Source organism: Haliotis rufescens, unplaced genomic scaffold, assembly GCF_023055435.1.
Source record: "Haliotis rufescens isolate VD_foot unplaced genomic scaffold, xgHalRufe1.0.p SCAF_20, whole genome shotgun sequence".
NCBI lineage: Eukaryota > Metazoa > Mollusca > Gastropoda > Lepetellida > Haliotidae > Haliotis > Haliotis rufescens.
Window position 1 is genome coordinate 12,520,992 of NW_025963891.1, and position 121,896 is coordinate 12,642,887.

At 39.6% G+C, this 121,896-nt stretch overlaps 1 protein-coding gene across 2 annotated transcripts; it reads right to left on the bottom strand.

The window, feature by feature from the left end:
- Positions 1-5,444: 5,444 nt before the first annotated feature.
- Positions 5,445-121,138, bottom strand: LOC124131667 (5-phosphohydroxy-L-lysine phospho-lyase-like). Of its 2 annotated transcripts, XM_046495104.2 has the most exons (14): positions 121,054-121,138; positions 77,827-77,904; positions 74,379-74,459; positions 63,333-63,451; positions 51,878-52,037; positions 50,943-51,017; positions 50,441-50,531; positions 28,485-28,601; positions 23,262-23,344; positions 14,945-15,039; positions 12,841-12,953; positions 11,703-11,857; positions 9,075-9,164; positions 5,445-6,647 (listed from the first exon to the last, which is right to left on the bottom strand). In XM_046495104.2, the coding sequence occupies exons 2-14, from the start codon at positions 77,841-77,843 to the stop codon at positions 6,341-6,343; spliced, it is 1,503 nt and encodes a 500-aa protein (XP_046351060.1). In that variant the 5' UTR covers positions 77,844-77,904; positions 121,054-121,138; the 3' UTR covers positions 5,445-6,340. The 2 variants fall into 2 exon arrangements, with proteins under 2 accessions (XP_046351060.1, XP_046351068.1); XM_046495112.2 differs by lacking the exons at positions 77,827-77,904; positions 121,054-121,138 and adding an exon at positions 75,323-75,421.
- Positions 121,139-121,896: the final 758 nt, after the last annotated feature.

Consider the following 121,896-nt stretch of genomic DNA (forward strand, 5'->3'; position numbering starts at 1 on the left):
CATTGTCCTGAGCAAAAGCAACACAATAATACCCAATAATACCCATTCTAACATCAGCCAATCAGAAGACAGTTCTCTATTAGTGGGCTTGGCCTGATTATTTATCCACTTATGGAATAATAAACACAAAATAAAATTGCTTGCTTAACCAATCAAATGACACTGAATCACATGTAGTTTATATATTTATCACTGTATATAAACAGAATGAAGACTGGTCCTCAGTTGATATGGGTGTCAGAAGCAGGGGTCCGGAAAATACAAAAATATCGTTGATAGCAATAGTTATTTGAATATTTTTTGTCATCTGTACTTATTTATTGACCATAAAAAAATTGGATATCGATCGTCCGAAAAAGCAAAATGGCGGTCAATCAAGATTCAATATACGACGAGCTACTGAAAACAATAAAATCTGCAAATCCTCATTGTATGTCAACCAAGTGAAAGTCGTTAGCCACGACTTACAAAATGATCGTCCAGACTTTGAGGGTTTGGCAGATCCGCTCAACTGATCTGCATCGGTCGACTGGCTGTCGTCACGCTTTCGCTTCTTGTCTGAGGTTACGTATCGTAGCATTGTGAGGATAATGAGGTACATCGATGATGCAAGGTATTAATGTACAGTTGTAAACACCTTTCACTCAAATTAACAAGATGTTCTCAGTAATTAATCCTCGATTAATCAGTGTCAACTCAGTTTATTGCCTATTACAGTGATTGACCGATTGGACTATCATGTAGGTACGATGTATTTACAGCAATCAAAACAAACAAAGCTTGTCAGTGTAGTTAATCTTCATTGTGTTGCAACTGCAGACAGAAACTGCTCAGTCCTAACTGTTGATCATGTCCGGTCAAAATTTAAGAATGTCCGGACAATACTTTTTAAAATGTCCGGTAAGCAATATTTTAAAACGGACATTTGAGATTCCCAATCGGACATGTCCGGCACATATGACGGTTTCCGGACCCCTGGTCAGAAGGCAAAATGTCTCATATTGTTCATCAAGGAACATACATGTCCGCTTATTTCGAAACCTGTTGAATTCAATTATAAAATATCAGTTTAAACTTTATGTTGTTATCCAGCAAAGTTTGGAGGCTCTTTTAATAATAATTTTCTACATATTAATTTAGGCCAAACCTGCACCTGTTGAATGTCTTCACTTGAATGCATACTTGATACATGTCCGCATTGATAGGCGTGTAACAAGCCAAAGTGTCCTAAGTTGTCCATGGAACAAACATAAACTCTACATTTTGTAGGAAATCCGTTGAATTCAGTCATTAAAATTATGATAAACAAGATGAGTCCATTTACACAGTTTTATCATCCCAAACTGGCTCCCACAGGAGATATGGCTTGGATTAGATCAAGCGATATCTACACTGTAGATATCGCTGCAATGAAATTACATCACAATGCTTTGCAGACCATTGTGACGTCACTGGTTACCATGACGTCACAATCAAATGACATCACTAATGGCTCTGCTACTGAAGCTGTTAGCAGTACTTTTTACACTGGGGACACTGCTAATTGCTGTCTACAATTTGAAAAAGTTGGAAGAATGATGTTGGATGATAAATAAAATCTCACCCTCGTGTCTTTTGATATCAAATATATCAACACTTGTTGATAAAAGTGGAAAAAATCCTCTGCAAGCCTCGGATTTTTTCCACTTTTATCAACTCGTGTTGATATATTTGATATCAAAAGACACTCGGGTGAGATTCTCTATATCTAATTATTTTCTATGTAGTAATTAAGACAAACCTGGACACTTGAATGCAGTGTGTATGTATGTATGATACATTTAGTGTTCCCCCTAGGATTTATAAAGGGCGGGGTAACTTCATGCAAAAAGGGCACTTGATAAACTAAAATGGGCATGTTGGCGAGGATTACCCCGGTAATGATAAAATAACAAAATTAATAAAATCCAAGGTTGATAATTATATTCTTAAGTTTCATTAATAAACTACTCTCATTTTAATTCAAGAATCAATATTAAAAAAATGCATTAAGATCTTAATTTATCATCATGATTCATATCATAATATCGTCCTTGTTCATATTTTTCACCTGAAATATATATCATACACGAGGACAGAATCCATTGCTGTAATTTGATTGGCTGCTTTAGGTCATGTGCTTGATTTTGACCAATTTCGATCCTTATATTAGATTATTACAAAAGCGTCATTAGAAACCAATATCTATCCAATAAAATCGCATGTAACAATGATGAAAATACTCCTGGCGAGGTTACTGTAATATTATTGATGTTCGGAGCTTTCTAAAGATACCAAACATCAAATGAATCTTTGCATGTGTTATATACTTCCTTACTTCCAGAAGTGAACTCCATGGCCTTCAACAGCTTCCATACTTCCAGAAGTGAACTCTATGACCTGCAACAGCTTCCATACTTCCAGAAGTGAACTCTATGACCTTCAACAGCTTCCATACTTCCAGAAGTGAACTCTATGACCTTCAACAGCTTCCATACTTCCAGAAGTGAACTCTGTGGCCTTCAACAGCTTCCATACTTCCAGAAGTGAACTCTATGACCTGCAACAGCTTCCATACTTCCAGAAGTGAACTCTATGACCTTCAACATCTTCCATACTACCAGAAGTGAACTCTATGACCTTCACCTTCACCTTCAACAGCTTCCATACTACCAGAAGTGAACTCTATGACCTTCAACAGCTTCCATACTTCCAGAAGTGAACTCTATGACCTTCAACAGCTTCCATACTACCAGAAGTGAACTCTATGACCTTCAACAGCTTCCATACTTCCAGAAGTGAACTCTATGACCTTCAACAGCTTCCATACTTCCAGAAGTCATCTCTATGGCCTTCACCTTCACCTTCACCTTCAACATCTTGCATACTACCAGAAGTGAACACTATAGCCTTCACCTTCACACTCAAACCATGAGCAATTGTAATGTCTCTTAATGACAGCTTAATGTAAGCAATCTTCAACCACAACATGTGTTTCTGATTATCCACGGTGAACAAACGTGACATTAAACATGAATACTGGCAAAAACATGAGAGTATGACAGTAGAGGTCTGCGTGATACTGACTCTGTACAGTACAAAACATGAGAGTATGACAGTAGAGGTCTGCGTGATACTGACTCTGTACAGTACAAAACATGCATTGTTATTGCTGAACTGTGGTAGGGTAAGAGGATGAACACCAGTGCTCTATATACGAACAGTTTTATACAGATGTTCAACATGTTGTTGAATCTATGAGTGAAGAGTTGATTAACTCTACTGTAGATGACAATGGGTTAGATAGTAGAATAACATTAGATGAAATAGTTAAGGCTGTTAATGATATGCCAAATAGAAGACCCAGGGTTTAGTGGTGTACCACTGAATTTTTTAAATATGCCCCTCCCATCAGTTTTGAAATGCTGTTATCCTTGTTTAATAAAATCTTATTGACTGGTACTTATCCAGAGGAGTGGATTTTAGGTGTCATCCTTCCTTTGCATAAAATGGGTAATGTAAATGACCCTAGTAATTACAGACCTATTATTTTTTAGAAATATCTGGTAAAATCTTTTCTAAAATTATATGTACTAGACTCACCAACTGGGCAACTGATGGAAATGTTATTATCCCTGAACAAGCAGGTTTTAGAAAGGGGTTTCAAACTGTGAATAATATATTTATACTTCAAACTATTATTGATAAATATCTAAGATTATGTAAAGGTAGACTATGCTGTGCCTTTATTGATTTAAAAGCAGCCTTTGACTCTGTGTCACATAGTGCTCTGATGTACAAACTTTGGACTGGTAATATTAAAGGTTCTGTTTTTAGATTACTTAGAAATATATTTGAAAATGTGAAATCATGCATATCTCTGAATTCTGGTGTTACTAAATTCTTTGACTGTTCATTTGGAGTTAGACAGGGTTGCCAGTTGTCACCATTTTTATTTTCATTCTTTATTAATGACATTGTAGATTTTTTGAAACAAGATAAGCAATGGTGTATTAGTATAGGTACTCTACAGTTATTTATGCTGCTTTTTGCAGATGACATTGTGGTAATAGGTAGTACAGTTATTGGTCTTCAAAAGAGATTTAATAAACTTTCCCAATATTGTGATAAATGGCAGCTGCAAATAAATAACATCAAGTGCAAGGTTATTGTCCTTCACAAAGGCGGTCGTTTAAAGAAATATGAATTTTTTCTCTAAAAACATGTCCGCTTGAAATTGTTTCAGTGTATAAATATTTAGGTGTACATTTTTCAAGCTCTGGTTCATGGTTTAATACATTGTATCCATATTGTATAATGGGCCAGTGGCCTCTTTACTGAAAATAAACTCACTCACTCACTATACACAACAAAACAACAGCAACTAATTGGAACAAGATATTTTGTAATAATAATAATAATAATCATAATAACAATAATTTGACATTCATGTACTGCCGTATCACTTGTAGATAACTAGTTGTCCTTTCTTGCCATTTATGAGTGAGTGAGATGGGTTTAACGCCATTTTTAACATTATTCCAGTTATTTCAAGGCGTGTCAGCTTAATGTGGGAGGAAAGCCCCAAGTGATGCAGGTCTCGGGCGTTTACCACTTCGGTGAAACCCATGCACATGGGTATGGTGCTGACAAACCTAGAAACATAATCGCGGTGAACCGGGATTCGAACCCACAATCATAGGTGTCTGGCGTGCCATGGGACGCAACTCTGCACAGCAAATCACAGCGCCTTTGACGACTTGACGAATCATTCGTTAATAATTCAACGCCACACAAATAACTGGCAACATATCAGGTACTTTCCAGATGAGCAGGATCTTATGTTTTCAATAAACTATAAAAAGAGGCACTTCGAAGTTTAAATTTCCAAAAAGTACACACAATATGTAATTGCCTATTATAATCAAATGGTACCAACAGATAAAAACAATTATTGACGATGAAGACCTGTTTAGACTTTTGCCTTGAGTGTGAGCAAAGTTTTATCAAGAGTGAGAAAGTGGGTGAGTTGTGTTTAATGCCACTTTGAACAGTATTCCAGTTATGATGTGGGAGGAAAGCCCGAAATGATGCAGCGGGTCTTAGATGTTTCCCGCTTTGGTGAAACCCATGATCAAGGGTATGGTGCAGATAAACCTAGAAACCATAATATCCGCGAACTGGGATTCAAACCCACGATTGTAGGTTTCTGTCATGCCCAAGGGTGTGTGAGTGAGTGAGTTGTGTTAAACACCACTTTGAACTTTATTTCAGATTAACACAGCGTGTCAGCTTCATGTTGGAGGAAATCCCGAAGTGATGCAGGTCTCAGATGTTTACCACTTCGTTGAAACCCAGGAGCACGGGTATGGTGCTGACAAACCTAGAAACATAATCGGGGCGAACTGGGATTTGAACCCACAATCATAGGTTTCTGGCGTGTCCAAGGGATGCAATTCTGCACAGCGAATTGTGGTGTCTTAGACGACTGGGCCACCCCTGCCCCCACGAAAACAATGAACAATATCTTAAAATATAACTGAGGGTGCCAAAGAGAATCGGTACACCCCTCTGGGCCGTGGGTGAGAGGTTTGCTTGGTTTGAGCGTCAACCCCTCCTGCCCAACAACTTTAGTTACTCACATAAATTGGGAACTTAACGTGCGCTTTCCGACATGTGTTATTCGCGCATGGGCCCGCCATGCCATTGAGTGATTGGTCGAAAAGGGTATGTCCGAAAAGGTGAGGTAACCTAGGGGGGCTTTTAGGGTTGCTTACTTAATTTTGGGGAACAAACCGGCTTCGAACCCACAATCATAGGTTTCTGGCATGCCTAAGGAGCGCAACTGCACAGCGAATTGTGGCGCCTGACGACTGGCCCCCCTGTACCCTATTTTTCTATTCACCTCCCCCAGACTGCTAGATTGCCTTATAGTTATCACCAATTCATCTTGCGAAGCTTGAGATATTACATACCAATCATGGTTTCCAGTTTTGACCAAAAAAACCATTATGTGTTTTAACAGACCAACTTGGATTTTATGTGCTCACCTTCAGTATTGTCAGCACCACAACCTTATTAAAGCAGGTCCAAAACCACTTCCTCCTCACATTGTCCCCAACACCCAAACCATGACAGTGACGGTTGTTTTATGTTCTGCCACATCTTATGGCACGGACTATTTTGACACTTTATACAGAAAATCTTATTCTGTAATCAATATACTGACCCTTTTTGACATTTTTGTAAAAATTTCTCCATGGTATTTAAAAAAATAATCATGAAAATAATATTTGATATTTTCACTGATTAAATTCCAACTTCAGTCCATCTCTTCGTATCGGGGCCGCTTCAAGGCCGGATCATCACTGTCATCATCCTCGTCGGACAGTTCGTGGGTCTCTGATAACACTTGTAAAGGCACATCCAATGGAGGGGCACTTGTGAAGTTGTCTCCCCCATGGGTGAGTCCCACACTGACAGCGCCAGTCTCTATATCTCGTAACGCCTTGTCAAAGGCCTGTATCACTTGTCTGGCATTGTCACATGTGAAACACATCGGCGGCATCAACACCATCACATTCTGGTCCTCACCGTCGTTTGCCATCAGAATCCTCTGTTCTTTCATCCTGGGTAACAGAAGCATCAATATTCAGGTAAACAGAGATCGGATTCAAATACATGGATACAAATTCAACTTACTGGAAAACTGTCCCCAGTTAGTGGCATGTGAGAATCTTGTCAACTGGCCCCACTTACTGGTATGTGTGAATCTTGATAACTGGCCTCACTTACTGGTATGTGATGAATTTTGACAACTGGCCCAGCATATCTGTTTGTGTCTTGATAACTGGCCCCACTTACTGGTATGTGAGAATCTCGATAACCGGCCCCACTTACTGGTATGTAAGAATCTTGATAACCGGCCCCACTTACTGGTATGTAAGAATCTTGATAACCGGCCCACTTACTGGTTTGTAAGAATCTCGATATCCGGCCCCACTTACTGGTCTGGTGGAATCTTGATAACCGGCCGCACTTACTGGTATGTAAGAATCTTGATAACCGGCCCCACTTACTGGTATGTAAGAATCCCGATAACCTGCCCCACTTACTGGTCTGGTGGAATCTTGATAACTGGCACCACTTACTGGTATGTGAGAATCTCGATAACTGGCCCCACTTACTGGTATGTAAGAATCTTGATAACCAGCCCCACTTACTGGTCTGGTGGAATTGCGATAACTGGCCCCGCTTACTGGTATGTGAGAATCTCGATAACCGGCCCCACTTATGGTATGTAAGAATCTTGATAACCGGCCCCACTTACTGGTATGTGAGAATCTCAATAACCGGCCCCACTTAGTGGTATGTGAGAATCTCGATAACTGGCCCCACTTACTGGTATGTGAGAATCACAATAACCGGCCCCACTTACTGGTATGTAAGAATCTCGATAACCGGCCCCACTTACTGGTCTGGTGGAATCTTGATAACCGGCCCCACTTACTGGTCTGGTGGAATCTCGATAACTCGCCCCACTTACTGGTGTGTGAGAATCTTGATAACTCGCCCCACTTACTGGTCTGGTGTAATCTCGGTAAGTCGCCCCACTTACGGGTATGTGAGAATCTCGATAACTGGCCCCACTTACTGGTATGTGAGAATCTCGATAACTGGCACTACTTACTGGTATGTGAGAATCTCGATAACCAGCCCCACTTACTGGTATGTGAGAATCTCAATAACTGGCCCTACTTACTGGTGTGTGAGAATCTCAATAACCGGCCCCACTTACTGGTGTGTGAGAATCTCGATAACCGGCCCCACTTACTGGTAAGTAAGAATCTCGATAACCGGCCCCACTTACTGGTGTGTGAGAATCTCGATAACTGGCCCCACTTACTGGTATGTGAGAATTGCGATAAGTGGCCCTGCTTACTGGTATGTGAGAATCTCGTAACCGGCCCCACTTACAGGTGTGTGAGAATCTCGATAACTGGCCCCACTTAGTTGTATGTGAGAATCTCGATAACTGGCCCCACTTACTGGTTTGTGAGAATCTCGATAACTGGCCCCACTTACTGGTATGTGAGAATCTCGATAACTGGCCCCACTTACTGGTATGTGAGAATCTCGATAACTGGCCCCACTTACTGGTGTGTGAGAATCTCGATAACTGGCCCCACTTACTGGTTTGTGAGAATTGCGATAAGTGGCCCTGCTTACTGGTATGTGAGAATCTCGTAACCGGCCCCACTTACAGGTGTGTGAGAATCTCGATAACTGGCCCCACTTAGTTGTATGTGAGAATCTCGATAACTGGCCCCACTTACTGGTTTGTGAGAATCTCGATAACTGGCCCCACTTACTGGTATGTGAGAATCTGGATAACTGGCCCCACTTACTGGTATGTGAGAATCTCGACAACTGGCCCCACTTACTTGTATATGAGAATCTCGATAACTGGCCCTACTTACTTGTTTTTGAGATTCTCGATAACTGGCCCCACTTACTGGTATGTGAGAATCTCAATAACTGGCCCCACTTAGTTGTATGTGAGAATCGCGATAACCGGCCCCACTTACTGGTTTGTGAGAATCTCGATAACTGGCCCCACTTACTGGTTTGTGAGAATCTCGATAACCGGCCCCACTTACTGGTTTGTGAGAATCTCGATAACTGGCCCCACTTACTGGTTTGTGAGAATCTCGATAACCGGCCCCACTTAGTTGTATGTGAGAATCGCAATAACTGGCCCCACTTACTGGTATGTGAGAATCTCGATAACTGGCCCCACTTACTGGTTTGTGAGAATCTCGATAACTGGCCCCACTTACTGGTTTGTGAGAATCTCGATAACCGCCCCCACTTACTGGTATGTGAGAATCTCGATAACCGGCCCCACTTACTGGTTTGTGAGAATCTCGATAACTGGCCCCACTTACTGGTTTGTGAGAATCTCGATAACTGGCCCCACTTACTGGTTTGTGAGAATCTCGATAACTGGCCCCACTTACTGGTTTGTGAGAATCTCGATAACCGGCCCCACTTACTGGTATGCAAGAATCTCTGCTGCCTCCTTGGCCGGCTTCCTGCTCTCCTTGTCCATGACGATCTCCACACCAACCAGCATCCCCATCCCCCTGTGCAACAAACACACAGTAAAGTTATCAAACCCTGTACGCTAATCACAAACCCTGTACGCTTATCACCTAGAATAGGTCTTCAACAACCCATGTTTACTGTAAGAGGTGACGATGCTTGTCGTAAGAGGTTATTTACGGGACCAGGTGGTCAGGCTCGCTGACTTGGTTGATGCATGTCATTGTATCCCAATTGCTTGGATCGATGTATATGTTATCAATCATTGTCTGGTCCAGACTCAATCATTTACAGACTGCCGTCATAAAGCTGGAATATTGCTGAGTGTAGCGTTAAACAAAAAACAAACAAAATAAAACACTAATCATCAAAACATTCTACATTAATAACTAACCCTGTACCCTAATCACTAACACCTGTACAGTAATCACTTACACCCTGTACACTAATCACTAACTTATACATTAATCACTAACCCTGTACACTAATCATTAACACCAGTACACTAATCACTAACACCTGTACACTTATCACAAACCCTGTACACTAATCACTAACTCTGTACACTAATCATTAACCCTGTACACTAATCACTAACCCTGTACACTAATCACTAACCCTGTACACTAATCACTAACCCTGTACTGTAATCACTAACACCTGTACACTTATCACTAACCCTGTACACTAATCACTAACCCTCTACACTAATCACTAACCCTGTACACTAATCACTTACACCCTGTACACTAATCACTAACACCTGTACACTTATCACAAACCCTGTACAGTAATCACTAACACCTGAACAGTAATCAATTACACCCGGTACACTAATCACTAACACCCTGTACACTAACCACTAACCCTGTACACTAATCACTAACCCTGTACACTAATCACTAACACATGTACAGTAATCACTTACACCCTGTACACTAATCACTTACACCTGTACACTTATCACAAACCCTGTACACTAATCACAAACCCTGTACACTAATCACTAACACCTGTACACTAATCACTAACCCTGTACACTAATCACTAACCCTGTACACTAATCCTGTACACTAATCACTACCACCTGTACAGTAATCACTTACATCCTGTACACTTATCACTAACCCTGCACACTAATCACTAACCATGTACACTGATCACTAACCCTGTACACTAATCACTAACCCTCTACACTAATCACTAACCCTGTACACTAATCACTTACACCCTGTACACTAATCACTAACACCTGTACACTTATCACAAACCCTGTACAGTAATCACTAACACCTGAACAGTAATCAATTACACCCGGTACACTAATCACTAACACCCTGTACACTAACCACTAACCCTGTACACTAATCACTAACCCTGTACACTAATCACTAACACATGTACAGTAATCACTTACACCCTGTACACTTATCACTTACACCTGTACACTTATCACAAACCCTGTACACTAATCACAAACCCTGTACACTAATCACTAACACCTGTACAATAATCACCAACCCTGTACACTAATCACTAACCCTGTACACTAATCCTGTACACTAATCACTACCACCTGTACAGTAATCACTTACATCCTGTACACTTATCACTAACCCTGCACACTAATCACTAACCATGTACACTGATCACTAACCCTGTACACTAATCACTAACCATGTACACTAATCACTTACACCCTGTATACTAATCCTGTACACTAATCACTTACCCTGTACACTAATCACTAACCCTGTACACTAATCAGTTACCCTGTACACTAATCACTAACCCTGTACACTAATCACAAACCCTGTACACTAATCACTAACCCTGTACACTAATCACTAACCCTGTACACTAATCACTAACCCTGTACACTAATCACGAACCCTGTACACTAATCACTAACACCTGTACTGTAATCAATTACACCTGTACAGTAATCACTTACACCCTGTACACTAATCACTAACACCTGTACTGTAATCAATTACACCTGTACAGTAATCACTTACACCCTGTACACTAATCACTAACACCTGTACAGTAATCACTTACCCCTGTACAGTAATCACTTACGCCCTGTACACTAATCTCTACCCCTGTACACTAATCACTAACCCTGTACACTATTCACAAACCCTGTACACTAATCACTAACATCTGTACACTAATCACTAACACCTTTACAGTAATAACCAAGTACAGAAAACACAAACACCTATTAAAGAGTATTTGGTCAGTGAGATGAAAGTCTGACTTTTCCCTTACTCAAATTCTCCACTGTATCTCAAAGGTGATATTTCTTTGAATCAGTTAACCACACTGTTGTTAAGGTACTTGGCCGGCTATGGTTTGCGGATTTGATCATTCATACTTTATGTCAACCATGTCCCTCAACCTCCTGAAGACACTAGGCTAGGCCACAACAAGCGATATTTGCAATGACACCTAGTTAAGTGTTGGTTTAATCAAGGCTGAATACATTGCAAGCATTGACATAACATGATGCCAGCTTGAGACCTGTCAGTTTATATTTAACATGAGCTGTACAAGCAAGTGGTTCCAACATTTACCTGACACAGCCCATCATAGGGTGATTCGGCAGGATGGCTGAGAACCCTTCCAGCAGGCACTTCCCCACTGACTGTGCACTGGAGATCAGTTTCTCATTCTGTATGACATCTAGGACGGCCATCCCAGTGGCACAAGCAACAGGATTACCACCAAACTGTAAAACAGACAGAGTTACCCCAATACTGTCAACATAAACACACTGTTACCTCGGAACTGTCAACATAAACACACTGTTACCACAAACTGTCAATATAAACACACTGTTACCCCCAAACTGTCAACATAAACACACTGTTACCTCGAAACTGTCAACATAAACAGACTTTTACCCCAAACTGTCAACATAAACAGACAGGGTTACCCAAATACTGTCAACATAAACAGACAGGGTTACCCCCGAACTGTCAACATAAACAGACAAGATTACCCCCAAACTGTCAACATAAACAGACAGGACTTCCAGTTCCTGCTCAATCTCATTAAAATCAGATCTTAGTTCTCGCTACCGCTAAACAAAGATCTGAGGACATCCCATTACGGGTCACGTCAGACCGACCTTGCGCGAGCTTTGACCGACCAATGGAATGACCAATCAGAAGGCAGCTTTCTCGTGCTTTACAGCACTAATTTCAAATTGGCCACTACGCTTCAAAACATATTTTGCCAAATTCTCGATTACAAATTTGAAACCTGAACAAAAGAACATTCTGGAATGGCTAATAGATGGTCTAGATTGTATGGATACAGTCGTTAAACCCGTAACTATCGTTCGGAGTTAAAGTTTTCGAGGCTGCAGCATCAGAAATCACATTCCGACTGTCACTTTCATAATCTGGTAAGCGATGCTCTGATTGGTCGGATGAAAGGTCGTTATGACGTGACCCCTAATGGGATGTCCTCAGATCTTTGTTTAGCGGTAGCGAGAACTGAGGTCTGATTTTAATGAGATTGGTTCCCGCTTCGAATATGGCACCTGGACTCCTATAATATCTCGGTAATGTTGAAACACACATGTACATGCTACCCTCCTTCCCAACCCCCCACCCTCCTCCCCCCTAAACCCTCACACACAAGCCCTACCCCTTGAACTAAAACATTGCGTCACATGAGTACACCACTCATCCAAGCAACACTTACTGTGGAACTGAATTCTCCAAGACTGTCGGCAATTTCTTTAGAGGTGACGACGACTGACATTGGGTGGCCATTACCCACAGGCTTGCCGATCGTTACAATGTCAGGAACTACATCTGAGGATCAGAAGAAAACAAAATGCAACATTTACCAGTGCAACTTTCAGCTGTTCTCTGGGTTAGGATTGTCCACAGCAACCTGTGCTGGGGCCCGTTCCACAAAGTGATCTTAGTCCTAAGTAGGTCCCAACTCCCCTACTTTATCATACGCTTAGGATAAACGTAGCCCTAAGATCGCTTTGTGGAACGGGGCCCTGGTCATAATAGGTGACTCATTAAATCAGATGTTCAGACTCAGCGTTTGTTTGTTGTATAACGCCGAACTCAGCAATATTCCAGATATATGACGGCAGTCTGTACATAATTGAGTATGGACCAAACAATCCAGTGATTGACATCATGAGCAGCGATCCATGCAATTGGGATACAATGACATGCATCGACCAAGACAGTGAGCCTGACCACCCAATCCTGTTAGTCGCCTCTTACGGCAGGCATGGGTTGCTGAAGACCTATTCTACCCCGGATCTTCACTGGTCCCTCAGACTCGGTGACTTAATTGACAGTGTGCCATCATATACTGGGTTGTTGCTCATAATATCACTGGATTGTCTGGTACCGACTCAATTACATACAGTTGAAATATTGCTGAGTGTGGCGTTAGACAATGAACACAACGAACATCCCAGTCATACACAATCAGAATGAGTTGGGTTTAACAAAGCTTGGAACAGTATCCCAGTTACAGTGTGTCAGCTTGATGTGGGAAGAGAGCCCCAAGTGATGCACGTTCATGAAGCACACAAGCACGGTATGGTGCTGACAAACCTAGAAACATAATCGGGGCAAACCAGGATTCGAACCCACAATCATAGGTTTGTTCTGGTGTGTTCAAGGGAAGCAACACTGTACAGCGAATTGCATAGCTTTAAATAACTGAGCCAGACATATCCCCATACCAAAATAAATGTGAATAGAGTGAGTGAGTGAGTTGGGTTTAACACCACTTTTAACAGTATTCCATTTATATTGCGGCGTGTCAGCTTAATGTGGGAGGAAAGCCTGAAGTGATGCAGGTCTCAGTCGTTTAACACTTCGGTGAAACCCACGAGCACGGGTATGGTGCTGACAAACCTAGAAACATAATCGGGGCGAACCGGGATTCGAACCCACAATCATAGGTTTCTGGTGTGCCCAAGGGACGCAACTCTGCACAGCGAATCGTGGTGCCTTTGACGACTGGGCCACACATGCCCCCAAATGTGACTAGAAGTGAGTATATACTGTAGTATTGTCAGGCAACCACTGACACACCGACCAAACTATCTTGCTAGAAGGATGATGAGGGAAACTAACTGAAGTTGTCAAATCTTAATCAAATTAAACTGTTTTGTTTATAACATATTCATGTATGAGTACTACCATGCTTAATCATCTAACAACTTGGCGAAGGTAATTGTTTTACTAAGGTGTTTTGTCGCGGCAGTCTTGAATCTGAGCTCCAGAACAGGTGAGGCTGAACAAATATGTCCTTCATTGGACAAGAGTTCACCAAGCAGGACGCAGTAGGTGGTGACAGGATCACATCTGTGTCAACCAAAAGACAGAAAAATCTGCAGCTCTGATGCATCACTTGACAGCCTGCCATGCTGCAGCTTGGATGTTGCAGACTGCAGATTTAAATAATATTCACGCTCTAGACTCCTTGCACACAAACTGCCCAGCAGCCGGGGCTTATCCTGGATTTCAAACTAAGTATCCTTGCAGTCAAACTGGGAAAAATTATCATTTTGCTTCTTTGCATCTCCACTGAAACATTGCATTTAATGTAATGACATAGCTTAATGAGCAAATACCAGTACTGGTCCTGTTATCAGTAAAAGAAAAGTGACCTCTGTAAAGTGATAACACTAGTGGAATAGTGAGAGTATGGGAATGTTTTTTTAGTGACATTTGTTGCAGACTTAGGACGAATATACGCCTCAGAGCACTCCAGATAAATCTCGGAGCAGACAGGTCAACAATTTATGACAGGAGCTGAGACCAACCATGTGACTGGAACGCCCACAAGTGTTCTCCGTTCCGCCCCAGTCCACACTGGACTTCATCTGCGATGCACACGCCGCCCGCCTCACGCACATAGCTGTTGGAAACAAGAAGAACAAACATATATTCACTTGCATGGACTCACATGGCATCCTCTAGGCAGTAATGTCATGAATTACATCATTTGTTAATGGTGGCAACAGAGACCATATAATAGAGGGACGGCCCTCCCCAACAGTTTATCATAAACCATCAGCGCTACGGTCTGGCATGTAACTGATACACCCCGACACCCTGCTGTTAACCTCCCTGTACCGCTGCAGATGCGCAATAGATGCGCAGACATTCACGACTGACCATTCTGGTAACCACGTAAACAATATTACATAATATCCGGGGTAAGAGTTAATTCCCTTAGCCGAGATTTCTCTGACTACGACCAGCGACAATCCAATAAAAGGACGTCTCTTAGCGGATTGCAAAGATTTTTGTATGATATCTCTCATTAGCACATGTCAGTTGGCTGCAAATTATTTGCTGAACATGTGTGTCTTCCGGGACATTTATTTCAATTTACATATCTCATTTTATGCTGCAATTGTTAACTATTATAAATAAACAAATATACCAAATCTACTACGAACGCCACAGAAAACTACGATCCGGTAAATTGCACAGGAACTCAGGAAGTGTAAATAAAACTCATTCAGAAGCAGGGAAGACACTTGTAACATATCACCCTATTCCCGATGTTCACAAAATATATCTCCAGATTAACTTCATATCTTATATTAAGTCCAGACTAGATTTACTTGCAAAAATGCATGATCACCGACTGGTGTAAATGCTTTACTATTAGCCAGAAAAAAAATGACGCCATATTAATGTTTTTATTTCATGTAAATTCGCTACTATTGTATAATGCTAATAGTTCCAATGAATTAAAAATACACATTAAACTACGAGCGTTGTTAAATGAATTTTCGATGTGTCTGACAATGGGCTTCGAAAGAATCAAATGTTATTGGTTAATGCCAGTTTGGGGCTAGCAGTGATAATAGGGTTTGCCGGAGCGAGATAAGTTTGACACCTTCGACCTTGTTGTCTGGAACTTCTCTCCCGACGACTGCCGATATAATCCTTCTTTTTTCTTGGCATTTACAAAGCAAATGATAATTTTATAATACAAATATTTCATGTAACGGATTTTTATTTTTGTATGATGTTTTCATTGTTGTGTAAATACACAAAGTAAGTAGTACCTTCATCATATTTACATTATTATGATTGGGTTTAGGCCAAGATCATTTTGCTCATATCAATATTTACACGGCATAAAATAAATAATTGATTAAATGTAGTCATGATTAATACAGACAAAATCTTCAGAAGATAACAAATATGTAGTATTGTAGTATGTAGTATATGCGCGATATGTGATAGAAGCCTAACTGAAACAAAGTTAAACTTACGAAAAAATGGCGAAAGCAAAGGTAAAAAAAATACGCGTCTTACAAAAACAAGTCTAATATCATACAATATAAGTCACTTTGTATAATGTTTCAAGAGATATATGCGGATGATAATCACAGACAAAATGCATGTTATTTCGTCTGCTATATGGTAATTTAATTTAAAATATGTGACGTAAAATATGGCCTTGCGCCAAAAATCATACAAAAAAAACTACCGATCGTACCTAAATAACTTTGGTACCAAGCCAAAGGGGAAATCGTGATGAATGTAAAACTATTTAATTCAGGACCGATGATAGGAACACATTCGTCTGAAACCATGCGGCAATTAAGAGTTGTGGTGTAATTATTTCGGGAAAAGTCAGATTTAGTCCCATTTCTGGAGTCAAAATCTGAAATATCGCATCCGCCCTAAATTTGTAAATGGCACTAAGCCAATTTTTAACATATATCCTTTTTATACACCTTGGTAACCAAGGACTTTCATTGCGAATTAGAGGCCGTTATTGAAAATCAAAATCTGCACTTTTGCCGATTTTACATGTGCGCCATTTTGTTCTCTCGGACAAAGACAAAGCGTGATCACAGTCATCAAATACAGTGACAACGACATGCTTTAGGGCACCAACAAATCTCAGTTGTAATGTTAACAATGTTAAGAAATACATGAGTGTAATTTTGTTTTGTAAAATATATCTTTTGCATGGGAAAAAAAGGCGACAGCGATGACTGCAGTTAACGCGTTTCTGCTCGCTTCCGGACAGGCTGCGCAGTACAAGCCGTAGCACTGATGGTTTCGCGCATAGGCTAGAGGGCCGTCCCTCTATTATATGGTCTCTGGTGGCAACAAATAAACTCTAGTGTCTAGGAATACTATCAACCAGACAAAGGGCTATGTGACCTTGACATTGACTAAGTGGTTTGCTGCAACCTATGTGCCAAATCACATGGAGGGACACAGATCCATATACAGGCAACTCATCAAGCCTTAATGTACAGTACATGTGTAGGGCATAGATGTCAAGCCTTAATGTACTGTATTTATTTAGGGCAAAAATGTCAAGCCTTAACACTGTATATATATAGGGCTTACCCGGTAGATGTCAAGCCTTCATATACTGTATTTATGTAGGTCAAATATGTCAAGCCTGAACATACTGTATATATGTAGGGCAAATATGTCAAGCCTTAATATACTGTATTTATGTAGGGCAAATATGTCAAGCCTTAATATACTGTATTTATGTAGGGCAAATATGTCAAGCCTTAACATACTGTATATATGTAGGGCAAATATGTCAAGCCTTAATATACTGTATTTATGTAGGGCAAATGTGTCAAGCCTTAATATACTGTATATATGTAGGGCTTAGATGTCAAGCCTTAATATACTGTATGTATGTCGGGCACAGAAGCCATGAAAGTCCCTATTCAGTGCATACAATCAAGATCTTAACTCATTAATATGAAACAAAATACAATAGTGAAAAGCAAACAATTCAACCAACTAAAGGGCTTCATTAAACATTATATATAACAGCAGTGAAAAATGATAAAGAAAGTCTCAAAAAGCTTTTTAACGATATCAAAACCTTTTTCAGAAAATATTGTCCAACTTGATGGAAAAGGAAATTAAAACATAAAACATAGCTAAAACTGTAAAATCTATGAACAATAAAAAAGGGTCAGCCATTGCTGGATTTCCAGGGGAATTTCTTAATTTTTCTGGTTTGGTTTCTTTGTTGTTTAACGCCGCACTCTGCAATATTCCAGCTATATGATGGCAGATCAGTAAATAATCAAGTCTGGACCAGACAATCCAGTGATTAACATCATGAGCATTGATCTACGCAATTGGAATACTATGACATGCATCAACCAAGTCAGCAACACTGACCACCCGATCTCGTTAGTCGCCTCTTACGCTTAATTTTTATTTTTTTTAAACAGTTTAAAAAATGGGTGTATAGACCCTAACGAGGCTATTACAAAACATAAAAGAATAGAGGAGTAATTACTTATAGTAAAAAAACATATAATTTGTTTGTTTGTTGCTTAACGCCGCACTCAGCAATATTCCAGCTATAATATGCGGTCTGTACATAATCGAGTCTGGACCAGACAATCCAGTGATTAACATCATGAGGATCGATCCACACAATTGGGATTCGATGACATGGATCAACCAAGTCAGCGAGCCTGACCTACCGATCCCGTTTGTCGCCTCTTATGACAAGCATAGTCGCCTTTTATGGCCAACATGGGTTGCTTAAGACCTATTCTACCCCGGATCTTCACAGGTTCAAAAATCACATAAGAATAGAAGATAAAAAGTACTTGTATAATTAATAGACAGAAAAGGACCCTAAATATGTTAATACTTGGAAACCAAAAAGGCTTGTTAATATTCCAATGCATTTACAATGTTGCTCTATAGTCACCGAGAGGGAATCTGTATGAAGCCATCCTCACACTGTTTATTATCCATGGGGTTAAAAAATAAGCGAGTTTAGAAAAATTGTATGTGCACTAGTACAAATATAACTTCACGCACACCAGTGTATTGTTTACGTCATCTGGACGGCATTCGAATCTTAGGTCGGAATGATGTCTCAATAGAAACGTCATAGCTGATGATCATTGGCATCATTTGACAATTGTAGTTTCAACAAAAGAGGTTGGTTGTGATCGGTGCAATTTCTACAGGAGACCCAAAAGGAATAAGAAACAATGGGTAATAAAGATATTATTATACTCGCATGTATGTCATACTGATTACAACAAACTCGTGTAAGAATTCATGTATTACCCTTTCTCTCATTTGGGAACTTCAAGAATTCTGACGCTCGTTTTGTTAATTAAGTATGATACACATACTCATTTAATAATCTCCATTTACCCCCCACTGAGACAGACCCTGGCGCTTCACTGGACACAACAGATGGGAGTGAGTATGGTTTTATGACGAGCGAACGCTTTAGGATACCCGACCGCCCCGCCCCTGCCCCCCCTGCCCCCCCTACACCAGATGGACCTTACATCTCACTAAATGATCACATGTATGTGTCACTTCCAATCAGTTATCTGTCCCTGCATGTGACAGCAGTGGTACCATCCCTGGGGCTTCGACATCTGGACTTACTTGGGAGTGACAGTAAGTAGAGAGGAATTCCGTTCCTGGAGCACACCTAACAATAATCACAGCAATCCGATTATGGGCGAGTTGTCTAATTCAGCACAAGTGTCTTTCACCGAGTCTCGGTTAATCAATAACTGTGAACATAATGATATTGGACAAATAAATGAAGGCCAAATATCAAGCAAAAGAGTGAAAACAATGTCTTTGAGGATGTCAACATATTCACAATTACGTTTTGTTGGCTAAATCCTAAGTTAGGAAGATGATGCATACAGATGTGAATACATGGCACTGTTTTGTGGATAATAACTTCTCATCCTATGTAACAACACTTCACGGCTACTTCTTGCCTCTTCATCAGCTGAATGCTGAGTAAGTGATCAGAGCTAATATACACATACACATCGTCAAGAGAAACGCGAATACCATACATGTTGGTTAATAAGACTTACTCATATTGAAGAGACATTAGATTGGTTCGATGCACAAACGAACGTACTGTTATGTTGCGTGAGCTAACACGCATGAACCCATCACATGTGACTTCATAGTTCCATGACTCGAGATGCACCATTTGTCTCATGCAGGATTAGTGTATATTGACAGTGGTGGGTGACCTCGCCTAGTTGAACACTACCAAGCGAATGCTTTAACCACTAGCCTACCTGACCGCCCCCATAAATTACAGAATAAATGGGAGGGAGGGCGGATGCTCAGTTTCAGTGTCAGTCCAAGGAGAAAGCAATGACAGAACAGTCCAGACAATATATATGTGACCCCCGAGGTCAAACTCAATCTAACACACTTCTACTAGCCTCCTCTTAGTCTGTCATACTGACCCTGAAACAAATACAGTAAACTACGGTTACAACAAAGACGCTTATAACAAACTGACAGATATAATAAACTTACTTTTTTGGTCCTGACTATTTGCTGTAGTTATGCTGTATGTATGCTTATAACGAACTACGGTTATAACGAACTAAAATTAGTAGTCCCTTTGAGTTTGTTATAACCAAAGTTTACTGAATATTCAAATACAGTCCATGCAAGTCTATGATGTTTGGCAAGTCTAGATTACTGCAGTATCAGGAATCTGAAAATTGAGAGTCTTGGGGATCGTTTATATTATATTTGTATTAAGATAATTTAACAACTGTTTTTTTCTGTAAGATATGTCCATTTCCGAGACTAGATGTTAGTCTAGCCTCCTCAACATTTCCACCGAAGTGTTGCCACACAGACACTAACACCTTCATCAACTTGTGTACAGATAGAAGTCCTATACAACTGCTTGTCTCATGGCAATAGTTAACACTGTCCACTAGTCCCCTCCTCCATGTTTCTTCCCCATGGCAAGATCATGTAACATGTTGTATGTCACGAGAGCTGTGGAGAGGAAACTTTGTACAGGCTACAGGAATCCTGCTGTGTCTGGGCCTCAGCTGTTACAGCCACTACATTCAGTATATGCCTGCTGGGCATCCTCACCAGCATCAGTAGAGATGAACATCACAGTGCACAGAAGCCAAATATTAACATTTTACATTTATGTATTTGGATGGACCAAATTATTTTTTTTGATTTACAGAAAAAATCTACTAAATATTTAAATAGTAAAAGAAATGATAAAGAAGAAATTGCTGCTTGTGTTACTGTTCAATGATTTATCTAAATAGTATTGGGGTGAGTGAGTGAGTGAGTGAGTGAGTGAGTGAGTGAGTGAGTGAGTGAGTGAGTGAGTGAGTATGGTTTTACGCTGCTTTTAGCAATATTCCAGCAATATCATGCTGACGGACACCAGAAATGAGCTTCAAACATTGTACCCATGTCAGGAATCAAACCCGGGTCTTCGGCATGACGTGCGAACGCTTTAACCACTAGGCTACCCGACCGCCCCATTTTAGTAAATGAAACTCAAATCAATTCTAACAGTAATTTTTATATATGTTTCCTATTTCCTCCAGCCTCTTTTCATCCATCATCTGCAGAAAATCCGCACAAAAAACAAAACTGATCTGGCCTAAAGCAAAAATGTAAATGCTAATATTTGAATTCATGCACTCATCTCTACTGATGCAGACAAGGACATCCTGACAGTCAATTACTGTATTTTGTATGACAGCTGTGTCTCCAGGCAACACAGCAGGGGATACAGGAGACCTAAATGACCCCACCACAGCATATGTGACAAGTACACCCGATTCTTTCATATTGCTATAGTTAATCTGTCAGCCATGATTAACTATAGGAACATGAAAGAATCAGGTGCTCTTTAACTTCTTTTGAGCAGCATACATTCCTAATCAGTGTCCAGCTGGCTAATCATGCATGGGTTTGATGCCTCTCTGGAAAATATTTCAATTTTATCACATTGTGTCAGCGTAGTATTGGAGAATAACACAAAGGTCATCAATGTTTAATGTGAAACCAACGAGCACAGGTACGGTGCTGACAAACCAAGGATCTTAAGCCGAGTTACTCCGGGATTCAAACCGATGACAAGCAAATCAATGCATGGCTAAAGGGAGGCAACTCCTCACAGGGCAATTTGGCAGCTCAGACAACTGAACACCCCTTGCAGGGGCACATGTGTCAAGTAGCGGCAGCATACTTGCTTCAACTGATGATTTGCATGTCCTTGACGACAGTCTACACTGTATGGCATTGCTTGCTCATCACTGTACCAGACTAGCCCCCTGAACAATGCTAAAGTGAATACATTACCAGATGTTAAAGTGAGTGAGTTTAAGACTGCTTGGAACAGTATTGTAGTTACATCATGGCATGTCAACTTGATGGGGGAGGAGGTCGTGGGAGGTGGGAAATGGGTCCAAGATTATTGCACTTATATAGCGATGTGTGTGTGTGCGTGTGTGAGCTCACTGAGATACCAGGCCGCAGTTCAACATGAATACCCCACTCAGGCACAGCATACTTACTCCAAGCCGACCAGTCCTTGTTTCAGTCCCTTAATGCTGAGCGCCAGACAGGGTAACAACAAGTACCACCTTTTAACATCTTTTGGTATGACGCGGCCGGGATTCAAACGCACAATACAGGTCTGAGACGTTTGCTGCTATGTTGAATGTTGAAACTTGAAACCCACGAGTACGGGTATGGTGCTAACAAGTCTAGAAACATAATCACAGAAAAGCAGGATACGAACCAAGAGTCATAAGTTTCTGGCAAATCTACGAGATGCGACACTGCCCCACAAAATGCTGTGTCTTAGACAAGGGGTCATTCAATCCCCCAAATTCCTAAAGAGGTTGCAATTAAATAACATCATGAAGAAATAAATTACAAAGACTTGGAAGAATGTACTTTGATGTTTACAAAAGTAAAGAAATATAGAATGGTGAAATCGGTATCTGAAATGACATACAGGCATAAATCCCCCTGCTATTTACAAGGTGGCCCCTCGTCTAAGGCACCCCATTTTGCTGTGCAGAGTTGCGTCCCTTAGGCACGCCAGAAACCTATGATCGGGGGTTAGAATCCTAGTTCGCCCAAATCATGTTTCTAGGTTTCTCAGCACCATGCCCGTGCTTGTGGGTTTCACCAAAGTGGTAAACAGTAAGCGTCTGGACCAGCATCCCTTCGGGCTCTCCTCCCACATTACGCTGACACAATGGAATTAACTGGAACACCGTTCAAAGCAGAGTAAAACCCAACTCACTCACTCTATACATTGTTCATTACCTGTAGGCAAGTTTGAGGTAGTTCTTAGGGAACACAACGATGCCACCGGCTCCCATCAGGGGCTCACAGATGAAGGCCCCAACCTGGAACACAAGGATACACATCAGTCACAGTGAGTGAGGGAGTGTGTGAATGTTGTTTTATGCCATGACCACCAAGCAAACCAGAACATCTTAGCAGGAGTACGATCCATCCTGTCTAGGAAGATCACACAGTCACTCAACTGGATACAGACAATAATCAAGAGAGCCCATAATTCACACAAAAATCGAAGACAATCAACACGAATTGAAAAAGACACTGACAATGCTGAAATTACGGATCTACAGACCAAGGCATTAATATCATGCCCATCTCTTCATAACTCCTGGCGAGTGACAGGAACTGTAAATGCTGCGCCCAATGAATGATTTCAATATTGACTGTGACGCTCACAGAGCTATGGGCTGTCGTATAGTGTTTTCCTAATAGATTCCCTAATAGATGTGTACTTATATTTTCGACCATGAACTTTCTCCTGCTGAGCAGAATGGTGGAAAAAAAAAATCTTTACTGGTGCGGTTTCCAACTCGATAAGTAAATATATTGCTGCACTATATACAATATCAGTACATGTACTCTTATTTGAAGGCTAATGTCTTAGGAAGTGAATCATTTGTCGTTAGATCCCGACACATGCCCTTTGTGAAGCAGAAAAAGTGCGAAGCATGTTTGGATCAGGGAAAACACTATGTGTACAGTCCGTAGTTCGGTGTAGCAGCAAGTCAATATCAAAATCGTTCATAGGAAACAGCACCTCCTGGCCTACAATGGCAAGGGTCATTTTAACTGCTGGCCTGTTGGCCCGTGGCCAGTTAAAATGACAAAGGATTTGCTGAAACGTAAAGTAGATGGCCCGTCTGGCTAGTGAATATTTCACCCTTAATTTTTTCTATTGGATAATCTCTGTAGAATGTAGACAACCGGCCACCAGTTTGTAATGTTGTGCACAACAGCTTTTTTAATTTGCTCATAAAATCGCTGCAAATGGAAGGCAGATTTAATCTCAGAGTGCAGGAAAAGACCTTTTTGGGGGGAGCAGTTCTAAAACTTTCAGAGACCTGCTAGGTAGCTATGTGACCTCAAATTCGGCCACCTCAACACCTCCACATTTAGTTGTAGACCAGTTAGTTTGGAGAAGGGCCAGTAAATTCTAAAAGGGGAAAGACCTGCTGGCCAAATACAAATCTGTTGTTAAATCTCACCCTGAATGGACACATACTACCATCTGAATACCTCATGTTTTCAAAAGCAAAGGCAAGCTTTATACAGTCATAATTGTAAACCCCAATTCATCCAGAAAAGACTCAGAAAAGACATTTCCAAATTGTTCATGCTTAAAATTGGACAAGAACTTTATGAGAGAAAAAAGAAACAATTGTTGGCACCAGAATAGATTTACACCGCTTTTAGCAATATTCCAGCAATATCACAGCAGGGGACACCAGAAATGGGCTTCAACCATTCTACCCATGTTGGGAATCGAACCCCAGTCTTCGGCTTTGCGAGCGAACAATATAGCCACTAGGCTAACCTCTCCCCTCCAGTGCTATCAGGGCCAATGATGACACGCAATAATTGGCCATCCCTCTCGTGTTGGTCAACTCCAATGACAAGTACATGTAACTGAGAAATAGGATCTAACAATATGTACTTGCAAAAATTACTTAGCTTTTCACAATCCCTAGTTTTGAGTCCATATGATAAACACTTTGAAGTCCCCATCAATCTCATCAGGAGATTTGGAAAAAAACGACTGTGTGAAGGTTTATGGCCATTTTCCATTTTCAAGACAAACATCCTCGTCATAGTGAGGAATGTGGTAAAACTACATTGCTGTCTTGTAGATTTTGTGACAGATCTCATAATAAACTGAAGGAGGAAATGAGTTTAATTTTATATATATTATCATTATTCCAGCCATTTGTCAGTGGGGGAAACCAACAATGGATGAGTGAGTGAGATGGGTTTTAAGGCAGCTTTGAGTACTCCAGTTATATCACGGCATGTCAGCTAAATGAGGGCGGAAAGCTTGAAGTGATTTCAGTCTCAATTAGTGAGTGAGTGAGTGAGTTTAATTTTACGCCACTTTAAGCAATATTCCAGCAATATCACGGCGGGGGACACCAAAGGCAGCTTTGAGTACTCCAGTTATATCACGGCATGTCAGCTAAATGAGGGCGGAAAGCTTGAAGTGATTTCAGTCTCAATGAGTGAGTGAGTGAGTGAGTGAGTTTAATTTTACGCCACTTTAAGCAATATTCCAGCAATATCACGGCGGGGGACACCAGAAATGGGCTTCACACATTGTACCCATGTCGGGAATCGAACCCGGGTCTTCGGCGTGACGAGCGAACGCTTTAACCACTAGGCTACCCGACCGCCCCTTCAGTCTCAGACATTTACTACTAGCATGGGTATTGTGCTGACAAACCTCAAATCATAACAAGGATTTGAACCCACAACCATAGGTTCCTGGCATGCCAAAGGGACACAACTGTGAACAGCAAACTGCAGTGCCTTAGACTGGACCACTCATGCCATGAAACCCCTGAATTATGTATAGTTTCTCTTGTATAGACTTGGTACATCACCTATGTACCTCTGGGTACATCACCTATGTACCTCTGGGTACATCACCTTTGTACCTCTGGGTACATCACCTATGTACCTCTGGGTACATCACCTATGTACCTCTGGGTACATCACCTATGTACCTCTGGGTACATCACCTTTGTACCTCTGGGTACATCACCTATGTACCTCTGGGTACATCACCTTTGTACCTCTGGGTACATCACCTATGTACCTCTGGGTACATCACCTATGTACCTCTGGGTACATCACCTTTGTACCTCTGGGTACATCACCTATGTACCTCTGGGGAAATGGACCACTTTAAACCAACAATGGACTTATTTCACACTGTACCGATGTGGGGTAGGAAACATGGCCCTCTGTCCCAGGTATAGCTAATGGCACTGACAATGAACCCACTACACTTACAGTAGAACCTTGTTTATCAGGACATGGCCTGTAAATATTATCTAATACCATTAACACACTACAATAACAGTGAAACCTTGTTTATCAGGACATGGCCTGTAAATATTATCTAATATCATTAACACACAGCAGTAACAGTAAAACCTTGTTTATCAGGACATGGTCAGTAAATATTTACTATTATAATTTAACACACTACACTGATTGTAGAACCTTGTTTATCAGGACATGACCTGTAAATATTAACTAATATCATTTAACACACTACACTTACAGTAGTACCCTGTTTATCAGGACAAGACCAGTAAATATTATCTAATATCATTTAACACACTACACTAACAGAAGAACCTTGTTTATCAGGACATGGCCTGTAAATAGTAACTAATATTATTCAACACACTACACAAACAGTAGAACCTTGTTTATCAGGACATGGCCTGTAAATGTTAACTAATATCATTTAACACACCACACTAACAGAAGAACCTTGTTTATCAGGACATGGCCTGTAAACATTAACTAATATCATTTAACACACCACACTAACAGAAGAACCTTGTTTATCAGGACATTGCCAGTAAATATTAACTAATGTAAACACACTACACTAACAGTAGAACCTTGTTTATCAGGACACAGTCAGTAAACATTAACTAATATAAACACACGACACTCGCACTAGAACCTTGTTTATCAGGACAAGATCAGTAAACATTAACTAATATAAACACACTATGCAAACAGTAGAACCTTGTTTATCAGGACATTGCCAGTAAATACTAATATAAACAAACTACACTAACAGTAGAACCTTGTTTATCAGGACATGGCCAGTAAATACTAATATAAACACACTACACTAACAGTAGAACCTTGTTTATCAGGACAAGATCAGTAAACATTAACTAATATAAACACACTACACTAACAGTAGAACCTTGTTTATCAGGACAAGATCAGTAAACATTAACTAATATAAACACACTACACTAACAGTAGAACCTTGTTTATCAGGACATGGCCAGTAAACACTAATATAAACACACGACACTAACAGTAGAACCTTGTTTATCAGGACATGGCCAGTAAACATCAACTAATATAAACACACTACACTAACAGTAGAACCTTGTTTATCAGGACATGGCCAGTAAACACTAATATAAACACACGACAGTCACACTAGAACCTTGTTTATCTGGACACGACCAATAAACATTAACTAATATAAACACACTACACTAATAGTAGAACCTTGTTTATCAGGACACGGCCAGTAAACACCAACTAATATAAACACACTACATTAACAAAATTATTTAGTAAACTGTAATGATAAACAAAGGTTATAATCATCTTCAAGTTTGTTAAGTATAAGAATATTAGAGAACTGCACAATTCCCACATTTAGATATCACGAGTGTATTGTGGAGCAATGTTATATAGGCAGGAATTGTTGCAGGCCTACACTTTACACATAGTTACCAGAGTAAGGTACACGGTACAGATAAGGTACTGATGTTGTGAGCATGCTGACCCCTTAAAAACCTGGTGAAATTCTAAAGCATCTACTATGAATCCTTTGTTTGTTGCAGTGTCCACTGGTGTGTCATGTAATTGAATTAAGAAAATAAAACATAATTATAAAATCTTTAATGAACAAAGACTCTATAACAACCTTAGACTGGTATTGTACAAAGTTTCATGGAGAAGTACATAACAGACCTGAGGCAAAATTGTTAACAATGCTTTCATTTGTCCAAAATAATAACATTCACATAAAAACAAAATAATCGGGGGAAATATAAACAGCAAAAGGCACATCTACACTATATGGAGAATGTTTTTACAAAGTTTCTTACAGATATCACTAAAATAATGTTCTAGTTCTGCTCCAGAAATGAAACCAACTGCTTTCATTCAGTTCAGGGACTAAGTCCAAATTTATAAACTTTACATAAAAGAAAACAAAAATGTGGATGAATCATAAATAGCAAAAGGCACATCAACACTATATGGGGAATGTGTGTACCAAGTTTCATAGAGACTTCTAATAATTTTCAAGTTCTGCTCCAGAAATAAAACCAACGGCTTTCATTCATATATTTCTAAATAAGACCGCTTTATTTGTGGTACAGATGTTAGTCTAATCTGGCACCACCAAGCATCACTTACCTTCCTGCCCTTGGCCTTCACCTTCTGCAGCAGCTGGAAGACCTCGTCGGCGTAGGCCACCTCGGGGTTCGGGGTGCTGTCTCGGTACTTCCCCCGGTACGTGTCCGGGCATGGGGCCTGAAACAGTCACACAGCCAGTCAGCAATTTTCCAGATATATCACAAGAACCTGTAATTCATCTAAGTCTGGGTCAGATAAACCAGTGGTTGACATATGTGCAATGTCCCTCTACATCGGGGTGCAACGACACGACATCAACCAAGTCTCCAAGTCTGATAACCTTGGAGGTAAGCTTGCACTATGTCACATGACTTCCATTGACTCGGAAAAAGTGTGCAGCTTTTTTCTTTGAAGCAGAGTATAAGGGATTGATTTATTCAGCCTCTCAGAAATCCACATGCAGTCTGACTTGTCCGTGGCGGGGTATAAGAGGTATTTCCCCCTCAGAGAAATTTATTCCCCTTCGAGGCAGATACACAGTATTTTATCAAGATCACGTGGACCAATCAGATCTCATCATTCTGACATGGAGGTATTATAAAGTTTGATATGTTTTTCTGTTGTTTATATTTTAATATGTGCCTCTATTGTGTTGATACTTCATATGCAAACTGTCATATTGATATATTTTGTCAATATGAAAGTGATGTTGTTTGTAACAAATGGCCTTACGACATTTTGACAGCCCATTTTTCAACATCATTACCAAATGGGGAAAAAAATCTTTACGACATTTTGGATGATGCTAATGTCCATTTTGAAACCCTGCAGATGCAAACACCTCAAAGTCATCACTCAAAATATTATCAAGATTAGATTTCAAAGAATCCAACATTAAGCTGGAGCAGTCAACTCTCTTCAAACAATGAGCACTACATCAACAACCCTTTAATCAAGCTGATGTGCATCGCATCGCTCTGCCATCAAAGCTGCACACTGCACCCATGACGGGGCTCCAGGGCACATGGAGGAGAGTCTGTGTAATGGTTTTAATGAAAGTCCATTGCTCATCTCCTCACTGTACAGACCCAGGTTTAACAGAAATCTGGTTTAATTCCCGCTGGGCAGTGAGTGAGTGAGTGAGTGAGTGAGTGAGTGAGTGAGTGAGTGAGTGAGTGAGTGAGTGAGTGAGTGAGTGAGTGAGTGAGTGAGTGAGTGAGTGAGTGAGTGAGTGAGTGAGTGAGTGAGTGAGTGAGTGAGTGAGTGAGTGAGTGAGTGAGTGAGTGAGTGAGTGAGTGAGTGAGTGAGTGAGTGAGTGAGTGAGTGAGTGAGTGAGTGAGTGAGTGAGTGAGTGAGTGAGTGAGTGAGTGAGTGAGTGAGTGAGTGAGTGAGTGAGTGAGTGAGTGAGTGAGTGAGTGAGTGAGTGAGTGAGTGAGTGAGTGAGTGAGTGAGTGAGTGAGTGAGTGAGTGAGTGAGTGAGTGAGTGAGTGAGTGAGTGAGTGAGTGAGTGAGTGAGTGAGTGAGTGAGTGAGTGAGTGAGTGAGTGAGTGAGTGAGTGAGTGAGTGAGTGAGTGAGTGAGTGAGTGAGTGAGTGAGTGAGTGAGTGAGTATGGTTTTTCGCCGCTTTTAGCAATATTACAGCAATATCGCGGCGGGGGACACCAGAAATGGGCTTCACACATTGTATCCATGTCGGTAATGGAACCCGGGTCTTCGGCGTGACGAGTGAACGCTTTAACCACTAGGCTACCCGACCTCCCCCCGCTGGGCAGTACAAGGGTGGATCATCTTATTTATAAAGACATACCAACGTCCAGGTTTTGATTCCCCACATGGCTACAAGGTGTGAAGCTTATCGCTGGTGTCAACCACAATGATATTGGAATACAACTAAACTTGAAGTGAAAATAGACACACATACTCACTATGACTAATATCACAGGACACAATAACAAAACAGAGTGAGTGAATACACTGAATATTATGTTTCATTCTCAGATATCCTGCTGTCAAACTGGCCTTATTTTCACTCCAATTTTGCTGTCATCCTCCTATTAGGGGCGGTCACGTAGCCTACTGGTTAAAGCGTTCGCTCTTCACGACGAAGGCCCAGGTTCGATTCCCGACATGGGTACAATGCGTGAAGCCCATTTCTGGTGTCCCCTGTTGTGATATTGCTGGAATATTGCTAAAAGCGGCGTAAAACCATATTCACTCACTCACTCATCCTCCTATTAAAATCTGCCATTAAAAGAACAACCTTAGAACTAAGAGTCAAGCTGTTTTCCAATTAAAGGCACAAAAACCTTCCACAAAAGAAGGTAAAGAAATTGTTCAAATCACTTAATTAACAACCTGGGGATTTAAAAAAATTTTTTTTTATGTGACTCAATTTGTTAACATGACAGTGGAAGGGAAGTGGGGAGTCTAGTCTGATATACATGCATTGCACAATCATAACTTGAACACTTGAACCTTTCTTCATAGTGATAGCCCACTGAAATACCTTGCCAAAGTTCAACATGGATACTCCACTCCAGCCGACCAGTCCTTGTCTTATTACCTTGACCCCAAACACTAGGGAGGGTAACAACAAGCACCCTCTCTTAAGGTCTTTTGGTATGTCTGCATCTTGGTATATCTGCATCTCAATCAATGAATTACCTGTGCTCCCTGCCATCACCTTGACAACACAGGTAAACACAGCAACAGCACACTCAAGTAAGTAGTCAATAACATGTCTTCACCAACTATGAAATCTTTGTTCACAAAGAAAGGAAAGGCATACCCATTCAGCTTTATGTCCACAAGAAGAGAGGAGAGGAGAAATACATCTCAGTATATCTCTGGTTAATTCGGGATCAATAATTACATCAACATATCGATGTTATTTTAAACAAAGCAGTAAGCTGCTTTCATTCCAATTTAACATAGATATTCATAAAACGTTTCTCTTAAAACGTGTGTCATGTATTTATTGAGTTGAGTGTAACTATGCTTTGAACAATATTCCAGTCATATCACGGCGTGTCAGCTTGACGTGGCCAACATGGGCCAAAGGGGCATCATGACATGACATTAACACTAAGTTTTCACATAATGATTAGATCCACAGCAAGTGCTTTTATAGGTTATCATGGTGTAACATTTATACAAATTTTCATATAATTATAGAACAGCAAGTAATATATATTAGGATCCAGGGAAAATGCAGATACAAAATATTAGTAGTTTCAGTTATAGCTTTATCATAGATACTAGCCTAAAGTAACAAGAACCCATCTCCTAGACATACTATTCAATAAGACAAAAAATATGTCTACATAGTTTTATAGATTGCCTTGAACTATTTCATTTAGTAAATCTGTCATCACCTATATTAGAATAACATTCAGCAATTACTTCAATTTAGACTCATTAAGGATTAGCCCCCATACAAGCTTGTCTATTGTGGTATCATAATCTCATTCCAAGCACCCAGTAAACATGTCAACAAGATTAGTGCCAGTCCAACAGGATTAAGTATTCCCCTCTGTCTAGTGCACACCCCATTGTTTATCAACTACCAATTATCATTCTTTTTATTGTTCTAAGTTTTGTTAAATACATACAGAAACAAGATGTTAATAATTCAAAACTAAACACAGCACCAAATTACACCTTCATACCCAAAATCCAAACCCCCCAAATGGACATATCTCTACAATAACAAAACAGAGTGAGTGAATACACTGAATATTATGTTTCATTCTCAGATATCCTGCTGTCAAACTGGCCTTATTTTCACTCCAATTTTGCTGTCATCCTCCTATTAGGGGCGGTCACGTAGCCTACTGGTTAAAGCGTTCGCTCTTCACGACGAAGGCCCAGGTTCGATTCCCGACATGGGTACAATGCGTGAAGCCCATTTCTGGTGTCCCCTGTTGTGATATTGCTGGAATATTGCTAAAAGCGGCGTAAAACCATATTCACTCACTCACTCATCCTCCTATTAAAATCTGCCATTAAAAGAACAACCTTAGAACTAAGAGTCAAGCTGTTTTCCAATTAAAGGCACAAAAACCTTCCACAAAAGAAGGTAAAGAAATTGTTCAAATCACTTAATTAACAACCTGGGGATTTAAAAAAAATTTTTTTTATGTGACTCAATTTGTTAACATGACAGTGGAAGGGAAGTGGGGAGTCTAGTCTGATATACATGCATTGCACAATCATAACTTGAACACTTGAACCTTTCTTCATAGTGATAGCCCACTGAAATACCTTGCCAAAGTTCAACATGGATACTCCACTCCAGCCGACCAGTCCTTGTCTTATTACCTTGACCCCAAACACTAGGGAGGGTAACAACAAGCACCCTCTCTTAAGGTCTTTTGGTATGTCTGCATCTTGGTATATCTGCATCTCAATCAATGAATTACCTGTGCTCCCTGCCATCACCTTGACAACACAGGTAAACACAGCAACAGCACACTCAAGTAAGTAGTCAATAACATGTCTTCACCAACTATGAAATCTTTGTTCACAAAGAAAGGAAAGGCATACCCATTCAGCTTTATGTCCACAAGAAGAGAGGAGAGGAGAAATACATCTCAGTATATCTCTGGTTAATTCGGGATCAATAATTACATCAACATATCGATGTTATTTTAAACAAAGCAGTAAGCTGCTTTCATTCCAATTTAACATAGATATTCATAAAACGTTTCTCTTAAAACGTGTGTCATGTATTTATTGAGTTGAGTGTAACTATGCTTTGAACAATATTCCAGTCATATCACGGCGTGTCAGCTTGACGTGGCCAACATGGGCCAAAGGGGCATCATGACATGACATTAACACTAAGTTTTCACATAATGATTAGATCCACAGCAAGTGCTTTTATAGGTTATCATGGTGTAACATTTATACAAATTTTCATATAATTATAGAACAGCAAGTAATATATATTAGGATCCAGGGAAAATGCAGATACAAAATATTAGTAGTTTCAGTTATAGCTTTATCATAGATACTAGCCTAAAGTAACAAGAACCCATCTCCTAGACATACTATTCAATAAGACAAAAAATATGTCTACATAGTTTTATAGATTGCCTTGAACTATTTCATTTAGTAAATCTGTCATCACCTATATTAGAATAACATTCAGCAATTACTTCAATTTAGACTCATTAAGGATTAGCCCCCATACAAGCTTGTCTATTGTGGTATCATAATCTCATTCCAAGCACCCAGTAAACATGTCAACAAGATTAGTGCCAGTCCAACAGGATTAAGTATTCCCCTCTGTCTAGTGCACACCCCATTGTTTATCAACTACCAATTATCATTCTTTTTATTGTTCTAAGTTTTGTTAAATACATACAGAAACAAGATGTTAATAATTCAAAACTAAACACAGCACCAAATTACACCTTCATACCCAAAATCCAAACCCCCCAAATGGACATATCTCTCACCACCAAACTAAATAAAGAAACTGATCCAAATATCGCTAATTCCAAAACACAAGCATACATACATGAAAATGGCCAAATTGGTGCCACATTTACACAGACGGGTCCTCTGACACGGGCTCAAAATGCATTCAGCATCCATATGAACAAAATCCTATAGGCTCCCAAATACTCAATCAATTTTCACAGCCGAATTAATGGGGATAGTAACAGCCCTGCACAGCAATCAAATAAATAGACACCAAAAAACCCTAATCCTTTCAGATTCATTAAGTGGGCTCAGGCCATAAAAAACAAAAACACATAAGCACTAAAATTAGAACATACCAAAGTAAAAAAAACGAATTAAAAGTATCAAAAAAGAGAAAATCTTCCAAAAGTGGCAAAATAACTATCAGAAATCAGACTGCAAACTAAAACACCTGCTACAAAAGCCATTCCAAAAAACAAAAATCCGTCCTAAAACAAAAATAATTGACAGAGTAATAACTAAACAAGAAACAGGCCACACTAAGTTAAACTCCCACCTAAACCAGATTAGGAAACACCAAACCAGTAAATGCCCCCACTGCAACTTAAAAGAAATGCCTGAACACATAATACTAGATTGCACGCATTACCAGCAACACAGAACAACACTCCAATCCACACTAAATCGCAACAACCAAATGACACTAGCAACGCTACTAAACCCCCTAAATGACTTACAAACCTATAAAGCACTAGGCATCTATCTAATAAAAACAGGCCTACTCGGACACAGCTAAAAAACTACAACAAACAAGCTGTCAATAACCCTAAAATTGTAAACCTATAGAAACACACAGCCACACAACCTCACAAAACCTCCATTTAGTCCTCCCCATATTTCAAAATTCAAAATTTGTTCCCCCAAATATAAGTAAGCAACCCCAAAAGCCCACCTAGGTTGCCTCACCTTTTCGGACATACCCTTTTTGACCAATCACTCAATGGCCTGGAGGGCCCATGCGCATATGTCGGAAAGCGCACGTTAAATTCCCAATTCAAGTAAGTGAGTAACTAAAGTTGTTGGGCAGGAGGGGTTGACACTCAAACCAAGCAAACCTCTCACCCACGGCCCACAGGGGTGTACCGATTCTCTTTGGCACCCTCAGTTATATTCTAAGATATTGTTCATTGTTTTCGTGGGGGCACGGGTGGCCCAGTCATCTAAGACCCCAGTTCGCCTCGATTATGTTTCTAGGTTTGTCAGCATCATACCTGTGCTCGTGGGTTTCACCGAAGTGGTAAACATCTGAGACCTGCGTCACTTGGGGCTTTCCTCCCACATTAAGCTGACACACCGTGATATAAATGGAATACTGTTAAAAGTGTCGTTAAACCCAACTCACTCATTGTTTTCGTAAATAAAATTGTAATTAGTCTCTTGTGACTCTGTCTCTTTGCTGACTAATTCCCCACAAATCTGGCACGCCATTTGGAAGGTTTTTAGAACAGAACCACAGTAACATAATAGAAGCAAAAAGAAAGAGGCCAAACTGCTACATTTTAATGATAACAAAACTGTATAAATTTTACCTTATAAGGAAACATCAGTTAAACGATGTAATAGCCTTATTAGGAGAAAGCAATTACGTCTACATCACGCAGGCAAGAGACAGGTCCCACGACGTGGGAACAACAATGGCAGGATGGTGTTACACTTTGTAAACTTGTACTGTCTGATAATAATTTCAAAAAGTGTACTTGTTGCTCTGAAAATGTTTATTCAACCAGCTAGGCGAAGGAAAATTGCAAGTTGAGTTGGACAAACATGACATAAGTATGTAGGGAATCTAGCAGAAAACAAATGTATGACAGCAGTGATGCCCTTGACCTTGAGGTGTCGTAAATGAAAGGTGTGACAAATGGTCAGGGTCCTATCAAAGTGACCATTTAAAGTGCAAGTCTCATGGGTGCATACAGCTTTGAATAGATCGTAACATCGTTAATGGAAATTTTGTATTTATAACATCAAAAGCAGTGCACAAATAAGGTTTATTTGTACTTTTGTCCATCTGTCAATAATGTATGCATGTCTCACCAGTGGCGTGAAGTATGTTGATTTCTTTTGGGACTTTCTTGCATATTTGCCTAAAGTTACTTCTCCGATATTTATGGATAATTAGCAAATATCAATCTCTATTATCTATATCGATAGCCAGGACTAATTAGCTGAATTTACCGGACTGAACAGAATTATTCTAGAGTGAGTGAGTGAGGTTTTACGCCACTTTTAGCAATATTCCAGCAATATCACGCTGGGAACACCAGAAATGGGCTTCACACATTGTGCCCATGTCGGGAATCTAACCCGGGTCTTCGGCGTGACAAGCAAACGCTTTAACCACTAGGCTACCCGATCGCCCCCAAATTATTCTTGACTTGAGCTTCATACAAGCAGCTTATGAAGCAGACTGATTATTCTAATGTAAGGGTTCTTTGAACTGATGATGATGATGATGATGATGATGATGCTTTTTCATACTGGATATCATGTACAAAATGCACAGAGAATTATTCCCACGGTCAAAGGATAAATTTGCATTCAATTTTTATTTTCAGCTCCCTGGAGAGTATACAAACCCAGCTGCGTTAGACTGATAACTGACAACCCATGTCCTGTTGATGTCAACATCGTGTGCAGTTAGTACGTGCTGGATTTACTGGTTACACATCAATATGAGTTTGTATGAAATGAGAAATAAAACAAGAAGATCCATTAATTTTATGAAACATGCTTCAGTTTTAGTGTAAACGTGTGTAATCCATCAATTTAGAGAATAATGTCCCAATCCCGAATGTTGTCAGCTGGAGACTAAATGACACAGGCCATGCTGATTGTAAATGTATACAATGCTGTTATGATGGTATAGGATAAAACACGCCTCCTCGGTTTTGGTTGAAACTGTAAAACCGTGAGTGAGGGCCCGAGAGCTTTTCCAGGCTCAAGGTTTACATTTTCAACCCAAACCGAGGAGGCATGTTATATCCAACTTATGAACCGTCTAAATGCAAGAAATACCAGGAAAAAAACAAAACATCAACAAACCTTATAAAACCTTACTGTAGTGTGACGTCATCAGAGCATGGAATAAAGGCGTATGGACACAAGCATACATGTGTACATGTGATTTCAGTCATCAAGTGATTTCATGAAGAGGATATTTTCATGAGCTTTGCAGCAAAGTGGCAACTTGTTTTCTGACAAGAAACTACAAATGTTCTCTTTCAAATGTATTTCCTGAGTGAGCATCACTGTCCTACTCTAACGAGCAGTTCCGGGGTATATATATGTTATTTCCCTGAGTGAGTGAGTGAGTGAGTGAGTGAGTGAGTGAGTGAGTGAGTTGGGTTTAACGCCGCTTTTAACAGTATTCCAGTTATATCGCGGCGTGTCAGCTTAATGGGGGAGGAAAGCCCGAAGTGATGTAGTTCTCAGGCGTTTACCACTTCGGTGAAACCCACGAGCACGGGTATGGTGCTGACAAACCTAGAAACATAATCGGGGCGAACCGGGATTCGAACCCACAATCATAGGTTTCTGGCGTGCCCAAGGGACGCAACTCTGCACAGCGAATCGCGGCGCCTTAGGCGACGGGGCCACCCGTGCCCCCTATTTCCCTGAGAGACATTGTCATTAAATATGTTCAGATATACACAATATTTCCTCATTTCAAGTAATCAATGACATTACATATTTTATTATCATGTCCAACTGTCTGTTGTCCAGCCAACTTGTTAAGGGTAGTCAGGTAGCCTAGTGGTTAAGGCGTTTGCTCATCACGCCAAAGATCCGAGTTCGATTCCTGACATGGGTACACTGTGTGAGGCCCATTTCTGGTGTCCCCTGCCGTGATATTGCTGGGATATTGCAAAAAAAAGCAGCGTAAAACCATACTCAATCACTCTAGCCAACTTGTTGTTAGTTTGGTTGTAGTTCTGGTATGGCACCAAGACGTGGATGAGACTAGAACTATGCAGCTCCTCATTAAACAAAAGGCACCAGCAATTGTAGACTAACACTTAGTCTAGGGCTGGCAAAGAAGATCGATAATTGGAATTATCGTTGATGGAAAAAAATATTGACGATTAGCTTGCATGAGTGTGGACTACCTTGTGGCCACTGGGATTCAGACATCTGCCTGAGAAGGGAACAAACTATAATATAATCTCAACTTCTCTAAAAGATTTTCCGACCGACATCAACTCTTCATACCTCTATGCCTGAATCATGCATCACATGTGTAGGAACCATCTGTGACATTATTCTGTTACTGTTCCACCACCTGTTCTAACCCAAGGCCTTATATTCGTTGGTTACGAGACTGACAAAAAATAAACTGATATCATAAAAAAACAAAAGTGCAATTACCATATTTTCTTGAGTATAGTGCTCACATTTTTAAAAAAAAACACAGCTGTGTAGAAGGGGGTGCGCATTATACACGCCATAATGAGTTATAAGGTTTTTTCCCCCAACGCAAAAGCATTACCGTGAGCAGTAACACCGGAAATACCATGTCAATAAATCTGTACTGGAGTAAACAATGTAATCTTGTAATTACACTATCTGGTTATAAAAAGTGTTCATTGTATATCTGGACTTATGTCTCTTACTTATTTAATTAATTTTTTTTATTCGAAATTCCTTTTAATAATGTTTTAATTAATTTCGGCGAAATCATTTGTGAAACGATCAGAAGATCGCACAACTCACTGTTATTAACAGCAACCAGCAAACAGCAAATGCAAGATTTTATCACTGCTGTTTGTTAGAAGAGGTGAATAATATGAATATACATGTATGTAGTAAAAGTGTCTTGTAATCCATATTGGCTGGGTGCTCATATTTTTGTCTTTAAATTATGAAATGACTTTGCATGCATGGAGCATGTAACACCTTAATAAACTATTCTGCTTTACTCTAACAACAACAAAAACCAAGTGTTTTTCGTTATCTTGCCATGTTAAAACTTGCTTTTCATTCATTAAAAGCAGTACTAATCTGGAAGCTGAAATTTCTTCTTTTTTAAAAAAAAAAGAAAAAATCATTTTTGACTCATTAAGTGAAATGGAATGCTGCTTTTAGAAAAGAATGCTCAAATGTCTTAATTTAAGCGACTAACAAATAGAGATAAGAAGGGGGTGAGTATAGGCTGTAAGAGCTCAGAAGGGGGTGAATATAGGCTGCTAGAGCTCAGAAGGGGGTGAGTATAGGCTGCTAGAGATAAGAAGGGGGGGGATATAGGCTGCTAGAGCTGAGAAGGGGATGAGTATAGGCTGTAAGAGATGAGGATAGGATGAGTATTGGCTGTAAGAGCTGAGAAGGGGATGAGTTTAGGCTGTAAGAGATGAGGATGGGATGAGTATTGGCTGTAAGAGCTGAGGATGGGATGAGTATTGGCTGTAAGAGCTGAGAAGGGGATGAGTTTAGGCTGCTAGAGCTGAGAAGGGGATGAGTGTAGGCTGTAAGAGCTGAGGATGGGATGAGTATTGGCTGTAAGAGCTGAGAAGGGGGTGAGTATAGGCGGTAAGAGATGAGGATGGGATGAGTTTAGGCTGCTAGAGCTGAGGATGGGATGAGTATTGGCTGCTAGAGCTGAGAAGGGGATGAGTCTAGGCTGTAAGAGATGAGGATGGGATGAGTTTAGGCTGCTAGAGCTGAGAAGGGGATGAGTTTAGGCTGCTAGAGCTGAGAAGGGGATGAGTTTAGGCTGCTAGAAATGAGAAGGGGATGAGTTTAGGCTGCTAGAGCTGAGAAGGGGGTGAGTATAGGCTGCTAGAGCTGAGAAGGGGGATGAGTTTAGGCTGCTAGAGCTGAGAAGGGGGTGAGTATAGGCTGCTAGAGATGAGGATGGGATGAGTATAGGCTGTAAGAGCTGAGAAGGGGATGAGTTTAGGCTATAAGAGCTGAGAAGGGGATGAGTATAGGCTGCTAGAGCTGAGAAGGGGGTGAGTATAGGCTGTAAGAGCTGAGAAGGGGGTGAGTATAGGCTGTAAGAGCTGAGAAGGGGATGAGTATAGGCTGTAAGAGCTGAGAAGGGGATGAGTATAGGCTGTAAGAGCTGAGAAGGGGATGAGTTTAGGCTGTAAGAGCTGAGAAGGGGATGAGTATAGGCTGTAAGAGCTGAGAAGGGGATGAGTTTAGGCTATAAGAGCTGAGAAGGGGATGAGTATAGGCTGCTAGAGCTGAGAAGGGGATGAGTTTAGGCTGCTAGAGCTGAGAAGGGGGTGAGTATAGGCTGCTAGAGATGAGGATGGGATGAGTATAGGCTGTAAGAGCTGAGAAGGGGATGAGTTTAGGCTAAAAGAGCTGAGAAGGGGATGAGAATAGGCTGCTAGAGCTGAGAAGGGGGTGAGTATAGGCTGTAAGAGCTGAGAAGGGGATGAGTATAGGCTGTAAGAGCTGAGAAGGGGGTGAGTATAGGCTGCTAGAGATGAGGATGGGATGAGTATAGGCTGTAAGAGCTGAGAAGGGGATGAGTTTAGGCTATAAGAGCTGAGAAGGGGATGAGTATAGGCTGCTAGAGCTGAGAAGGGGATGAGTTTAGGCTGCTAGAGCTGAGAAGGGGGTGAGTATAGGCTGCTAGAGATGAGGATGGGATGAGTATAGGCTGTAAGAGCTGAGAAGGGGATGAGTTTAGGCTAAAAGAGCTGAGAAGGGGATGAGAATAGGCTGCTAGAGCTGAGAAGGGGGTGAGTATAGGCTGTAAGAGCTGAGAAGGGGGTGAGTATAGGCTGTAAGAGCTGAGAAGGGGATGAGTATAGGCTGTAAGAGCTGAGAAGGGGATGAGTATAGGCTGTAAGAGCTGAGAAGGGGATGAGTTTAGGCTGTAAGAGCTGAGAAGGGGGTGAGTATAGGCTGTAAGAGCTGAGAAGGGGATGAGTTTAGGCTGTAAGAGATGAGGATGGGATGAGTATTGGCTGCTAGAGCTGAGAAGGGGATGAGTTTAGGCTGCTAGAGCTGAGAAGGGGATGAGTATAGGCTGCTAGAGATGAGGATGGGATGAGTATTGGCTGTAAGAGCTGAGAAGGGGATGAGTTTAGGCTGCTAGAGCTGAGAAGGGGATGAGTTTAGGCTGCTAGAGCTGAGAAGGGGGTGAGTATAGGCTGTAAGAGCTGAGAAGGGGTTGAGTATAGGCTGTAAGAGCTGAGAAGGGGATGAGTATAGGCTGTAAGAGCTGAGAAGGGGATGAGTTTAGGCTGCTAGAGCTGAGAAGGGGATGAGTTTAGGCTGCTAGAGCCGAGAAGGGGGTGAGTATAGGCTGTAAGAGCTGAGAAGGGGTTGAGTATAGGCTGTAAGAGCTGAGAAGGGGGTGAGTATAGGCTGTAAGAGCTGAGAAGAGGGTGAGTATAGGCTGCTACAGCTGAGAAGGGGGTGAGTATAGGCTGTAAGAGATGAGGATGGGATGAGTATTGGCTGTAAGAGCTGAGAAGGGGATGTGTTTAGGCTGCTAGAGCTGAGAAGGGGGTGAGTATAGGCTGTAAGAGCTGAGAAGGGGATGAGTATAGGCTGTAAGAGATGAGGATGGGATGAGTATTGGCTGCTAGAACTGAGAAGGGGATGAGTATAGGCTGTAAGAGATGAGGATGGGATGAGTATAGGCTGTAAGAGATGAGGATGGGATAAGTATTGGCTGTAAGAGCTGAGAAGGGGATGAGTTTAGGCTGCTAGAGCTGAGAAGGGGGTGAGTATAGGCTGTAAGAGCTGAGAAGGGGATGAGTATAGGCTGCTAGAGCTGAGAAGGGGATGAGTATAGGCTGTAAGAGATGAGGATGGGATGAGTATTGGCTGTAAGAGCTGAGAAGGGGATGAGTTTAGGCTGCTAGAGCTGAGAAGGGGGTGAGTATAGGCTGTAAGAGCTGAGAAGGGGGTGAGTATAGGCGGTAAGAGCTGAAAAGGGGATGAGTATAGGCTGCTAGAGCTGAGAAGGGGATGAGTATAGGTTGTAAGAGCTGAGAAGGGGGTGAGTATAGGCTATAAGAGCTGAGAAGGGGATGAGTATAGGCTGCTAGAGCTGAGAAGGGGATGAGTATAGGCTGTAAGAGCTGAGAAGGGGATGAGTATAGGCTGTAAGAGCTGAGAAGGGGATGAGTATTGGCTGTAAAAGCTGAGAGGGGGTGAGTATTGGCTGCTAGAGCTGAGAAGGGGTTAGTATAGGCTGTAAGAGCTGAAAAGGGGGTGAGAATAGGCTGCTAGAGCTAAGAAGGGGATGAGTATAGACTGTAAGAGTTGAGAAGGGGATGAGTATAGGCTGCAAGAGCTGAGAAGGGGTTAGTATAAGCTGCAAGAGCTGAGAAGGGGATGAGTATAGGCTGCAAGAGCTGAGAAGGGGTTAGTATAGGCTGTAAGAGCTGAGAAGGGGATGAGTATAGGCTGCTAGGGCTGAGAAGGGGGTGAGTATAGGCTGTAAGAGCTGAGAACTGGATGAGTATAGGCTGCTAGAGCTGAGAAGGGGGTGAGTATAGGCTGTAAGAGATGAGGAGGGGATGGGTATTGGCTGTAAGAGCTGAGAAGGGGATGAGTATAGGCTGCTAGAGCTGAGAAGGGGGTGAGTATAGGCTGTAAGAGCTGAGAAGGGGATGAGTATAGGCTGCTTAAGCTGAGAAGGGGATGAGTATATACTGTAAGAGTTGAGAAGGGGATGAGTATAGACTGTAAGAGCTGAGAAGGGGATGAGTTTAGGCTGTAAGAGCTGAGAAGGGGGTGAGTATAGGCGGTAAGAGCTGAGAAGGGGGTGAGTATAGGCTGCTAGAGCTGAGAAGGGGATGAGTATAGGCTGCAAGAGCTGAAAAGGGGATGCGTATGGGCTGCTAGAGCTGATAAGGGGTTTGGGGTCAATGTTTTGTCTTACATATGTTCTGGGGTCTGTAAGAGAGACAAACAAAACACCCACATTCATCCTGATGTACAAAAGCGAATAAACCTAATACCACAACTCATCAACAGATGCCGACAGTGATTGACAAAGAAGCCGTGTTTCAAGCACTTGTATTGCTGCTGCACACAGTTATGAATGACCCGTAGGACACCTGCTTAGTGTGCCAGTATTGACCAACATGTGAAATAGACATCAAATCCTACAGGCATTACTTAACACACTCAGACAATTGGCATTGTGTAAGCTTGTTACAAAACTGGTGACAAGACCGGGACTCAAAGCATATCTAGAGCAGTTACGAAACAGGTACCCAGAGTGGGCTCATGGTACATCTAGGGCAGTTAGGAGCAGGTAACTAGACAAGGTTTAATGGTACATCTAGGGCAGTTAGGAGCAGGTAACTAGACAAGGTTTCATGGTACATCTAGGGCAGTTAGGAGCAGGTAACTAGACAAGGTTTCATGGTACATCTAGGGCAGTTAGGAGCAGGTAACTAGACAAGGTTTCATGGTACATCTAGGGCACTTAGGAGCAGGTAACTAGACAAGGTTTCATGGTACATCTAGGGCAGTTAGGAGCAGGTAACTAGACAAGGGTACATGGTACATCTAGGGCAGTTAGGAGCAGGTAACTAGACAAGGTTTCATGGTACATCTAGGGCAGTTAGGAGCAGGTAACTAGACAAGGTTTCATGGTACATCTAGGGCAGTTAGGAGCAGGTAACTAGACAAGGTTTCATGGTACATCTAGGGCAGTTAGGAGCAGGTAACTAGACAAGGGTACATGGTACATCTAGGGCAGTTAGGAGCAGGTAACTAGACAAGGTTTCATGGTACATCTAGGGCAGTTCGGAGCAGGTAACTAGACAAGGTTTCATGGTACATCTAGGGCACTTAAGAGCAAGTAACTAGACAAGGTTTAATGGTACATCTAGGGCAGTTATGAGCAGGTAACCTGACAACAGTTCATGGTACATCTAGGGCAGTTAGGAGGAGGTAACTAGACAAGGGTACATGGTACATCTGGGGCAGTTAGGAGCAGGTAACTAGACAAGGGTACATGGTACATCTAGGGCAGTTAGGAGCAGGTAACGGGACAAGGGTACATGGTACATCTAGGGCACTTAAGAGCAAGTAACTAGACATGGGTACATGGTACATCTAGGGCAGTTAGGAGCAGGTAACTAGACAACGGTTCTAGACAAGTAACTAGACAAGGGTACATGGTACATCTAGGGCAGTTAGAGCAAGTAACTAAATAAGGGTACATGGTACATCTAGGGCAGTTAAGAGCAAGTAACGGGACTAGGGTTCATGTTCAATTAGTCCGCGTAAACACCAAATGACAATAAGCATCAATGACACCGGGCTTCATGACGAGCAATGGGACAATGTGGGGACTTGTTATTTCAGACGACCCAAGCTTGGTCTGTTGTAATCAGGGATCGGGAATATTTTGATGCCAATTGGACATTTGTAGTTTGGTCACACCCACTCCATGTAACAAATGTTATATCTGGGATAACACTTCCTTTGTAAAGCACATATTTTAGTACTTTTGGGGGTTGATTCCCATTCAGGATTCGAACCCAAACTCCCAGCGTGAGGCACCTAATCGCCAGCACACAAAGTCAGCCATCTAACCCACTCAGCCACCGAGGTTTCCACAAAAGTGGTAGTCTAGATCACATACTTTGTGTAACCTTCTGAAAAGTGTAAATTCGCACGGCTCCCATGGCCGAAAGCTATGAATACACAATGCCATTTAGAAAGTGGTCAAATGTAACAAGTTTTATGTTGTAGTTATTATTATTATTATTTAAGTATATTAAAGTAGAAGCTGCTTCTTAAAAAAACATGATATTGGAATATATTATTTCTGATAAAATAATTGTTTCAGATGAAATTCTTTCGATCACTGCATCAAAAGTATTTGGAGTAATATAATTGGGTATCTTTTAACCAAATCACTGGTAGATTGGTAGAAAATGTGCGTACAGCTAATTACTGTTTCTGCCTTAGCTTACGAGAAAATACACACAGTAATCTGCATAAATGTGTCCATATAGAACTGCAAAGAGAACTTACATATGGTAAATCATCAGCACATCTTATTTCAAATTTCACATTTTTATTGACCAAGTTTGTTATCACTTGTATCATACCTGAATTCGCAGAAGGGATACAATGTAGCTATTTACCGAGAATAATATGATGTTGACTGATAGTAACACCCTTGCAAGTCAACAACAAAACACATGTCAGTCCGTTATTTTATATCCTTTGTCATGATATCCGGTTTATTGTTCTCCTGATAGGTGTTGCTTTGCGCAGTGCAGCGAGAATAGCGCCGAACACAAGTCAAACCAGTTGAGACTGTAGTCCATAATAAGCAAATTACGGCAGGGTCAAGTCGAAATTTACTACCCAGGTACCCGACCCCCTATTACCGGACCCTACCCGGGTACCCACTGTAGGTCTCAAGAGTTGGGAACAAAATGTCAGATTTGTTTTACTGCAGCCCTGGCAAACCTATTAAGATACATGTATCAAAAGATCAGATTATGTGTACACTGAAGTTGACTGAAGCTTTATTTTTACTCAAACATATACAAGTCAAAAGGAATGGGGGCACAGTCAAAAAGAAATGCGAACATTAGCGACTTGTAGTGAAACCACTGAGCTATAGTGAGTTTTTGTCATAAAACAATATATCACGTGACTAACCACGTATCCAGGTAGTCTGGGTATCCGGGTAGTCCTGTGGGTACCCGGGCCCTACTCAGGCCCACCCGACCCGAGTACCTGAGTTTCCTGTCCCAGCCCTAAAGCAAATATTGAATCCATGACGAACGCAAAGTTGGAGTGTTGTTTCCCTTTAACTTTAGCTGCTTGACATTGGATCTAACTTCTATGAAATGAAAAGCAGGAAATTCAAAGGAACAAATATTCGAAAGATAGTACAGCTTCCAAGCATTGTTACACGAGTTAGCACAATCCCTTCAGTCCCAATCACAATGAACGTAATTGAGCAGTGTTATGAATTCACTACGACCACTTTCACTGTGCTGGACATTTTCACAACGTGGGTGAGCAGTGTTTATGATTATTTGACAAGACCAAAGACACCGTCATAAACGGTAAGCATCTGTCATAAGAGCTTGATCAACTTGTCTAAACAAACTGATCACACATGATGATGAACTTGGTGAGACTGTCTAAATTAAGTGAGTGAGTGAGTGAGTGAGTTGGGTTTAACGCCGCTTTTAACAGTATTCCAGTTATACTGACGGCGTGTCAGCTTAATGTGGGAGGAAAGCCCGAAGTGATGCAGGTCTCAGACGTTTACCACCTCGGTGAAACCCACAAGCACGGGTATGGTGCTGACAAACCAAGAAACAATCAGGGCGAACCAGGATTCGAACCCACAATCATAGGTTTCTGGTGTGCCCAAGGGATGCAACTCAGGCACAGCAATTTGTGGTGCCTTAGACGACTGGGCAACCTGTGCCCCCATCTAAATTAAGAGTTTAATAACACTGTTTATTTGAGCTTTCTCATGTGCAATGAGCAATGATCAGAATAAATTGTATCTAAAACTATTATTGTACCAGAAAAAGTATATTCTATTATCTTGTTATTTTAGATTACCAGATTAGAACGTATAAAAACAGGACTATATTGTGTCCTTCAGTACGGATTCGTTGACATGTTATTTCTGGAGTGACTTGCTCACGGTAATGTCTTTGTGTTGCTGTAAAATAATCAGAACTCATTGTCAGCATGTAACAATTCTCCACAAACAGCTCTCATTACACACAAAAAAGCTGTTTTCAATTGGATATCTTTTTATATGTTCTGGCGGCATCAACATGCTGCGTTAAAGGGCCCCCAAGTAAACTTTAATTGGTCCCTTTCTCTATTTTCAGTTTAATAGTTGACCTCTTTACCTGTTTACCTTACCTCCGGGTTAGAATACCTAGGTCTTCAGCAACCCTTGCTTGCCATAAAAGGCAATTATGCTTGACATAAAATGCTTGTCAAACAGGATAGGTTGATCAGGCTCGCTGACGCCTCTTACAACAAGCATGGGTTGTTGAAGACCAATTATAACCCGGATTGTCAGGCTGGTTTTTTTATGTTAGTTTTGTTGAATATTTGTTGATTTTATTTTTATTTTTACAAAAACTTTATGAAAAAAACATGGGTCAAGTTCATTGACAAAGCTTGTCACATATCCCAAATTATTGACTATCAGTCATTGCCACTCTCAATAAAACAATTGCACTATTTTAGACTGATTCCAGGATTAATTGGTTGTGGCTTGGAATAGATGTGTTTATCTATCTTGAAGCCAACCCAGTGACATTCACTGACATTGTCCAAGAAACGAGAACACGGTCAGACAAGGTTCTTAATCTTATCATGTAACTGACCGCATTGGTCTAAATGACCACAAAGCCACTTTTAATTCTCAATGTCTGCAATGTCTTGAAAGACAGAAGGGAACATCGTTATCAATCTTCAGTTATTCTAGTGTCTGCTACTACTGATGTTTCTATTGGAATTGACTGGAAGCATAAGAATAGATTCCTATTCACATAAATCAATACTTGCTCAGTTTTGCAAGAAAACAATTAATGAGTGGGTGATGCTGCCGGTGACATTTCTATGTAAAAGAAGCCATTCTTTGAATGGAATACCTGGGAAACCTGACAAATGAGCTGCCATGGTTCAGGGATAGTCACAGCGCAGCCCGAAATGTGGAATAGCATCTGCAGAGGCGGTCACAGTGCAGCCCGAAATGTGGAACAGCATCTGCAGAGGCGGTCACAGCGCAGCCCGAAATGTGGAATAGCATCTGCAGTGGCGGTCACAGCGCAGCCCGAAATGTGGAACAGCATCTGCAGAGGCGGTCACAGCGCAGCCCGAAATGTGGAATAGCATCTGCAGTGGCGGTCACAGCCCAGCCCGAAATGTGGAACAGCATCTGCAGAGGCGGTCACAGCGCAGCCCGAAATGTGGAATAGCATCTGCAGTGGCGGTCACAGCGCAGCCCGAAATGTGGAATAGCATCTGCAGTGGCGGTCACAGCCCAGCCCGAAATGTGGAATAGCATCTGCAGTGGCGGTCACAGCGCAGCCCGAAATGTGGAATAGCATCTGCAGTGGCGGTCACAGCCCAGCCCGAAATGTGGAATAGCATCTGCAGTGGCGGTCACAGCGCAGCCCGAAATGTGGAATAGCATCTGCAGAGGCGGTCACAGCGCAGCCCGAAATGTGGAATAGCATCTGCAGTGGCGGTCACAGTGCAGCCTGAAATGTGGAATAGCATCTGCAGAGGCGGTCACAGCGCAGCCCAAAATGTGGAATAGCATCTGCAGTGGCGGTCACAGCGCAGCCCGAAATGTGGAATAGCATCTGCAGAGGCGGTCACAGCGCAGCCCGAAATGTCGAATAGCATCTGCAGAGGCGGTCACAGCGCAGCCCAAAATGTGGAATAGCATCTGCAGAGGCGGTCACAGCGCAGCCGGAAATGTGGAATAGCATCTGCAGTGGCGGTCACAGCGCAGCCCGAAATGTGGAATAGCATCTGCAGTGGCAGTCACAGCGCAGCCCGAAATGTGGAATAGCATCTGTAGTGGCGGTCACAGCGCAGCCCGAAATGTGGAATAGCATCTGCAGAGGTGGTCACACCGCAGCCCGAAATCTGGACTAGCATCTGCAGAGGTCGTCACAGCGTAGTTCGAAATGTGGAATAGCATCTGCAGAGGTGGTCACAGCGCAGCCTTGACTTATTTTGCTCAAATTTAATATTAGCGTGCTCAGCCCCACGTTGGGCGCCAATGTAGTGGCAATAAAATTTCCAAGTCCCTTGATGGGATTCGAACCTAGGTCAGACGCTTTGTTCACATGACCAAAGAAGTTAACCGCGTCAGGATGTCATCTGTGGGATGACTCCACGCCCAGCTACAATGGCACTACTGCAATAATGTCCCATAACAAAGTAGACACTATTTATTGATAACAACTTTATTTTACTGATGTTATCCTTAAATTGTGTCTACTTTTTAGGATTTTAGCAAATTTTGTTTTTACTTTCTTCTATTCCAGCACTAAAATCGAAAAATATCCTCAGGACAATTTGGTTAACAATCAGTCAATGTCCTAGAAAATGAACCGATCTGAAACTGCTGGACAGTATTTGCTTCAGTTAGTGGTACTCCCACCTCAATTGTCCACTGTATCATACCTCCATTCCATTATTATGATTCTGATGAACATACCCAGAACCCATACCCTACCACAGCTTCATTTTATGTCAGATGCAACTGACACAACGTTAAAAATAGCTATCCAATCAGTTCGGAGATGAAGAAGCATTAAATTTTACAATTTTTACAATGTATGCAAAGTTAATGATATTTACGTTTATAATGTTTATAACATTCATGATGATATAACATTTATAAGGGTGTGAGGTATTGCCGGTATATCAGTAAATTGAGGTTCATTCTTTCCACAATACATATCACAATATAATTTTTTCATGCTCAATATATCGGGTGATTTCAAATTGGGATTTTTATCATGTGTTTAATGTTATATACTTGCCAAATGCCTTCACAGCCCCGGAGCACTCATCCAGGGCCCCAAGATGGCTGTGTGTTTATTGAATGAGTAAACATTATGTTGTACCAGCATCCTGTTTTGTTCCATTTACAAACTTCAGTTCATACCTTAATAATCATATTTTCGTTGTGTTTTTTGTAAGTTCCTGCATTCTGATTAGCTGAATTGGTCACATGTTATTGCATTCATTTCCCAAAGAATGTTAAAAATTAAGCCACGCCTACTGAGGTGTACTACTTTTATTACTACAGAATGTGAAGGCTCGCTCGCCTGTATTTTCCCCGCTCGCCTGGGTTCCACAAATTTCTAACCTGCCTTTTTTGGACTGTCTTCCCATTCTCAGGGAACAAATGTTTGAATCTGGCAGTAACTGACCATGTCATTTAAAAACAGCTGCCGTCTCCCGGACATATTTCTTCCGGTTTGTTACAGTCTGACTTTTGCAGTTCTTCTCGCCTCTTGCCTTGATTGACAGGTCCTATGAACTTTGTTTTGATCCTACTCTCCGTTGATTGGCTACTGACTTTGTGGGCATGTCAACTTTTGTGCATATATCAAACAATCACCTGATTCATGTTCCGCCACAATATGTATTCCTACACCTGGAATGTTTATCAATCTCGTCATTTGTGTCTGCTTTATATGTGCAACTGTTTTTGGTTAAACTATTGTAGATAGCACATGTTTTCATTGTCAAATTTAATTATAAGGATTAACTGTGAATTGTTTTTGCTTCATTGAGGTATGAGTCGAAAAACCGATGTGCAAACTTTTGTCAGAATCTGCGACGTTTGCACATCGGTTTTTCGATTCATACCTCAATGAAGCAAAACAAATACACAGTCAATGCTCAAATGTATCAGATTGCTTCTGAATTAAAAATTTAGAATGAATATATATATAGCGTATCGCAATACGGCCTTGTGCATGGCAAAATATTGTAATACACTTTGAACCTCCAATGCCCATCCCTAATGTTTACATACCAAATAAATACGTGTAGATGACAGGCCTACTTACGATGTGCACGTAATCTCTCCGTTTATGCCCAGTCTTCTTGAAGCGAGAAGGGCTGATATCCAGAAGATTAGCTAGGTTTCCATGATAGGCCCTGAAAAAAGATTTTGCAGTAACTTGACTTGATAATTGGGTCCAATTGGGACCTGTTGTAGCTGGGCCGTAGAGAGAAGTACATGAAACAATGAGCAAATTTAGTTTTAATTTGTTTGTTGTTTAATGCTGCACTCAGCAATATGCCAGCTATATGACGCCGGTCTGTAAATAATAGAGTCTGGACCAGACAAACCAGTGATTGACATCATGAGCATTGATCCACACAATTTGGATACGATGATATGCATCAACCAAGTCAGCGAGGCTGACCACCCGATCCCGTTAGTCGCCTTTTATGCCGAAGCATAGTTGCCTTTTTCAGCAAGCATGGGTTGCTGAAGACCTATTCTACCCCGGATCTTCACGGGTTGCAAAATTAGTGGCAAGATATCAGTACAATATTACTCACCTCTCTAAACATACAACATCTTCGTGTTTTGTATAGCACCTGGCAAGACGGAGAGCTAAGTCATTAGCCTCTGACCTGAAAAACACATTGTCACTTTTCACTCATCCGGTGGATAATATACGGTATTATGTGTCCACTAGAGCAACATGTACAGTGAGTCACCGTTACAGGGACAGTATCATAACCGGCGATTCATAAGAAATAAAAACAAGAGTCCTCAGAAGATGACAAATCTCCCCGGTCCCTACAAATTCGAAAGAACAAATCATCTGACTGTTACTTTAAGTCCAACTTGATGAGAGATACATGTCACAAAAACACTCTTTTGAGGCTAAGTACAATTGTTTCCATGGAAATTGAGAAAAATATAAAGGCCAAAAATCCATATATAGCTAAAGGCACCATTTCATGATCTGTTTGAAATATCTGCCAATTTTTGTTGAAAAATATTAGACGGTTTTTGAGTGATGCCAGAAACGAAATGATTATGGACAGACAGACAGACAGACAGACAGACAGACAGACAAGGCATTGACTATATTCACCTGCAATAAATGCCGGGGGGGATGAAAATACACAGTCAAACCTTAATGAATCCGTAACATATTGTCTATTATATTTAGGGAATGAGCAAATAAAATGTACTGGTATTCTTTTAAGGATGGCCTCAATATACTGCTGTTTGAGGGATGTCAATTAAGAAGAAAATGCTCTTATAAGTCACCATTAGCATACAAATGCCTGTATATAAAAGGCTGCTAATTGTTTTTTAAAGGTCCCATTTGACCATGTTTAAGAATGATCTTTTCTCAAAAACTAAAAGCAAACATGTAATTTTGTCATTTGTCTCTAAAATCTGGACTGGGAACACTAGAACAAACTGTCTGATATAAAAGTGATATTGTTTCCCTTGATAACAGATTAGAGTTACCTACCCTGAATTCAAGAAGAAGCAGACGCAGAGCTTATCAGGAAATGTTGAGATAAGACGTTTGGCATACTCAGACATTTGGTCATTAAGAAATCCAGCGCTTGTGGTCAGCTTGCCCATCTGCTCCTGACCCACACTGACCACATGGGGATGGCAGTGGCCCACTGGGAAGAAAAACAGCAGCAATGTTTGTTTGTTTGTTTGTTGTTTGACACGCACACAGCAATATTCAATTCAATTTCTTTATTCAGTAGAAAGGCCACAGGCCCATGTACAAATAAATATTGACATATAGAATATACATATTGGTGCAACATTAAGAAAGTATTACAAATGGGATGAACGTAATACAATAGACTCTTTAATATATTTCAGCATTGAAGTAAATCAGTTAGTTTGCCTTAGCTTATATGCTAAATAACTGAGATTTACAATATATATTTGGAATGTGTTTCTGTCTGATATCATCATATAATGGACATGATAGCATAAAATGTAATTCAGTTTCAATGATGTTCTTACAAAAAGGACAAAATCTAAAATTAAAATCAATATTACTTTTTCTTCCAATATTCCTGCTATATGACGTCAGTCTGTAAATAATCGAACAGACAATCCAGTGATTGACATCATGAGCATTGATCCACACATTTGGGATACAATGACATGCATCAACCAAGTCAGCGAGTCTGACCACCCGATCCAATTAGTCGCCACTTATGTCAAGCATAGTCGCTAGGGCTGGGACGGGTAACTCGAGTACCCTGGTCGAGTGGGTAGTGAGTAGGACCTGGGTACCCACAGGACTACCCGAACCCATGGTCTGTCACGTGATATATTGTTTAATGACAAAAATTATCTGGAACTCTATGGTTACACTACAAGTCACTAATGTTCGCATTTGTTTCTGACTATGCACCCATTCCTTCTGACTTTTCATATGAGTTAAATGACTGTTAAGTCCAGTTTCCACCCTTGCTGAACTAGGCTAGAATTTATGGGCTCAATCGTAGCGCCACCAGTTGCTACTACGAGTTATGTCCCTTCTGTGTCCTTCCCATTGACCAATCAGATTCCTCCTCTCATATCACTTGCATTTGCTTCAAACAAAATGGCCGGGCTCAGTCAAGACGATCAGGTAGAAAATCAATTTCTATTTTGTGATAAAACTGGTTCTACTTCGCGAAGGGTATAAAATCATGTGAGCACCTTGATTAAAAACATGAAAAAATCTGGAAACTGTCTGTTGACGCCAATTTGACAGTACACATGCTTTGCAAATCTTGCAATCAACCGAAATATGCATGGCAGTTTACCATTATCCAATGACAGTGGTACGTGTAACTTGGCAACTATTCTTGGACCCGTCAGTAAAACTGGATCCATAAGAATCACTCTTTGCTCGCAACTCATTATTTTCCTTTGGTAAACTTTCTGAAGTGAGTGAGCATGAGATTTACTTCTGGCTTCACCAACTGCTAAGGAGAAGTCATCAAACACACGCTGCGTCCTAAATTAGTTTTCATGAATACCAAATAGCATTTCTCTAAAAATATATTAACATCTGTCAATAAAATTATTCATGCATTGCACAGCAATAAAATAGTGCTCCACCCTAAAATTCTGCAACCAACATGGTTCATGTTTTGAGAAAAACATGCATAAATATACATATTTTAATTCTAAAAAAAATATAATTATCTTGTTTTTCTTCTATTTTGGAAATATGCTATGTTGAGCTGTGTTTTTTTCTCTAGCAGTAAGCAGTAAGGAAATGTTCTGAATATTCAGGGTTTACACATTCTATAGCATGTTGTGTTGAACAGGACACTAGCAGGTCATCTGTTGTTGTAGACAAGAGTAGGTCAACCTTCCCTATTTTCTGACCTGTCTGTTGCCTGGCTCCAGGAGAAAGGCTCTGCATCTCCTTTCACTGATGAATCATACACAAGGTATTCAACTAGGGACTCTATTCATCTTCTTTTTATGTTCAGAACAATAAACCTTGTTATTGACCACATTTTGTTTGACATTTTCATTTTCAAGCTTGCTACACTGGACTGTAGCACAAGTGTTTGGTTGTGATAATTATGCCAACAGTCTAGAGCAAAAACTTGTTTATCAAGACATGGCCAGTAAACCTCAACTAATATAAACACACTACACTAACAGTAGAACCTTGTTTATCAGGACATGGCCAGTAAACCTCAACTAATATAAACACACAACACTAACAGTAGAACCTTGTTTATCAGGACATGGCCAGTAAACACTAATATAAACACACAACACTAACAGTAGAACCTTGTTTATCAGGACATGGCCAGTAAACATTAACTAATATAAACACACTACACTAACAGTAGAACCTTGTTTATCAGGACATGGCCAGTAAACACTAATATAAACACACAACACTAACAGTAGAACCTTGTTTATCAGGACATGGCCAGTAAACACTAATATAAACACACAACACTAACAGTAGAACCTTGTTTATCAGGACATGGCCAGTAAACATTAACTAATATAAACACACTACACTAACAGTAGAACCTTGTTTATCAGGACATGGCCAGTAAACACTAATATAAACACACAACACTAACAGTAGAACCTTGTTTATCAGGACAAGGCCAGTAAACACTAACAAATATAAACACAAGACACTAACAGTAGAACCTTGTTTATCAGGACATGGCCAATAAACACTAACTAATATAAGCACACAACACTAACAGTAGAACCTTGTTTATCAGGACACGGCCAGTAAACATCAACTAATATAAACACACTACACTAACAGTAGAACCTTGTTTATCAGGACACGGCCAGTAAACACGAATATAAACACACGACACTAACACCAGAACCTTGTTTATCAGGACATGGCCAGTAAACACTAACTAATATAAATACACTTCACTAACAGTAGAACCTTGTTTATCAGGATATGGCCAGTAAACATTAACTACACCAACAGTAGAACCTTTTGCATCAGGACATGGCCAGTAAACATTAACTAATATAAACACACTACACAAACAGTAGAACCTTGTTTATCAGGACATGGCCAGTAAACATTAAATAATACAATATAAACACATTACACTAACAGTAGAACCTTGTTTATCAGGACACAGCCAGTAAACACTAACACTACCTTGATTATATAGCCACCAAAATGGGTTTCTACATATGGTTGCTATGGTAGCCATGTTCGAAATCCGATTGGAATTCAGGGAGCACTTTTTAGAGTCACTATACCTGGGATCATTCATACAAAGATTTTTGCTTCACAGGCCTTGTAGTTTCAGAGAAGATCTCAAAAATGCAAAACCAAACTGGATGGACATTGGAAAACACAGCACAATGTTAATAAGCTCACGGGACTTAAACAATATTGATCTGGTCTGGGTTATTATCCCTCTCAATCCAGCTATTCTGGTCCAAAGAAGCCTTAATATATAAAAACTAAAACCTGGCTTTAGCATGTTTAGCCACACTTTTGTCATTGAGGAGGCGACAACATGGATTTCCTCAGACGTTGCCTGAGCCTGAGCAGGGGTTGTGGCTTTCTGCTGTCAAAAGTCTTGGGAAAGTATTACCAGCATGTGTCTAGGCTCTTCCTGAAGCCTGGTGTGCCAGCTTTATTCTAAAGCTGTGACTGTGATATACATAGAAATACAATGGTTGTTGTAACCTTGGTAGCCATGTAACAGTTAAAACATAACAGCGATGTAACAGTTTGGACATAATGGGAACATTTGTTATTCATGCTCCTGTTTAGGCCATGAAATGAAAAACATGGGATTAAGGATGACAGCAACTTAATCGCATTCATTTGTGATTTATATGTAACCATAGTTACAGTAAAGTAACATCTTGCCCAGGACTTCATTTTTGTGACAAGTTTGTCTCACCTGCGCACCTCTAAATCTGATTAGTGTGCAGCTGTTGCCACTTACTCCTATTCCAATATTATTTAAGCTCCTGTATTGATCGCCTAATGTGACGAGAAAAATGGGCCCCACATTTTAGAAAATGGTTATCAGTAAGTGATATCTATTTGTGGCCCCTCCTGTTGCAATGACCATGACGGAAAAAGAGGGTGCAAATTTAGAAATGAATTGATCATTACTAGGACAACCACATGAAGCTTGGTAATTCACAAATGTGGTCCCATGTTTCGATCACCATAAACTGTAAATCTGGAAATTAATGCATCTCCAAATTAATATGACTGCTGACCCCTAGCCAAAAATGTGACTCAATATCAATGCGACACCCCCTAGGGGCCCTACCCAATCACCAGTGGAATGATGCATACCTAATTACTTTAATCCAACCTTACCTTAATCCAATAGCACAGCTTATTAGCACTGAGAAGAGTGTTTTCCTAAAAACTACACACAGTTTATATGCTTACTCTGTTGAATGGCATTAAGAAGTTCAAAGGCAACAAAATAATTGCACCAACAACAGTTCACTGATTGGTATGCGGAGAAGGTGTCAAGCTTGACACAAGTGGGTAGAACTCTTGACCCCAGCAGTGATAACTCACCAGAAGCCAATTGTGTAATTCCTATTCTTTGAATGACAATGTTATATACTTGTTACAACTGCTGCTCAATAAACCGTGTTTGTGTTTATGTTCAAGTTAGTATCCGCTATCCAAAGTGTGCAGTGTCACTGTCTTATTGTTGATAGTCATTTTGAGACATCAATGTGAAGTTAATTCACGCTCGCGTTAATTTCAACATGTACAGTATCACGAGGGGGAAAAATTTGGTCGACATTTAATAAATTGTTATCAGCACTGATCCAACCTAAGAGGATCTGCATTTCACACTCAACATGCTACAATTTTACTACTGACCTCCTAAAACGTGGGCCCACTGCAACCATCGCTTTTCAGAAAAATAAACTGGGTCAACATATGGGGAAAACTACTATTGACGTTCTTAATTTCATTTACAAGATGAGTTTTTAATTTTTAAGTTGAGGATAGAAAGAGAAAATTATAACACATTCAAAACATTGATTATGAATACTATTTACTGTAGGGGTTAGATGGCAATATTTTGACTAATGACAACATGCAGACAATTTTTACAATTTTGGAAAAACAACAGAGGCAGATTGTAATTAGAGTGACCTCCCTTTTCCAGTATGAACCACCGATAATGTATTTTCACCAGAGTGAATAGTCATATAAATCAGAGAATTCACTGCCTGAGTTTAACAATATATATCGAACTATCAACCTATTGCAATTGTTTGCCCTATAATAGTACCATTTTGATAGGCATGTCAAAAGTAGTAGATATGTAGACAACACTTCTCACTCTATGTTTATCCTACGGTAATAGATCGGTCTATGAGAAAAATGAAATGACACAACCCGATTAAATAATCTTTATTTTCCTTGAAACATATGTTCAAGTAAACATTTAAAAAGTCTAAAATTAGCAATTGGAACCATTTTCAGATGCTTATCCTATGATAATACTTCCTGACAACTGTCAATATGAAAAACGAAATCAAAATTATTTCAAAGAGTTCCAAAGTCTTGATAAAGATATTTAAAGCCTGTCAAGTTCTGCTTTCACAAAAACACCAAGGCCATTTCAGACCAAGTCCAATTTGTAACCATGGTAACAAGGGGAAAATATTCCAAAAAAAATTCAAATAAAGGCATTTCTTCGCAGAACATTATTGATAAACCTGTTTTGTAACTGAACATTTCATGATTTTCCAGCTCTGCTGTAAAAAAACATCACCCACCCCTTCTCAAGACCATAAGTCCAACTGATTCCATGGAAACGGAGTAAAACTAAAAATGACCCAAATACTTATATAGCAAAAGACACCACTTCGGGATCAGTGCGATATATCTGCCTAGTTTTGTTGAGAGATATAGAATGTTTTTTAAGTTGTGCTCCTGAAACGAAATCCACCCCCCATTGAGACTAAGTCCAAATTAATTCCCTGGATACCAAGAAAAATATAAATGCAAAAATTCATTTATACCAAAGCTGAGAAAAATACTTAAGACATTGTGGATGATATTCAGTCAATGTCCTCAAAATAGAACCGATCTGGCATGTCTGATACCCTAAAATCAAACATTTGATTTGGGTTGTTTTTAAACAAGAATACAAAGTTTCAGAATTTTCTTTTTTTTTAGAAATCAAAAGTAAGGAGTAAAAGATTTTAGACAGAAATATTTTAATTTTAGGAATCTTCTTTGCAGAAATCCTAAGTTCGAAGGAATGAAAGATGTATGTATATTTGTTTTTAATAAAACAATTTGTAATTTAAGAATCTTTTTTTTCAGAAATCAAAAGTTTGAAGGAATGAAAGATATTTGTATGTTGGTTTTAAACAAAACATATTTAAATTTTAAGAATCTTTTCAGAAATCTCAAGTTTGAAGGAAAGCTAGGTAAGATTACAAGATTTAATAGTCAAGACAAAATAAAGGTGACAATATGGTGTTTGTAGACACAAGTAGACATTTACCAGGGACATTACAGACCCTTACTAACATCACAGTAAGAATCAACGTGACATTTCCCACATGGAGGAGGTTGCAGGGACATCAAAAGAGTTAAACCAAATATCATGCAGCCTTATCATCTCAACAGCGTTCCATGTTTATACCGACAGCAATTTAAGAGAAATTTTATTGAATCCAATATAAATGTAACCATGGAAAAACAGAAAAATATATACCACGATGGCCAGATATTATCCTTTTTGTTGGAAGAAAACAGTTCTGAGAATGTTAAGTTTATAACAATGCAGTGATTTTGAAACAAAAAGCTGTTTTATGGGTCAATGACTTGGATCCAGGAATGTAATAAGTCAATGGCAAAAGTCAATAAGTCAAATCAGCAAAAAAGGTGGACGAACCTTTTACCTTTCATTTTTGGATGAATATATACCATCTGGCAAAAAACCATTGCAATAAGAAAAGTGCTTGACTAAGTCACTACAGATTCTGACAGCATTTCACTATGATCCAGAGAGTATGATGAATTTCAATAACAAATTTTGACACCTGTGCATTGTTTGATTAAATTGATAATGCAAGTAGGACCTTACTCTTACTATTTACTGTATAATTATGAAACATGTGATGCCTGCTTAGAATTTCTATCAGTCAAAGGTCCGACTACTTAAAGCATCTGTCAAATTGGAATTTTATCAGTCTATGATCAGTAGTCGATGGCCAACTGAAACTCGGCAATGCTGCAAAACCGGTTTCTCTGTGAATAATAAATTCACAGACATAAAAAAACTCACATGTTTGGAGAGAATCCGTTTGAATACATAAGTTAGAAAAACACCTGCCAGTGTGTCCTTGGAGAAACAGAATAGGCGACATAGAGTACAAGTTCAGGGAGTGTTCAAGTGTGCTACAGGGCCTCATAAAGTTGTCCGGGTGAACCATTGCTATTTAAAGGGACACTATAAGTCTGGAAGGTAATTTAAGGTACCGACGTTTACTACAATTTCTGAAAAACTACCGGACCTACTCCAGTCAAAAGTTGGTATGAGATTATCAAAAAGTCATACATAACTGGATATAACATTTAAAGACAATCGGTGCATGAATAAAAAATCTGTCTATTTAGCTATCACTATATTTCATCAACAACCAGACCTGTTCGTCACGGGTGGAACGAGCATTCATTGAAACAGCCATCTGCATAATACTACATCACAGGGCCATATGACACAGTTCAACCAATCAACTCAACTCGAAAGGGTGCACGGGAATCACACACGTGGAGACGCCAAACACTAACACTGTTTTCGTGCGTGCGTGATTCCTGTAAATGAAATATCCAGTTATTTCAGATATTGTAGTAAACGTTGGTACCTTAAATTACCTTCCAGACTATATGTCGATGGTTCTGTCACAGAACTTCTGTGTGTTTTTTAAATTATGCGTGAAATAATTTCCAAGTATGACATCATATGCCTGATTCAATTCTCAAGCCAAAAAATAGAGCTCCGTACAGCATTGCGATGTAAGCTTCAGTTTTGTTTTCTAATAGAGGCAAATTGAAGAGAAAGCGTGTGTGTTTTTCTTACGTCTGAAAAACTAAATGCCAGTTGGATTAGATTAGAAACCAGTGTTTATCAAAGCCTTGATGACAAAATAGATATGCCTCGGTTGTATGAAACCAATGACTCTCCTTCCCAGAGTTCCTGGCGGCCAGCCAAGTACCTGTATCACATCGTCACATCTTTCACAGTCCATTCATGTATTTTTCCTGCGTTTCATTTTGGACGATTCTACACATTTAGATAAACATAACGTCATGAGATGTTTAACCTTCTTTGAGAAAATATCCTAAGACGTGAAAACTATTTCCACGTGATACACCTACACTCGCGGCGCGGTCACGGGAGCAGGAATGGAATAAGGTGGGTCCTGTCCCTTCAGGAATGCCAACAAGAAGAATACTTTTGATCCATCTTCAAACTCGGTGAATGTCATCATAAGATAAAATAGTCAATGACAATGATCAGTTGTAATTTAGAAATTATGCCTCCTGCCGTTTCAAAATATATGTTGTGAATGATACTGTACATTAAGTATTCACATGGTTCACATTTCCCAGCATAGTTGTTCCAAAGTATGTTTATCACTGGCTTCAAATAACAAACAATGTCACAAGGTATTTCTAATTGTGCCCTTCAGGAACCGGGAACTTACTCTCACCACACACTCACGATATCATCCATGCCATGAGCACTCCAAATACTTGACTACAAGGACTGTCCAAACCTAATGTCCATGTGGAACAGGTCAAATCTCAAGCTAAACATTTCTATTTCCATCCCATTCGTGTAAACAACTTCTACAAGGATTAAAAAAACATAAGAATTGGTTCACAGGCAATGATTTTCGAAAATATAGTGTCCTTTTTTCGGAATTTTTGTTGTTGTTCAAATTAGAATGTAACCAAATAAACAGTTGTGTACAATCAACCTGTGAAAGGGCTCCCTACATAAATGTATTCCTTGATGAGTAAAATACTGGAATATAGTATTTGACTACAGTTGGACTTGGAATATTCAACAAATGTTTTTGTCTTTTTCAAAAATGGAAATAAAAACAAATCGTGCGGAAAAAATTATGATGATGCAGGCGGTGCCTGAGAACCAAGACCATTATTTTTTTTAGCCCAAGAGAGTTCACAATATTGTTGTTTGTAAGTCTGTGATCGTATGAATAATCAAGGATGTCTATATCAGCCAGCTAGGACTGGGACGGGTAACTCAGACATTTTGAGACATCTCCTGAGACCTACAGTGGCCAGAGACGTGTGACCTTCACATCAGCTTCTCTTTGGAACAATCTACCTCTCACCATCAAAGAATCTTCTTCCCTACGTATAGTTTTCAGTCAAGACAGAAAACATTCTTCTGGAAATACCATGCCAATGTCTTGTTGTATATGTAGTATACTTACGTCTGTGTGGTCTGGTTTTACATATATAAGTGTGTTCAAGGCCAACTGCACCTCCAGTACTGCACATGAGTGCCAAAAGTATATAATTTTTTAATTTGAAGTTTACACGATATACGGCTTTTCCATTGGACGAGAGGTCGGTCACATGACCGCGAAGTTGACGTTCATAAGTGTATGAAGGACACAATTTGACGTTCATACGTTTTTCACGAGACCGTGTTCTTGAAATGACGTAAACACTGACGGACTACTTCCACATTCCTGAGGAAACCCCTGGGAATTCCCTACCACGAAAACATACATTTTATTTAGCATTATTTCTGATCATTTAGAACCTTTTATCTTGGTCTCAGCATTTCAGTGTACATTGAGAAACGTAAGAGAGCTTGACTGCATGATTGTTCACGAATTTCCTCGCTACGGCCCATCCTAATGAACAAACGAAAAAATGCACATCCAAACTATCGTCAGTATCGACTCGATCTGTGTCTAGGCTGACAGTGACCGTCTCCAGCAATCTACGAATTTACCTTGGTGTCTGTTTGACGCATCTTTAATCACCTTTCAATAATCGGTCAGTTGATCAATTATGACTAACACATGTAACCGCCACAGGTTCATTAACAACTTCGGAAATCCTCCCGTTACGTTTATCGTGTCGGCCATTTTGACGTCTTGTACTTGATGTAATTTATGTATTACGACGCGCTGTCATTGTGACTGACTTACTGAGGTAGTTCATTACAGACCTTTCTCATCTAATGGGGATATTATATGAACACATGTGTTGCGTAAGATGTTTCTGAAGAGCAAGTTCTATATCCATACGCTCATGTCACCTCTCTTTTGGGGGATCTATTTTATTCCGCGATATAGCTGGTTGTTGTTTGGCTGTCAGTGTAAACATGAAGTCACACGTACTAAATAAAATTGTGTTTAGATCTTGGCCTACGTCCTTTGAGGAAAGAAATTGTGATTAAAAATTATAAGAATTGACTTTCACTTTGTGTGAGTTCATTGGAGTATGAACCTTCATAGAGTGAGGGCCAAACATTGTATGAACGTCGTCACAAGCTCCGACGTTCATACAGTTTGGCCCTCACTCTGTGCAGGTTCATACTCCAATGAACTCACACAAAGTGAAGGTCAATTCTTAAATAACCCACAGTTCTTGTACCACCTTGAAAAAACCCAGTGCTTTTACCACCTTGATGAAACCCACAGTGCTTGTACCACCTTGATGACACCTAGTGCTTGTACCACCTTGATGAAACCCAGTGCTTGTACCACTTTGATAAAACCCACAGCGTTTGTAACACCTTGATGAAACCCACGATTGTACCACTTTGATGAAATCCAGTGGTTGTACCACCTTGATGAAACCCACATTGCTTGTACCACCTTGATGAAACCCGTATTGCTTGTACCACCTTGATGAAACCCACAGTGCTTGTAACACCTTGATGAAACCCAGTGCTTGTACCACCCAGATGAAACCCAGTGCTTGTACCACCTTGATGAAACCCAGTGCTTGTACCACCTTGATGAAACCCACAGTGCTTGTACCACCTAGATGAAACCCACAGTGCTTGTACCACCTAGATGAAACCCACAGTGCTTGTACCACCTTGAAGAAACCCACGGTGCTTGTACCACCTTGATGAAACCCAGTGCTTGTACCACCTTGATGAAACCCACGGTGCTTGTACCACCTTGATGAAACCCACGGTGCTTGTACCACCTTGATGAAACCCAAGGTGCTTGTACCACCTTCATGAAACCCAGTGCTTGTACCACCTTGATGAAACCCAGTGCTTGTGCCACCTTGGTGAAACCCACAGTGCTTTTACATCCTCGACCTGCATCACAACAGGAATGGTTCTGACCAATCTAAAGAAGGGAAAACCTGGGATTCAAACCCACACCAGCAGATCCTGGTATGAAGAAGCTCTAGTTCTAGTAGTTACCGTGTGAGACGTTGTTGATGCAGTCCAGGAACTCATTCCCAGCATCATCATACAGATACTGTCGGGATGCTCGAACAATCTTCAGCGGTGACACTTCAAAGTGAAGTTTACACGATCTTCTGAAAAGATAATTAAATGTTATGTTTCTCTACAAAGTAAAAGATTTTAGCTAGAATTCTAAAAAGCTTAAGACCTTCAATGTCATTTGTAAACATTTTACCCATTTCCTCAAACGTTGTTAGGGGTTATAATACAGAATACTGGAGACCATTCAGTAAGTAATGTGCAAGACCTCCTTCCTTATATTGCAACAGCTTCTAAATTGTTTCGCCACCATTTTTAGCCGCCTTGCTGGTATAACAGGGGGCTTGCCTCTAGGACTGGCAAAAAACGTTGACAATTGGAATTATCATCGATGGGAAGAAATATGAACAATTATCGATATGAAATTGTTGTCATCGATAATAATTTACACCAACTATTGTGTTGAGAAATGTTTAGATTTATGGAAACAGAATTGTTATTGTCAATCACGTCAATTGTCGAAGTCGAAAAGCATCTGTTTTTGTTATATCTCAAACATCCACAAAGTAATCCATGCATAAATGTGTCACGGCTCAGCATTGGCGTGAAATATGTTGATTTCTTTCGGGATTTTCTTGCTTATTTGCTCAAAGTTACTTTCCAATATTTATCAATAATTGATCAATATTAAGTTTGCAATTAGCGATCTCTTTGATCTGTATCGATAGCCAGCCCTACCTGTCTCCCCACCCCTATATACACACAAAACTTAAAACAAACGCATTTGTACATGAACATGATGAATGTCATTTTTTTAGTTTCAAAAACTAATGCAAAATATGTGTTTGTTTAATGTGGCATCAATTGATGTCATTTATGAGGATTGCCGCACACCATTATGGAATTCTACGTTGGAGTATTATTTCTGTCTTGATTTCCAGCTTTTTACGCTATAAATCTAGGATGGATATCAGACAAATTGGGAAATGACGCTGCTTCACCTGTGACAATATACAAACTTTGACAAAGTCGTGATACAACACGTATCACAATCGTGAGGTCCCGATATGATACATATCATGATACAAAGCTGATGATGCAGGCTGATTGTTATAATCTTGTACTTAATAAGTCAGCTATTATGATTATTAGGGCAAATTATTTACTAAAAAAACCATGCTCCAATATAGCATGCAGTCAGTTCCCAGTACATGTGCACTGCTTTACTGAGCATCTCAGGTTATGATTGGTAGTAAGACAACGAAAAGTCAATGATAATGTGGAATTAGAGATAAAACATCATTAGTTGGGATCATCGGTGTAGATGACAGAAAGGCACTGTTCTTTATTTAGCGGTATGCGGTTGAATGGCTTGGCTTGGACAGGGGTGGTAACTGCAGGTGGATGGTATAAGAGAAAAAGCATGCGGGGTGGCGTGAAATTTGAAAGTGTGCATCGCTGTGAGTGATAACCTGATGTACGGCTGTTGTCAACGATATGATTCTGCCACGAAATTTGTAAGTAATACATTGCATATGCATGCATGATATATTTATTTAAGAAAGGGGTGTAATTTAATATGTTGTTCGTTTAAAGCCAGAATTATTTCAGAGTTACCACCGTGTTGTGACGTGTGCATGTTATTACCGTATTTACCGTATTTTTTGGATTATTACGGAGTAAGTTTGTATTGTGACAAGCTAGCTGTGTTTCGGACATGAGAATATGCAAGTAAGTTTGTTGTTTTTGTATGGTTTCAGCTTGAACCTGCTTCGTATGGTATACGTTGAACATTGACTGTTTGGATCACAGAATAAAGCAGTGTGTGAGAAAATGCAGAATCTGATGTTTATTGACTTTTGAAACCCACAATCGGTATTGGATGTTTCAAGTTTATCACAATATTTTACAATGCACAAGGTAGTATTGCAATATGTATCACAATATATTGTATAATTCAAAATTTTAAATTCAGAAACAATTTGAAACCTCAATGCAGGAATTGTTCATAAATGGAACAAAACAAGATGCTGGAACAGCATAATGTGTACTCATTCAATAAATACGCAAGGATGCACGCTCCGGGACAGTGATGACTTGGTGTTACACCACTGCCACAGAAGAGCTCCAGAATGCGAACTTGCATCTTGGAATTACGGAAACATTTCAAAGGTACATGTATTTGTCAAGTGTATAACATTAAACACATAATAAAAATTGCTATTTGAAAACACCCGATATACCGAGCATTAAAACATGACATTGTGGTACGTATCATGGAAAGAATGAACCTCAATTTACCGATATATAGGTAATACCACACACTCTTAATCACTAAACATGATTACTTACAATTTTAGTTGTATTTACTGTTTGCTAGGCATTGTAAAGGTTCATACAGATATTGAACACTAACATTACAAGCCTTTTCAAAGCTTTTCAAGGCTCTCAAGTGGCAGTTTCAAGGCTTTTTAGTTATTACCTTAGTCGGTCAATATAGTTTTAAATCCAACATACTATATATTTGTCGTAAGACCTAAAATTCAGAATGAACATCAAAAAGTTTTCAACAAGATTTATTTTCACAACCAACAAATAAAATAAATTATGTCTGTCATGAATTCTTCATGGTCATTGGCCCACAAATCTATCATTGTGAAAAATCACACATAAAGTGTCTTTTTATAGTTTGTTTGTTTATTTGTTTGTTGTTTAACACGGCAATATTCCTGCTATATAACGATAAATATAAATATTCAAGTTTCCAGTGATTGACACTATGAGCATCAATCCACGCAACTGGGATACGATGACAAGCATCAACAAAGTCAGCAAGCCAGACCACGCGATCCAGTCAGTCGCTTCTTACGACAAGCATAGTCGCCTGTTATGGCAAGCATGGGTTGCTGAAGACAAATTATACCCCAGATCTTCACGGGTTTTTTATTTATAAGTACATGTATATGGCACAAATTCAAGACTTTTCAAGCTATTTCATTTAATTTCAAGGCTTTTTAAGGTTGACACTAATATTCAAGAGGTCTGTACAAACATTGATTGTTGTATGTGCAGAGATTAAGATTATCATGATTAATGCGTGTAATAAAATAAGGCGGAAAAAGCCATCGGCTATTTTTACATTTTCTCCCCCATCTCCTTGTGATTCAGTTAAAAAATACCAATATCAGAACTTAAAGGAATTTTAAATGCAATGATGGGAAGACATCGTGTTTGAAATCATTTTACCAAGAATAACATATTTTAACATCTTGTTATTTTCGATGCAGTTTTTACTTATCATATTTAAAATTAAAATAACCATAAGCTTAGTGGTTTGGTATATATATGTTTACATATAAAATAGTTTGCCAAGTCATGAAAACATATTTCTGTAATTTTACTTTGATAAATCTGTTTGATATTAAAAGCATATGCTCATACATATTACTTGTGTTTGTCCAGATAACTTAAAAGATATATTCTTCTAGGGCTTCCTACAATTAACGTCATCACAAGGTATTTTCAAAAACAAATGTGATTTTGGTGAAAAGATCATAGGTAAAGTTGAATACAGAAATAGCAGGGCTTCAGGTAACCAGACTGACAAGTTGTTTAATTTGCAACACAAATGTTACAGCTGACAACTGTTGTCTCAAAGACATATTTAACATTCAGAAACATGTTGGATGTGCTCAGCATGATCCTAAAAAATAACCTAAAAATCTAACTGGTAAGAGACACTGGAGCATAAGTAGACAATAACAGTGGGTGGGTACTTGATCACTGACACTTAACAGAGCTCCAGATAAGCTTTTGGTGTTGTGGGTATTTTACCCATGCATTTTAAAATCATTGGGTATCAGTAATTCTATCTGGGTATTCAAATTTCTGTTACCCACTACACATGTGGGTATTTAAGTTAAATATTTAAAAACACTATTCATCTAGTCCCTGCAAGCTGGTGTCGTATGGGTTCGAGAGCTTTATAGGACTCAAAAATACCACGATACTTCCACAAGAAAGTGTGATTGCAAATGATCGTGATGTAACTGTCATTGTGGAGTTTGGCAAGGTTGACGGAATGCCCGTTTATAATTTCAAAATAAGTTGCTGATTTGCTATTTGAATACGCAGGGTTACTTCACAATATTTTGATGATACCCACAAGTTTTATTTTTGTAGATTATCTGTAATGTTCGTTGCGTATGTGATACGCTTGGATTTTATTTTACTGCGTATTTCTGCATTTCCGATACGTATTTTACGCAGATACGCAGCTGATCTGGAACTCTGCTTAACCATGTTAACTGCAGGGCCTAATCACATCATTTGCTGAATGTTTCTGATGCACATACTGTATTCGACATAATAAGCGCCCAGGGTCCTCTCAAAATTAGAAATAGGGGGCTCTTATTAGAATGTTATTTTGGCAGGGGAAAAAACAGAGTTGAAAAATCGTAAATTTCGTGGTTTATGCTGACAGCCTGAAATATTTACATACGACAGATATATTTTTCAAGAATTTAATTGCCCATAATTGAGGGTGCATATAACACACGAGTGCGCATTATACACAAATAAATAAGTCTTGTGTACATTTTTCAATCTGAAGGGGTCCTAACTGGGATCGTGCACTAGCCAATATATTAGCAAATATAGCCGTGGGCTCTTATTAGAGCGGGGCGCTTATTATGTCGAATACGGTATTCATAATACGACAATAAGCAACAACTTTAATTCAAAGCATTTGCAATTGAGATATGAATTATTTCAAAAAGATTAAGGGTAATTTTAAAATTTATTAATATGTAACAAAATATATATTGGAGACAGTCAACCAAGGGTGGTTTTCTAGAAATCAGTGGTTAATTCAAAATCTTGAACAATCGTAAGTAAGTGAGTTGACTTTTGTGAAGCCCACGAGCACAAACCTAGAAACAGAATCAGGACAAACCATGATTTGAATGCTTCTTGGCAGTTTGTACAGGCTTCAGTTAAAAGGTTAAAAAACAATGAGCACAGGAAAACTGATTCCAAGAGAGAAATAGATGACAATTGTTTGCTCTTTGCCCTTTAGGCTTTAGCTAAAGAGACAATTAGAAAACAATTAGAAAACATGGTAAACTTCAGCTTTTTCTTTTGGCAATTAGAAAGCAGTTAGAAACCAGTCAGACAACCTTTTTATAAGGTTTATCCTGCAGCTATTTCACAGCGACTACCACAGTGGATGTTGTGTAACTCTGGATGTTGTGTAACTCTGGATGTTGTTTAACTCTCTGAAGGACGTTTAACCCTCTGGATGTTGTTTAACCCTCTGGATGTTGTTTAACTCTCTGGATGTTGTTTAACTCTGGATGTTGTTTAACCTTCTGGATGTTGTTTAACTCTAGATGTTGCTTAACTCTGGATGATGTTAACTCTGGATGTTGTTTAACCCTCTGGATGTTTTTTAACTCTCTGGATGTTGCTTAACCCTCTAGATGTTGCTTAACTCTGGATGTTGTTAACTCTGGATGTTGTTTAACCCTCTGGATGTTGTTAACTCTGGATGTTGTTTAACCCTCTGGATGTTGTTAACTCTGGATGTTGTTTAACCCTCTGGATGTTGTTTAACTCTCTGGATGTTGTTTAACTCTGGACTACGTTTAACTCTGGATGTTGTTTAACTCTCTGGATGTTGTTTAACCCTCTGGATGTTGTTTAACCCTCTGGATGTTGTTTAACTCTCTGGATGTTGTTTAACTCTGGATGTTGTTTAACCTTCTGGATGTTGTTTAACTCTAGATGTTGCTTAACTCTGGATGATGTTAACTCTGGATGTTGTTTAACCCTCTGGATGTTTTTTAACTCTCTGGATGTTGCTTAACCCTCTAGATGTTGCTTAACTCTGGATGTTGTTAACTCTGGATGTTGTTTAACCCTCTGGATGTTGTTAACTCTGGATGTTGTTTAACCCTCTGGATGTTGTTAACTCTGGATGTTGTTTAACCCTCTGGATGTTGTTTAACTCTCTGGATGTTGTTTAACTCTGGACTACGTTTAACTCTGGACTACGTTTAACTCTGGATGTTGTTTAACTCTGGATGTTGTTTAACTCTGGATGTTGTTTAACCCTCTGGATGTTGTTTAACCCTCTGGATGTTGTTTAACTCTGGATGTTGTTTAACCCTCTGGATGTTGTTTAACTCTGGATGTTGTTTAACCTTCTGGATGTTGTTTAACCTTCTGGATGTTGTTTAACTCTAGATGTTGCTTAACTCTGGATGATGTTAACTCTGGATGTTGTTTAACCCTCTGGATGTTGTTTAACTCTCTGGATGTTGCTTAACCCTCTAGATGTTGCTTAACTCTGGATGTTGTTAAATCTGGATGTTGTTTAACCCTCTGGATGTTGTTAACTCTGGATGTTGTTTAACCCTCTGGATGTTGTTTAACCCTCTGGATGTTGTTAACTCTCTGGATGTTGCTTAACTCTGGATGTTGCTTAACTCTGGATGTTGCTTAACTCTGGATGTTGTTAACTCTGGATGTTGTTAACTCTCTGGATGTTGTTAACTCTCTGGATGTTGCTTAACTCTGGATGTTGCTTAACTCTGGATGTTGCTTAACTCTGGATGTTGTTGACTCTGGATGTTGTTTAACCCTCTGGATGTTGTTAACTCTGGATGTTGTTTAACCTTCTGGATGTTGTTTAACCCTCTGGATGTTGTTAACTCTCTGGATGTTGCTTAACTCTGGATGTTGCTTAACCCTCTGGATGTTGTTTAACTCTCTGGATGTTGTTTAACTCTCTGGATGTTGTTTAACTCTGGATGTTGCTTAACTCTGGATGTTGCTTAACTCTGGATGTTGCTTAACTCTGGATGTTGTTAACTCTGGATGTTGTTAACTCTCTGGATGTTGCTTAACTCTGGATGTTGCTTAACTCTGGATGTTGCTTAACTCTGGATGTTGTTGACTCTGGATGTTGTTTAACCCTCTGGATGTTGTTAACTCTGGATGTTGTTTAACCTTCTGGATGTTGTTTAACCCTCTGGATGTTGTTAACTCTCTGGATGTTGCTTAACTCTGGATGTTGCTTAACCCTCTGGATGTTGTTTAACTCTCTGGATGTTGTTTAACTCTCTGGATGTTGTTTAACTCTGGATGTTGCTTAACTCTGGATGTTGTTAACTCTGGATGTTGTTTAACTCTCTTGGATGTTGCTTAACTCTGGATGTTGTTAACTCTGGATGTTTTTTAACTCTCTGGATGTTGTTTAACTCTGGATGTTGTTTAACCCCTTGGATGTTGTTTAACACTCTGGATGTTGTTTAACCCTCTGGATGTTGTTTAACCCTCTGGATATTATTTAACTCTGGATGTTGTTTAACTTTGGATGTTGTTTAACCCTCTGGATGTTGTTTAACCCTCTGGATGTTGTTTAACCCTCTGGATGTTGTTCAACCCTCTGGATGTTATTTAACACTGGACGATTTTATATCTGGATGTTGTTTAACTCTGGATGTTGTTTAACCCTCTGGATGTTGTTTAACCCTCTGGATGTTGTTTAACCCTCTGGATGTTATTTAACTCTGGACGACATTTAACTCTGGATGCTGTTTAACTCTCTAGATGTTGTTAAATCTGGATGTTGTTTAACTCTCTGGATGTTGTTTAACCCTCTGGATGTTGTTTACCCCTCTGGATGTTGAGTCATATTTGTGACACATATTTTCACATGATCTGAAAAGTGAATGTTGTGCCAGAATTGTGGTAGCACAACACTTAGTCTAACTCTGACTAAAATTACGCAGGGATGAAAAATGTTAAATTTCAAATCTCAAGGTGTTAAATTAACTGCAAATATTTCACTCGTTTGAGACAGTCAGTGCTAATGGTTGTTCAATGTTTTGTTATGTGTAATTTTTGCCACTTTCTTTCATACACAGATAAAAGTACTGTGCAAAGAAATGTTTTACCAGCTTTACAGAAACAGTGAGTGAGAACTTACTGCCTAATATCTAACACAAAAATATATATCAAATGGATTTGTATGCTTAAGTATGTTAAATATTTGATACAAAAAATAGCTTGCCATACATGAAGAAAATCTTTTTTCAGCCATGACATCAAAAATAACAGAAAAGTATACACGCTCATAAAGAAAAGGCTGCATCACTCTGCTATGCTTAGAACTAGTCCATTTAACTCAGTTCACTTGGTGAAAATTGTTGTGAATAACAACAATGTATTGTCATACTGTTTTGTTCTTGAGAAAAGTAACTATTCCAACACAAATATCAATACTGAAACCAATTAGGTTTATGTACTATCATAAATCAAAAGAATAGATGAGATTGTTCAACATAAGAAAAGGAGTAATGTATTTGACATAATAAGTGCCCAGGGTGCTCTCAAAATTAGAAATAGGGGGCACTTATTGGAATATTATTTTGGTGAAAAACAAGACAGTTGGAAGATGGTAAATTTCGTAGTTTATGCTGACAGCCTGAAATGTTTATATAAGACAAATATATTTTTCCAGAATTTTATTTCCCATGATTAAGGATGCATATAACACAAGTATTATACACGACTAAATAAGTCTTGTGTACATTGATCACTAGCAAATATATTAGCAAATATCGCCATGGGCGCTTATTAGAGCGGGGCCCTTATTACGTCAAATGCGGTAATAATGAAATGGATGGCCCTATCTAACATGTAAATTAGTCATTAGAATCCAGCATTCCCCTGATTGTGTGTGGTTTGAAAAGTGAGGCACCAATATTAATGACGTATTAGTCTTATCATCAAATGTATTGAATTACTGAATATTTGAAACCTTTTTGTTTCACATCATGCATTGTTTTGTCTGGCGACATCGGAGAAAGACAACATTGGTATATTGCTTTATATGATATTGATATTTGTAGGCTTGTTTGTCTTTGGCGATATCGGAGAAAGACGATATTGGTATATTGATGTATATATATGTCATTGAATTATATATTGAATTACTGAATGTTTGATATGGCTTGTTTTGTCTTGGTGTTGTCAGAGAAATATGACATTGGTATATTAATTCATATATGTCTCACCTACTTTTCATTCAAAGTATGAAATTCATAAAACAGAATTTCATTCCAGAACACAAAATACTTCTTTCTACCGTGTAACTAATGTCTTGAATTGATAAAAAATAATATTGTATATCATGATTGTACAAGATGTGCCTAGCATCAATTTTATATAAATAAAATTCTAAAAACCATACTTCAAAACAAACAAATATATTTTTAATAATGGACACATATTTGTTCATCATAAAGTGGTTATTTCTCTTCATTTCGTCTCAGACTGTTACAATGAAAGATGTGAAAAAAGGAATGGAATTGTGTTGATAATCGTATAAGGTTGACCAATGGTGTATGTTTAATTTTTCACAGTACAGTACAAGCTCATAACGAACTGACGGATACAACAAACTGTCTACTGGGTCCAGGCCATTTGCTGTATATATTATCATATAAAATTGATGGATAAAACGACCATGCTTACAACGAAAAAAAACCAGATATATAGCAAAATCACTTAGTGGTCCTGTGTGTTCTCAATCAACAATGTTTATGTTTATAACGAACAGTTAATTTCTGAGATGCTCACCAATCAGCCTATCAAAACATCTACGGCCACACAGGTCTGTGCAAATCAGCAACAAACAATTGAAGGCATGTGACTGACTGGGGAAAGTACTGACAAAACAAGAGGGGTAATACTGCATATGACTGTAGATAAGCCAAATATTGAGGACCAGTAAAAGGATTCTGTAGAAAGGGGTCGGCTTATGAATGGGTTGCAAATGATGTTTATCTAGCCTTGCTAGACATCAATACAAGTGACTGACTTTTACAAAATGGTTGTTTTCAGAGGAGAACTATCGCAGATTCAGGGATCATGTTATCTGGACCCCAGAAAACTTGAAACCACTCCTGACAGACAATATTTATGTGAAATGAAAATACTACATAACATCGTGCATCATGAGTTTTCTTGCAGTGATACAATACACGATACAATTTTTTACTGAAACGATACAAGACAATACACTTCTTAAAATAAATTACTTATTACTCATGTAATGAGTTCCCCCCTCAACCAGAATTTTTGTCAGTCAAATATTGCAAAATGAGTTGTAATTAGCATTTCAAGATCATTATTAAAATAACCACTACGACAATGTCGCTACAGCTAGATTTGAAATATTTACAGTCAAGAAGTTTCTATACAACTTGACATCAATATGCGTATCGTGATACATATTGTATCATGTTATGTATCATATATTACTGAGCATGGCATTAAACAACAAACAAACAAACAAACACAGCAGCCATAAACCAACACATGACATGATGATCATAATGATCATAATGATCACCAATCAGCCCATCAAAACATCCACGGCCACACAGGTCTGTTCAAAGCAGCAACAAACAATTGAAGGCATGTGACTGACTGGATTAAGTACTGACGCCTTGTCATCCATTAGCATCCTCAATTTACAAAAGTAACACAGTGATTAGCCTTTGAAGTGGATAAATCATAAAATGCCATGATTAGAGTTAGGAAATTCAGTATTGATATGATGGCAGACACACCTCACAGGTCACTTGTGTCTAGGGCTGGGACGAGTCCAAATTTACTACCTGGATAGCCACCCCTCTATTACCCTACCCTACCCGGGTACCCACTGTAGGTCTCAGGAGATGTCTGAATGATCACATTTGTCAATATAACCTGCATTATCAACGCATGTCAAAAGCGTTAAATAAGTTTAATCAACTTACACAAATAACAGACGCCTGCTTCTCACTGATTCTTCTCGGCTTGGATTCGAATATGAACATGATGGTTGGCTTGGCATGGGCATAGCCATGGTAAGACGTTGTGACAGTTTCAACACTGCTTCAATATGGATAAAATGAGTCTATGACTGTTCCTACTGGTGCAGCTAAATGTGTCATCAAGGTAACTTACCCAATGTAACTCTTCCGCATCTGGAGTGTCTGTTTGTAGGACAGCGGTTTGTCAAACACATGCATCATATGGCGTAGTCTCCTGTAACAAATTATACTCTGTGAACACCCACAATAAATCAAGCTCTCATTTTGACAAGACACATGACTCTACATGCTAATATCAAAAGTGCCACTGTATACAGGAGATCGGTTGAAAAAAGCTATAAGCTCATTGCAGTTCCACTTTATATAATGCCTGATACAGATCAATGAAACTGTCAGTATCACACTGGCCTTGACCCCTACAGTTCTAAAAATACATTCACATGATTCACAACAAATGTGCACAGACACACATTTTATCTTTTTGTAGCGAATTGAATTAAGTAATTCTAGGGATTTTTTATTGCACCTGTTCACAGATTAATGTCACACACACAATTTCTCATGATCACCTTGGCAACTTTTAGAACAAGTTAATTGACAGGTCTGCTTCTCATAACCAAATGTAAGAAGTCTATTTCATGAAACAAAAATATATCTGAATTTGTATCCAAACTTTTATTTTATGTCAAGCCATTAGAATCGGAGCTCATTAAGCTCCTTCATCATGCATTGTGTTATAGGCTATAGATCAATGAAGCTGTAACTGGCCTTGGCCCTTCCAGCTCTAAAAATACATTTACTTAATTCACAACAAATGGGTACATTGACACGCTTTATATAATTTTGTAGGGGCTTGCGCTACATTTCACAAAGACATATGGACACTTGACGATGTTAAACGGTGCATGTTAGCTTAAATTAAGTAAGTTTATTGAATCTTATCGCATCTGTCCAGAGATTCGTGTCACACACTGGTGTGTTGACATGTGTGCTTGTCGCGATCAACATGTATGAGAAGTTTATTTGATGAAACAAAAATAATTCTAAATATGCATCCAAACTGTTTTCACAACCAACCTTTTATGTCAGGCCATAAGAGTCGACGGTAGCAGCGTTAGCCAGTCTGCTTTACACTGCGACCCTGACAGAGCTTCTGGAGCTCTCACGACTGGAGTCAATAAAGACTCACTTCCGCCCCTAGCTCCATACATAATCAATAGATGTCGCTAGATTTTAGGCGGAGTATGAGATTCTTCAGGATGCGCGTATATATATATATATAGTATTATATTACCTTGGCGACTATGAGAGCAACAATTGACGGCACACGCGAGTAGCAAATATACTCACTTGGGAATTAAAATGGCCACAACCTCGGGCGATAATACATTATAGAAGTGTGTTATACAACAAGCCCCTTTTACGCCCAGGTGAAAGTCCGACCCTAGTTTATAAATGAAAATTCGCCTGATTATAAAGTCAGTAATGAGGAAAGCCCGTTGTAGTCACATTAAATACAGATCTACATGGTGAATTTTGTAATTCATTGAAAAATGAAATTCATATTAATTTTTAAACAAGTGGAAAGGCCGCCTTTAACTCAAATAAGCGAATGAGTTAAAACATGGAAGCACACAGCGACCCAATAAAAATGGCAGAACTTGAAGTTCGGGCAATATATGAAAATTGAATTGTATTGTACGAACATACATTGAAAATTTGTACAGTTGTACATAGCAAGCGGAAGTATTCTAAGATGTATAAATGTTGCCAATACCAACCACATATGTAATGTGTATAAATGTATTTACACTAAACTAAGTAAGCGTGTCAATTTTCTGCGTTCATGCATATCCTACAGTCAATGTATAAAATGGCTGTAATTTTCACTCAGGCAATTTACAAAATGCCAAAATGTTTTGTCATCTGACAATTAGTCAGATTGACCAAAAGTTACAAGAAATTCAAAAGGGATTAAAAACGCGACAATGGGCTAATTAATTATATATAATATATATAAGAAGTATATATATACATTGAGTTTAGGGCTGCGACGAGTCCAATTTTACCCACCCCACTATTACCCGACCCTACCCGGTTACCCACTGTAGGTCTCAAGAGATACAACATGTCCGATTGGGAATTTGTTTACCACAGCACTTATTGAGATACATGTATTAAACGATCTGGTCATGCATACACTGAAGTTGAATAAAGTTATATCTTTATTCAACCATATACAAGTCAGAAGGAATGTGTGCATAGTCAGAAACAAATGCAAACATTAGTGACTTGTAGTGTAACCATGGAGTTCTAGGTTACTTTTGTCATTAAACAATAGATCACGTGACTAGTGAGTGAGTATTGTTTTACGCCGCTTTTAGCAATATTCCAGCAATATCACGGCGGGGGACACCAGAAATGGGCTTCACACAATGTACCCATGTCGGGAATCGAACCCTGGTCTTCGGCGTGACGAGCGAACGCTTTAACCACTAGGCTACCCGACCGCCCCAGATCACGAAACTAACCACGGGTCCGGGTAGTCCTGTCGGTACCCGGGTCCAACTCAGTACCCACCCGACCCGGGTACCCGGGTTACCCGTCCCAGCCCTAATTGAGTTTCGTTTTCTTTTAATCGTATCATTTTTAGCCACTGGGTTATGAAATAGAGCATAAACATGTTTGTACTCGTCATCATAATCAGAGACCATATAATAAATCTATTATATGGTCTCTGTCATAATGCAATAAATGGAAAAAAAATAATTGTAACATTACTGAAATATCTTTACGTTTTGTAAATTGCCTTAGTGAAAAAGTCTGTAACATATACACAATGTGATATGTAAATAAATAGTGCAAGGATTTACACATTATGCACACCCATGTTTAATTTCATACCTGCATAAAAGGAAACGATATTGAAGTCAATTCTTTAAAAAAAAGACTCTTGAAAAAGGAAGCCTTAACTATTAGTAAGTCCGTGACCCCAGATGCCCCCTCTATTTACATTTACGACATCAAATTAATCGTGCTTCAATATTAACCGTTAGTAAACGTGTCATTCGTCACCACTCGCCCCTTTCCGTAACCTGCAAGAAGACTCGTCCCCCTATCGATGAATGTTATGTGCGAAAATACGACAAACCAATCAGAATGCGCGTATGATTTCAAGTTCTTCGTCAAAGAATCCCTCAGAAATACTTTTTTATTTTACATACGTCTTGCATCTAAAAATATACCCAAGACACAGTTAAATGTGTTCAGTCATACTGTATAATTCCGCATATCCCGATGTGCTTTAAATTGCATCTGAAGTATATATAATATATGGGGAAATATATGTGAACCATTACACAACGGGTAGACAACTGTTTTAGGTATGCCCGTTTGCGCTAAGACGGAACCCGGTCGCAAAAATGGCCACGAGAGGGGCACGAGTCGCTATTCGGCTTGTCCCGGAATAACACGAGTTGGTCACGAATGTAAACGTGTAAGTTCCAACATTACAACGTCTACATGCATGAACTACAATCTTCCCTGTATATGATGGGTGTCTAACTTCGAATTTCACGTACATCCGCCGCAGCTCCATGTCTATTGTGTTCAGTGGTGCTGACACTCGTCACTCCTTGACTAACCGGAAGGCACCATAACTGTCAAATGAAAAATAAATCAGGTTTAATTGTACATACACAATATATACCATCACATAATTATCATATATGTATTTGGTATGAGAGTTGGAGGAAGCGTACGTACAATCTTGTCGTCCCCACCACGAATCAAAAATGCATCACGACGTATGTACCAAGATCTTGGAGGTAGGACCATGTATTGTTCTCATCTGGAGGCGTCTACAGGATATCTATTTCCATACATGGTATCGAAGTTAAGAATTTCCGTCTTTTTTATACATTGTGTTAAAATATAATATCTTCTACAACCTTAACTAAATTGAGGTTAGGTGAAATGGGGTCTCTCAATGTCAATTGTCAAATGTCCACAAGATAATCTATGTGAAAATGTGTCACTCCTCACCAGTGACGTGAAATATGTCAATTTCTTTCGGGACTTTCTCGCACATTTTCTTAAAGTTACTTCTCTGATATTTATCGATAATTGATTGATATTTAGTTAGTGATACTGAAAGCCCTAACTTAGTATAAGAAAACATTTCTTTAAAATAATTGTAACCTTTCTTCTTCTGCGGTGTTGAATCAAGGAAACAAGACTTGGTTTAGTTTGACCTTGACTTGCCTAGGCTTTTAGACTCTCTCTCTCCCTCACTCCCTCCCTCCCCCCCCCCCCCCCCCCCCCCCCCTCTCTCTCTCTCTCTCTCTCCATGGTAACAAAAACCTTTAATGCGAGAGTTGGAAGAAGCGGACGTACAATCTTGTCGCTCCACCACGAATCAAAAATGCATTACGCCGTTTGTACCAAGATATTGGAGTTAGGACTATGTATTGTCCTCATCCGGAGATGTCTACAGGATATCTATTTCCAAACATGGTATCGAAGGTTAGAATTTCAGTCTTTTTTTATACATTGTGTCAAAATGTGTGTGTGGCTGCTTGTACTAATCCGGACTCATGCCGATTTATAGTGCTAGCTCACTGAGATACCATGCTGCAGTTTAACATGAATACCCCACTCAGACACAGTATACTGACTTCAAGCCGACCAGCCGACAAGAACCATCTTTTAACGTCGTTTGGTATGACGCGGCCGGGGATCAAACCCCGTACCTTCCGCTCTCCGGGCGGACGCTCTACCACTAGACCATGGAAGCGGTCTTCAACAGATAATGACGCACAGTTAGAGCATGGGGGCCAAGTGTCAAGTATTCGAACAAGTAGTCAGAGACACATAATGCACAATAAAGTCATGTCGAAGAGAAGGAATTATACAGATCCGCCAATAACGCGAATATCATCCATGCTACGACTCGACTTCGAACTGAGAACGTTTGACGTGTGATGATGGCTACGGCACAATTTCCCATCCAGGGCCTGAGCAGGGCTTTGTCTTGTCAATGGAGAAACTGGTCAAAACTGGTCAATTAATCTAGAAAGTCTAACATGTGCTTTATAGGAGACAAACCGGGAGATCTTGGCGGCCAGGACAAGACGTTGACGTGGTTGGCGTACAGAAAGTTGGCGGTAGTCCTTGCCGTGTGCGATCTTGTCATGTTGAAGCAGTGTTTTGTGGTTCTGCTGCAGGCAGGACAATGAGACTAAGTATCTGGGTCCACTTGCTCAAAGCGATCTTAGCGCTACGACTATTGCAAGCCTATGTTAAAGAATGGCAGTTACGATCATCTTAGTGCAAAGATCGCTTTGTTCAAGTGGGCCCTGGTCGATATAGCGTCGGCGATGTCAGACTGGTATCGAAAACGACCAGATCTGTTTTGACGTCACCACGAATTCCTCCCGGCACCATCACACCTCCATCATATGGCTCAACCTTCTGAACACCTACCCGTCGTCCGCCGTGTATTCTGATTTTCACATCAGTTCCGAAGAGATGGACTCGATTCTCATCAGAAAAGAGAGATATTTGAAAGTTCCAGTTCTGCCACTACCCATGACATTCTCTGACGTCGACATTTCAGGTGTCCCCGCCGTGATATTGCTGGAATATTGCTAAAATCGGCGTAAAACCATACTCACTCACTCTGACGTCGATGTTGGCGTCTTAGGACTACTCAACAGAGCGCTCTATATTCCCGAATACCAAGAAGTCTTGAACAATGTCCTTCTGCAGACTACACGATCAAGACTGGTTGCAGCTGCTGGCGTTACCGTGAAACCAGGCTCTGCTCCTGAGGTTAAAAATCAGAAGGTACCGGCCCTCGCTGGGCCTTGTCTCGGGAGATCTCCCTCTCCAAGGTCTGTCCCTGGTACTGCTAGCTTGGCGAAAACGAGTCACCCGTCTGGGGATTGTGATGTGCGCGCAGCCTAAGATTGTTGCCCCATGGCGATGGGTAGCCCCCATCTGTATCATACCGATGGCCCTTTTTGATGTGCACACCACAGGGATGTGTGTCTGCAACTAGAGATCTGTTGTAAAATGACAGGCAAAAGAAAGAAGAGACCTATGTTTTATCGTTAAAGTGAAACAAACAAGAAATGGTTATTCGATGGTCATGTATTTGATACGGGTATTATAAGCGATATTCTAAGCATTATATCAATAAGTATCTCCCAACAGGTGACGTGCATGTGACGTCCCGAGAAATATGATGGCTCACAATTTCACAATCTGTCAGCGTTTTTCTGTCTCCGCCCATTCGTTCTTCCAGCGACGATAAACCCGAACACGGCCATCACCAAGGAATAAGCAGAGGCTCTGCCAGTCACGGATCTGTCAGCGTTATGCTGTCTCCGCCCAGTCTTCGACGTTGATGTTCTTGGGTCAAGGCCATTCCACGGGCGGGGCTGTAGTTCGAATACCCGCCACACGGAGATGATTTGTGTCTGCAGATGATGATCTTACGTACAAACAATAGAGATGCTCTCGTGATTGTACACCAAAGATTTACAGATTTAATTTCACGGTAAACAGTAATGAGCAGAGTGAAGCAGGTATTGTCTTGATCAGCTTGAGTTGGTTTACAGATACCAGACATTCTCAAACACTAATATGACCAACACGAGCACAGAAGCACGCCCCAACTCGCCGTGTCATCGATGTCGTCAGCCGCCCGATGACGTCATTGGGTATCCGTTGCCAGTTGTCCCTGAGTGCTGCATCCAGCTGCTGGCGGTTCTGCGGTGGATGAGGAAGTCGCCTATCTCTTACTGTCCAGATGATCCCACAAGTGTTCATTGTTTCGTGAGCGAGCTGGTCATGGGAGAACGGCGACGTTATGCGCAGATAAAAGTGAGTGAGTTGGGCTTAACGCCGCTTTTAACAGTATTCCAGTTATATCACGGCGTGTCAGCTTAATGTGGGAGGAAAGCCCGAAGTGATGCAGGTCTCAGACGTTTAACACCTCGGTGAAACCCACGAGCACGGGCATGGTGCTGACAAACCTAGAAACCTAATCGGGGCGAACCGTTTGGTATTTCCCGGATATTCTCACAATGTTCAAGTGGATTATCTTCTCCCAATACCGATTGTCATCTCTCCAACTTTTGATTGCGACCCCGTTAGTCGCCTCTTACGACAAGCACGGATAGCTGAAGACCAATTCTAACCTGGACCTTCACGGTTATGTGTGTAATATGTCAATGTTTTTAATATATAGAATGTATGTAATATACATATGTATTTAATATATGTATAGCATGTTATATGCAAAATGTATGTAATATACAATGTATGTAATATGCCAATGTATGTGATATGCCAATGTATGTAATATGCCAATGTATTTGATATATGTAATATATGTAATATGCCAATGTATGTAATATATGCAGTATGCCAATGTATGTAATATATGTAATGTATGTAATATATGCAATGTATGTAATATATGCAATGTATCTAATATATGCAATATATGTAATGTATGTAAAATGCTAATGTATTTAATATATGTAATTTGCAATGTATGCAATATATGTAATTCTCAATGTATGTAATATGCCAATGTATGTAATATGCCAATGTTTGTAATATGCCATTGTATGCAATATGCCAAAGCTTGTAATATAAGTAATATTTGTAATATGCCGATGTATGTAATATGCGAATGTTTGTAATATATGTAATGTATGTAATATGCCGATGTATGTAATATGCGAATGTATGTAATATATGTAATGTATGTAATATGCCAATTTAAGTAATATGCCAATTTATGTAAGATGCCAATATATGTAATATGCCAATGTATGTAATATATGTAATATGTTTGTATATGTAATATGTTATATATTGAATGTATGTAATATGCATATGTATTTAATATATGTATAGTATGTAATATGCAAAATGTATGTAATATGCCAATGTATGTAATATGCCAATGTATGTAATATGTCAAAGCTTGTAATATAAGTAATATTTGTAATATGCCAATGTATGTATACGTAATATGCCAATGTATGTAAGATGCCAATGTATGCACTATGCCAATGTTTGTAATATGCCGATGTATGTAATATGCGAATGTTTGTAATATATGTAATGTATGTAATATGCCGATGTATGTAATATGCGAATGTATGTAATATATGTAATGTATGTAATATGCCAATTTAAGTAATATGCCAATTTATGTAAGATGCCAATATATGTAACATGCCAAAGTATGTAATATGCCAATGTATGTAATATATGTAATATGTTTGTATATGTAATATGTTATATATTGAATGTATGTAATATGCATATGTATTTAATATATGTATAGTATGTAATATGCAAAATGTATGTAATATGCCAATGTATGTAATATGCCAATGTATGTAATATGTCAAAGCTTGTAATATAAGTAATATTTGTAATATGCCAATGTATGTATACGTAATATGCCAATGTATGTAAGATGCCAATGTATGCACTATGCCAATGTTTGTAATATGCCAATGTATGTAATATTCCAATGTATGTAATATGCCAATGTATGTAACATGCCAATATATGCAATATGCCAATATATGTAACATGCCAATATATGTAATATGCCAATGTTTGTAATATGCCAATGTATGTAATATTCCAATGTATGTAAAATGCCAATGTATGTAATATGCCAATGTATGTAATATGCCAATATATGTAACATGCCAATATATGTAATATGCCAATGTGTGTAATATGTGAATATATGTAATATGCCAATGTATGTAATATATGTAATATGTTTGTAATATATTGAATGTATGTACTATGCATATGTATTTAATATATGTATAGTATGTAATATGCAAAATGTATGTAATATGCCAATGTTTGTAATATGCCAATGTATGTAATATGTCAAAGCTTGTAATATAAGTAATATTTGTAATATGCCAATGTATATATACGTAATATGCCATTGTATGTAAGATGCCAATGTATGCACTATGCCAATGTTTGTAATATGCCAATGTATGTAATATTCCAATGTATGTAATATGCCAAAGTATGTAATATGCCAATGTATGTAATATGCCAATATATGTAACATGCCAATATATGTAATATGCCAATGTATGTAATATGTCAATGTATGTAATATGCCAATGTATGTAATATTTCTATGTTTGTAATATGCCAATGTATGTAATATGCCAATGTATGTAACATGCCAATGTATGTAATATGCCAATGTATGCAATATGCCATTGTATGTAATATGCCAATATATGTGGTATGCCAATATATGTAACATGCCAATGTTTGTGAGATGCCAATGTATGCAATATGTCAATGTTTGTAATATGCCAATATATGTAAGATTCCAATATATGCAATATGCCAATGTATGTAAGATGACAATGTATGCACTATGCCAATGTTTGTAATATGCGAATGTATTTAATATTCCAATGTATGTAATCTGCCAATGTATGTAACATGCCAATGTATGTAATATGCCAATATATGTTATATGCCAACGCTTGTAATATAAGTAATATTTGTAAAATGCCAATGTATGTAATATGCCAATATATGTAATATGCCAATGTTTGTAATATTCCAATGTATGTAATATGCCAATGTATATAATATACCAATGTATGTAATATGCCAGTGTATTTAATATATCAATGTATGTAATATGCCAATGTATGTAATATTTCAATGTATGTAATATGCCAATATATGTAACATGCCAATATATGTAATATGCCAATGTATGTAATATGCCAATGTATTTAATATATCAATGTATGTAATATGCCAATGTATGTAATATTTCAATGTATGTAATATGCCAATGTATGTGATATGCCAATGTATGTACCATGCCAATATTTGTAATATGTCAATATATGTAATATGCCGATGTATGTAATATGCCAATGTATGTAACATGCTAATATTTGTAATATGCCAATGTATGTAACATGCCAATATATGTAATATGCCAATGTATGTAATATGCCAATGCATGTAATATGCCAATGTATGTAATGTTTCAATGTATGTAATATGCCAATGTATGTAATGTGCCAATATATGTAATATGCCAGTGCATGGAATACGCCAATATATGTAATATGCCAATGTATGTAATATGCAAATGTATGTAATATGCCAATGTATGCAATATGCCATTGTATGAGATATGCCAATGTATGTAACATGCCAATATATGTAATATGCCAATGTATGTAATATGCCAATATATGTGATATGCCAATATATGTAATATGGCAATGTATGTAATATGCCAATGCATGCAATATGCCAATGTATGTAATATGCCAATGTATGTAATATGCCAATGTATGTAATGTGCCAATATATGTAATATGCCAGTGCATGGAATACGCCAATATATGTAATATGCCAATGTATGTAATATGCCAATGTATGTAATATGCCAATGTATGCAATATGCCATTGTATGAGATATGCCAATGTATGTAACATGCCAATATATGTAATATGCCAATGTATGTAATATGCCAATATATGTAATATGCCAATGTATGTAATATGCCAATGTATGTAACGTGCTAATATATGTAATATGGCAATGTATAATGTATGTAATATGCCAATGCATGCAATATGCCAATGTATGTAATATGCCAATGTATGTAATATGCCAATGTATGTACCATGCCAATATTTGTAATATGTCAATATATGTAATATGCCAATGTATGTAATATGCCAATGTATGTAACGTGCTAATATTTGTAATATGCCAATGTATGTAACATGCCAATATATGCAATATGCCAATGCATGTAATATGCCAATGTATGTAATATGCCCATGTATGTAATATGCCAATGTATGTGAACATTTCATATATGTATTCTAGCGGGAAAACGTGACTGTGCTTCATAAAAAGTGGTGTAAATGTTATGTTATGTTATTGAACATAACAACATATTATTTGGCCATTCGTTTGATCAAAGTTTTATCATAACAAATCCATTCCCGTACCTATACCGAGCAACAGGAGACAGAGCGACATGCCCCGAGAGAGGGATGGTGTAACAACCTAATTAACCATTTCCAGATCGGGTGTAACCACCATTAACGTTGATACAGGCAGCGGCGGCGCATTGCAGACACCAGACGACTGAACACAGCCTGGGGAGGTTGTTCCAAAAACGTGGGCTGGCATCATCCTGCCGCAACGTGACGTTACGTCGCCGCATTTGCACAAAGGGTAGAACATCACCTCGTACGATGTCGTCTCGGTAGCGTACGTCATTCAAATTGTCATCAACAATGGTGTGTTTACATTAAACTTACCATGACACTTGCACACCAAATTGATTATGTTGAGTACGCAAACGTCGCTAAAACGTTCTTCTGGACGTCTGCAGACATTTGCTGATGAAACCTGGACTTATCTGTGAACAATATACTGTCTTTGTCTGGTCTTTTGAACCTCAGGTGCAGTCTACACCAAGCCAGGTGTGCCTGATGGTGACGTGGAAGCAAAATTGGGCGTATCGCTGGGCGCCAGGGTCGGATGTTGTGCTTCCTCAAACAGCTGCGTACGGTTCTTCCACTAATTGATCTCAACTCAGAAACTGTCCGAGCTGTTAATGTAACAGTTTGGTATCGATTCCGTAGATGCATCAACTGAATATGGTTGTCTTGTTGACGCGACGTCCGGCCCTTGGGAAATCATGAGTGTTGCGCAGCTGAAGATTAACGCCCCCAAAGAGATAATATTGTGGTTCGATGAACATTGACGTCTGGCTACTTCGTCTGGAAACATTCCTGTTCGCAGCATACCCACGACACGTAGACGTTGATTTTCGGAAGGCCGTGGCATTGCGCAAGCGTTATTGACGGTGATTATTTTATAAGCACGCGATCATTGTGTGCTGTTTGAATTCAAAATCCACGTGCAAACATCCAAATTATGCGCCGTGCATGAACACGCACGTGCAAACTGTGAATCATGCCTGTAAAAGTGAAGAGATGTCTTCATGAATATGTATTTAATTTCAGAATAATTTTTTCGTTTAACTTTATATGCAGCACAGTTACTTTTTTCCGTTAGCATATTTCAAGCAAATAGTTTGAAAAGATATGTCCGCTGCGCAAACATTTTGTACCTGGGGCCGTTGGACTACATTCCATGAAAAGAGAATTACACGTAACATTTCACGGTGATATTCACAAGAACCGTCTCAGCCTCCGGCCATTGAGATGTTAAAGCATCACTGTTACGACGTAAATTGTAATAAAAAGGTAAATTGTAATACTTGCAGCAAATTGTAATAATTTTGACGTTAATTGTAATAACAACGTAAATTGTAATAATATTTGACGTAAATTGTAATACGCAAATTGTAATAAAAATTGACGTAAATTGTAATAATCTCTACATGCGGTAAAATGTAATAAATTCTTACGTAAATTGTAATAACCTTACTACCGTAGTGTCCAAGACGCCAATTGACTAGAAATGATCTTTGTCAGTTGAGCTTGCGTTTCACATGTACAATTCGAGAAATACTGTGTATGATGACAAACGTACAAAACTGTTAAGTTAGAGATGGTTGGTATAGGCTTTATCGTACAATCGTCATTAAAGGGTGGTGTCAACATCGATAAATTTAAATGACTGAAAGATCCATCCTCGGGTTAAAAATGATGGGTTACACAACCGTATATTCGACAAATAACTTTATTGTGACATATTATACAATACTCTTATAAGGCTATTCAAGATGTTTTTTGCATGACTTGCTTCAACAGTACGTTGTCCAGTTCGACACGACTGAACGAGTGATGACGAGAGGTACAAACACAGGCTGGTCAACCAGTGTGTCGATTTGCAGTGGAAACGCTATACGAGTTTATAAGGAGTACATGATCCTCTTCTTGAAACAAACGAGGGAATTTAATCATATTTATACAATTCATTTTATTTTGACGAAGAATTCAAAAACAACAAATGAGTTGACAGATCCCGTGCATACACAAATAACATCCGGTATCTTCGGATAACTCTTGTACAGTTTCAAAGAGTATACGAATTATCATAAATTTCTTGCAATCAATTGCTGAAATATATCTGCTTGTATCCAAATAGAAAGGAATTGAAAATTTATAATGAAAATATGTTTGTCACTAAAGTAAATTTTCTCTTTGACCTTGAAACGTACTTGGAGATCATTAAACTCGACAATCGTTGGTGGATTGCGCCAAGAAACCTTGATACGAAATATATACGTACAATAATCCCCTGAAAACATAACCTCCTCTGAAAGATTAAGAGGATTAAAGTAAGTTGGGCTAACATCAAGCACTGTAATAATTACTCTCTTAAAATTCCAATGAAATGACTGGTGACTTACCAAAAAGTCAAAGTATATTTTGCTCCGATTTTTTTACCTAGTTCTAATTGCCTACCCTTATCACTTTTTTCTGAAATTGTGTTAAAACTTCTAAATTTGAGACTGCAATATATATCTTCAGAGGGTATTTCATACACTATGTAACAACTGTTTTACACCATTTCAAATTTGGTTTCATGCTGAATCGCTCTTTTCACTACTGCTAACACACTTTAAATGCAAGGAAAGCATCCCAAACATATATTTTTATACATAAATATATTGTGTTGATAACCACTTACTTAACTTACAGAAATAACACTCCAGTGAGTTTATATATATACAACAATGTTCGATATATCAAGTTTCAAAAAGTTCTCACACCTTACACAAAGTCATATTTAATGACGATTGTACGATAAACCCTGTACCAACCCTGACAAGGATAGGTTCTAGTCATTTAACGCCTCTGACACTAAACTTATAAGGTTATTACAATGTACACTATGCCAAACACAACGCACACACGCACACAGCAAACAACACTACTAAACCACACATGCACGGACACGCACACAACACTACTAAACCACACATGCACGGACACGCACACAAACAAACCATACCAAACACAACGCACACACGCACACACGCACACAACACTACACTACACCACTAAACCACACATACACGCACACGCGACACAACACTACTAGACCACACACACACACACACACACATACCATACCAAACATCACGCACACACCACACACCACGACTAACCCCCCTCCCAATACACACACATACCATACCAAACCACACACACACACACACACGCGCAGACACACAGTCCGACTACAACACACATGCACGTACACAAAACTACTAAAAAACACACATACACATACCATACCAAACCACACACACACGCACGCACACAGTCCGACTAAACAACACTCGCACGTACACACGCCATAACACTACTACTAAACCACACACACACACACACACACACACACACACACACACACACACACACACACACACACACACCATACCATACCAAGCTACACACGCACGCACACAGTACGACTAAACCACACACACACTATACCAAACCACACATACACTACTAAACCACATACACACACATATACACACACACGCTCACCACGCAACACTACTAAACCACACACACACACACACACACACACACACACACACACACACACCATATCATATCATATCATTCCAAACCACACACACACGCGCAAGCACACAACACACAAACACAACTTAACCACACACACACACACCATACCAAACCACACACACACTCACGCACACAGCACGACTAAACCACCCACCAAACCAAACCACACACACACACACACACGCGCGCGCACTCACAGAGAGAGAATATTTCACTGTACAAACTAATCTATTACTTATCTATGCATATAGTCCATGAGAATTAGCTTCATGATCCTCAAGTATATTATATATGATAAAATATTGCCGCCATTCCTGATAGTGAAAGTACCACCGATGGTGAAATTCGACCTACCTTCCTTGATACTCAGCTGTCAGAGGATGTTTACAATATGCCAGTCAACGGTTAATGCATCAAATCCGTACCAGGAAATTCGCATTTTTACGTGTTTAATCTCCGAGGTGTTGTCGTAACGCTGTACATTCGACCTTTATTCACTTGCAAGTGTCTGACGATGTCGTCACGCAACATTGCCAGCCTTCGTAAAGTAAACTACAATTATGACTGACACATTCACGTACCATTCACCTGTGTGACGCAGGACGCTGTGTAGATGAAATAGAGTAAGCCAAGGCCCACTTCAGTCTTCGGAGGTGTATGAGGAAATATAAGTCACTATCATAGAGATGACAGTATGATGAGAAGATAGTGGAGGAGATGGTGGTAAGAGGAGATTAAAGTAAGAGGAGGTGGGTGAGATGAGGTGAAATGGGATTTAACGTCGCGTCCTAGATTATTGCATGTGTGTGTATGGCTGCTTGTACTAGTCCGATTTATAGTGCTAGCACACTGAGATACCATGCCGCAGTTTAACATGAATACCCTACTCACACAAAATATACTGACTCCGAGGTGACCAGTCCTTCTTTTACCCTCTTAATGCCGAGGGCCAGACAGGTTAACAACAAGTACCACCTTTCAAGGTCCAAGGTCTTTTGGTCTTTGGGGGATCGAACCCCGTACCTTCCGCTCTCCGGTTCTCGTCCAGAGAATAGCTCAAAGCTATAATTTGTGTGTTGGACTGTGTTGGATAAATCGTGGACGTTCCACGGTATCATTTTATGAAGATGTGAAGACGACATGGCAGGTAGGTTTTGAAACCAAAGACCGACGTGTTTGTTGAACAGTCTTGGAATCGTTTGATGGATATTAATTACCATTAAAACTTACGTCGTCCTTGTCAAACGGCCCACGTGGGTGGATGTTTACATGACGTCACCCGTTTACGCATTAACCAATGAAATTCGTGTGTTATCATGACGTCATATTGACCTGTCAGATCACTCGTATATGCTCCGCCCATTTTCCCTAATACGTAAAATATTTACTGCGCATGCGCCCGATTAGGCTGATCGGTTGTTGGGGCTTTAATGTGGGAGGAACGCCCGAAGTGATGCAGGTCTCAGACATGTACCTCTTTGGTGAAACCCACGAGCACGGGTATGGTATTGACAGACCTAGAAACATAATCAGATCAAGAATTTAGTCTTAAACTAATTCTATTCTTCCCCAGGATCCCCAGCATTGTCAAGCATGGCGTACTTGGGACCCATTCTATCAAGAATTTTGTCAAGCATGGTGTTCTGGGGACCCATTCTACCCAGTATTTTATCAAGCATGGTGTACTAGGAACCCATTCTTCCCAGGAATTCGTCATGCATGGCGTACTAGGAACCCATTCTTCCGAGCGATTCGTCAAGCATGGCGTACTGGGAACCCATTCTTCCCAGGAATTCGTCAAGCATGGCGTACTGGGAACCCATTCTTCCCAGGAATTCGTCAAGCCGTGGGTACTGAGGACCCATTCTACCTAGGAATTTGTCAAGCATTGGGTACTAGGAATCCATTCTTCCCAGGACTTCGTCAAGCATGGCCTACTGGGAACTCATTCCATCCAGGAATTCGTCAAGCATGGGGGAGTGAGTAACCATTCTACCAAGAATTCGTCAAGCACGGCGTACTGGGGACCAATTCTACCCAGGAATTAGTCAAGGACGGGGTACTGGGGACCCATTCCATACAGGAATTCGTCAAGCATGGCCTACCGGGAACTCATTCTATCCAGGAATTCATCAAGCCTGGGGTACTGAGAACTAGGGCTTCATCGAGTACTCGAGTACTCGGGCACGGGCTGAGTTTAGTGGGACTCGAGTCCAGTTTGGAGGACTCCAGTACTCGACCAAGGGAGATAACTCTAATTTGGTCGACCTTCAAAAAGTTAATATACTGAACCGTAAAAGAAACGTCACCATGTATAGATATATGAGAAACCTTATTTGTCCGAACACTGTATACATACTTTTAGACATATTAAAAAGATGAATGTTGGCAAATATGATTATCAAGGTTGAAATTAAAGTGTCAAATGTTCTTAAAGTGAAACACAGCACTAGTCTCTGAGAAAATTGCATCACAAATCAGTATCTCGTGTGTCCGCCATGTGCATTGATGACTGCCGTGCAACGTCGATACATGGAATGGATGAGGCGGTTGGTGAAGGCCATAGGCACTTGAGCCCACATTCTGAGGCCGTTCAGCTACAGTTGTCGGCCTTGGTCGAACGTCATTCAGCCGTCTTTGAATCTCGTCCCACAGGTGCTCAATGGGATTTAAATCGGGACTGAGGGCAGGCGAGTGCATGGTTCTGACGCCATTCTGCTGGAGGAAGTCTCTTGCTGCTCTCGCAGTGTGGGCACGGGCGTGGTTGCGGCGACTTGCCAAATGAGGTATGGCGTGTGGTCCCAAGACTTGATCAATGTACCGATCTGCTGTGACACCATTGCCTCTCCCTGGACCGATGTTCTGGAAGACCACAAGGCAAACCCACACCATGATGCTCGGACCACCCCACGAGTCTCTCTCAACAACACAAGCATCCGAATCACGTTCCCCACGGCGTCGCCAGACTCTCTTACTGTTGAGATACAGTAACGGCTCTCGTCTGAGAAGAGGATTCTGCTGGTGGCGCCAATGCTGATGCTGTGTTGCCCACTGAAGACGGCCCCGACAATGACGTGCTGTCAGAATGGGTCCTCGGTGTGGCCTGTGACAGTGGAGGTGTCTGCTCGTCAATCGTCGACGCACGGTGTCCGCACTAATGTGTCGCCTGTGTGTCCCCAAGGTCTGTCGAGAAGTTTCCGCAGCAGTAACAAAGCGACCTTGAAGATGTTGTCCATCCTGACGTCGGAAGGTGAACCTTGGTCTTCCAATACATGGTCGGTCATCTGAAGGTCTGGTACCGTTGCAGGAGCCTGTATATGGTCCTAACGTGGACTTGAAAGGCATTGTCTACTTGCCGGGCGGTTTGTCCAGCTTGCAATCGTCCAAGGGTTTGGTGTCGCTGTTTTCTTGTCAATCTTTTATGTGGTAGAAATTCAATAACGAATGAATGTTATCCGATCTGGGTGGTTTTTGTAGGGCAAGAAACGGGGGAACGCATGTGCATTTCAATTTGCACGGAACTCAAGTGCATCGGGTTACCATGGTCGTTGCCGTGATGCGCTTTGGCATTCGGTTTTATCGTCATCTGCTTTGATTTTGTATCATCAAATTTCATCCTCCCGGACAAGGTAATGTGAAATTTTAGAAACTTTGACAAAAATTACCCAGATATTTAAATGACAACTTTTCAAGCAATATTACTTGGGGTGACGTTTCTTTTGCGGTTCAGTATAGAAACATGTAACTTTCTTTTTCATGAGTAATCAATTAAATCAAATAATAGTGTCAAAAGCTTTTCTTTTTGTTATTTTTCGAAACAATACACTTGTTTACAACCATTTCATAAGGAATTTCCTGGTTTAAAAAAGTACTTTATTTCTTGTTTAAAAGGGATGCCTTACGAAACTATTAAACTGTCGCAAGCAGTAGACCTATTCCTTCTGAATCAGTGTCGTAACGTTAATTATTGTTAATTCAATATTTTTATAACTGGACACTGCTTTACTGAATATTAACATTGTGTTACTGTATCTCATTCTAATTATCTCTTCAAATGTCGGGGAAACGTCTTATAAAAGTCAAGTGAAGCTATTACGCCACTCGGGGATTCTGTTATACATGTACAATACAATGGTAGTTGATCCTCTCAAGGTAGAATACCCACTATTACTTTCTTCGAAGCCGCACTAGGCAATGGGTTAGGTCGAGTGATTATCTATAACAGCAGACTGTCTGTTACACTGCAGGTGTATTTTTACGCCTCTTGCGATGCATGAAATTACGTAGTATTTACGATGGCCAGTTAAACGCTCATAAAACAGACCATTCTACAGACATTAACCGCTTCTCTTTGAAGTTGTTTGAAAGAAACACTGTTTAGAGTCTGAATGCTTAAAAAATCAAACGCATGCCATTTCATGTTAATTTTACAATTGAGGAAATCTCTATTAGTTAAATTGCATGCACTCAATCAGTAACAACGTAATTAGATGCTTCAAGGCTGTGTTATTAACATATAGATTGCTGAGAATGAAACGTTTACGGTGTTTGACTATCTCCTTCATGGCGAAAAAGAGATTGGCATGTTCACTGGCTCGTGTGGCCATTCAGCATGGTTTGTCACACACATGCGTTTTAAATATTACACACATGCTAACAAATTCATGCTAATTCACTCTGTGTGCCCCTTTTGGACACTTTCAGTTCATGGGAATCGTTTAACATCACAAGTTAGGTCATGACATCATCAGACATCAACGAATCATATACACAACACGAAGGACCATTTTATCCCAAAATGTATTCATGCTAGAAAATGAACGTGCAATCCTGTTTGAAATAGTCACGTCATTTGGCCGCCAATTTTGCACATATGAACGCGAGTCTTGAAATTAAAAAAATATTCAAGTGAGTTTGAACACATATTACAGAGGTGGATATATGGTTATCGCTTTCATGCTTGCTTTGTTTGTTTGTTTGTTTGATGATTAACGCCGCGCTCAGCAATATTCCAGCTACCTGACTGCGGTCTGTAAATAATCGAGTCTCGAACAGACAATCCAGTGATTAACATCATGAGTATCGATCTACGCCCCCACAGAGCAACTTTCCTTGGAATCTGTGAAAGCCATTTGTGGAGTTCCACATACTCAGCCTTACGTAGAGTCTTTTTGCCTTTCTGCAGCTGCAGTTGATGAGGAATTGCACCAAGCAGGGAAAGATCTGCAAGGACTGACAGACCGGGATTGGCGTATCACTCAGGCTGCTGACGCAACACTGTTCCCATGGATCCAGGCAGTAAGAGCCAAGAGGAAACCCAGGAGACAAGACTATCCGCATACCCCAGCTGACACATCATTACATCGATGCTTCGACAACCCCACTGTCCAGCGCGGGATTCTATATCGCCAGATCAAGTCTGAAGGAGAGACAAAGTATCAGCTGGTGTTGCCATCGCGATTTATCCCTGATGCATTACAAGGTTTGCACAACGAGATTGGACATCCAGAACACGACCGAACTCTATCACTCCTACGTGACAGGTTCTTTTGGCCAGGAATGCAAGCTGACACAGAAGACTGGATCAGGAATTGCAACATTTTTGAAAAGGATGACACCAACAAATGCACGTGCTCCTCTCGTTAGTATCACCAGTACCCAGCCTTTGGAATTGGTCTGTATGGACTTCCTTACTCTGGAGACTTCAAAGGGAGGATACCAACATCTGCTTGTGATAACTGACCACTTCACACGATACGCCCAGGCAATACCTCCTTTGAACTTAACTGCCAAGACAACAGCAGAGGCGTTCTACAACAATTTCGTCATGCATTATGGGATGCACATGCAGAGACCACACTGACCAGAGTGCAAACTTTGTAAGTAGACTTATGAAGGCGGTTTGTGACATTCTAGGCGTATCAGGCCAAGCCAGAAGCAGGATTGGAAATCACACGTGGGATCCTTAGTCCATGCCTACAACGCTACCAGGCACGAGTCGACTGGCTACACTCCTTTCCACTTGATGTATGGAAAAGAGCCTCGTCTACCTATTGACCTTGCATTTGGAATCGAAACCAACAGGGACAAGCACACTCTAACATCTTATGCGGAAGCCCTTAGACAGCGACTGGAACAGTCCTACAATATTGCTTCTAAAGCATCAAGAACAGCCAAAGGTCAACAGAAAGCAGGCTATGACTTGAAGATCAGAGGTGCTATTGTGCGACCCAGAGAGAGAGAGAAAGTCCTTGTCAAGATTCTAGCCTTTGAAGGCAAGCAGAAGCTTTCGGACAAATGGGAGGAGGACCCTTACATCGTTACTTCTCAGCCAAACATGGGCATTCCAGTGTTTGTTGTGCAGAAGGAAAACGTAGAAGGGAGAACACGTACTCTGCCTAGGAATCACCTCCTTCCTATAGGACCTTTGCCAAGGACAGATGAGCCAGACAAGCCAGCCAGACCAATTCCAACTCCTAGACCACGTCGCAGGAAAGGACAAACATTGCCTGCCAAGGAGACAACAGAAGTGTCCGACCAGGATGAAGTCAAGTCTGTTAGTACAGAGAGTTTGACAGTTGGAGCACCTTAGTTACTGATGACATCACAATCATCAGTGAAGAATCTATGGAAGATGACGCTACATCACAGCCTGAAGGTGACGACCTGACGACTGGAGGGATAGGCAGTGTAACTTCTGATGGTGACGGCCATACACTGCAGGACAGAGATCTCCTCAGTACAGAAGTTGATACTGGAGATCTAAGAACTGAAGAACAGGATCAGGAACCAGACTTACCTAGAGGAGCTCCCACCTCTTTGACACTTGATGTCCGACCAGAATCAAAGCCACCACCAAGATCCTCTACTCGACAGAGAAGACCCCCGGAATGGCAGCGCTCAGGGGACTATGTTATGAACCAGGAGACGAAAGGCCGAACTCCTAGAGCAACTTGCAGAGGTTGGAGTCTTCGAGCAACTTGGTGGAGCCATGTCACAGATGATAGTATCCCTATTGGATAAATCCGGCAAATGACGAGGACGTCATTTGTGTGGAGGGGGAAGTATGTGGCAGAGTAATATTATGTACATATAAGTTAGGTTTTTAATTCTATTTTAGCCATAGTTTTATACACATTATATTTCTGATTTGAATAAAGTACATAGTTTATTTACTATGTCTTACTTTTGCCATATAATTGTATTTCAACATTAATACCATAGCTTATCTGTTTCATTCAGTCTATTACTTATCAAGTCTTTACTAACCATTCCACTGCATGCTTTTCACCCACAGCACTTAGTATCCAACCCCGCGCTTAGACTACTCTATTATTCTCTGTGGTCACTCACAGCTGACCACAGGTATACCTTTGTTTTCTAGTGATCTGGGGCAGTTGCCAGATTACACTTGACGTACATGCATCATAGTCATTTTGTGTATATTTTAAATGGATCTTGTGTTCAGAATTTTATTCAGGGATCCATTGGATATGTTAATTTCATGTATTTGAAGGTTAGTCGTAGTATACTAGTATTTCTTGTGTGATGCTTTATATGTATTTGAAGGTTAGTCGAAGTATACTAGTATTTCTTGTGTGATGCTTTATATGTATTTGAAGGTTAGTCGTAGTATACTAGTATTTCTTGTGTGATGCTTTATATGTATTTGAAGGTTAGTCGTAGTATACTAGTATTTCTTGTGTGATGCTTTATATGTATTTGAAGGTTAGTCGTAGTATACTAGTATTTCTTGTGTGATGCTTTATATGTATTTGAAGGTTAGTCGTAGTATACTAGTATTTCTTGTGTGATGCTTTATATGTATTTGAAGGTTAGTCGTAGTATACTAGTATTTCTTGTGTGATGCTTTATATGTATTTGAAGGTTAGTCGTAGTATACTAGTATTTCTTGTGTGATGCTTTATATGTATTTGAAGGTTAGTCGTAGTATACTAGTATTTCTTGTGTGATGCTTTATATGTATTTGAAGGTTAGTCGTAGTATACACTACGTATGTATACACTTATATGTGTTTGAAGGATTTCTATTTCTCAAAGTTAGAAATAAGGTGTGCTAGGTTTATTGCTAGTCAGGTTGTATATTGAATTCACAGTTCAGTGTATACTGGTTATGATTATTATATATGACAAAGTATTATAAAACAGTTCCTTTAATCGATTAATAGCTAATTTACCTAGGCTATTATCGTAACTTAACTTGAACATTAACTAAGTAAAACTAAACCCTAAATAAACTCATAGTAATTCTATATCTCATATCACATTAAGGTAATTGTGCTAAACATGTATAAGAATGTATGCATATGTGTGAAAGTGCATTATTTAAGTAATTTGATAAATCCCTGTTTTAAATACCTATTTTACTTTGCATTGTGTATATTTATAGTGTAAATATCTACATTAGTTTATATTTTGTCAATGCAGACAACGGTGACACGGCACAGGTTTCACCAATCTGGTATGTAATATTTATGTGTTATTCATGAATGTATAACTGTAGGTATCTATATATATATATTGTCGGTGTATTACCATAACTAGGACAAGGACAGTCTCCACCTGCTAGATGATGCTCTGTGTCAGATCAGCTGTAAATATCCTGCACGCTCAGGTGATACCAGCTGTAAATATAACGCTCAGGTTATACTAGCTGTAAATATAACGCTCAGGAGATACTAGCTGAAAATATAATGCTCAGGTGATACCAGCTGTAAATATGACGCTAAGGAGATACTTGCTGTAAATATGACACTCAGGTGATACTAGCTGTAAATACAACGCTCAGATCACACTAGCTGTAAATATGACACTCGGGTGATACCAGCTCTAAATATGACACTTAGTTGATGCCAGCTGTAATTATGACGCTCAGGCGATACTAGCTGTAAATACAACGCTCAGATGATACTAGCTGTAAATATGACGCTCAGGAGATACTAGCTGTAAATACAACGCTCAGATGATACTAGCTGGGGATTTGAACAGTTGCACTCGAGAGGAAGATATTATTATTACTTTTATTACTGATGACAGTACACATTCACCTTCCAGTTGAATACCCTTACTGCTATGACAGTGATGACTTTACTTCTCCACGCACCAATAAAGACATGGACCAAGATTGCTTCACCTTTGCAACACGTACGCAATTCAAGTGTTAAAGGGCAGGTTCCCAGCAGATGAAGTGGGGCGAAATGGGGTTTAACGTCGCGTCCAAGATTATTGCACTTATATAGCGACGTGCATGCACGTGTGTGTGTGGCTGCTTGTACTAGACCGGACTGATGCCGATTTACAGTGCTAGCTCACTGAGATACCTTTTAACATGAATACCCCACTCAGACACAGTATACTGACTCCGAGCCGACCAGACCTTGTTTTCGCCCCTTAATGCCGAGCGCCAGACAGGGTAACAACAAGAACCATCTTTTAACGTCTTTTGGTATGACGCGGCCGGGGATCGAACTCCGGACCACGGAGGCGGTCAGATGAAGACAGAGCATGCATGGGTTGCAAATGGAGGTGTCACTGGTGTGGATTATTTCATTGCTAGTTTGTCATTATTTAATGAAACACTTTAGTGAATCAGATATTGATACTTCAGATCATCTTTACGTATGTGAACTGGACATAAAGTTTGAAAGATGATACAAGTGCTGATCAATTTGAATGTCATACGTACGTGTGGTATAATAATCACCCAACAAGATAATCTCATTATTACAAGAAGAAACGTCAAAATCCATCCTGACAGACGACATTCATATATGTTGTTATCGTGAAATCCGTCCCCATGGTATGCTAGTTGTATACGAGGGCAACTTCCCAAATAGGCAGACGACACGGAAGTCGTGACCTCCAGCGCTCGCTCAGCAGGCCTGGTGGGATATGGGCTGTAAGATTGCAAAGGTGCACAAGCACCCGAACAATACCATGAACGTTATAAACAACATGGAGATTTCAAAACTTTATGTAATCGAAAGAACAGTGAAATCCACGATACAAGAGCTAAATTTGTTGCGATTAAAAGTGATGGTGATAAACCGTGGAAGGAAATCAAGAAATAACGCTTTAACTCGTCTCTATCCATCTCTTTATAGAAGATACCGTAATCGCGATTTGCTAACGCATGACGCCGAACCATGTAAGGACTGTGATGTTGGACACCCTGAACAACTAAAATGACCGATCACAGCACAAGACGTGACACAAGCAATTCGGAATTTAAAACAAAAAAAAGTTCCCGGTTGACATTCTAGCTGAACGGTTTAAAAATTCTCTCTTTTTGATCCAATATGTGTAAAACTGTTCAACGAGATAATGAGATCGGGTGTCTACCCTGAAGAATTGCGGAGATACAAGATAGGTCCTAAAGATCAGGGGGCACGGGTGGCCCAGTCGTCTAAGGCGCCGCCATTCGCTGTGCAGAGTTGCGTCCCTTGGGCATGCCAGAAACCTATGATCGTGGGTTCGAATCCCGGTTCGCCCCGATTATGTTTCTAGGTTTGTCAGCACCATACCCGTGCTCGTGGGTTTCACCGAAGTGGTAAACGTCTGAGATCTGCATTACTTCGGGCTTTCCTCCCACAATAAGCTGACACGCCGTGATTTAACTGTTATACTGTTAAAATCGGCGTTAAACCTAACTCACTCACTCACACTCACCTAAAGATCAGGTTAACACAACTAAAGGGGAATCTCTTTACCTCAGGTCTAGGGCAAAGGTTGTATGGAGTGAGTGAGTTTAAATTTAAAGTCACATCGGCAGTATTTCGGCCATATCGGAAAAAGAATTTGGCCTCCTTTACAACTTTAATTGGAGTGCCAGCAAGATGTAATTCTGGTCACTATGTGGTATATATTTTTGACATGAATGAACGCAATATTTTATTATTTAGAAATTTGAAAGCCGTTCCAATCATTGATTTTGTTTAGACAAAGCGTGCATATTTTAACAAAGTCATTTACATCTTTAGATAAACTTGAAATTTTGATACAAAACAACATTACTGATAATATGCTACCTTGTGGGACACACTGATCTTGGTCGTAAAAATCAGACAAGGTGGATCCCACATGTACCTGGAAATGCCTTTCTGTTAATGTCCATCGGGTAGTATCATACACATGTTTCATATCGAAAAATATAGAAACGGTGTGTTAGTTTTTCTTATGATTGCATTATTAACAAATGTTTCCAATCTAACAAAATGTCCAAATGTGGTTTTCCACATTGAATATTTGTAATACGATTATTTGTTTCTAAGTATCATATGAATCTGTTATTGACCATTGTTTCCATGGTCTTACAAATACAGCTAGTAAGCGATATTGGCCTATAATTTGAAGGATCAGTATGATCCCGGCCAGGATTGGGGGTTGGAAATAACAACAGCATTTTATCCCAGAAGAAGGGACATTTCCCGTTGTCCAGATTTGATCAAATATATTTAACAGTGTTTCAAGACAGGAATCGGGTAAATGTTTACATAACTGATATTAAATATTATCAGCACGTGTAGATTTGCCTAAAGACTGTTTGCATCTCATGAAAACTCATGGAAAAGACTTCATTAGAATCCTCACCATTATTAGAACTAAAAATATTTTAGTTTTTCTTGTTCTGAGTGTCCCTTAAATTTCGAATTTCGATACAGATTTTGACGAGAACGATTTTTCGACTGGAGTTTCTCCTACAGTTTATTTGTTATATCAGATTTATCGGTTAGTAGTGTGTCACCCTCCTAAAGATGGTGAACAGTAGATTTGGAACCTTTACCATTTATTCCTTGCTTCATATTCCAAACTTATACATAGTTGTACGTTAGTTTTGTATTAAAAATTAACTTAATTAAGTTATGGACACTAGGGTGGTGGCAGAAATATTTATCTGCCTTTTTCCTAGCTTGTTTACAATCAGTGTTTAAACATGGTTTACATATGTGAATATTTGTAAGGAATTTGGGTATATATTCATCAGCAATTTCATGTAAAACGTCAAAAATAACTGAATAGAATCAGCAACATCATTAAGACATTCGGGTTTTAGTTTAGTTTAGTTTATTGCACAAAGACCAGTTTGGCTTATTAAAATTTTATCTTGTGGAAGGTGGAATATCAGATGGCTTTTTTGTTGAAACGATAGTTGGAAAATGGTCACTTCCACAAAGGTCATTGTAGGCTGACCATTCAAATTCATTGAGTAGGTTAAAATCAGTCGCAGACAAAATCAGGTGAAGGAAGAGCAGGTGCCAGTTGAAGGATGCAGATGAGTATTATCGTCATCATTAGATATGCAGATTTGTCGTTTTCGGAGATAGATCCTCTAGTATTTTACTTTTAGGGTTAGTGTTTGGTGCCACCCCAGTGTGGGTTGTGGTCATTTAAATCACCCATGATTACACAGTGCTTAGGGAGTTGATTTTAAAGAGTTTGAAAATAAGACTGCTAAAGAGCTGAAGAAGGCGGAATACATGAAGACCACAATTTAAATGCAACGTGACAAGTAGGTCGCACTCTAACTGCTAGGAGATTGGTGTTGAGTGGAAAAATGCAATGGATAACATCCTGCGTCACAATATTTGAAGATCCCCAGTGGCCCAGTCGCCAGGTCGAGAACAACAACGATATGCATTGAACTGACGTACGTTTAAATCATCTGTCTGCTTTAGATACGATTCTTGTAGACAGAACGCTGAAGATTTCTAATCCTGGACTAATAGCTGTAATTCATTAAAAATATTCTTCAGTCCTCTACAGTTTCAACTTACAATATGCGAAGAAACTATCTCTTCTGAGGATTGACTTGGGATCTATCCCTCAACTTCCTTGCGGGCCACACACAATGTGCCCTATTTTGGACGTCTTCAGACACATCCAAGTATCCGAGGGATTCACACTTCTTACAGAGCTTGAGTTGTTTTACTGAGCCTTTTGTTCTGCAACTTTGTTAGTTGTTGTTATTTGTGCGTGTGATTTTTGTGTTGTAGTTTGTTTTGTTTTTTGTTTTTTTGTTTTTGTTATGTTTTTGGGATGTTGGTTTGGGTTTTTGTTTTGTTTTAATTTTTGGGGGGTGGGTGGGTGGGAGGGGTGTGTGTAGATTCTGTTCTAGGTTTGATTCTGGGTTAAACAGTTTGTTTCCAATTTGTTTGAGATTGGGGTTTCGAAGCGGACTGAGATGAATGTTCCTGGGATAAAGTGGAATCCTGTTCACAAGATGATTCTGAACTTGAAATGTGCCATGAAGTGATTTTGTAGTTCGAGTGGATTTTTCATCTGAAAACACCCGAGGAAAATCCGTAGTAGTCCATGTCAAGTCTGACTGTCAGATTATTGACCGAGTGCTTACTGGCGTTGTGGTTACTTAAGAGGTTGTTTCAGAGGGCGTTCTAGTGATGGTGGCATAGGTATCTTTCGGTTCTGTGGCTTGGACAAGGTGTTTTTGCATCAAGAAAACTAATGTTTCTTGTGAATATAATGTTGTTTAACTCCAAATACTGTTTCCAGATTAGACAGTCTTTAGAGAAAGATGAGTGACTTGGTGCACGATTTAAAAGTACAGTCACAAGTTTTCTTTCCATGTAACAGACAGTGTGCAGACAGTACCGACATAATGGCCGTACTTTTGGCATTTGAAGCATCTCAAACGATTAGGAATGTAGACATCAACACTAACCTGTCTTTATTGACTTTGGAGCATTTATAGAAAAAAAACCGAAAAGACATCAGTGTTTGTTTGGAAAGTCTCTTAAGGGTTTGTGAATCATATAACATACGTTACACTTTGATCTTTTATTACATTGACAACGTGAGCAAACAACCGATCCCTCTCACAATGCCTTTGTTGGTGTTAGTGTTCTATGTGCAGAGACCGGAACCGGCACAATTCAGTTGTCATGCGGTTGGCAGCTTACATAAATTAACAAAGAGCCTCAATGCAACCATTTGATTTTTTTTTTACGTGACCTGCTATGCCATGTGCACCCTTAGATACTGCAAATGGGTTTAACTTTAGAGGTGTCTTATCAAGAGTCTCAATACCTAGGACCCATGGCCAGTAATAGATGGATTTGGGTGATCGCTGATCATCATCATTGCCAAGTGGACGTTTGGGTATTTTTAGGAGGTTTCTTAATCCATGTTGAGTTGATATTGTTTCATCATCCACCCACCACAGAGTATCATAAAGACAGTAGATAAGAGGTAGATATCCAAAGTAAGGGTGGAAGTGGTGTATTGGCCACAGGAACACTTTTCCTGGAACCTGTGCCCTCATCCACGAGACTCCCGTGCTCCACCGACACAGGGATACAAGCCACGGCAAACAGGTGGCCCAATTTGGTCGCCTCCTACGACCGGCAATGGGTTGCTGGGTTCACATTCTACCCCAGGGCCCCATGGGGATGTTATATTGAATGATCAGGAAATATTTATCAAAATCGAAAGGAGGAACATATTACTGCTTTTTCATAGACTTTAGTAAAGGTTTTGATTGTGTAAATAACTCTTTCCTGTGGTATCGCCTCTTTGAGTGTGGAATTCGTGGGAATTTTCTCACAGTGCTTAATGATAAGTACTCTAAAGTTAAATCATGTGTAAAGACTGAAATGGTCTGACATAGTATTTCAAATGTTGTGGGGAACACGATAAGCCTTCTCTATTTGGATCATGTATCAATGAAATTTTTACAGAACTGAATCAAGCAAGTTTCACCAATTTTAACTTATGGTTCAGTGAGTGAGTGAGTGAGTGAGTTTGGTTTAACGCCGCTTTTAACAGTATTCCAGTTATATCACGGCGTGTCAGCTTAATGTGGGAGGAAAGCCCGAAGTGATGCGAGTCTCAGACGTTTACCACTTCGGTGAAACCCACGAGCACGGGTATGGTGCTGTCAAATCTAGAAACATAATCAGGGCGAACCGGGATTCGAACCCACAATCATAGGTTTCTGGCGTGCCCAAGGGACGCATCTCTGCACAGCGAATCGCGGCGCCTTAGACGACTGAGCCACCCGTGACCCCACTTATGGTTCAGAATTATGGGGATTTAAGTATTGTTAACACGTAGATAGGATACAGACTAAATACTTCAAACTTTATATACTTCACCTGCCTAACTATGCAAGTAGTGATGCCGTTCTTGGTGAATGTGGATTACCTAAAGTGTATGTACATTAATATCATCAAGTGTATTGAATACTGGACTACTTTCCACGAACACTTATCGATTACCAAACTATCGACTTCAAAAATGCATCGATACGGGGGCACGCACATGCTTTGTTTTGCAGAGTGTTTAACTGTTTATGTTCATACAACCCCCAGATGGAAGCACCATATTGCATAATAGGCTGAACCAAAGATTCATACAATTTAGTATAAATTGCATAAGTAAAACCACCAGCATCAACATATTTTGTACATAAAACACCAAAAGCTCAACTTGCCGATTTAGCCAGTTCATTTATTGTGAACTTAAAGTCCATGTGTTCGTTGAGCCACAAACCAAGATATTTATAATTGTTACTGTACTTCAAAATAGTTTCACCAATTGAGAAGTTGGTTGTGGAGCAATGTGTGTTGGCAGGCCTAAAATGAACAATCTTAGTTTTTGTGGGATAAACTGCAAGTCTCCACTTTTGACACCATTCATTGACCACGTTTAAAATATTTTGCAGATTATCCTCCGTGGGCGCCAATAATAAAATATCATCAGTATATAACATAATACCAATATTTAAATTATTTATATCAACACCACAATTTTTGCTTTTTATTTTGGCCGCCAGGTCGTTAATGTAAATACAGTAAACTACGGTTATAACGAACTCAAAGGGACTACTAATTTTAGTTCGTTATAACCGTAATTCGTTATAAGCATATATACAGCATAACTACAGCATATAGTCGGGACTAAAAAGTTAGTTCGTTATATCCGTTAGTTCGTTATAAGCGTGTTCGTTATAACCGTAGTTTACTGTAGAGAACAATGACGGAGAGACAAGGCTTCCTTGCCTTAGTCCCCGTGGGGCCTTAAACCAGGGAGAAAGTAAACCATTTACTCTCACAGCGCACTCCACATTGCTGTATAAACTTTTAACAGCTTCAAACATTTTCCGTTTAAACCATAAACAAACTCTTTTTACATTATCGAACGCCATTTTCATGTCAATAAAACAGCAAATTGTTGATAATTTTGATTGTTTTCTATATTTGATTATTGTACAAATGCTGTAGAGGTGATCCAAACAGCTCCTATTTTCTGAAGCCATTTTGCTCCTCAGCTAAAATATTATTTCTTTCGCACCACTCACTCAATCTCGCATTTAAAATGTCACAATAAATTTTACAGAGTACAGAAATGAGAGAGATACCCTGTATGACAGAGGATTCTGAACATCGGTGTCAGTTTTAGCAATGGGATTAATGATACACTGTTGCCATGCATCAGGTACTTCTCCATTATTAAAACAATGAGTCATCATTTTAAACAATATGTCTACGCAGACAAGATTTTTCAGACACTCAGCAGGAAGATTATCAATCCCCGCCACCTTTCTGGATTAAGCGCGCTCTGTTGCTTTCTCTATTTCCACCAACGAAATAGGGACGTTCAAGGGATCACAGTCTGTTTTATCTTCCCTTGTTATAACAAAATTTGACAATTCTTGCACTTTATTTTCCAGGTGTTCATTATCAAAATTACTATCAGGTTGTGGGTCGTAACCGTATAAATTATCAAAGTCATCCTTCCACCTTTCAAGAGAGAGCTAGTATCACAAACAATATTTCCTTCAGTGTCTCTGACCTCAATGGGCAACTTACCTGAACGGTCGTTAGCCGCAATCTACCAATCATTTTCCAGAAATCTTTTGTGTCAGTATTATCAAACGAATCTGTCAGTTTCTTCTGCTTTTCTGGCTGATAGGAACGTACATATGTTCTATGTAGTTTACCAAAGTCTTTTCTCTAACCGATATATAACTGATGACTGGCTCGTTTCACGCCTGGTGATCTACATGCTAATCACTCCCTTTCTCGAGCGCATACTGTGTCCACTGACGCTGTAACGCGTCGTTCCAGTATAGTTTACGTTTTTTAACTTTATGATTTATTTATTAACTGGTTTTAGGTATTGCGCTTTTATTAATCTCGTGATGAATAAGAGATATGAATCTGGCGTAAACTTCATTAAGATGCATTCAAACTGGATTCAATGCGTTTGATACAGTCATGTAGCGTACCACGTCGTGGTCTACGAGCGAGTCTCTCAGGATGATCTGGGGCAATACCAACAGTGTACCGATCAAAAACATTGATAGCAAATTTGAATTCGAGCACAGAATGATCGGGGATTTTATCATGCACAGAAATATTAAGCGTAGAGATAATACTTGATATAGGTTTAACTTTAAAATCTGTGTAGTGACAAATGTGCTCGTGCGGTACTACAACATCGTCAACGACCGGTCGCCCTGTAGTACACACATGCGTAAAGTCGTTACTGTCACATCCCTAGGCATATCATCCACTAACACTGAATATATAGAAACTACTATGAATAGCAATTTAAACAAAATTAATGAATAAGCTCGAGACTGGCTAACTCTATATAATCCGAACAAAACAAAATCAATTCTTGTTTCCACAAAAGAGCCGCAGAGAACTTTGAAATTATTTTTGGATAATTAAAACAATGAAAATGTCAAAACACACAAACTCCTGGGTGTTATATTGTAGTCATCGGGGAAGTGGTCATGTCATATTGATTCAATTATTAAAACAATATCAAAGATGATTCATTCAATGAGAAAGCTTAAGTATATGCTCTGTCGTAGTGTGTTGAATAAGATTTATGTAATGTTTATTAGACTACATTTTGAATATGCATGTGAAGTTTGGGACGATTGTACCAAGGAGCAGAGTGACAGATTAGAAAAACTCCAACTGGTAGCAGCAAGAATTGTAAACTGGTTTACCAACCTATACTTCCGTCATAAATATATGACCGCCTCCGTGGTCTAGTGGTAGAGCGTCCGCCCGGAGAGCGGAAGGTCCGGGGTTCGATCGTACTAATTTATCTGAATCCTCGTTTATAACATCCGCTATCAAATTGTAGAATACATTACCTATTCAGCAAAGGAATATTAAAGCATTCCCTCGATTCAAATCCAGTTTAAGAACAGATAGATCTACAGTTCCATTATATTTCTCATATGGTCTGAGGACAATTAACATAATACATACAAAATTAAGATATGATGACAGTGAATTAAAAAAATGACATATTTAGAAAAAGGATTAAATGGGGAGCCAAAATGCCGATGTGGCAGCCCATGTGAAAATGTTTTCATCTGATGTCCTTTATTTAAATCAGCTAGAAACGAATTGATGCACTCACTATTGTTAATTGTGAAAGATACTTGCGATGTAAATATTGACTTGATGCAAGTTGGCAATGCAATTTTACCTAATCATGTGAACGAAAGCATTTTTAGGAATGTACATACCTATATTAAGAAAACAAAAAGGTTTGAGTGAGCAATGTTTATGTATATACGTTTCTCTATTTCTCATCTTTCTTTTCTGTCATTTAATTTATTAACTGTAAATAAGAATACATGTAAATATATTGGAGAGGGCCTTCTAAGTTGTGATAACTTGCGCCCAATCCTTTTCATGAGAATAAAATATGTTTAAACTAAACCAAACTGACGCATCTAATGCTGTATGGACTGGATGAAGTAGGTCGTATACCTTGGGCTACTCACATCAAAAACATAATCTTCAAATGCGGATTTGGATCAGTAGGATTCAAAATGTTGGAAATTCAACAACGTTTCTATCTCAACTTGAACGACGGGTTCTGAACTGTGAGGTTCAAGGACGACACAACAATTCATATTTTTAAACCTAACCACCAAGCCTGTTCATCTTTAAATCGGGGGCACGGGTGGCCCAGTCGTCTAAGGCGCCGCGATTCGCTGTGCAGGGTTGCGTCCCTTGGGCACGCCAGAAACCTATGATTGTGGGTTCGAATCCCGGTTCGCCCCGATTATGTTTCTAGGTTTGTCAGCACCATACCCGTGCTCGTGGGTTTCACCGAAGTGGTAAACGTCTGAGACCTGCATCACTTCGGGCTTTCCTCCCACATCAAGCTGACACGCCGTGATATAACTGGAAAACTGTTAAAAGCGGCGTAAAACCCAACTCACTCACTAACTCATCTTTAAATCAACTCCTGAACCGGAACTTTACCTAAAGTGCATCGACTGTAGACCTTAGTGGATATCTTTAACTCGTTCCCTTGTGCCTGTCAAAGACACAGGATTGAGACAGGAAGACATAAAAGTGGAGACCTAGAAGAAAGTTAATTTTAAAAAATGATTGAAATATTTGATTGGACTATGTCGAAACGAATACAATTTCTTGTTAGTATGTCAACAATTTTCACAATTAGGAACTCGTTACCTTGATTCTCATAATTATATACAGCATGTGGGTGGTATAAAACTTGTGATAAGATTTTATCTGCCGAAGCTTGCGTCAGTTCTGTGAGATTTGTGATGCATGTCAGGTGGTAGGACCACCCAAACAGAGAGTTCCCTCTATCCCTTTGAAGCCCATACCTGAATTAATTAATTAAATTAATTGTGTTGGTCCCTTGCCTAAAGCAAATTCTGCTGTTTAGTTAATGTTCGCTTCAATCAGATTCCCAGAAGCCTTTCCTAGAGGTAAATTACTGCGTGAGTTGCCATTAAGGCGTTGATCAAGCTACCACCATGGTTGGCTTACCACAGTAAACATTTCAAAAAGGTAATAGCTGTATGTGCTTAAATTGCCTAACGACAACGTAAAATTCCCCCAAATTTCAGTCAGACAACCGGACTGGCAACATTGCAAAGTTGCTAGACCAAATAAAATGTTGCCAGTCCCGAATTTTTAAGACTAACGAACAAAAGTAAGAAAAGGGTAATCATAAGAATGGAAATTTAATGTTAGTTCTCGGAAAATAACAATAAGCTGGTGGATTGTCAACATAGCAACTTACTTATACTCCCGACAACCGGGCATGCAACCTTTCAAAACTGATCGTCCGTCACAGTTAATGGCCAGTCAGATTTGAGCTAACTAGACGATGTGTCTAGTTGTCTACTTTACGAAATAGACTTCCGGGGCTACTGAAGTTGCCTGGGAAAAGTAATCGCAGCACAGAAAAGTCCTGGCGATAGGTTTCTGGTGCCCATACCTGCAAACCTAGATACCAAGATGAGTGTTATTCTGAATTCACTGGTGAGCATGTGAAGTCTGATGGCTTGGGCGAGAATAAAAGCAACAAACCTTTTCAATATCCACAAGGAATCACGTCTATAAGCAGAGTTCGCTATAGATTCCAACTATATCATGAACACGTGTGTACGATTCACTGTCAATAGTAATGATATCACGTATTCGCGATAAGGGGAGTGTATCCTGCCCCGCTGGTAGCTGCCGTCACAAACACATGCAAGGGCAAGTCAAAACAAGGAATTGCATCAGACATTAGTTTTGTCACTTATGCGTCAAATTATGGGGGAAATCATTACTGCGGCCTTGAATGTTGTAACCTTGATCAAAGAATCTTTAGCAAGAGTCCTCTGACGTTCTTAAAAGTCTTCAAAGAAAGAGCATGCTCGATTGTGCCTCAACATTAGTGAATGTAGACACCAAGGGCTGGAGCTGATGGAATATTGCTCAACTATTTTCCCTGTTCCGACAAACAAAAAGGAAGTCATCATATGGTTACTACAGAACATTGTGGCAAGTTTCTCTGGTGTCGTGACAAGAAAGGCTGAACGCCTCGGGGACAATCACTGCCAGAGTAAAAGGCCATACTCATGAATCCCGTAAGCACCAGATTTTGAGAAGACGTTGAAGCAGGCAATTGAAGCTGGTGGTGTTATCTTACAGGAAGATGCCAAAGGCATCGACCACCCAGTTTGTCAAAGGACATTGACAGCAGCAGAAAATAGTTACCGTTGCTTCCATGTTGTCATTACCGCATTTTGAGTTGTATTTGCGAAATACAAAGTATCCCAATGAAATGTTCACTGATCCAAATCCGCAGATTGATTAGTTGGAGTTTGTCTTTGCGAGAGTTAATCTTGAGGTCAAGCTTACCAAGGGTAAAGACAAATGTGATTGTGGATACTTTTGTTTAAGAGTCAGTTGGTTGGATCAGTACACTTATGTGGTTTTACTCAATATGTAGATAACATTATTTTATTTTATTTTAATAGTGTGCTATGTTAACTATCCTTGATGTTGTCACTTTTAATGAAAGTTTTCATTGCAGTCGAACCTTCTTGGTGTCCGTGTTATGAGTATATAAAAGTGACAAAACCCTTTCGATATTCATCAGAAAAGTTCAAGGAGTGTAAGATTGTACATTTCTGACCATATCATGAGTATATAAGTCTATGAATTACCATCAAATAGTGATGATACCAGGTGCTCGCGGAAAGGTAAGCGTATCCTGCCCCACCAGTGGCACCCGTCACAAACACATGCAAAATCAAGTCAATTGTTCACGTAACATGTGGTGCGAGGCAAAATAGTGAATTGCATCGATTTTGTGTCACAAATGTGTCAAATTTGGAAATGTCATCCCAATGTCTACCATAAAACGTTTTGAAAGCTTTACTGAGGCCTTGAATGTTGTAACCTTGATCAAACGACGTTTGAGCAAGTCGCATGGCGCTCTATGAAATCTTGGTGGAAAGAGCATGTCTTATTTGTTGTGACAACAAAGGCTGTGCCTGGAACGATGCTCGACATACAGGGAAAAGTTGACTTTGGGAAAGCTGAAGTCCTCACTCCTGTCATACAGTCTTGTGGAAAGTGCATGAGTCTTTATGCATGGATATGACTATGAAACAGATGAGGCGGTCTCACTGGTCTCCTTTATTTCTATCTCAGGTGGGTAAATCAGTGGAAGGGAATTGACTATGTAAGGGTTATTGAACGATATCAGATCATCGATATACCGGAAGCTTAAATTAAAAATTTTGGCCAAATTACGTTATGTTGACTTTGCCAATCCGAGCAGAAATTCTGATTCATTTTGATGAAGAAAAATATCAGTAAAACGGGGAGCACAATTCGTGCACATGGAGATGCTTATCTCTTGCCTAAAGGTCTTACCCCAAATTTTACATATATCTTGTCAATGAGCATATTCATCATTTCACATATTGTTTTCTCAGTAGACTTCATATGGCATTTGCTTTCATATCTGACAAATTGTCTTGAACTTTGGAAGATAGATATGTAACTGTATCTATGGTTACGACGTTTAGTAGCAAATACCACATGGATCAAGGAATGAAGTTTTTCCTTAAGTTTGTTTTGTGGGATAGCATTGTGTCAAACAACATTTCAAGCAAATCCACATGGTACTAATTCCACGTGTGAATATAAAGAAAGGCAACCGCGATATAGAGGGAGTATTGCTGAGTGTGGCGTTAAACAAAAGACACACTTAAATTACAGGGAGACAATTTTTGTGTGTTTGTTGTTTACCGCCGCACTCAGCAATATTCCAGCTATATGACGTCGGTCTGTAAATAATCGAGTCTGGACCAGAAAATCCAGTGATTGACATCATGAGCATCGATCCACGCAATTGGGATACGATTACATGCATCAACCAAGTCAGCGAGCCTGACCACCCGATCCCGTTAATCATCTCTCACGACAAGCATAGCCGCCTTTTACGGCAAGCATATGTTGCTAAAGACCTATTCTAACTCGATCTTTGTGAGTGGAGTAGGGCTTTCTAGGTCGTTCTGGGTCGCGTTACACCATAGCGGGGCACACAGATATAGTGTCACAGACTATGCTCACCACTAGACCAGGCTCTCCTTACTGTCTGCCCTCATAATGTACTTGATGACACGGGTGCAGAGTTGTTGGACTTTTGCGGGACAGGATCTAATGACTGAGAGTTCGACTCCTATGTACACCCTTTAAGTGCTCCTTAGCTTGTCAGCGTCATGCCATGTGCTTGTTCTATTGATAACCATCGCGGACCTGGATGGATTTGTGCATTCCTCCCAAATGAAACTGAAACACCGTGATAAAACTGAAATATTGCTGAAACCCTCACTTATTTTTTGCTTTCGGTAGGGTAGCCAAGTGGTCAACCCGTTGGCTCGTCACGCCGAAGGCCGGGTTTGATTCCACACATGGGTACAAGACCCGTGAAGATTCCGGGGTAGAATAGGTCTTCAGCAACCAATACTTGCCGTAAACGGCGACTATGCTTGTCGTAAAAGGCGACTAACGGGATCGGGGGGTCAGGCTCGCTGACTTGGTTGATACATATCATCGATCCCAATTGCGTGGATCGATGCTAATGATGTCAATCGCTGGATTGTCTGGTCCAGACTCGATTATTTTACAGACCGCCGTCATATGGCTGGAATACTGCTGTGTGCGGCGTTAAACAACAAACAAACATGGGTACAATATGTGAAGCCCGTGTATGGTGTCCCCCGCTGTGATATCACGGGGATAGTGCTAAAAGCAGCGTAAACAAAAATCACTCACGCTATTAGCGTTTCGTTTGTGAGGTGAAGTCAAGCGATCGTCACACTGCAGAATCATGAATTGAGTTCACTTCCCAACGTGTGTGAAAATGTGTAAGTTCCCCATCCAGTCTAGATCATTGCAACAGCATGGGTAAAACCCTTCCCACAACCCACCATGGAAACACAAATTTTGCTTCATATACTTTGCAAAAGAAACGTAAAAGTAGTAAAATCGAGTGTTGCCGACATCCAAACAAAATAAATACAGAAAATGAATTGGTCATTTCTACATACATTGGGATTGATTTGTGTGGAAAGGATGAGGTTTTGCAGAAATTTAGTGAAAAGACGGGGAAATTGCAAAAACAGAACCACCTGAGAGTCTGGTGCCGAAACACACCAACATGTCATGCACGTGCAACATCACTTGTTGGGGTATAAAAACAATCTTACAGCTACGTGACGCCATCGACCGACTGGAATGACTTAACGAGGCATTTGATGGCGTCCTCCGCGGTAATATTGTTGGAATATTGCTAAGAGCGGCGCAAAACCATACTCACTCACTCACTTACTTCAATGGATCACGTGGTCAGGCTTGGTGACTTGGTTGACATTGGGTACGGATCACTGGATTAAATTATTTACATGCCGCCCTCGTATGGCAGTAATGTTGCTGGGTACGGCGAAAGGCAACAAACAAAACACTCACTTTTTTATTAACATTGTGTGAGTGGCGTTCACATATACCATTTTTCTATTAAACGCTTACAAGTTTGGAACTAACAACATCATGTCCACTGTTTTAAAGTTAACGTAATTCATGTTTAAAAGGATTCATGATTAAGAAATGAAAAGGTAAAATGAAATAAAATATGCGAAAAGAGCACTTTAAAGACGTCATTGTGAGTTTTGTAAATTGTTTGATATGAGCAAGTCCTTGACCCAGACTATGTTCAATTAGATATAAATGTACACTTCCTCACAGAAAGTTTAACTCAAGGAGTTCGAAAACATCGACCAGTTTCATGAAGTTTAGATTTAGCTCCCTGTATATACTTTTGTGTTAATCCCAAATGTTCAAGTATATGAAGTAAAGATGCTAGTTTGTATCTGATACTTTCGCTAAATTTCACACAATCGTGTTTTTGTTTCACTTTTGTCATGTTAAGTCAGCCAACAAAAAGGGTCCGTATAATCCATTTTTATAAATGATGATAAAGATGTAGTATAATATTATTTGAAAGGTATAACTTTAATTTCGTGCAAAACACTTATGTAAAAGGTCGTGAAGGTTCACACTCTTGAGACGGTTATAATTCGTGTATTGAGAAACGTTTCTAAAAATACAGGTGTTATATAAATGAGGCTCGGTTATTTTTAGGACAGTTAGGTAACGTACATCTACACCCATCGGACTGGCTGGCTAACGGGGTGAGTATTGAGGACAGTTCCTTATGTTGCCTCCTTTCAGCACACGTGAACCTAAATGTCGGGGATATGCCTCACATTGTTGTAGTCTTAGACAATAAGACTGATTTGCTTCAGAAGTGCCGAAATATTGTAATCCTCTATTCTGGTTCGTCGTCGTCGGAGGAGGAGGAGGTTTGGATTCTTTTTAAATTAGGCAAGTAAGAGAACCATCGGGTGATGTCGGTAGAGCAGGGCATGCTCCCCCTTTTCGGAAACACCTGGTGACATCTCTTATTTTGAATAACCCATTCGTGTAAGCTGCATCACTATTTACCTTTTACGCCGTATGGAATCTGTTTCCGTAGATAATCGAGTTTCATTATTCTCTCTTATTGACACTGGGAATACATTACAGATTTTAAGATAATGTAAAATATATAATGTAGGCGTGATACCTTCTATAAATAGTATAATGTGTTTCAGATATCTACAATAGCAAGCATGGAATATATTCTCCTTTGAGATAATGGGTATTTGGATACCAACACGAGTGGCCTGGCTATATATACTCTCAAAAAACGTAGGGGATCATGAACAATATACGTTATTACGAAAGCCCATTAGGACCATATTGGTATTTTGTCTTTTCTCTATTAAAATACGTAATTACGAGAGAAAAAACGTAATAACGAGAAAAAATACGTAAATTACGACTTTTCAAAACTCCCAATAACCAGAATAAAGTCATAATTACGAGAAAAAAGTCGTAATTACGACTTTTCAAAACTCCCAATAAGCAGAATAAAGTCATAATTACGAGAAAAAAGTCGTAATTACGACTTTTCAAAACTCCCAATAACCAGAATAAAGTCGTAATTACGAGAGAGAAAAAGCCGTAATTACGACTTTTCAAAATGATTTTGACACGTCGTCTAATCGCTCTGAGCCATTAGTATTGTTGATTGTCATTTTCCACAGTTACCCGTCACCTCTCCACTCTTGTTTAAATGTAGCATTTGTGTCACTATGACTACCAGAAAGCCACTGCTTGTTTTCCATGGAAGGGTCACTGGACAGCACTTTTACTATTGATTTTATCGGGAAAAATAAGTTGTCGCCAGAAAATTCTTGTAAAAAAGTATGCTTCAGACGTCTGGTAACAAAAAGAAACTGTCCACAACAAAAATAACATTGTTGCAAGGTGTTCTTATCTTAATTATCTGGGTTTGCAGAATATAAAATGATGGGTCCCCTATATTCCCAATATTCCAGCAGCCCTACCTGTTGTGTCTACATTTCACAACTTGTTAGGTACAACCGATGCCGTTTTTTCGAAGTGCATGACAAAGTACGTCATACGGGTCTTGCCAAAAATTGTTTGATCGAGGTTACAAAATTCAAGGCCTCTGCAAAGCTTTCAAAATGTTTTATGGAATACTTATTGAGGACATTTGCAAAGTTGATGCATCAGTGACACAGATGATGTCTGTAAATACAATTCCCTTTTTGGACTTGCACCTTAAGTTCCCATGGTTTGTTTTTGGTGAACAAGTGACATGCCTTTGCATGTGTTTGTGGCGGGTGGTACGGGTTGAGCAGGATAGGCTCACCATTTCGCGAGCACCTATTTGATAGTGATTCTTAAACACATGCTTATGCATCGTAAATAAACGCTGCTTTTAGCAGCGAGTTGTTATGATTTTATTTTATTTATGTGCTTGTATAGCAAGAGTTTCACACCCTTGAGCCACATTAACCGTGAAGAAAACATACGCCAGATATTAACATGCAACTACCTTTAAAAGTTTTATTTTATCCAAGGTCCACGGTTTCCCACGATTTCTAAATACTGTAATATTTCGCTTATCAAGATAATCACAATTTCGAACCAAATACCATCATGAGCACCATACAGTGTACGTGAAACACTGTTATGGGCAAAGACAAATACCATCAAATCTTCAATATTTAGAGTAACAAATACTCCATTGTCACAAGCAGCATACAAGTCTTACACAACAAATATAGACAAAACTGGAATCAAAACGCAACGTTGTCATACCCCATTCGAAAAAAACGAATGTTATAGGTCAATATCTGTCTTTACGACATGCTTTCACAGATGAAGACATACTTTCAGAAAAGTTTACATATAACCTTGACATATATATCGTGTTTATGCAAACACTGAAACTATCCATCTCTCAACACTAGTTTTCTTTTACCACCCCAATAATATGTGTAAAAATGTGTGTAATGTGTTTTAACTGAAATACCTCCAGTTCTTGTTCTCCATCGTGCAATGTATGTTCAGATATTATTTCCAAACATATCGTTCAAATACTTTACCGAATCCCGATATTAAATATGTTTAGCATAAACTGTGAGTGAGTGAGTGAGTTGGGTTTAACGCCGTCTTTAACAGTATTCCAGTTATATCACGGCGTGTCAGCTTAATGTGGGAGGAAAGCCCGAAGTGATGCAGGTCTCGGACGTTTACCACTTCGGTGAAACCCACGAGTACGGGTATGGTACTGACGAACCTAGAAACATAATCGGGGCGAACCGGGGTTCGAACCCACAATCATAGGTTTCTGGCGTGCCCAAGGGACGCAACTCTGCACAGCGAATCGCGGCGCCTCAGACGACTGGGCCCCCCCGTGCCCCCCGCATAAACTGTGAAGTATCTCAAAAAGGAAAAGAAGCATGGGGAAGGACATTGTGGGTCTATAGGGAGATAGAACAAATGTTATATTTGGGATAACACTATCTTAATAAAGTACAGATTCTCGTACTTTTTTTGGGTTGAGTCCCGTCCGGGATTCGAACCCACACTTGCCAGAGTGAGGCACCTCATCGCCAGCACACAAAGTCAGCGATCTAACCCACTCAGCCACCGAGGCTTCCACCAGGAATCTGTACTTTACTAAGAAAGTGTTATCCCAAATATAACATTTGTTACATTTGACCACTTTCTAAATGGCATTGTGTATTTATAGGCAGATAGTCCTACCAATTATTTCTGGTTGGTATTGCATTTGCATAGACATTGGTTAAACAAGCATCGCCTATGTAACTTACTTTCTGTGACCCGACAACGTGATGTGCGTTACAGTTTAAGAACCCTGCACATCAGAACATGCTGACAAGTTATAACAAGTCCGACGCCGGGTTTCAAAATGAGAATTCATATGTATTGCATATGGTAATATTGCCTTCAACTAGTAAAAGTATTCCGACTCGCGTATTGTCCACACAACAATAAGCCTTGTTCTTACTTGACAGAGTATATGAGTTTACACATTTCATCACTTAATGTTTGATTACAGCAACATTGTCTGATTTAATTGTGATATGAACTGGTTTCATAGTTGGTATACACTAACTATCTGTGTTGTAACCACATATCGGCAGACAGAAGTCAAGTCAGGGGATGGGGGATGGGGGATGGGGGATGGGGGAAGGGATTATCAGATGGCATCTTTCCTTCTCCTACTCTCCCACCCTATCAATAGTCCATATTGTTAATAGTCAAAACACCATTAATGCGGTTGTCACTTTAATTACCAGCAGGAATTAATTCAGTTCCCAAACACCCATGTTGTCGCTTCAATTATTACCAGCAGGAATTAATTCAGTTCCCAAACATCCATGCTGTCGCTTCTATTACCAGCAGGAATTAATTCAGTTCCCAAACACCCATGTTGTCGCTTGTATTATTATTTGCAGGAATTAATTCAGTTCCCAAACACCCATGTTGTTGCTTCAAATATTATCAACAGGAATTTATTTATTTGCAAACACACATGTTGTCACTTCTATTTTTATCTGCAGGAATTAATTCAGTTGCAAACATCCATGCTGTCGCTTCTATTATCAGCAGGAATTAATTCAGTTCCCAAACACCCATGTTGTCACTTGTATTATTATTTGCAGGAATTAATTCAGTTGCAAACATCCATGCTGTCGCTTCTATTATCAGCAGGAATTAATTCAGTTCCCAAACACGCATGTTGTCACTTGTATTATTATTTGCAGGAATTAATTCAGTTCCTAAACACCCATGTTGTCGCTTCAGTTATCTTCAGGAATTAATTCAGTTGCAAACTCCCAGGTTGTCACTTCTATTATTATCTACAGGAATTAATTCAGTTCCCAAACACCCATGTTGTTGCTTCAAATATTATCAACAGGAATTAATTCAGTTGCAAACACACATGTTGTCACTTCTATTATTATCTGCAGGAATTAATTCATTTGCAAACATCCATGCTGTCGCTTCAATTATCAGTAGGAATAATTCAGTTGCAAACACGCATGTTGTCACTTCTATTATTATTTGCAGGAATTAATTCAGTTCCCAAACACCTATGTTGTCGCTTCAAACATTATCAACAGGAATTAATTCAGTTGCAAACTCCCAGGTTGGCACTTCTATTATTATCTGCAGGAATTAATTCAGTTCCCAAACACCCATGTATTTGCTTCAAATATTATCAACAGGAATTAATTCAGTTGCAAACACACATGTTGTCACTTCTATTATTATCTGCAGGAATTAATTCATTTGCAAACATCCATGCTGTCGCTTCAATTATCAGTAGGAATAATTCAGTTGCAAACACGCATGTTGTCACTTCTATTATTATCTGCAGGAATTAATTCAGTTCCCAAACACCCATGTTGTTGCTTCAAATATTATCAACAGGAATTAATTCAGTTGCAAACACACGTGTTGTGCCTTCAGCAACCCATGCATTCTCGACTAACCGGATTGGTGGTCAGACTTGGTTGATGCATGTCATCGTATCCCCGTTTCGTAGATTGATGCTCATGATAACAATCACTGGATTTTCTGGTTCAGATTCGATTATTTACAGACCGCCGTTATATGGTTTGAATGTTGCTGGGTGCGGCGTTAAACAACAAACAAACAAAATTAACATGATCTAGCTCGATCTAGCTCCCCAAACGCATATACTTAACGGGTTCTAGTTCGATGCAATAGTTGAAAGGAGGATGAGGGAAGATGTAGAGAAGGTTTCACCTATCCAAACTCTTCATTTACTAGAGTCACAAATCACAGTACATACATACTTTGTAAAAGTAGAAATCTTCTCGCATTATTTTGTTTGTTCTGTTGTATTAGAAGGGTGTGAGATATTTTAATAAATGTATGAGGATTTTTAATTGTTTTGAATTGTGTGCACACATTTTGGCATTCTTGAAAACAAAAGACAGTATACGCATTTGGTTTTTATATGGAATTGAAAGTTGAAAGAGCTGTTACTAGATTTACTTATGTCTATTTCACCACCACCCATTCCTGCACCAGTTTGTTAACAAGTTACCTGCGGCTGCCGTAAAACTAATTGGTTCATTGAAGGCTTGGGCAAATAAAGCGATAGAACCATTTCCATATCCAATAGAAATCTCGGATATTATAAGCATGTGTTTATGAATTACTATCCTGCCCCACCGGTGGCATCCGTCACAAACACATGCATAGGCAAATTAATTGTTCATTGTACATATGGTACAAGTCAAAATAGGGAATTGACATCGGACATCATTTTTGTCACTGGTGCGTCAAATTTGAAAATGTTCTACACATGTCTACCATAAAACCTTTTGAAACCTTTACTAAGGCCTAGAATGCTGTACCCTTGATCAACCAACTTCTTAACAAGCGTCGTATGACGATCTTTGAAATCTTGGTAGAAAGAGCATGCTCGATTGTATCTCAAAAGTTGTGAAATGTAAACACCAAAGGCTTGGAGCTGCTGGAATATTGCTCGACGTGAAAGGAAAGTTGACTATTGGAAAGTTGAAGTCATCACTATTGTGGAGATTGTTTTCACTCCGAATCTTTCTGCATAGATCTAAATACGTAACAGATGAGACGGTCTCACTGGTGTCCTTTATTTCTAGTTCAGGTGAGTAAATCAGTGGAAGGGAATTGGCTCTTTGATTGTTACTGAACGATATCAGATCGTCGATATACATGTACCTGTAGCTTCAATTAAACCTTTTGCCCAAATTGCCTTGTTTTGACTTTGCCAATCCGAGTAGAAATTCCGATTCATATGTTCTAAGCCCATGGGGATGCCTACTTCTTGCCTAGATGTCTTTCACATATTGTTTTCTCAGTAAACTTAAGATGGCATCTGCTTCCATTTTTTACAAATTGTCCTGAACCTCGGAGAATAGATACGTAACTGTATCTGTGGTCGCCACGTTTTCTTTCAAAAAAACAACAAAACAAATCAAGGAATGATTTTTTTCCTTAGGTTTGTCATGTGGGATAGTGGTGTACAAAGTTGAAAAATCAAAAGTTTTGACAGAATGGAAATTGGTTCTTTCCTAAGATTGCAAAAAGTCAAGGAAATCCTTTGCGTTTTTGAGAATCTACATGGTATTGATTCAACTTGTCTCAAATACTTTCTGTGAAATGAAATTGCAACCATATGAGCCCTTCTATGTTCAAATGTTGTAAAGTTGTGCCGAAAAAATGCAAATATGCTTCTTTTCAAAGATATCATTCTCAGCTACCTATCATCGGTTGTGTATACTGCGAGGTATGATGTCTTTTGCCCTTCAGTTAATAACTTTTCATATTGAATAGTACTCTCTGTATGTTAAATCTTTGATACACCTGAAAACTATTCATATATATTTAGTACCTCTGAATAAGTTTTGAGAGCAAGGGCGATTAAGTATATGTGCTTTGGTTGTCTTTTTATATTGAATAGTACTCTCTGTATGTTAAATCTTTGATACACCTGAAAAATATTCATATATATTTAGTACCTCTGAATAAGTTTTGAGACGAAGGACGATTAAGTATATGTGCTGTGGTTGTTCAAATTTAAGTTATGAAGAAGAACTTATGTAAAAGTATAGACAATTATTATCCTTTGAATTTCCTCTTTTTATACAATCTATATGCTGGCATTAGATTTAATTATCTAAATGTATCTTATCACTACCCTGGTGGAGAATACATAGAGAATTTCATCGGAGTGTCTTTTGATATAAAGGGATGTGTGTCAATGACTTGTGAATTTTCGCAGTCAGTTCTTTTTGTCTGGAACATTATTTCAAAAATATAAAAATAAACTCGTTTGCAATAAAAGGCATGTTTGTTTTAGAATTCTACTTACGTCCACGGGAACTTCGTCAAACGATCCCAGCTTACATGACCACAGCTGGTTTAACTCCTTTAAGTTGCGTCTCGCCTGGAAACGAATATACTAGCGGTATGATGAAGTTGAATGTATATTTGCGTTTTATAGGTGATATGACATCAGAGGGGGATGTTACGAAACAGCTTACTCTAGTGACAGTGATCCTCTGCTGACAAAAGTGGGAGCCATGTGGATTTACTTCATGACACGATGACTCATGTGTATTTTTTGACACGCACCAGGTAATTATGTGCAGTGGAGAAGCCTTGTGGATAGACGTGTCTTATGAAACGGGAAATCTTGTGTGTTTCGATAAGTATCAGGTGATTATGTAACAATATGATGCAAACCTTATGAAATGTGTTCACGTGGGCATTATGTATCTTATCCAGTAAATCCGAGACCGCCTCCGTGGTCCAGTGGTAGAGCGTCCGCCCGGAGAGCGCAAGGTTCGAGGTTCGATCCCCGGCCGCGTCATACCACGTTAAAAGATGGTACTTGTTACCCTGTCTGGCGCTCGGCATTAAGGGGCTAAAACAAGGACTGGTCGGCTCGGAGTCAGTATACTGTGTCTGAGTGGGGTATTCATGTTAAACTGCGGCATGGCATCTCAGTGGGCTAGCACTATAATTCGGAATCAGTCCCGACTGGTGCAAGCAGCCACACAAACACACACACGTACATGCACGTCGCTATATAAGTGCGATAATATTGACCTCACCATTAAATCTGAAAAAGTCAAGTGAGTACTTATTAAAACGGCTGTTCGGAATGTGACTAGTATCAATTGGTAAGGATATGTTGACTAGCGGCATTCGC

Bases quoted from the DNA above. Each gene is read 5' to 3' on its own strand.
- LOC124131667 (XM_046495104.2), bottom strand. The intron at 28,602-50,440 runs GTAAGTAGGCCT...TGACTGTTTCAG, and splicing joins GGAGAGATTACGTGCACATC to GCCCCATGCCCGGACACGTA. The intron at 11,858-12,840 runs GTAAGTGTTGCT...TCTGTTTTACAG, and splicing joins TTGGAGAATTCAGTTCCACA to TTTGGTGGTAATCCTGTTGC.